Raw genomic sequence first — 130,001 nt, 5'->3', positions numbered from 1 at the left:
TGGTATATTTAATATTTATTTTTATGGTCAAATTTATTTATCTTTGAACAATCTTGACTAAACTTTACTTTTATAAATACTAGGTATTTAACCCGTGCGTTGCACGGGTTGGATTATAAGTTGTATTTGGGAAAATAAAAATTGTAATAAGTATCATCACATATACTTTATTGATTTATAATATGTCAATTTATAATAAAATAGGAGTATTCCTTAAAACATATGAGAATTTGTATTGATTTATATCGTAGATTTGTGTAAATATTTTAAGGACAATTTGTATTTATTTATATTGTAAATTTGTGTAAATATTTTAAGGACAAATAATATAGTTGTTGGTGGATCCTATAATATTTAATAAGTTGAAAGGCATATATCATAGCTTATCTTAATAATGCAATCATATAAGAAAATTCTTTTATGGTCATAATAATGCAATCAAATTAGAGTCATTCATGCTTGATGTCAATATTACTCATAAGAAATGTTGCAATAAGTTCAAGTTAGGATATGATTAATCTTTGGTGGTTTTGTCTTTTTAATCATTTGACCACGTTCTTTGAACTTTCCTATCAAACTTTCATTTCTAACATTTTATTCTGACATTTATTGGTCCAAATTATTTTAGTCAGCGGTTTGGTTTACCTTCTTGTCACTTTGCTTAATTCATATTTTTGTTTATTTATTTTTTATTTAATCATATATAGACATTATGGAATAATAAATTGTGATATTTTTCAGTAACCTACGCTTAAGAGTGGAAATTTTTTTCTAAAAGTTGCACATCATCACCACGGTTCTAGCTTAAGAAAACATCCAAGCATTCAAAATTTCAAAGACACATTCCAATATTAATATACTTTAAAGATCATAGATACATGTTTAACCTGTGACACTAACTTAAATGAATGCTTTTTAGTAACATTTTAATAAAAAATAATAGCAAAGAATCAAATTAATATATGAATGTTTTTTAGTAACATTTCAATAAAAAAATAACAGCAAAGAATCAAATTAACATATATTGTTTCATTTTATTTTTTGTTTTAATAATTCTATAAAAGCTCCTATTATACTTTGTTATGAAAAATATAATATTCCTCTCAAAAAAAGAAAAATATAATATTGTTAGATAAATACTAATGCTATAATAACTCAAGTCTATTATATTAATGTGGGGCCAATATTGTTGAATTTTAATATAGTGGACAAATTTTGTGAGTGAAAATAAAGAGAGCAAAACTATAATCAAACCTATTTTTTATAATATTTACTCCAATAATAAAAAATTATTTATCTACCATATCATGAATTTGGCTTTATTCCCAACAAATTATTGAAATATGCACAATTTTTTTCCTATCAAAAAAATATTGAATCATTAACATTATGATGAAAAATTAGGAGGAAATTGACCAATTATTTTTGAATTGAATTGACCGAGCATGACAATTTCAAAGATCGAATTGATAATTTACTCCTAACAAACAATTGCTCAAATTTCATAACCCTCGTAGTATATAGTATAAGTACAATGCAACTTTCACACATGAATAGACATAGCTTTTGAGATTCAAGAAATCTTCAATTTACCTAAGTTTGACTTAAAAAAATGGTAAGCTTTGCCAAACTAAGTTTCTCAAAACATAAATTAACATAACTTGTGATATTCCAGAAAACTTCAATTTATCTTAACTTGAGATGAAATTTCATTCAATATATATAACCTTCTCCAATATCACGTAATCAAACAAAAAAAAATTATTTATAAATTTTAATCATAATTCCCAAAAAAATTGTTATCATGAGTTAGATAACAAACAAACCTAACTAAAATACGTTCTATGAAATGTAAGATGACCAAATATCTAAATCAATGTATAAAAGTATTTCAAAAGAAACTAAATTTGAGAGAACCAAATTAGGGGGAGAAAGAGGCTGTAATTGTTATAATGTTAATTGACCTTTTGTAACGATTTAGAAAATGAATAGGACAACAATCAATTAATATTGTAACTCACCAATTCATTATTAAACAGGGAAAAAAGAAAGTTAGAAATATGATTAGAATGAAGCAAACACGGCAGGTTAAGAAGTTGTATCATCACCATCTTTAAGTCCATAGTGGAGGATAACTCCTCATAATGCATAATTTTTTTTAAAAAAATTCAATCATTAAAAGAGATGTAATAAGGGAGGATATGTCAAGTTTTAAGAGAAAGAATGGAGTTTTTTTAGAGGTGCCACGTCATCACAATGGAAGCTTAAGAATAGCTATAGATAGATGGAAAATACTCCATGAAGTAAACATCAATTTTCCACTTTCACTTGTATGAAATAAATATAAAGTTTATATTTGAATTCAATTTTGAGAGAGTTGAAAGTAATTAAAGTTGTCATTGTGAGTGTAATTCACTTGATAAAGATATTGCATTATACATACATACATATATATATATATATATATATATATATATATATATATATATATATATATGAATTTGAACCTTAAATTCTTCACTTATTCATCTTACAAATGTGGAATTATAGCTATTAGACTATTTGACAACAAAAAATAATTAATTTTTTTTGTCCATAAATTCTAATTGACTGTCAAAAATATCAAAATTGTTAAGACAAACATCATAACCATAGTTTGAACTCCGATACCTCCACTCATGCGTTAAATTTAAAAATTATTGTTTTCAGTTCAAAGCTTCAACTCTTTGCTTTCTTATAAAATGCTTGTTTGAAGTACAACTTGTAACTTCATCATCATATTTATTGTGTGTTTGGCTTTCCCGTCCGTACATCCAAACATGCTATATTTAATTTACCATTATAACCATACACAAAACATTTTATAATAAATTCACTTTGAACTTAAATTATTTTTACAAAAACTATTCAATCGAAGTTAATGTTCTATACCATATCGAATCAAACACGTGCTAAATTTATATATGTAATATTAATATAGTTTTTCTTACATGTACATCGATTATAATTGTGTAATATTAATATAGTTTTTCTTACATGTACATCGTTAACTTCTTTGATTACGAAGTAAACTATCAATCCTTCAGCCAAGTAATGATATACATTGCCTTGTTAATGGTGTAATTATGTATATCCTTGTTAAACTGATTTATGTATATCCTTTTTAAACTGATTTTTTTTGTTTATAGCGTGATCAAAGAATTCAATAAAAATTTAAAAGTATCTTATAGTAGTTGCTAAACTCTGAACATATTGGTACCAAATCTTGAGTTATTTATTTTTCATGAGGTAAAAGTTTAAAAATAAACGTGGTAATCGTGAGTTGACCCAGCATAGCATTTTTTTTTTTTTTGAAGCATAGCATATTTTCCAATCCTGTGTCAGTTTTGGCCTCTTGGGTGTCCACATGCTCACAAATTAGCAATCATTTTTCAACCTGAGTAATTCATTTAATCATCTCCATCCCCATAAAAAATTAACGGTCCAAACCATTCTAAGTATTAACGTCTATGACTGTGACAGTATGATAAGCTAGTTTGATTTGAATCTTCTACGCCAGCATAATACATTGTTTTTGTGTGTGGTGTTGGGTTGGATTTGGTTGAGTTTAATGTTTGTTATTGCGGTTGTTGCTGGAAATGAAGATGGATAGTGTGAACTAGAGAGTTGATTTTTACGTGTTAGTACTCGGTACTCTTTTTTAGATTGTGAAAGGTTGAGGTGGGTCCTATCATATGTCATAAATTAATTTTTCACTTTATATGAAACAAATATAAGAGTAGCAATATTTTTATAATTATTTTTAACAATTTTTGTGACAATATTTTTACATTTGCTTTTAGAACAAATACAATACACAGAGTGAACGAGTACAAGTATAATGAAAATATGAAAAAGATAAAGTTGTTGTAAAAGTTATTCAAAAATAATTGTATAAATATTATTTTTCTAAATATAAAGTGTATGTTTGAATTCATTTTAAGAGAGTCAAGAATAATTAAAGTTTTTACCGATAATGATTTGATCAAAGTGGTAAGGATTTATGAATTCTCTTAAAGAGATGATCATGAGTTTGATCTTTGGTTCATGCACATGAAAAAAATCGATTGAAATAGTAGAATTTACTTTCTGTGCTTTACATATTGTTATATAAGTTAGAGTTTTCACCTTTCTTTAAAAAAAAAATCCTAATTCTTCACTTTAACTTATATGGAATGGAATAAAATAAATATAAAGTGAATGTTAGAATTCACTTTTGAGAAAACTAAAAATGATTAAAGCTTTAGTACGTGTTTGTTACCACGTTGGTTTTGGCTCCCACCGTGGTTTTTTCCAACTCTACAATTTTGAGCTTCACAAATATCACGGTAGCAATGCATTGGGAAGCGAGAAAAGTGATAAAAACTTGATACCAAACATTAAGTTAGTCGATCGAAAAATTGATGAAACTGAATTTGGTGTGCTTTAAAGTTTAAGGTTCTTCTTAACCAGATAATTTTAACTTTAGAATCAACTTTAACTTGAATTTAAGATAATCTATAATTTTTGTTTTTAAACACGATTTTTATACTTGAATTTATTATTCAATTCAATTTGAATTAAAATTACTTTTACGAAACTAATTAAAACAAAATTATTTTTGATACCATATCGAACGAAACATATGCTGATTTCAAAAATTTAATTTGCATGAGTTTTTCTTTTTGAGGTGGGTTGGTGGGGTTTATTTGTATGTATTAATTGTGCATCAAGTATAGTCGTGGAAAATATTTATAAAGATAGTGTATTTTTTTTTGATTGTCAATAAAAAGATAGTGTTAACCAATTATTTAACTGAAGACATATATTAATCTCTCAAACATTTTGAGACCTAAATCTAAATGAGCCTGTGTATTTTTTTTTGTAAACCAAGTAATGATCGATATACATTGCTTTATGTCAAAAGAAAATACATTGTTTCTCCAAAAAAAAATACATTGCTTTCTGTCCAAAAGGAAATATACATTGCTTGTGTATTTTGAAATTTTGAAGTTTATGGGCTAATTATTATGCATATCCTTGTTAAACTGATTCTTTGTTATAGTGTGATCGAAGAATTCAATAAAGTTTTTAAAATTTTTTTTTTTTTGAATTACAAAATATATTATATATATAAGGGGATTAGATCCAAGTATTACACTAAAGAAAAGTATTGTCTAATAAAGTTTTTAAAAGTATTGTATAGTAATTGTTAAACCATTTTTTTGGTGATACATATAGAAACTCTAAACATATTACCGATTCTTGAATTATTTTTCTGGAGCTACCTGTAATTGGAAAAGTTAACTAAGATGATTACTTTGTATAAAAATAAACTATGATTATATTATTAAAAATCAACGTGATAATCGTGAGTTGACCCACATCAATTGATGCATATGGCATATTTTTCTATCCTGTGTCGGTTTTCGGTGTCCACATGCTCACAAATTAGCAATCATATTGACCTACCTGAGCGATTCATTAATCATTTTCATCCATAAAAGAAAATGGGTCCAACCAAGTATCAACATCTATGACCTTATCTAGAGAAACCATACACAGTGTCGCATAGTTTGTTTGTAGGTACTATATATTCTCTTAAGAAATGTCTATTAATAAAATGATTAAATTGATTTTATAAAAAAGATCAAATCAAACACTGTTTTTGTTTTGGAAAATAAATATATTTAAAAAAAATTACATATATTTTTTTTGTTGACAATATTACATTTAACAATTGTTTGACCACTTTTCTCACATTTAGTTATTAGCATGATGACAAAGCAAAGCAACATCAAGTATGACACGCATTGCATTAGTATGTCATGCATGGTATTTTTTTAAAAAATATATCATCACTAATCCACCACCATATGGAATGTACTTGGTGGAGTATTGTCATTGACTATAGACCAGGACAATGCCTTAATAAAAAATTTCGTGAGAAACAGACTCTTCGCATATTACTTTGGTGGTTTCAACTTTGAGAAATGCTTCCTTCAAAAAAAAAACTTTGAGAAATGTTAAAGGATAATCTCAAACTCCATGGAAGCACAAATCAAGCTTGCAATGTGCAAGATGAAGAAGGAAAAAAAGTGAAACTGAAAAACTGTTTGTTATTTCATTGATCATAACTGTTTTACAATGAAGTATATATAGTGAGTTCTAATACTCTAACTCAACTATGGTTACTTAACTCTTAAGTAACTAACTAAAGCCTAACTAATACAGCTGTAAAATATTAAACTACTAGTTAGTTACACAAGGAAACTTGCTGCGCAAGTTACTGCAACTATCTTATTCTTCACTGTCTTTAACAGCCCCTCTCAAGCTGGAATAGATGTCAATCATGCTAAGCTTGCTCTGAAGATTATTGAAAGGACCAGGATGAAGAGGTTTTGTCAGTATATCAGCTACTTGTTCCTTTGATGATACTGGTAGTAAGTGAATGACACCTTCTTGCACTTTGTCTCTTACCACACGACAATCCATTTCTATGTGTTTTGTTCTCTCATGAAACACAGGGTTAGCTGGTATGTGTAAGGCTGATTTGTTATCACAGTAGAGGATGATAGGTGATGGATGCAGTATGTGAAAATCCTTTAGCAAGTAGAGAAGCCATTGCCCTTCACATGTAGCTTGAGCAAGTGCTCTATATTCAGCCTCTGAAGAAGATCTTGAAACTACAGATTGCTTTTTGCTCTTCCAACTTATCAGAGATGTGCCAAGAAAGAAACAAAAACCAGTTGTAGATCTTCTAGTGTCTTGACATGCTCCCCAATCAGAATCAGAAAAGCCCTTCAGTGTCAGAGATGAAGAGGAACTGAAAAACAATCCTTGACCAGGATTATTTTTTAAGGTACTTGAGGACATGCAACCCTGCAAGCATATGTTCAGTAGTGGGAGCATCCAGAAATTGGCTCAATTTACTCACAACATAAGCTATTTCTGGTCTGGAATGTGTCAGGTATAAGAGTCTACCAATTAATCTCCTATATGTGGTTGCCTCAAATAGAGGTTCTCCAGAAGTTTTGTGTAAATGAAGTTGAGGTTGCATAGGAGTGGGACAAGGCTTTGAGCTTAAGAGACCAACATCTTGCAACAAATCTAGAGTATATTTTCTTTGACACAAAGCGATTCCAGTTTGTGATCTTGCCACTTCAAATCCTAGAAAATATTTCAGAGTGCCTAAATCTTTGATGCTGAACTTCTTGTCTAGTAAGGTCTTAATTTCTTGGATTTCTGTAGTATCAGTCCCTCCTAAGACCAAATCATCTACATACACTAGAATGACTATGAAACCATGAGGAGATTTCTTAGTGAAGAGAGAGTAATCAGCTTTGGACTGAGCATAGCCTGAAGATAGGAGAGTTTCAGTGAGTTTGGTGTTTCATTGTCTGCTTGCCTGTTTCAATCCATAAAGGGATCTCTGTAATTTGCAAACATGGTTAGGATCAGATAGAGGGAGACCAGGAGGAGGCTGCATATACACTTCTTCATTAAGATCACCATGTAGGAATGCAGTATTCACATCAAGCTGATAGAGAGGCCAATCTTGAGAAGCAACAATAGAGAGAAGAACTCTAATTGTTGTCATCTTTACTACTGGGCTGAAAGTATCCATATAGTCAAGGCCTTCTGTTTGTGTAAAACCTTTTGCAACAAGCCTGGCCTTATATCTCTCAATAGTGCCATTAGCATGCAGCTTGAGTTTGAAAATCCATTTACAACCAATGGCTTTCTTATGAGCAGGCAGTGAAGTTAATGTCCACGTATTGTTCTTATTCAATGCCTCTAACTCCACTTTGATAGCATTTTTCCAATTTTCATCACTTATGGCATCATCATAGTTTGTAGGCTCAGGGTTGGATGAAATGGATAAAGCAAAGTGTTTGTGTGCAGAAGAGAGTTGTTGATAAGACAAGTAAGAAGATAAAGGATACTTACATGATTCACCAGATGATGATAAAGCAGGAAGAGATGGAGGATGGATTGTACTGCTAAGCAGATTACAATGATATGCTTCTAGATATGCAGGTGGATTATGAGGTCTAGAAGACCTTCTAAGAATGGGAGTATCATTATGTGATGAGTCATTATGCAGAGATGTATCATCATGTGATGAGTCATTATGTGAGGAATGCATTATGGAGTCAGAAGAAGAAGGAGAAAGAGATGTGGGAGACTCAGATGAGCTCATAGGATTGATTGAAGAAGATATAGGAGAAATGGATGCAGATTGATTGGATGCATGCTGTGTGAGTGAATTATATTGATTATGAGTATGATCAGGAATGCTGTCATCAAATAAAGACTGTGCAGAAGTAGAATACGTAGGTTTAGATGCATTATCAGATGACACAGTTGATTGATAGGGAAAAATATGTTCAAAAAATATGACATCTCTAGAGATGAAGATTTCTTTATTACACAAATCAAACAAAATATGACCCTTGACACCTTGCTTGTACCCTAAGTAAATGCACTTCCTGGATTTGGAATCCAGTTTATGTCTATGATTAGCAAGAGTTGAAGCAAAGCATAAAGATCCAAATACTCTAAGAGTAGAAATGTCAGGTAAACAATTATAGACAATTTGAAAAGGACATTTTTGAGATAAAAAAGGTGTGGGCAATCTGTTAATGATATGAACAGCATGACCAATGACATGAGCCCAAAAAGTTTTTGGCATATTGGATTGAAATAACAAAGATCTAGCAACTCCAAGTATGTGTTGGTGTTTTCTTTCTACTATACCATTTTGCTGAGGTGTGTTAACACAAGAAGTTTGATGTAATATGCCTATGGCATTGTAAAATTCTTTTTAAAACAAATTCTTGACCATTGTCAGTTCTAATAGTTTTTATTTTTGAACCAAACTGAGTTTGAATGAGGTTAATAAAAGATTTGATGATAGAAGCAGTTTCAGACTTAAGTCTCATGAGATAAACCCAAGTAAATCTGCTTTTGTCATCAACAATTGTAAGAAAATATTTGAAACCAAACATAGAAGTAATGGCCAGAGGGCCCCAAATATCCATATGAACTAATTCAAAAACTTGACTAGATTGATGAGAACTCAGAGGAAAAGGAAGACGTTTCTGCTTAGCATAAAAACAAGTATCACAAGGATCAAAAGAACTATTAATGGAAACACAAGGAAATTTTTTATTTATTTCAATCAACTTGTCATGTGAGGCATGCCCAAAACGCATATGCCACAGATTACAATCTTTATTCAAAGTTCTATTGGAGATATTATTGATACAATGCAGTTGAGGAATATGCATTATACTAACTATAGGTGTCTTCAGCAAGCACAATCCTTCTTCCAACTCAGCTGCACCAATCATCTTCTGGGAATGCTTTGCCTGTATCAAACACCTTGTATCATAAAAAAAATGTGCATTGTATATTTTTGATTAGTTTAGGAATAGACATAAGATTGAAAGAGAATTGAGGGAAATATAAAACATCCGTGAGGTAAAATTCAGATGTAAAAACTATGGTGCCTATTAAAGTGGTAGAAACAATTAAACCATTAGGTAACTTGATGTTTATGGGTGCAACTCTCTTCATGCACTGAAAAATTTTTAAAGAGTGACAAACATGGTCTGTGGCTCCTGAATCAAGAATGAAAGCATCAGGTTTTGGTACATTAGGGATTGTGCAAATAATACCTGTGCGTGATGCAGGAGTAGTGGTGATATGATTTAAACTATGAGATGTCAAAGTGCCTGAATTTTGTAAAAGTGCTAGCAAAGCTTTGTGTTGCTCAGAAGTAAGAGAGAATTTCTCAGCTGTAGAATCATTCTGGTCTTCTTCAAAATTTGCAGAATGTTGCTCTTCTTCATTGCCACTAACATTGGTGCAGTTGTTGATGGTGTTTTCTTGCTGATAATGAGGAGGAAATCCATACTTATTAAAACAAGTATCCACTGTATGATTGGATTTTCCACAAAAAGAACACACTCTGAGTCCTCCTTTACTTCTTCCATAGGAAGATCTGCCTCCCCTATCACCTCTACCACGAGCAGCATTCATATTACCTCTACCATGTGAGGAATTCCCAGCAAAAGAATTATTAGAAACTGCTAACAACTTTGATTCATCTAATGGAACAACTACTTGTCTTTCTTGCTGAACAAGTAGTGAATAAACTTTGCCAATACTGGGAAGGGGATCCATCAACATAATTTGAGACCTTACAGCTGAAAATTGTGCATTCAAACCCTTAAGAAAACGTATAACCTGATCAGAATCTTTATATTAACGCATCTTTGCAATAGCTTTGCAATCAGCCACACAGTTACTTGTGGGAATGGGTCTGAAATTGTCTAGTTCTTGCCAAAGTTTCTTCATTTTAGTGTAATAAGAGGAGATAGAACTCTCACCTTGCTTCAGGGTGTAAATTTCCTCTTGAAGATCTGAAATACGAAAGATATCACCTTGATAAAACCTTTCTTTAAGTTCTGTCCAGATTTCAAATGCAGTATCCATCCACAAAATGCTCTAAGAAATTTCAGGATCAACTGAATTGCTCAGCCATGACATTATCATCGTGTTACAACGATCCCATGCTATGGAATCATGATCATCATCACTCGGTCTTGGAAGCGTTCCATTGATAAAGTGCAATTTATGCTTTGAACGTAACGCAACTTGCATGGAACGAGACCAAGAATGATAATTGGTGCCTGAAAGAAGAGGAGTAACAAGAACAGCACCAGGATTTTCATTTGGATGCATGAAATATGGACTCAACGTATCAGTTTGATAACCCTTGTTCTTGGGAGTAGTGAAACTGCCATGAGAACTACTTGAAGAACCTTCATCAGACATGATGAATTGAAAGAAAAAATAGCGAATTAATGGAGAAGAAAACTAGAAATGCAATAACTTGTTAGAATCAGAAGATGAATTCTAACGAAAGAAGCAAAGAAAGAAGAAGATCCTCAAAGAATAGGATCAAAAACCATAATTGGAGAAGAAACAGAGACGAAACGCAACGGAAGAAGAGATAAACGGAGTTGAGATTTGGTATGCGACTGATACCATGTTAAAGGATAATCTCAAACTCCATGGAAGCATAAATCAAGCTTGCAATGTGCAAGATGAAGAAGGAAAAAAAGTGAAACTGAAAAACTGTTTGTTATTTCATTGATCATAACTGTTTTACAATGAAGTATATATAGTGAGTTCTAATACTCTAACTCAGCTATGGTTACTTAACTCTTAAGTAACTAACTAAAGCCTAACTAATACAGCTGTAAAATATTAAACTACTAGTTAGTTACACAAGGAAACTTGCTGCGCAAGTTACTGCAACTATCTTATTCTTCACTGTCTTTAACAAGAAATGCTAGCATGATACCTTTAGGGCATTTTTCGTGTATTAAACATATAAATTATGTATTTCAAGGCATAATTATTATTGGTGTGTTCTTTTTTTTTTTTAATCTTATAAATGATATATCATTTCCATGTGCTTCGATCTTTCATGAAATGTTGGTGTTCGCTATAATGTGAAGAGCAAACTTGTTGCTACAATACAAAAACTACTGGAAAAATGGGATAAAAGACACCTATTCCTAACCAATTTTAGTGAAGTCAATGATTTTTTATACAAGTATTTTACGGAAGTGTAGAATACGTTGCATTCAAAGCCTCATTTAAAAAATAAATTCCGAAAACATCTCTTTAGTAGTTGCACCTTTAAAAAAAATGTATTTGTTAGTATATATTTTAAAGGAAAATGCTGAACACAGCGACAAAACAAATCGCGAGAACACCACAAAGTAAATTTAGTGCTACACATTTGAAAATCCAGCCTCAACTATACCGCACCAACCCCATATTTTCCGGCCAGTATCTTTTTTAATTGGATAGAATACAATTCGTGAAGATTTCTTTATAAAAGGCGTCGCTACAAATAACATTCCTGTATTTTAAATTGGGGTTTAAGGTATCACATTTTCTAGCCTGATAATCCTAGTGTTCATGCCATTTGGGTCAAAGACTGCATAGTCTCTTATGGATTTCTCTTTATCATTGACAATGTGAGTGATGTAAGGGTTTCGAGCCACAAATTATGGTTCTTCAAATACGTGTTCTGCTTCTTTTAATACTTCAACAATGGTAGGATCTCCAGGACTATCTAGATGCTTTATTTGACATCTTCTAAGGATTCTTATGAAGGCACGCTCTATCTCAAGATCAACTTTGAATTTAGGTGTTAGTAACCAATGCATACAAGTATTATTTCTTTCAAAAAAAAAATGCATACAAGTATTAATAGACAACTTGTAAACATATGAGAAAGTAAACTAATTAAAATGAAGATTGAACGTGCTAAAATAAAAATTACACCATTCAATCTCTAACAACGGTGACAATAACATGTTGGTTAAAATGCACTTTTGGCCCCCTAAGTTTGGCCTCGTAGCAATTTTGGCTCCCTATTAAAAACAATCACTTTCCAGCCCCCAACTTCACCCCCTTTTGCAACTCAGTGGCCCCCTTCAATTTTGACTGGGTCAATGCCCATTTGGCAACTTACTTGGCTTACGTGGCAATTAATTAATTAAAATAAAAATAAAAAAAAGCAGAAATTAAAAAATAAAGATGGCACGTGACTAAGGAGAGATAGAAATAGAAGGTGAAAAGTTAGGGTTATATATTTCCCCCCTATCTTCATCTTATATTCTAGTCTCACTCTCTCTCTCAAACGAACACGAACTCCATTTCCGGTTAGGGTTTTGCTTGGTTTGGTGAGAACAGTGAAGTGGGTCGAAGATTCACATGAAAAGGGTGGTTCAAATGACGGTACAAAGAAGAAAGCTGAAATCCAAAAGTGCAGTTTGAAGAAGAAGAAAGGTGGTTCGAAGGCTGGTTCGCAGAAAAAGGTTGGTGAAAAGGCTTCTGATCCGGAAAAGACGCTATGAATGACAAGATTCCCGACAACAATGTCTCAAAGTAAGTTTTTTTTTTGTTTATTTTTTTTGTTTGTTTATGTATTTTTGTTTGTTTGTTTATGTTTGTTAGGTTAAAGGGGTATTTTTTTTGTCTTTTATACTTTTGTTCCTATTTATGTCTCAAAAAATGGGTTGGTGTAATGTATTGAATACAACAATATTGCATGTGCCACTTTTTTAATGAAAATCGAATTTCATTTCTGCTAGGGTTGCTGAGAACCACTCATTGAAGATAAGGTTCCACCATAAAGGTTATTTTATATCTGATCCTGTTGTTGCCTATAAGAAAGGTGAGATATACGAGTTTGGGGGTGAATGGCCCATAGATTATGTCAATTTAAAGGATTTGGATAAGCTTGTTAGAGAGATAGGTGTGAAGGGTTCATATCAGTTGTGGTATGTCAGTCCTGGTGCAGATTTAAAGGATGGTCTTAGGGTACTAAAGACAGATAGTGTAACGCCCTCCTTTTTATTTAATTATTTTTATTAAGTTAGAGTTTATTTATGTGATTTATTTAAATATGTTATATGTTGGTATTTACTAGTATAATATATATGTTATTTGGTGTAGAAATATATTTGTTAAATTGGTGTAGAAATATATTTAATTTAGAAATAAAATTAGATTCGAAAATAAAATAAATATACGAGGCGTTAGTATTTTTTTATGTGGCATTATTCTATTATTTATTAGAATATGAGAATTATTAGTGTAAGTAGAATTGGAGGTTATAATAGAAAGAAGAATAAGTTATTGGGCCTAAATAGATTTAGGAAGATTGATTAGTATTATAAATAAGGAAGCTTGGGTTAGAAAGAGTTTTTACGTTAAACCGCTTTTTGGAAAAGAGGAGAAGAAGAGAGAAGAGAAGAAAGAGGAGAACTCAGAGAGAAAACCCTAGGAACGAAGAACGCTGCTTTTGATTTCAGAAAATAAATCTAAGGTAAGGGTGAGACTATCTTTCACTAATATTAGGTCTGTGAATCATTAGATTGCATCTAACATGCTTTAGGATGAATTTGTAAGGGGGAGTCTCTATTCAATATAAGGGTTGTATGAACATGTGGGTAGCGAAGGGTTTGTATTATTCTTCCTTGTTTTCATATCTTTTAATAAATTCATGTTAAATTTGTGTTCTCATATGTCGTTGTGATTATATGTTTAATTGCGTTTCTAAATTGTGAAGTTTCATATTAAATTCATGGTTAATAATGATTATTTGTGTATTTTTGGAATAGTGATCGATCATATTGTTATTTTGCGCGCGAGATATTGGTGAATTTTATTGTTCCATTGAATCAAATAAATTCGAAAATTCTCTTGCTTCGTTTTTATTTGTCTTGATTCTGTGATATAAGATGCTTCGTAGGAACCATGTGACTTCTATTATTAATGTGTTTTGTGTGAATCTTCTCATATTAATCATGGGGCTGATAGGGACGGAGGGTTTACACATGGTTAGATAATATAAAAGCTAATTTCACAACCGGGTGTGTTTGGTTATGAGAAGAAAATGGTAAGAGAGAAAAAGGTGAGAGAGATTTTGAGAAGAGAGAAGTTGATGAGAAATATACTAGTAGATTTGATATATGGTTTGATTTAAGAGAAAGAAGAGAGAAATAGGAGAGAGAGAAGTTTGTTTATTTTTTAATGGTCAAAAATACCCTTGAGTTAAAGTATTAATAAATAATTGTTTATAATATAATTTAATTAACTTAATTAACCTAAATTAATTTAATTAACTACTTAATTATTATTTTTTGTTACCCACTTAAATATAAATTAGTTTGGACGTTTTGTATTTTATGTTAAAATAAAAAAAATTCTGAAACATCTAATTAGTTTATTGAAATAAATATACTTTTTTTTACCAAATTAAATTTGTACTTGCAGAAAAGTACGGTAAGGAATACTAGGATTCTAGGGTTTGGACTGATGATTAGATGCCTTGAGAATGCTCTCAAGAGTAGTATTTATAGCCTGTCATGGGCTTGGGTTTCGGTTGCTTGGTTCCCAAGCAACAGGGGTATTTATGTATTTTAGGCGGTTTCTAGAGGTTTCTAGAAGCCTAGAAGGGCGGTGCCTCAAGGCGAGCGCGCCAGAGTCTCAGGAGCCCTTCTGGAGGGCGCCTGAGCCTTTCTGGAGGTCTTAGAGCCTTTCTGGAGGGCTTCTAAGCCTTTAGGAATATTATGACGGTTCAGAGCCCCCCAAGCACGAGTCTTGGGACAAGGCGAAGTGATGATAACATGGGACTGGACCTTCTAGAGGTCATTTAAGTCTTTAGGAAGGTTTTGGTGGTTCACAGCCCCCCAAGCACGAGTCTTGGAACAAGACGAAGTGTTTGAATTTGCTTAATGTTTTGTTTTTAGTACGTATGTGCCTATGGGCGTCGTTTGTCCGAACTTGGAGAGTCCCCCTAGGGTGATTTTACGTTTTCTTCGAAGACCCCCAGGGAGTATATATTCGAATTGTTTTATAGGTCGACCTCTCACAGCCCCCCAAGCACGAGTCTTGGGACAAGGCGAAGTGGTTTGTACGTCGTGACGAGTTGACTTCTTTATGGCGATTCCTCATTAAATTTGCATCGATTTTGTTTGCCGAATTCGTTTTGGAGATTTACATAAACAATTTTATTACTTTTGATGCTTCGGCGATTTTCAACGATTTTGAATTGTCGTGCTTATTTTTTATATGCTCCGGTGACTGTGTCACCTCAGATTCTCAACATTTGGCGTTGATGTTCCGGCGACTTTTGTCGGCTCGGTTGACCTTCATTTGTTTGGCGATTTGGAGACTTTATTTTTCCATTCTCTTGTTTTTCTAATGGAGTCGATTTGCCGATTTTCCACCCCGCCAGAGCCTTTGACGTTTAGGGCGCTTGTCGATTTGTAGATTTCGTTGACGTCGTAGTAGTAGCGCTTTTTTAATCGCACTTCCCACTCTGAGGGAAGGCGTGCTTCCCACTCTGAGGGAAGACTTTTTATTTTACACTTCCAACTCTGATGGAAGGCGCTTCCCACTCTGAGGGAAGACTTTTGCTTCCCGCTCTGGGGGAAGACTTTTCACTTCCAACTCTGATGGAAGGCGCCTCCTACTCTGAAGGAGGACTTTTGGCTTCCCGCTCTGGGGGAAGACTTTTCACTTCCAACTCTGATGGAAGGCGCCTCCTACTCTGAAGGAGGACTTTTGGCTTCCCGCTCTGGGGGAAGACTTTTCACTTCCAACTCTGATGGAAGGCGCCTCCTACTCTGAAGGAGGACTTTTGGCTTCCCGCTCTGGGGGAAGACTTTTCACTTCCAACTCTGATGGAAGGCGCCTCCTACTCTGAAGGAGGACTTTTGCTTCCCGCTCTGGGGGAAGACTTTTCTCTGAGAAGGCTTTAATCATGCTTCCCACTCTGAGGGAAGGCTTCACTCTGAGAAGGCTTTTATCCTTGTTAAAAACCTGCAAAACAAATCTCAAAGTTTGATAAAGGTTAGGATAACTTAGAGTTTCATATTCCTGTTCTTAATGGCGGGACAATTGCTTCCATATGCATTATGGCGTGTTGTTTGGCGAGTACTCTCCTTTCGTTAATCTTGCCTTTGGCGGGCTTGTTTTGCCTCCCAAGCCTTATTTATCTGAAATATAACAATTCTTCCATACTTCCAAGAAATCAATATCATAAATAAAGGAGCCTTTAATCATATGCAATCATACTTAATGAGAACTAACTAGTTAACTCGCCCATATGCAATCATACTATTCTTCTCTTATTAACTCGCCCACATTTCTTACTCCTCTTCCTATTCCTTTTCGCTTTTCTCACTCCACAACTTTCTTAATTATCTTGTGATATTTTTCTTTCTTCTTATTAGATTGGAATTAATTCTCCAATTCAACTTTTGTCGCTTCTCTTAAATCGAAACTCACTTATTCCTTTCTAAATCTAACGTAACTCGCCACTTCATCCTTCTTCTTTTATACTTCTCCTCTTAAATTGGACTTGGCTCGATTGATATCTTATCTTCTACTCTTCTTCGTGATCCTATCATATTTGAATTAACTCGGCTCATATTTTAATTTTTACACACTCTCCTTATTAAATCGAAACTAATTCTTTTATTCAACTCTATCTCCTTACTTCTTGCTCGCCCGAACTTGGTACTAATTCTTCGTTAAAGTCCTTTTATTCTTTCCCCTAACTTGCCCAATATGTATATCATACTCCCTAACTTGAAATGAATCCTCCATCTTCTACTAAATTGAAACTAACTACCCTTCTTGTTATCTTATTCTTTTGCTCCTCATACACTCACTCGCCCACCAGAATAAATATTTTTGCTAAAACAATGTGTTAGTGAAGGATAACAGCATGTCAGTTGACAACCCACATATCATGTATATGCACCAAAAAATAATTACAAAATAAACAAAAATCGATAAGAGCCTTCAAAGTTAAGGTTGTAAAATATATTTTCTCAAAATATATTGGGCAAAAAATTTTATTCGAATCAAAAAGTGTAAATATATTTTCTCCAAATATATTGAACATAAAATTTTCTTCAAATCAAAAAGTGGAAGCACTCGTCCTATTTTTTGACCTATTTTTTATTGTTGTTCTCTCTTCTCTCAAATTAAGAAATCGAAACTAATACTCTTCTACTTTTGCTGGAAATTAGTGAGAAAAAGTATTCACGCAGTCCATTATGAGCTGTCACCGATCCTAATGGTATGGCAGGGTTTTAGCACTTATATACTAGCGTTAGTTGATGATATGAATTCTATTCAGGAGGTTTTGTTACAAGTAAAGTGAAAGAAATATATACTCTGATCAATAGAGAATTTTATCAAAGCTGACCATAAATATAACATCTCAATCGTGATAATAGAAAATTTTATCAAAATTCACAACATACCTCTCTGCTTCAATTAGCAACTTTATATGGAACGAAACCACTACTTGTAGGCTTCTATCTTACGTGCCCACGCATTTTACTTCCGTAGTCAAAGAATCCGTGAAGGTTTAAAGTAGAACTAGAGTAATATCACACCATATCTATCGTGGTAATTGGTAGGTAGCTCGGAATTTTCACAACAGGGGGAAGACATTAGTATACAATAAAACTAAATCAATTGTCTCAATCATCATGATCAATAATTACGATTAAAAATTACAATATATAAGTAGCATTCTTTCGAAACATGGGGTTTTGACAATAATAACCATTCCGTAACCCAATTTTTACGGCACAATTGAGTTGGTAAAATATAATATATTTTAATGGCCGATAAATAGAAATCGATAGCACCTGAACTACTTAGGCAATTGACTGCAAGACCTTGCATCTGATTGGAGCAATTGATCGCCTTGGGTAACTAGCTGTTAGTCATCTCATTGCTTTGTGGAGAATTCGAAGTTGTTGTTGGTATTCGCCGGCCACCATTTTTTCGAAGTCGCCGGTAATGAGGAGATTATCTATAAGAAACTTTACAGGCGAATAATAGAACATCTTTAACAAGTGTTATTTCCCAAACTTTTTAATTATCAATCATCGTGTGCTACATTTAAACAAAAGTGTAATACAACAGCTTTGAGATGGTATGAGTTCATTAAATATTTTAATAAAGCCAGGGCAATATCATAAGAGAATAGATAAGCATGAATGCACTTTGAGGAAAACTTAAACGAAAGCCTTAAAGGTTTCGCCGTTTTATCATTATAAACGTGTAGGAAAGATAAAATATGCATATCATCAACTCACACAATACAAAAGAATCTCAAACTGATTTTAATAACCAAACCAAATTTGTCAATCCTTTTAAGCATTATCCAATAATTAATATAAAAGCAGCAAACATCTTTCATCGTCATAGCACATATTCAAATCAATATCCTGATAGTAGCTGACATATATCGCAACAAACATAACAAACATACGATTGAAAAGTAAATTAAAATAAAGAAATTGTTAACCGTCCTTTCCACGATAAGGGTTGTCATCTCTTGTCGGCCATCACTTTATATTGCTACACATACATGTTTGATTTTGATCTTCATCGATGCCACAACGTCACGATCAGTTTGATTCTCGCTATGTGAGATCTCCGAAAGGGTCGTAGGTTTTGGAGTACGGCCTAGGTTACTTTCGTCGCCTCCACGGCGTCTTGATCAAATGATGCAATCATCGTGGTGATGAGGTAGTGTAAAAAGGGGTTTCCAAATCGCGATGAATGATGCGATTCAGATTCTTTGTTTAGGGTTTCCAAATCACGATTTGCGATTCAGAAAACGTGGTCAAGGTTAATTTTACCTGTTTCCCACAGACGGCGCCAACTGTACTTGCAGAAAAGTACGGTAAGGAATACTAGGATTCTAGGGTTTGGACTGATGATTAGATGCCTTGAGAATGCTCTCAAGAGTAGTATTTATAGTCTGTCATGGGCTTGGGTTTCGGTTGCTTGGTTCCCAAGCAACAGGGGTATTTATGTATTTTAGGCGGTTTCTAGAGGTTTCTAGAAGCCTAGAAGGGCGGTGCCTCAAGGCGAGCGCGCCAGAGTCTCAGGAGCCCTTCTGGAGGGCGCCTGAGCCTTTCTGGAGGTCTTAGAGCCTTTCTGGAGGGCTTCTAAGCCTTTAGGAATATTATGACGGTTCAAAATTAAATACACTTAACTTACTCTTCAACCCACAAAATTCCCAACCTGTTCTTTTTCCAAACCCCCCTAACTAGCGTCATTCTTGGTTCACATAATCACATCCTCGTTTTTTAATTCAATATATGATATGATTTGAGGATGTGCTTTTTGTAATACTCATATCTAGATTCGTTTACAAATTGGTATTTTTGAACTGCTGTGGTATAATAAATGGGAACAATGTCTCTGTTCACTAGTATGATTTCATCAATATATATTATTGTCTAGCTATTGCCATGGCTGTCTTCTGCATCGGTGCTTCATTTCATTATTTCTTGTTTTTGTTGAAAGCTCTTTTCTTTGCAATAAGGGTATAATTGGTAAATAAGACTCTCTCCCCTATTTCTTCCCACCTGAGAGGAGACTAAAAAAAGTGTGGGTCCCACGGGTTTTTACTCTCTCTCCTCTGTTTCTCTTGTCTGCCAAACTAGAGAAGTGGGCAACTTCTCTTCTATCTCTCTCCCTTCAACTTCTCTCTCTCCTAATTCTCTTCAACCAAACACAGTGTAAAGGATTAAAGGAGTCTCATGTTATCTGGTATAATAGGTAGTTGGATGTTCCTTTTGTTGTTAAAAGACTCCAAGACATTATAATTAATTTTAGTCAAATGGTTTTTCCTATTTATCGCACACTTTTATTTAATTTTCTTAAAATTTAGATAAGTGATTCTTTTACTAACTAAAAGGAAAATAGAAGTGTCATATATATGATCGGTTTTTACTTCTTTTGGTTATAGGCCTAGATCTTTGTGTGTCGTAGTTACTGTGCTTGATTATGTTCTTATATATTTTTTATTTATTTTGATTTTCATGATCAATAGATACATGGATTGATAATTTGTGTCGTTTGAGGGTATAAGATCACGAGGAATTAAAGAAGATGAAATATTACATAATGAGTAGAGATTTGTTATTTAACGAAGTGTAATCGATAAATTATTTGATTAAGGATAATTTATGAATTATTTGATGATGTGTAATTGATGAGTTATTTACCAAAGTGTAATTGATGAATTATTTGACTTTGTGTGATTAAAGATGTGCTATTTGAAGATGTGTAAAAATGTCTTATATAAAGATGTGTTATTTGAAGATGTGTGATTTAAAGATGGGTTATGTAAAGATGTGATATTGTTATTTATGCACTATATGTGTTAATTATGATGTTTATGATGATGCGATGTTTAAGATGTTGTTGATTATCATTTGATGATGTTGTACTATGATGCTGATATGAGATGAATTATTTATATGCTGCATATACTGCTGAGTCTTATTTAAGATGTAAATGTCTGTCTAAGTCAAAGAGTTTGTTAAGTCGTCGAGTCGTTATGAAGTCATCAAGTTATTAAGATGTTATGTTGTCAAGGTGTTAAGATGTCATAAATGTTCATGAAGTTTCTAAGACGTAAGATGTTGAGTCCATGCATACTCATTTATAGATGAGGGCTCATGCCATGGAGCTTTTGCTCAACCACGACGATGAGAGCTTATGCTCAACCACGACGATGAGGGCTTATGCCCTAAAATGGTACCACATGCATTTGCATTTTCATGATGATCAAAGATGGTTTAAGACGTTAAGAGTTGCATAGTCGAGTCAAGATGGTTTAAGATGAAGAGTTGTATTGTCAAGTCAAGTCGTTAAGTTATGAAGTTAAAAGAAGTATTTAATGATGAATTATTATGATGATACATGACGATGTTTATGAGTATATTTATGATGAGCAATGACGATGTTATGACTAATATTTTGTAGATATGTGATGATATTTTTATGATGATATATTGCTAAGATGAAATGATGATGTCTATGTATTTGATTATAGTTGTTAAATTATAAGATGTTTATATTGTTAAATGTAATTTATGATTTATGAGCTTAATATTATTGTTTGAGAAATCTCACCCCTTCTGCTTGAAAATGTTGCTCTTCGTATGGGTAACTTGCAGGTAATCAAGATTGGGCGTGGTCGTGAGTGGACTCCTCACCGTGTGTCTTTAGGTGCTCTGATACGTAACGGGATGGGAGTTTTGACATTGTTTCTATTCCTTACGTATTGTTTTAAGAGATTTATAATGAAGTTGTTGGATTTGAACTAATTATTATGTTTTAGACTATTTATGAGACTTTTATGATGAAGCCTTCGTGCCAAAGACTATTTATGATGTTGAAATATTTCCGCTGCGAGATTTAAAAGATTATGTTCTTATATTTTTGAAGGATAAATTATTATTTATTCCATTTACGATTTTTAAGAAATGTGACATTCCGTTTTATGATGAAAAACTCTGATTTTATTTAAGAAATTTTTACGTTGGGAAAACGGGGTGTTACAGATAGAGATATTGTTAACTTCATCAATGAGTATCAAGGTGAGTCAGTAGTTGATTTCTATGTGGAAGGAGAAGCAGGTCTAGATGACAGATATAATTCTGATGTTGAAGTGGTAGAAGAAGACTATGAAGATGAAGCTAAATATGAAACAGATCCTGGAAATGTTTCATAAGGAGAAGATGGATATGCTTCATTTGCTGAAGAGGAAGAAGGACCTGAAAGTGTAGATGGATCTCTGAATGATAGTGAGTATGATGAAGGTTGGGAATGGACCAATGTCTTGCCTGAACAAACTATAAATCCAACTGCTGTTGTGCCTTCTGAGGTTTGTGCAGATAACAGATTGATTGTTGTTGAGTCATCAAGGAACCCTGCTGAAACAACTATTGATGACTTTGAAGATGAAAATGGAGATTCATCATATCTTGATAGCCTAAACTCATCTGAAAGTGAAGGTGAAAGAGGTAAGAATAAATCTAGGAAGTTTAAGTATTCTGAAGGTGGTGTTGTGAAGTACCAATTAGGTCAGACTTTTGCTAATGTTGAGTTAGTTAGGAAATCTGTTAAAGAGCATGCTCTGCAAGTTAGGAAAAACATATACCTGAAAAAAAATGAGAAGAGAAAGATTATTGTGAAGTGTACTCCTACTTGTCCATTTCATATGAGATTTAGTAGGTCAGACACAAAGTCATATTTTGTGCTTTCTAGTTTCAATTCTGCTCATAAGTGTTGTAGGAATTCTAAGATTTGGCTGTTCAAACAAAGTTATTGGCTGAGAAGTTTGTTCCAATTTTGAAACACACACCAAATTCAACCCTTAAGAGTCTTGGTACAATTTGTAAAAACCAGTGGGGGGTTATCTTGAAAAGGTTTAAGATATATAGGGCAAAGGTTAAGGCTTTAGAGATGATACAAGGTGCAATTGAAGAGCAGTATGCTCATTGAGGAGCTATGCTGAAGAGTTGCTAAGAAGTAACCCAGGTAGCACAGTCTCAATTAAGTGCAAACCTGGAGCCAAGGGTCCTGTCTTTGAAAGAATGTATGTGTGTTTCTCTGCTTGCAAGAGGGCTTTTGTGACAAGTTGTAGGCCTCTGATAGGCCTTGATGGATGTTTCCTAAAGGGAAGATATGGGGGTCAGTTGCTAACAACTGTTGGGAAGGATGGTAATAACCAGATGATGCCAATTGCCTTTGCTATTGTTGAAGCTGAAACAAAAGACTCTTGGGACCGGTTCCTTGATCTGCTACTTTCTGACTTGAATAGAATTGAGTACAAGATATGGTCTTTCATCTTTGATCAGCAAAAGGTATGTGTTTTTTGTTGCATCTCAATTATGTTTTATGCGTAAGTTATATGTTGTTTACTTTTAGTTAGAGATTGATTGTTGTTTATTAATGTTGAAGGGGTGGGTGAATACAACTGCTGGGTTTTCTGAACATGTGGAGCACATGGTTTGTGTTAAACACCTGTTTGGGAATTTTAAGAAAAGACATGCTGGTGAGCAGCTAAGGGAAGCATTATGGAAATGTGCTAGGTCAAGCATAATGAATGAGTTCAAGAGAGCTATGGAAAATTTGAAGAAGCTTAGTGAACCTGCTTGGGCAGAAATGAATCAGTATGCTCCAGGTATGTGGTCAAGGGCAGGGTATAGTGAATATAGTTGTTGTGACTTACAAGTTAACAACATGTGTGAGGCTTTTAACAGTTCAATCTTAGAGTATAGAGAGATGCCCATCATTTCTTTAGTTGAGGGTCTGAAATTCTATCTAAGTAATAAGATGTCAGACTTAGAGACTATATGCTTAGGTATCAGGGTGATATCTGTCCAATGATAGTGAAGAGACTGGATGTGTTGAAAAAAGAGGCTGATGGATGGTCCCCACAGTGGTGTGGAGATAGAGATTATTCACATTTCACTGTGACCAATGGTATTGATAGTTATGTAGTTGAGCTTAGTAAGAAGACTTGTGCTTGTAGAATATGGGAACTTACTGGGATACCATGCCCTCATGCCATTGCTTGTATGTGGTATAACAATTTAAATCATGATGACTATGTTGCACACTGGTACAAGTAAGTATAATGTTATGTTATATGTTGGAAATTTATTATTGATTATGTTATGTTATCTGATATATCTTATTGTTGGAACAGAAAATCAACTTTCTTAGATACCTATAACAATCTCATCCTTCCTTCAAATGGTCCAAAATTATGGCCAATAGTTGACAGTGAGCCTATTTTACCACCCTCTGTGAGAAGGTCTGCTGGCAGACCCAAAAAACTGAGGAGGAAGAACAATGATGAAGTGCCATCAGCTTCAGGTACTAGGTTGGCAAAGACGAACCAAGATACTGTTAGGTGTAAAAGATGTAAAGGTCTTGGGCATGATCAGAGAACTTTCAAAGGGAAAACTGCTGCTGAGAGGATGATACCACCAGGTGGAGATAAGGTAAAAAGATGGGGTTGATGTTTATGTTTGTATATTTGTTATCTGATATGGATATATATGTATAAATATATGTTTTTTTCTATGTTTATAGGACAATACCCATGTTGAGCAACCTGATGCACATGCTGCAGTTAACAATACTCAGAGGCCCAAAAAGAAGCCTGTTGCAAAGAAAAAAGCCAGGATTGCTTTAACCTCACAAGCTGCTAATGGACAGATATCTCAACCTGCATCAACAACTGCACAAACATCTCCTGCACCTGCTGTTAACACTTATGCTGCTACATTTCACATTTCTGCAAATGCTGTTCACACTTCTGCAAATGCTCACACTCATGCACCTGCTGCTACAATTCACACTTCTACAAATGCTCACATTCCTGCACCTGTTGCTACATTTCATGCTTCTTCTGCACCTGCCTTTTCTGCACCTGCACCTTCTGTACCTTCTGCAAGCATATCAGTAGAGGTTGCAAGCAACTCAGCTCAGAATGTCTCACCATTCAAAATAACAAAACACGTTGTGGGAGATGCTACACTTCTTGTGCCAAGGAAAGTTAGGACAGTCAGTGTGAAGAGGAAGCTTGATGATGTGGAGCCAATTGGGACTCAGCAGTCAGTTAACAAAGTGTGATGAGGAAGTTTGCTTATTATGGTTTTAATTTTGGAATGTAACCTTTAACAATACAATTTGGTTACTTATTTTGGTTTGGTATTAAGTTTGTATCATTAAGTACACTACTGCTACATCTTTTGTTTTGCTTTTAATCATGTATGCTTAAGTACACTATGGTTACTTCTTAACCTGTTATGGTGACTTCTTATGTTATGATTAAGCCCACTTTGGTGACTTATATTATGGTGCTATAATATTATGCTTGCTTTATATGAACTCTTTGACATTATGCTATGATATGCTTTTGGTATCGATTTACAACAGAAAAACAAATTTCAAACAACAAATATTAACCAACATTAATCCATTCATTTTCCAACACAGATGATTACATATTGTAGATCATTACACATTGAACTAAGGCTTAACTTTGTTCATAACACAATTTTTTTTGGTGTTCATCACTACATCAAACCAACTTAAACACATTACAACAAACAGAGATCAACAACATAACTCCTAAAACAACTATGGCAACCTTCACAATTGCAAGCTTTCTTTCTTTTTCCTGCAATTCATCATTCTTCTTCAACAAAGCTCGAATAATCTTCTTTTGTCTTTCAGGCACTTCAGGGTCATACCATCTGAAAAAGTTGCATTTTCTTCTTTGAAAATACCTCCCACAACCATAGAATCTCCTACCTGGGTTATCATAAGTCCAAGCAGTCACTAATGGAGGTTCAGAACCACAGTGACATACCAAACTTGTTCTGCGTTTCAATGGAGTTGTGGTACCAGACGAAGAAGAATATTCATACTCACCACCCATTTTCGTTTTTTCTGGACACAATTAAGGGCGAAGGAAAGGATGGTGAAGAAAACGAATATGATCGATGAAGGAGATGAAGGAACAAGAGTGATGGAGGAGCGGCGATTTGGAGAAGAAGGATGGATTGGAGAAGAACAATGGATTTTGGGGCTTAAAAACCCTAAAATCTTACCGTTATCCCTCTCCTCTCTCCTCACGTGCCAGCTTAATTTTTAATTCATTTATTTGTTTTTTTAATTTTTAATTTTCGAAAATCCACGTGGCCACTGACTTATCTCATCTGGACGCCACATGGGCATTGACCCGGTCAAAATTGAAGGGGGCCACTGAGTTGCAAAAGGGGGTGAAGTTAGGGGGCTGGAAAGTGATTTTTTTTAATAGGGGGCCAAAATTGTTACGGGGCCAAACTTAGGGGGCCAAAAGTGCATTTTAACCTAACATGTTTATAAAATGGCTTGCAAGTGTAGACAATCAAAATTAAGTAATATGGTGATGATTTCGTAATTTTCAAAAGAGAAATGATATTTGTACAACCTTTTTTTGACAACTTTTAGACAACTTTCTCTCTCATACTGACATTATATTCTTACTCTATCTCTTCTTTTTTCTCTCTCCATTGTTTTTGACCAATGAAAAAAAGAGAAAAAGGAGGTTGCCATCAAAGTTGATAGCAAATTGTTGTTCAAATATCATTGCTCTTTTCATAAATCTTAAAATCAATCATGTTAATTAGCGAGAAGAAAAATGTAACAAACATCATCATCATTGAACAACAAAAATTCATATTTGACAATTATATTTATTTAAAGAGTTGAGTTTTGATTTGAGAAATTGTTGGACACTATGCTTCATTTGAAAATCCTTAGTTATCAAATGATGTTTCACATCGATGTAATTAACACATAAGTGAGAAACTAACCTATTGTATCTTTCAGCAGGTGAGGTTTAGTATGGGAAAGCAAAGTTGTTTCCCAAGATGGGAAAGTTTAAGCAAGACCCTTTTGATATATTGGTTTTATATTTGGACGGCTTAGATTTCTCACCTGGCACTTGCTTTAACTTTTTGATGGCCTATGGAAAACAAAAATTGTGACCCCACCTCAGGAATAAATAATATTATCTCATTTGTTTGGAGTGTTGGGTTTTTTTGGAATAGTTTATGGGTTTTTGGCAATTAAACGTGAGCTTGTAATTTAAAATGTGAACTTTAAAATATTATTTGGACTCCATTATTATTCCTTGTAAAATTGTGTTAATAATTAGATCAAATATTAAATTAAATTAATATACGAAAATAAATGTTTACATTGAATAGTAGTTTGAAATAACATCAAATTTGAATAACACGTTGAAAAAAAAATGTTTACGTAGAATAACAAGTGTGGTTATTTTTTAGATACTTACCGATAATTAGTGTTTTATTTATGAAAGAAATAGTTTAGTCATATTTAGTGGTATTGTACTTCAAAAATAATAATAAAAGAGGTGTACGTAAATACATTTAGGAGGAATTGGGAAACTGAGTATATTTTGTTAAATAAATAATCCCTACGTGGCCAATTTATAAGAGAAAAATACACCAAATAACACTTATTAAGAAAACTAAAACATAGTAATTTGATGTATAATTTTTTGTCCTTTTTTTGGAATAAGCATCATAAAAAATGTAAAAACAATTTGTACTATTTGTTACTATGATTATGAAGAAAATAAAAAGGAGAACAAATTGAATGTAAATTGCATTTAATTTGAGTTTAGTAAAAAGATGAATATTAAAAAAAACATAATAATAGGAAAAAAGGTTTTATTTTTTCTTATATTTTAGGTTTTTGGGTTGATTTATTATTAGAAATATTTAATGTAAAGAATAATAATTGGAGTACTTTATGTTTTGAAAGGGAAATGGAAGTACTTAAATAATTGGAGTAAGCTTTCGAACACTCGTGAATGAAGATTTTGATGAAAACTAGTAAATGATGCTTTCGATTTTCACTGGACTATGAAGCTTTGGAGTTTGGATGAACATGATATTTTTTCACTTTTTTGGGTTTTGGTAAGAACAACTACAACTAAGTTAAAGACAACAACATTGTTAGAGACAGCTTTATGTTGAATTTTTTATTTCTTAAGTTTTAAGTTTTATGTCTGAAACTTGATGGGGTGTATTACAAAGATTAATTGTAAGATGTAGTAATTTGTGTTGTTATGATCAAAGCAGGGAGGTCAAGTAGCAAAAAGACAGAAAATATTAAAATATAAAACCTTAAGTTTTTTTGTTTTTTGGTTTACAGGCAATGACCGCCACCTGTCCTTAAATTGAAGCCTTTCCCATGGTGGGAAGCAACTTTGCTTTCCCAGGCTAAACCTCACCCTCCTTTGAAAAAAAATTGCGATTTTTGCGCGTTTCGGTCGAAAAATCAAAATAAATCGGAACGTTGTCGGTTTGCCACGAAACTTTCCAGACCCTCTAGATGTATTTTTAGTGAGGTGTCTGCAAAAAACCAGCAACATGAGTAAATAAAATGATACTCGAGTGAAATTCTCGTATTTTTATAAAAATTACACCATTCAATCTCCAACAACGGTGACAATAACATGTTTATAAAATGGCTTGCATGTGTAGACAATCAAAATTAACTACTCTCTCCATTTCAAAATGAATGTCGTTTTAGGTGTTTACACAGATATTAAGAAATGCAATGATTAAAAGAAAGAGAATGATTATTTTACCAAATTATTCTTATTAACTATTGGTTAGTTTTAAAAGTAATACTTTGGAAGTAGTGTGCAGAGTATTAATTGGAGGGTACAACTGAAAAGAAAATGTTATTATTGCATTTGAAACTGAAAGTGACATTCATTTTAAAACAATTTTTTTTGACTAAAACGACACTCATTTTGAAACGGAGGGAGTAATAAAATTCTCGTATTTTTAAACACCCATTTAATCAATTTCATTGATGTTAACATGAAGGTTCATCCACTTTATTATGTACTCCCTCCGGTCATATTTATAAGCAAAAATCAACTTTTTAGGTTCATAGAATAATTATTGCATCTAGTCACATTTATAGGCCATATACATTAGTCATTCAATGAACCTAAAAAGTTACTTTTTGCTTATATATGTGACCGGAGGGAGTATGGTTCTAAATTTCATGTCTAAGCATTTAAGTAGTTTCAACGTCTCTAAATCAACAAAAATCATGAGTACACTCTATTACTACTGAATTCTAAAATAACACTTGGATGACATTGCGTTGATGACATTGGTCAACACCACCAGTGATTCATCGTGACATCTTGACCATTCAATGAATATTTTGTAAAAATAGATATTCCCTCCGTCCCTATATCTAAGCATCCATTTGATTTTATTTTTGTCCCTAAATGTAAACCCCTTTTCAAATTATTAGATGCATTTATTATTTTTTTCGAAACATACCCCTAGTTAATACTATTAATTTGTCTTGAAATATGAAAAGTCAAATTTAATACACATACAAACAAATGACAATTTGATAATATTAACACATAAAATAGACACATTAATTGCACTAACAACTTTTCTTAAGCAATGTGAAAAATGCGGCTTAGATATAGGGATAGAGGGAGTAGATAGATATCCATCCAATCCAATGGTTAATAGTCAACGATCTACGATGGAGCACTAGGGTAGCGGTTCACCCTTACTCACACACCCTTGCAATTTCCCGCCATAACATAGACATTGTCCTTTTCCTTTGCTTCTCTCTCGCTTCCACTCTCATCGTCGAACAGAATATCTGTAATCATCGGCGGCGAAGAACCGGTGACGCGATCTCTCTCTTTCTCTGATGGCTCCTTCTTCTCCAAGCAACACCGCTTCGCAACTTCCTTCAACCGCTACAGAAAATGATCTTCAGGTTCTTTTCCCATTCCATTCATTTCTAGGTTTTCTTCTTAACTTCAAATTCTTGTTTTATTCCCAAACCATTTCATCACTAATTTTACTAATTTCTTCAAATGCAATCATATTATTCGAGCAAATTAGTGTTTAAAAAAATGTTCAGAGTTCAGACTCTATTGAAATGTCAAGTTGGTCCGTATAATTAACCACTTACAATTAACTAGGTCCCAATATTTTAACAATTTACTATCAGTTTGATCCTTATATTAACCACTTACTATCAATTTAGTCCCTAACATATTATCAGAAGAACTAATATGAGTAAAATTTGGCGGAGTCATAAACCTTTTTTGAAAGATCATAATTTCAAGAATCTATTTGATAGCGATTCACAAAGTTAGGGACGAGTTTGGTGGTTCACTCCTTATTGTTTGTTTGATGATGAGTCATTTTGTGTTTCATAACTAGGATCCGTTTGGATTCATTATTTTTGAGATTATGAAAAATAGCTTATGCAAATAAATAAGCTTTTATATTAATTCATAAGTTCTCAGTAACGAAAATTATATCTTCATAAGCTGTTTATGAAAAAACAGCTTGTGAATATACATAAAAGCTTATTTATTTGCATAAGCTGTTTTGCATAAGCTTAAAAATAAGCCAATCCAAAGGGGCCGCAAGTCAATATAATAATGTCAAGTTTATAGGCTTTATAATTTTTGCTGCTACTTACTCACCTTCATTCTTAGTTTCTATACTGTCTATCAGTTAATGTTATTCTTTATCAAGTCAGTGTTGGTATTGCCGGCCGTGGCTCCTCCGTGGCCATAACCAATTTCTGAAGGGATGTTCTCCATGGCAGAGGCTTTTGGCCGCATTAGTGTGTTTATCAGTGTTGTGAATTGCAAATCGCGGAAAATAGATGTTTGTTCAAATTCTGCTAGTAACAGTGCGGTAGCACCGCTGGAGTGGCTAGTTCTCTGTATCTTGTACTAAATAGCAGAACAATAGCGATTTATTCGAATTAAGATGATATAGGGGAAGACAAAATTTATCAAGTTCCATTGGGTTTAAAGCCTTTGTTTGATTTTACCTCCTTGCTACTACAAATAGAATGCTGATTCAATCCTTATTTGTTTATTTCTTTGGTTTTGACAGCCATTCTTTGTGCTACATAAAGCTTCACCTAGGAGGAAAGATAGAACATCAGCAGGACAGGGAAAATCTCGCAAAAGAAATGAGCTATCTCCTCGATTGCCACAGAGTGCAAAGAAACAGGAAGAAAGTACAGATGAAGAATGTGATCGCTATTTTTGTCAGCAACAGCAGATTGAAGCTTTTGATATTATTTGGACAAAAATTGAATCCACTATTAAGGTCATCTAAATATCTTCTCCCATGTCATGTAACTTACATTGGTTTTGGCCGTATATTAGAATTTATCGAATACCACTCTTTCTATTGTAGGACGTCTTGAGAGAGCTCAATGCTAGTGTATTCAATAATATACAAAAATGGGTTCAGGAGTGCTTCAATACTACTAGATTGGTGGGAGAACCTAGCATTGCTGTAGCAACTCGGTCTTTTCCTGTTCTAACTAATACTACTCCTGGGAAGTTGTACAGCGCATTAGTTGTTACCAGTAAGCATTTTCACATTTTTTATAAATCCTATAGTGTCCACCAATCCTACAAACACGCAGTACAATATCTTTTGGTATTGTACTCTAGTATCAGGAATGAAAAACCATTTATATCTCTATATAAAATTTTGAGATTGAACTATGATTGGCAGGAAACATAGAGTTTGTCGATGACATAATGACATTTGAAGAGCTTGGCATTTTCTTGAAATCCCATGGATGTCATGTGGCTATGCTTTCATCAATGGAGTTTTCGTTGAAAAATGGAATTGCTGGTTGCTTGAAAGCTTTATTGCGAGAGTTTCTAGGGAATTCTTTCGATGTGGGTGCTTCTATGAACTTATTATGTATAATTAAATTAAATCTATCTACTGCCACTGTCTCCTTTGCTTATTCATTTCTCTATGTCGTTGTTAATCAGCCAGCTGATATATCTGCCTTAGCATCATGGTATAGAGAACAAGAAAACTACAATAAACCACTAGTTCTGATCGTTAATGATTTGGAAAGGTGTTGTGGATCAGTCTTAACTGAGTTTATCCTGATGTTGAGGTATGTTTCAGCATCTTTTGTAAGTGTTTTTGCCTGTATATTTGTAACCTCATTTGTATCTGTGCATCTTGAATGTTTTTGGTTGTTCTAAAGCTTCCACCAACTTTGGTGGAGTTCTAATTCTATAACAAAAGTTTATTGTATATTGCTGACATTTAGAGATTGTTAATTATTTGTTTATTTATTTTATTGTATAATATAATGGTAGTGGTATTTTTCTGCAAAGGCAAAGGATAATGGCAATGATATGAATTGGTTATAATCTTCTTCCATCTTTTGTAACAGTGAATGGGTTATCAAGGTGCCAATATTCTTAATATTTGGAGTTGCAACGACAGTGGATGCCCCAAGAAACATTTTTCCATCACATGCTCTTGAGTGTTTCTGCCCTTCTATGTTTATGCTTGTAACACCAGCTGAAAGAATGGATGCAATTGTCGAGGCTATTCTTGTAAAACATTGCACCACATTTAATATTGGTCATAAAGTGGCACAGTTATTGAGAAATTACTTCATCAATCAGGATGGGACAGTAACATCTTTTATAAGAGCTTTGAAGGTTAATGATGCAATTTTTGAGTTACTGACTGTTTTCTGTATTGTCATTTTATGAATTACATAGACATTAGACAGTGACAGGATATATGACCTAGTATTTTACATGCCCGTTTTCTTATCTTTCAGGTAGCATGCTTATTACACTTCTCTATGGAACCTTTGAGTCTCATACAAGGGAGAATTCTCGTTGAAGATCAGGTCTGTCCTCTAACATTTTACTCACTTTCCTTAATTTGCTCTTCAAATATGATCTGCTTCACACATATATAGGGGTCTTGTGTTTTTAATTTGTATTTTAGAGTCATTTAGCCCAAGCCAGTCTAGTTTTCAGTTGGTTTAGTGTTTTATCTGTGCTCTTGTAACTAAAATTTAAACATTTCAACATATGGAAACATGCATTTCATCTTTTGATTAATTGTTAAGGAGAATGATACAAGTGTTAGTACTAAGAAGGGTTTGTCACTAGAGTACTCCCCAGTGCGACGCAGATAAAGTCGCATTGCGGAATCCCCAAGTCATAAGTAATAGATAAAGTTTATGCATACAAGTACAACTTTCTCCCAAAATATCATTCAAACACTATTGATTGGAATCTTTTATTTCCATGATTCATTGGGTTCAACCAATGCTATTATATGTTTCTATAATTTAGTTGATCGAAAACTTGCCCTGAACTTTTCTTGTTCAATATTTTACTAATTTCTTACCATCATTCCTTTTTTACTATTGTTTTAATGATTGGTTAAAAATGGTTTCTCAGGAGGGAAAATCTGGATTATCACCTGAGACTTTGTTGAAATACATGCATGAACTTCCATCGCATGCAAGGTATTACACTTAACAGATTTTCAGGTTCTTATTTAGATTTTCTTAATGCAGATAACATTGAGTCCACCTTTTGGTTATAATTAATCTAGGAATGAAATGGTTGACCAGATTAACGAGAGCATGGCTGAAGGTTTGTCAGAATTGGTGACAGTGCAGAAACTATGGAGCACTGTGGTTCTTGTAAGATTTGGGAATTACTTTCAAATTCTTGTGTACTCATCCTCTGTTTTCATCGGTCAAATTCCATTTCTTTTATCAATTGATGATGGTTTAAACAATCCAAATTAACTTTTAGCACATTATATAATATGGCCATTCACGTAGTCGACTCTAAAACTGAATAAAGGAATTCATGTAGTCGACTGTAATATAAACTTAGCGATTGATCGTACTCTGAGTCATTTATGACATTTAACATCTAAAATGATGCAAGTTTACTTAAAAGAGGCACATGCCACCTGATGATGTGGGTTGCATCCTTCTTACAGGCGGGATAACAGAGTGTTCCCAGGCCTCCTGGAAACTGAGTTTACCAAGATGCTAATCGAAGTGTCAAACTAATGCATTTGTATGAAGGATGGTATTGCTAGTGGATGCTTTCCATTGAACCTCTACAAATAACAGTTAGCATGACTTAGTTGAGAAATGGTACTATCTCACCTACTGTTGGGGATATTGTGGTTTTTTAGGATATGTGATCCCCAATGTTTTTGTATCCTTCATGTGGATTTAGACTAGATTTTTAAGGCTAGGTTTTCTTGATGGTTAGGACAAGGAAGAACCAGCTAGGATATAGATGGGGTGTACCTAGAGTAAAGTATCCTGGAATAAAAACAAAACCAAAATGTGGAAAAGCCTATGTTTTCTTGATAACAAAGCACCGTTGCCATGTATTAATACACGTGCCATAGTTATTCTAGTGATGTTTTGAAATAGATATCTTTTAATACTTATGTGCCGATCTTGAATACTTTTTTTGTATGGTTAAGGTTCCATGTCTACGACTCTCTGTTTGCTTTGATGATAGATTTTTGTTGTTTATTCCCGTTTTATTATCCGTGTTACTGGTCAAATTCATTTCCAAATATTTTTTTTCTTCTTTTCCGAATGAAATTGTTTGGCAATTAGTTGTTAATGTGGTTGAGTTGGAGTTCATCATACTGAATTTTCCTTTTGTCCAGTGCCTATATGAGGCTGGAAAATATAGCAGAGTGCAGCTGCTGGATTTGTTTTGTGAATCCCTCAATCATGTTTTGTACCCATCAAGAGATTCGGTTATGAGTGATGAAAAAGACCATGGGTTATCCTCAACAAACGATCCCAGTCAGCAATATTCTATCATGCAAAGTGGCGGTTTTATTTGCCAGATAGTACGCAGAGTGAGGTAACTAGGAATATGATACTTGCTTTCTTTTGTTTACCATAGGAATCTTGTTTACGCAGAAAAATATTCGCTCTTAAGAGAAAACTAGATAGGAGACCCCATATGATTCGCGGGTAAATCATGCAAAAGAGAACAAATTTTAATCTTCATATGTCAAAATATTATTATCATTAGATATAAATATTTTTACTACTGAGAAATAATACTATTTATCATCTAAGAGATTGTTCATATTTAAGAGGTGAAAAAATGGGCTTAATAGAAAGACTAACAGTTTAACATTTGCATTATAATGGAAGTATAAAATATTGTACATAGTATATTCTTTATACTTATTACTGGTAATTTTATTCGGCCCATTAGTCCATTAGTCAGACTCATTAAGTTAGAATAGCCTATACAAAGAGATTAATGCTTGCACATAATGTAGAACTTGAAATATATTATTCAGTTTTCACGTAAAATATAAAAGTTTAATATTTGCATTAAAATCGTAAACAGAAACAGGTAGGATAGATAGATAAGCCATAAATGCCATAAAATATTGTATCCAAAGAAAACAATTATGAGCTACCTCTTTATATTACTGCAAGATTATTCCTTCCAGTGCCTATATCTGATAGTTGAAAAGAAATTGAATAACTATAAAAGTCTAAAAGAAAAGGAGTAGGATTCCAAATACTGCAACAAACCAAAAATTATAATCTCTTCAGTCTTAACTAAACCCTAAATGATAATAATCAAAATCAAATTGCAACTTTCCTTCGATTTTTATTTGTCCATCTAAACCTTTCTTGGTGAACTTTAATATCAACTTTCTAAGTACGACTGTTATAGATATCTTTATACTTTGTTGATTTAGACACTTCACTCACGCCTTATTTTTGCCTAGTTCAAATATCTATAAACTTCTGATTGGAAATTATACAGGGATCTCCCTCCAGGAAAGCTAGATCAATTGATTGAGAGTTGGGATAAAATTACCGCAGATATTTCAGAGGTATTTTTCACTTGAATATTTGTTTGCTTGGAATTTTAATTTTATTTTCTTGTTGGGACTGTGATATGGTGTAATTTGGATCCCATTGTTGAATATTTGTAACTTAGATGACGAAGTCGCTTGTTCTCTTTTTAGTGCTTGCCAACAAAAGGTCAGCAAGCTTATTGTGCCCATTCCGGTTGACCTTAGTCTGCCACAAGTGCATTGCTATCTGGAAAGATTCTCTGTAACTGTGGTAAATTAGCTTATAAACAAGAAAAAGTAGATTTAGTGGCGTTGGTAGTGTCAGATAAACAATCTAAGATACATTTGGAAGAGGCTGAGGTTATCATATGACATAAAACTTATGATTTATGTATGTTCCTAGACGAAATTATTAAAATAACTTAAATGCGCACTTAAGCAGTTTTCAACTTATATTCATTAGCTCTTCTATATACCTTATTAAAAAAACAACATATAAGAGTTTATGTACAGTTTACATGCATTCCCTCGTCAATTTTATTAAGATTTTATAAACAAGTTTTTATAAAATAAGAGCGTATTGAATAAGTTTCTAATTAATCTGTTTACCCATAATGCTCCTTAATAAAACTAGTTATGCGGGACCAATCATTGCAGTAAATCTGTTAATTACATTAGAATCGAGATGAACCGTGTTTTTGTGTTTAAACTTATTTGTTTTTGCATGGAGGGATTTTTTTTTTTTTTGGTGGGGGGGGAATACAATTTATTGATTTCTGGTAAAAACGTATGATACTTTTAGTTCAGGAATGATTGTATAGAACAGTGTCAATAAAGTTACTGGTACTGCATCTAGTTACCATCTTTTTCTATTGGAAGTAAACTTTAATTAGAGGTTACTTTTTGGGTAATCTGCATATTTTGGTCTTAGGGATGGTTTGGGGAATAAAAATTATCTTCTGATTTCTTGGGAGAGTTCTACAGGCATGAAAAGAAGGAACTCGATTATTAAGTGGTAGAGTTTTCTATGAGAAGTTGGTAATATGTCATTGGCATAGGATATGCTAGAGACTTCTGTTCTAAACAGAATAGGTGATGCTAGCCCGATGAGTGTGACTACTCATTGGATGAGAGAAAGTAGAGACAGAATATTGTCACACTAAGTGTTTCAACTACACAATGGAGTCAATTTTGTGTAGGTTCAAGACAATAAATACAAAATAAATATAGGAGAATTTTTTCCTATTGAAATGATATGCCTGAACTATAACACTATACAATAAATACAAAGATCACACTTATTTTCACTATTGTGAACCTTGATTCCTGATCTGTGCTAATAATTATCGAATGACGATTTTTTGCAGATTCATGAGAAACTGAAAATCTTGCAATCTTCAGTAAGATGTCAAGATGGAAAGAGTTCACGCAGGAGTTCCAAGGACATTAACAAGTAACATTCTAATTCTCTACTTCATTGTTATTTCATGATAGATCATAGTTTAGTTGTGTATGTTAATTGGTCACGGGGTTCAGGTACTTTCTTCTTTGTTAAAGGTGACAAAAGCAAGCCATTCAAATGGAGAGATTCCTTGGCCTAGGAAATAGATTGCTCAAAAGATAAGAATAAAGTCAGAAAAGAAATAATCATCGCGTCTTTTGTTTTCAAAATGGCATAAAAAAGGGCAACCTGGTGCACTAAATCTCCCGCACACGCAGGGTCCGGGAAGGGGTCCCACCATTTGGTGTATTGTACGCAGCCTTACCCTGTTTTTTACACAAGAGGTTGTTTCCAGGACTTGAACCCGTGACCTTCCAGTCACATGACAACAACTTTACCAGTTGCGCCAAGGTTACCCCTCTTCAAAATGGCATAATTTGAAACAAATTATATTTTCTAGGTAACAATAGTAGTTGAATTATAATACAACATAATGAGAAATGGACAAATCAATCATCCTATTAGCATAGTAATATTTTTAGGGTTAAATATGTTTTTAGTCCCTATAAAATCATGACCTTTCAAGTTTAGTCCCTTGAAAATTTTATTCACTTTAGTACTTGTTTGGCGGGAGTTGTTGAGTAAGTAAATTCTGCTGGAGAGTTGGGGTGCTCTTGAATTAACCCAGAAGCATGTACAACATTTGTTCCCTCATGTTACATTGACTAGAGGCATTCAACTAAAAGTTTCCTTTCTTCTCTGGTTCTGTGCTTTTCTTTTATTTCCCCTTCTACTACCAGTAGAGTCTATTTGGTATCTTTTAAATATTTGGAGTAAAATAGAAGTTATCATTCATATTTTATTGAATAGTGTACAATATTAAGTTGAAGCTTTTCTGAGCAAGAGCTAAAAAATCATGTATTGAAAAAATTCTCCTGTTATTGACTAATTGTCATAATGTGAAGCTGTAACTGTGCCTCATTTATGACATATACTTGCATTTTTGGCTTCTTTGGGCTACGTTCATCAAGTGGCTCTTGGAAGTTACTTTTGTTATACATGAGTGAGCCCAGTGCTGTCAATAGCGCGCTATAATAGTGGTGTATCAGAGCTGTCCCTGGCTTCTACAAGCCATGCAATAGCAGAGCACTTTAGTGTTGCAGCCGTAGCAGTTACCATGGCTGCTACAAGCCATAATAGCGGCTGATATAGCGTGGCACTCCATGATGAGATCGAAATTCCAAAAACTCCTTAAAATTTAAATGGTAGAACTTTTTGATTGGCTATTTCAGGAATTTTGCAACTAAAACATCATAACAACGTTTGGGCTTCTCTCTCACTCTATCTCTGAGATAGATTTGTTCATGCTATCTTATTTCACTCTCTCACCTGTCAATCACAGCTAGTTGTTGAATGTTTATGCATGTAGTAAAATTTATATAAACTTTAAAAAAAATTCCTAGATGCTGGTGATCTCGCTATCCGCTATCTGACTGTAGTGTTTTATGGCTGGCTTCTACTCTCCGCTATTTTGGATTCATAACCAAGTTCTTATGAGACGCTGTATTGCCTTCTTTACTTTGGTTGTCACTTGTCAAGAAGGATTTCTTGTCCGATACTTACAATTCTCTTTCTTCTAATGAAGTCTTCTTTATTTTTTCCTTGAATGATTGTTTTTATCCTTTAATTAAGTCTGCTTATTTATATTTTTAGGAGATGTGACAAGGACTCAAGAATGTCAAACTTACAAGCTATCACATTTCTTGATGATTTAGTTAGGTAATGTTTAATATTGTCACCCCGTTTTATTTTCTTTACGTTATGCTCAAGAATGAACTTGCTAGCTCATACACAGTCAAAGTGACTTGTTTATTTTTGTTGACATCATTTATGTTTAAAATATGAAGATCTTGTTGGAATGTAAACTTGATTAATCATTTATGAGGGAAAGGCTCTCATTTGTAAATCAAGCCAATAAAAGCAAAGCATACCTCCAATAAGAAATAATAGCCTTCTCTCAAATAACTTCTCTTCCCTAACTCCCATAAGTTTTCTAAAACCCTTTCTCCTTTCCAACAGAGCTTGGCTTGTTGCCTAATTTTTTTGTATTGTTTTGCAATGAAGTAAAATATAAAATTACTCTTTATTGTTCATGTATTTAAGTTAATCTTCCATTTTCTCAATGCTGGTTACTAAGCACCGTTACTGATCATTCTTTTTCATGGAACAGAAATTATTTGAGGCCCATTGAAGGAATGCCTTTCAATGAAATTTTCTGCTTCAAAAATGTTGAGAAGCTTCAATCGGTAAGAGATCAAGATATGTTTTCCCCATTTTATGGACATTCCATTCACTTCACCCACTGAAGTACAGTTGGGATTTATCTTGGAACTTACTTTTAGATGACAAATCATAAATCTGACTAACTTACGAATGTCCGCAGTTCATCACACAGGATTGCAACTTAGTTACACTTGGTGGTAACCTTGATAAAATAAGAAAAATAAACCTTTCCACCTGAATGAATGTGTTTTTGCAAGATAACCTGAATTAATGTATTTGCTTCATAAAAGTTGTTGATACGACTGCTCTATTATGGGAAATTTAATGCTTTCCAAAGAATTTAATCCGCAAATTTATGTAACTATATATGATATTTTCATGAAAAAAATTAATTTTTTGGTTCATTAGCAGCCATTCCAACAGGCACCTTATAATTAAGATGTACTTTTGAAAGAGGAGGGGATAAGTGATTTGGCAGTTGGGAGTTGTATTAGTATAAAGGACTCAATAGAAGATAGTAAGTGGGGTAGCAGAGAACAGAGTGTATATAAGATGGCAAAGAAAGGATTAGATGCGCATATTGTAAGGCTGGGAAAGATTTAGGGCTCTTGATTTCGCTAAAGCTTTATTTTGTCTTCAAGCTCACATTGAGCAAGCGGTTCATTGTGTTCAATAGAAGAAGTTTCCTTGTTTATTCTTTCCTTTCACTCTTGACATCAGTTGCTCTTATTACATTCATTGTGATTCCTAAGTTTGAAAATGGACATTTTGGGTACACAAATCATTATTTATATAACCCGCAAATAATAAGATTACATTCCTTTATTTTTTTATGCATGGGATTTACAGTGCAACTGGGTTATATAAAGTTTAACACACTATATTACTTCTTGCTGATATAGGTTCTGATTGGAGATCCAAGGAGAAGGATTCAAGTTGATCTGTTGGAGTTTCATAATATATTAGGTTGCAGCTGCTGTAACAAGAGTGGCAAGGGCCTGTTGCCATCCAGGCATGATTCCTCAATTATGTAAGTATATATCTTGTATAGTGCTTGCATATAGCATATCCATTTTTTAACTTTTTGATAATGTTGTCCTCTTTGCTCAGATAGTTATTTCCATGTTTATATTAAGCCATCCTAAATTTATTAGTATAAATACATATACAAGGAGCCAAACTAAAATCAAGTTAGTGCCATAATGCCATTTATTCTTTAAATTACTCAGCTTCTCATTATCATACCATAATTGCCTCAAAATTCATGTCAATAGATATTTGTAGAGGTCAAAGGTGGGCAAGAGAGAATTCATGATAGTGATGTTTATGATAACCTTGAACCATAAATACCTGAGGTTGATTTTGTTAGATAACCTTGATACATATCATCTCGCTTTAAACTTTCTAGTATTATCTCCTCTGACATGTTAAAGCATCACACAAGATTTGAGTTGACCATTTTTTTACAGGTACTCACTAGCTCAAGAGCACGGAGATCTTATCAATCTTCATGATTGGTTCCAGTCTTTTAGAACAATTGTTCTTCAAAATACAAATAAACGGAAGCAAAAATCGAAGCAGACCCCTGTATCAAAGAAGAGAAAAGAAATGAATGGATCTGGAGACCAAAATGAAGCCTCAATTCAGTATCCTTTCTATTTTTCATTTGACAGTAACATGATAGCACTAGGCATAATGCTTCAAGTGCATTACTAGAGCTGTAGTGATTGCAATGCATTTTGTTTATATTTGTCATAATCCTTAACTTTGGTTTGTCACAGAGCACGATTTTGCAGGGGAATTACAGAGCTGCAGATCACTGGGCTAGTTAGAATGCCTAGCAAGAGACGTCCAGACTTTGTACAGAGAATAGCATTTGGAATTTGAATACATCGTAATTCACTGGTTTACTTTCCTCCTGTGTTTTAGAAATTTTCTTACTAAAATGCAATACTAATTCGTTTCGTATATTATCTAATTATTCACGGTCCAATGTGATATGATTAATTAGTTAGTAATTGATACTCCTAATCTAAAAGAAGCTCAGCCCCCTAAAAAAAGAAATGTATAACGGGAAATAGTGCTAGAAGAATTGTCTGCATAATATTGAAGATCCGTAAAGATTATCTTTTTGGAAGTGTTCTGGACATTTATTTTATATTATCTTTTTGGAAGTGTTCTGGACATTTATTTTATAAGTAAATGGAAGAGCCAAGAGTTTGGGAATTTGACATGAAAGGAGCAGTCCAAGTTAGATTATGAGCAACTTAGTTTGCTTCTATTTCTATTCTAATAATAAACCTCACACCAAGGTTTGAGTATATTTTTTTAGGTGCTAAGGAAGCCCCCAAACAAGCAACTATACATAAACTCTAAAAACCTGACGCTCAATATTGGTTCTTAACTTAGATATATATTCTCAAGGATTGTTTAGAAGATTCACAATCACCTTAAAGTCCATTGATCTAAATAGTAACATGATGCATCTCGAGTTCTGATAACCATTTTAAAATTCAGCTCTGGCTTTTATAAGTAAATAGTAACATGTGAGTCACATGGATTATGTTGTGGTTGTTGCTGGCAGTGGTGATAGACAATTGTGAACTAGAAAGTTGATTTATACTCGCTCTGTCTTGAATTATGAGCAAAAAAATATTTCATACTTATTAAAAAAACCAAAACATAATAATTTTGAGTGTTCTTTCTTTTTTTGAAAGATTTTGGAGTGTTCTTTCAAAAATAATAATAATTTGGAGAGTAGTTTTTTGTTTTTTTTCTTTGGAATAAGTTTTATGGGGAGAGTAAAAACAATTTTTATTTGTTACTATTAATTAGAGAAGACGGGAGGGAGAAAATTAAATGCATCTTGCATTTGACTTTTCATGGAAACAAGTAGTAAAAGTTATTGTTGGAATTTTTTTTTTTTGGAACAATATTATTATCCGGCAAGCATTTTTAGACGTTGCAAAATTATTCTATTAGCAATATAGTAAATATATATTATTGATAGATATTTTGCAAATATATTTATAACATTTTAAAAAGTTTATCCATAAAAATAAGCTAAAAATTTGTTTTTTGTTTCAAATTCTTGTTACTTTTTATCCTGAGCAGATATATTTAGAACTTTTTGAGCATTTTTACTTATCCCTATTATGCCGCATCCTTCAAGATACATTTTTTAAAATTGATTAACAATAAAAAATCTTACTTATCCCTATTATTAAAATCTTACTTAGGAGTATTAATATCACAAGATACGTTAAACTGTACATAATTTACAATAAAAATGAACAAAGGAAACAAATTTCAATGATTAGGAGGGATCATTATTTTAGTACAATCAATTCTCCCTTTAATTCTGTTTCTAATTACTCTACTCTATCAGTTGATGACTTGTTGATCCTGAAGGTAAGTAAATATAACCTCTGAAGGCCATAATTTTGTTTCAAGCAGTTAATCACATAACAATTTATCTATAAAATTACAACAATCCTAGGAATATTTGTGTCCATATGGCTTAGCTAAGGCAAGTAGTTCATATGAACCGAAACCGCATTAAAAGCTTGACAGATTTTAATTTCTCACCCTTTTGATCATATAAAGGAACTGCTCTGAATCCAGATTTCAGCTCAGAAACTGGCAAACATGTTTGTCCACCAAAATCATCCTTTTCATGCTTATCATATTCTCTAACTTCTATCCTAAGCAAAGCAAGCTCTGGAACACTCAAAGGAAAATCAAACTCTTCATCCCAAATTGGAAACCAATTATCTTTATTTACTTTGGTCTTCTTATTGACTTTATCAGCCGGTACTCCAACAATACAAACCTGTAATATAATATCCGCAGAGATATTACTGATAAGTTATAAAGCACTGAAGCAGACACACACAGACACTAGAGACGAAAATAACATTAACATTGGTCATAATTTAAGAAAATGAATTTAATCACATGCGTAGGTGCTACATAGCTGATTAGTACTCACCTTTGTGTAAAAGTCCGGAGGAGAGAATGTATCAAAGTGTGTTTTGCTAAAATCTGAGTTCCACCCATTTCCCATATACACTTTCACCTATAGTGGACAAGAGGGAATTTCAAAATATGTCACCAAACTAATTGATTTCCTTCCAAAACAATATCTCACCTTCAATGTCTTCTTCACTGGCAGTGTTATTTTAGGATCAAAACACTCATTGTGTGGACCTTTTTCCGTAAGAAAAACAGGCTTTTTCACATAACCACACCCTCCATTAGCTCTAAACATTCCTTGCATATACCAAAGTGATTTTCCATGCCCCTGATAAAAGAAAAACATGTTAAAATGTTAGTATCGAAAGTGCATTAAAAAAAGTTGGAAAATAGAAAATACTAAGATAAACCTTTTATTCGAAAAGAGCATTGACCTCAAGTCCCTGACCTGCATGTTAAATGCGACCATCTGAGCTCCATACATCCACCCTATATGTGGCCTGTAATTCGAAGAGGTGACACGTGTTCCCTTTGGATACACCCTAAGAATATTCTTCTGTGTAAACCTAGAAGTATAAAATGCAACCATCTTAGTTGGAGTTATATATATTTGCACAGTTATCATTAAATAAATATTAAGCAACGAAGCACCAACACAAATAGATACACCGACACTGACACGCAAACATCAATAATAATTTGAAAAAATAGAAGTGACTGAATTTAACCACGTCCATATGTGTCATGTCAATGTCAGACATACGTTCTAAAGTGTTCGTGTGCTAGGTTTGATTATTTGACAAATACCTAACAATATCAGCTCCATAAGAAGCAGAAGCCTTTTCAAGTTCTTGCTCACTCAAGCTCAAACGCTTAACATCACCAGCAACTTTTAGGTGGTCCTTTATATGACCCTTGGGTTTACCAGCATGGATTGTAATCATACGTTTGTACTGTGGTGCACTTTGCTGGTCTGGCTTTTTATCACGAGGATTCAAACCTTCCTCGTCAAGATCACTTCCACTGCACTGTCAAGTTTGGATAATAAAAACATAAACATATAGAACTTATATACGATATAAATCAAATTTGAAGAATACAAGCTATGTCTCTCCGCTTACTCTTTCATCACCTTCAACACTAAGGGCTGGTGACAATGATCCTTCTTCACCCATTTCCCTTTCACTGTCACTAGTATCCTTAAATTGTTTGGAATCAAGATATTCTTTTGGTGGTTTCGTCGATATAAGAACTCGATCTTTTAGTGATTCTGGTGTTGGGAATTCTGTCATAGTTTCTGTATGCGGAAAATAGAGCATATCTCCAAATATTTGAGTTGTCATCTACAAATAAAAAGATTAACATAACATTAATATCCAGAAAAAATCGGGACTTCGAGTAATTGTTAGACTTAGTTGATTATTGTTTGGGGAATACAAATTGATTATGATAAGTTAGCTTATGTGTGCGCGTCAGGATGTATCCTAGGTCCACCAACGACACACACCTCTAGGAGCCAGGATCGGCAAGCCAACAAAGTGCACACATAAGTTAACTAATCATAACCAAGTTGTAACTACCTTAAACAATATTCAACTAATTCTAACAGTAATAATGGAAGAATACCTCTGCAACTTTAGCTTGAAGATCTGGTGTAAGATGATCTTCTAAAGTTATAATAACTGGGTAACGAGATTTAACAAATGCATATTCTTTTATGGACTTCAAGCATTGGACAAGTGAGACAGGAGTTGTAAGTGTCCTGTGATATATCAGAAATATGTTCTAAATCAAATTAATTTCTAAAGTTGCATTATGAATATCATAAAATACCACAGTATGAAAAGACATAAAAGCAAATAGTATTGAAATCAAGATCAGCACCTTCCATGAACTACAAAGATGTCATCTTTAGCTGAATTTGGCCATAAATCGAGTTCTATAACCCGCACACCTCGTTGCAACGCTTTTATGATTGGTACATCACTGCAATCGCTGCTTAGCTGATTCCCAGTTAGGTAGGAATTGTGTCCTGTATATATGAAATAATGTGATAATGGGGCATTCATGTCATGGTGTACCTGCCATAACACATCATTGCTATTGTCAAGAAGGGACATAAATTTTTTCTAACATTCACAACATTTTGATACTGTCTTTAACAAAACCGTAAATGTCCCTTCTTTTATACACTAATTTTTCCTGTTTCACCTCTGGTACTACAAATAAATCTTTATTATAAAGCTTCAAAATATATTGTGCAGGTATATCAAAGGTGATTGAATTTATTTCTTTGACAAGAGGAAAGTGATAAGTTGAAAAGTATAATATCCAAACTTACACTCACACTCGCAATTAGCAAAATGTGCTGACCCAAAAGTATATGTATCACATCCATATTTTAGACCAAATACATGTATTTTAGACCAAATACATGTATTTTCTACAAAGAGTGTATACAAAATGAGTTGTCGGTTCCTTCCTTAAAAAAAAAAAAAAGAGCTGTTGGTCAAAATTATTTAATGATGATATGTAAACCTCTCAGTCTTCAAAGTCTCAAGCCAACACCATCGGGTCACCTAAAATAGGTTTTTTAATCATTGAAAATTTAATTTGCCAACATTCGAATTTGACCAATATCTTTATATTGTAATTAAGTTTTTGAAGTAATTAGCATTTTATTTCGCTTTTGTTTTGTTTATTGATTTATAAAAGTATAAAATCCAAAGGAATGAAAAATGCTTTTGTTTAGAGTTAATATTTAGTCTCACTAACAATAATTTAGTCCTTGTCAAAAAAATAAATAAATAATTTAGTCAAAAAAATTATAATGTTTCCTAAAATAATTGATATTTCTTTTTGTTTATATTTTAATTTTGACCGAATTCTATGGCCTATTTTATTTTGACAGAATTTATATGGCTTTTAAAAAGTTCGTACTTCGTTCCCTCAACAAAAAAGTACGTAATTAAATGAGGGTCCCCATTTGGTTGTCGTGCATAAACTTTACTATAGAGAGAAATTTGCTCCCTTAGGTTTGTGTATTAAGTATGTTTGTTCCGCCTTAATAAAATTTGATTGTTAGAAGAATGATTATGTAAAATTTCTTTTATGTAAAAGTGACATGAAAATAACTTGGTTTATGTTTGATTTAAAGGTAAGTTCAACAAAAATTTAAATCTTAAAATCAATTATTTTTATCCGGTTGAAGAAGCTAAAATGAATTATATTAACCAAAGCTTAAGGCCAAGAATTGTACATGGAGTGCCACAGAAGAAGAAGAGCTAAGATAAAAATGTACATTATGTGAAGGAAAAAAAGCGATAAAGCCATAATGTAGGCACACTTAAAATACAGAAGCTAATATAAATTAAGTGATAACTCCCAAACGGGATTAAACCACCATATGTGATAAGCAAAATTAGGATGATTAGCCGCTTAAAATCAATTTTATAATCAAAAGGTCAAAAGAACAAAATCAATTTATATATGGAACAACAAAACAAGTCTGAATCAATGTTACATCGTTAGTATCAATTGTACCCTCTCTACAATGACAAAAATCAAATGGTCAAACAAGACAAGAAAAAAACAAAATTTGCGTTCCTCTTTCCCGCATTTCCTAGAAAAAGCAAAATAACAGAGAGTGAAGAAAGGGGAAAACACACACCTGTGATTTTATGGGACCATTAAATTCATCAAAGAACGAAAAATGGAAGAACTCTACGAGGGTGAGTCCCTCTCTGGTACCGGAAATGCCATCACCAACATTATCACTTTTCCGCGATTGCATTGCATTTTGAACGATCCGGTTCAAATCATCTTCGGTGCATTTCGGTTCGCGTTGATGTTCGAGCAAAAATTGCCGTAGCTGATCAGCAGACAATGCTGATCCGCCTTTGGCGAATTCGGAGAAAGCTTCCTTAACATCAGATGGTGGTAATTGTTCTTGTTCGGAGAAAGAGAAATTTCTGTTGAAACATTTGAACATTTTTGTAACGTAGTTGAATGTGTTGAATATGATTGAAGGTGCTTTTGTAACGGTTTTTGTTCGCTACGAAAACGGTAGCATGAGAATAAGAAAGAGAAAATGAAAATGAATGGATGAAAGGAATGTTGCGGTTGAAGCGGGATGGATTGGTCGTTACTTTTTCTTTCTTTCCTAGTTGATGTTAAGGGTATGTTGAATATATTTATTGTCTTATGAATTTTGTACCAAAAAAAGAGATTGAGGTTTTCTTTTGAATTGAAAGGTTAGTTTGTAATAAAAAAAACTTTTATACAATTATGCGTGACTTTCAAACGGTCAAAAGATTTTTAATGATGTAAATAATTGTTAGCATTTTAAAAATTTTGACCGAGTAATTAAGTTTTACCAAAGGCGAAATGTTCAGGAGAACCTGAGTCAAACTTTATTTAGCTCTCGACCGAACTTCAAATTAAGGGTCTCAAACATTGTAAAAATTCTTTGGTCTAACGGGTTGTCTGAATAAAATAAAAAATAATAATACTCTCTTCATTTTAAATTATAAGTTGTGTTGATAATGTCACATAAATTATGAAATGTATTTTTTTTTTGTCAAGTTATGTAGTATCTAGAAATTCCCCTCGAATAAGTGAGGTGTCTGAGATTTAAACCCCGACTCCTGTTTATATTATCCAATGTCCCTACCAGCTGATCTAAGTTCATGAGAACAAATCAAGAAATGTATTTAATTTTGTATGAGAAAGAGAAATTATGAATGATATTACAAAATTATTCTTTATTTTTAGTATTAAAAAGATAAATTAAACTAAATGATTGGTGCAATATTCGAACTATAAAAGCTACTATTTTACTTTTTGAGTTGCTATTTGGTTTGAAGACGAACTTCCACAAAAATCTACTTGTTGGTGTTAATGTTGACTCAACTTGGTTAAATGATGTTGCCTTTATGTTGAATTGCAAAGTGAGTGTGTTATCTTTCAAATAATTGAGGCTACCAATTGGTGATAATCCTAGAAAATTATCCTCTTGGAATCTCATGGTTTATCGTATTAGAAAAGGTTGTCATCTTGGAAATGTCGAAACCTCTTAATTGATGGTCGTCTAATTCTTTTGAAAGTTGTTTTAATCTCTTTGTCGATATACTTTCTCTCCTTTTTTCAAAGCTCCTTTAGGTAGCATACTTAAAATTTAGTCATTTTTTAAATCTTTTTTTGTGGGGTGGAAGTGAAAAGGCTCGGAAAATTCATTGGGTTCAATGAGGCAAAGTGTGTTTATCTAAAGAGAAAGAATGTTTAGGGGTGAGGAATTTAAAAGTTTTTAATTTATCTCTTTTATGGAAGTGGTGTCGGAGGTTAAAGAGGGAGAATAAGTGAGGTGTATGAATAAAATATTCTTTGGTTTAACGGGTTGTATGAATAAAATAAGGGCCTCAAACATTGTAAAAATTCTTTGGTCTAACGGGTTGTATGAATAAAATAAAAAATAATAATACTCTCTTCATTTTAAATTATAAGTTGTGTTGATAATGTCACATAAATTATGAAATATATTTCTTTATGTCAAGTTATGTAGCATCTAGAAATTCCCCTCATAAGGAGAATAAGTGAGGTGTCTGAGATTCAAACCCCGATTCCTGTATATTTTATCCAATGTCCCTACCAGCTGAGCTAAGTTTATGAGAACAAATCAAGAAATGTATTTAATTTTGTATGAGAAAGAGAAATTATGAATGATATTACAAAATTATTCTTTATTTTTAGTATTGAAAAGAATTAAACTAAATGATTGGTGCAATATTCGAACCATAAAAGCTACTCCCTCCGGTCACTATTATAAGCAAATTTTGACTTTTTAGGTTCATTCAATAAATGATGTATGTGGTCTATATTGTAGACCACATACATCATGTATTAAATGAATCTAAAAAGTAGAAATTTGCTTATAATAGTGACCAGATGGAGTACTATTTTACTTTTTGAGTTGCTATTTGGTTTGAAGACGAACTTCCACAAAAATCTACCTGTTGGTGTTAATGTTGACTCAACTTGGTTAAATGATGTTGCCTTTATGTTGAATTGCAAAGTGAGTGTGTTATCTTTCAAATAATTGAGGCTACCAATTGGTGATAATCCTAGAAAATTATCCTCTTGGAATCTCATGGTTTATCGTATTAGAAAAGGTTGTCATCTTGGAAATGTCGAAACCTCTCAATTGATGGTCGTCTAATTCTTTTGAAAGTTGTTTTAATCTCTTTGTCGATATACTTTCTCTCCTTTTTTCAAAGCTCCTTTAGGTAGCATACTTACAATTTAGTCATTTTTAAAATCATTTTTTGTGGGGTGGAAGTGAAAAGGCTCGGAAAATTCATTGGGTTCAATGAGACAAAATGTGTTTATCTAAAGAGAAAGGATGTTTAAGGGTGAGGAATTTAAAAGTTTTTAATTTATCTCTTTTTTGGCTTATAAATACCTTGGGGAGGCCCAGCTCTATTGAGCTGTTTGCACCCCCAAGGGTCGGCCCTGTCTTTTATGGCTTTCATGATGGATTTTAGTGAAGTTGGGGCTCTATGTAACCCGGCCTCCCTTTTTAGATTTTTGTATCTACTGCCCATAGGTATCTTAATGATTAAATATTTGAAACTGACTAATTTCTCAAGACCAAATAACCACTCCATGCCTAACACCATATCCACTCCTCTTATTTAAAAAAGTAAGAAGGCGTCTTCAATTTCCATCCATTGAACGAGTACTTTTAATTTCAGGCTGATTCCTTCACATGAAATCTTTTTTCCATCTCCCACTTCCACATAGTATGATGAAGTTTTTTGTAGTGAATCTGGTGATACTATACATTGAAAGTTGTATAGTTTTCATCTCCACTTCAAAATCCTTTTCTTCTTGTTTGATTTCCATGGTTTCTTCATTTATATCTTCCTTTATCAATCATTGTATTAGGAATTTCCATATCAAGCATGATCACATTTGATCTTGTCATAAGTTTGAATTATATGACAGTTGTAAATATTGAAAATTTATTCTAATAAGCATAAATGTTGGTTCTTTCATAAATTAGAATTATATGACAGTTGATTGTCCTAGCATAAGTTTAACAAGTTAATTTAGGAAAGTGTTCATAGCTTTGTATTTATGTATGTGATTGAGGATCAATACCATATCTGACAATTTTCTACATATGTTTCTTTACCTTGAATTGTTTATTTGTGCATACAAGTCTAGGACTAAGTTTCTGAAACAAAGTCTTTTTCTTGATTTCTCTTGTAATTGTGTGTTTGAAAATCTTCTAAAGCCTCTTTCATTGAAATATGAATTTGGCTTTGTTTTACTAGTTCCCCCATAGAACTTGAGGTTGAAGAAAATGCATGTGAATTGCTCTTATTGCTTGGATCCCATGTTACTGTCTTAGTGTTACTGTAAGTCTTCAAAGTGGATTTTCCACTTGAATTGGTAGCAACACTCACCTTATTCAGTAAATTGTTTTTTTCATCCACTCTTTGTGCATACTCCATCAGTTCAGATAATCTCTCTATAGGATGAATTTTCAATTCATCCCTTATGACATCCTTCAATCAATGTAAGAAAATTCCTTTCGAATAAGAAGGTTTAGTGCATTTCAAAGGGACGACATATAACTAAAATTATTCTCAATATTATTCCACTATGCCACTTTATTGGAGACTTAATATTTCGAAAGGGCTTTGAATCATTGAGGTTTGGAAATCGCTTGAGTAAGACATTGTGAAATTCTTCCCAAGTAGGATTTTGTGTTGAAAATTCCCACCATTGGTACCAAGCAAATGCCTTCTCTTCCATAGCTACCATAATCGAAGTATCTAACTAATTTATAAATAAACTGTTTATATGAATAAACTGTTATGCCTTCCCAGCTTATTCTCCTTCCATAGCCTTCCATTCCCACCATAGTTATTTTATATGTAAATTAGTTAGATTAAGAGATTAAAAGAGATATGAATAAACTGTTTTCCAATATTTATGACATAAGATATGAGAATAAAATGTATTTCCTATATTTATGTTATAACAAATGGGTTTTTTATTTGCAAAATAACCATTAGGCCCATAAAATTAAGAAGATTACGAGTTTAACCGAGGTTACTTATGAAATTTTGATGGAGATTGATTTTCTTACAGTAATAATAAGGGTCATGCTAACTTGTGTCATGAGGGCACACGTTAAGGAGTTTAAAACAAAAATTAAAAATTAGTTTTATATTGAAAATATGACTTTTGAAACTTTTAACACATTGAATGCATGATTTCCAAGAACTTTTTTTTACATTTGGCTTCTTAACTTATGTCCCAATGACACAAGTTAGCATTTCCCCAATAATAATACTAGTAGATTTAAGGGATTTGAAATATTTAAAATTAAAAATGAGTGGGGAAATTTAAAAAACTCAAAAATATAAGGTAGGAAAACTAAATGTAATGGTGGGAAAAATGTGCTTTAATAAAAGAAGAAGTCATAAAACAGTGATATAAACTCTCACCGTTCACTTTCAATTTGTGATAAGTTTGAAAAATTGAAAATTTCAATAATTAATACAAGTGTAGTAAACAATGAGCCATGGAGTATAATTTTCTAAGGTAGCCAAAAACCATAAATAAGGACATTTTATTCTAAAACTTACCATGAGCCATGGAGTATAACTACTTCTTAAAATTGTGTGAGCTAAAATATCAAAAGATAAAAACGGAGAGAATACTATATTACATTACATTAGATAAGAAAAAATATTGGTATGCATTCAAAATTTATAATAGCTTTTTTTTAGGGAAGATTGATGTGGATGTAATATGTTACTGATGTGATAGAGAAACAAAATAAAATGTTGAATAAATGTATAAAATTTAAGGGTGTTTAAATATAGAAGTTGCATAGTGTGTTAGTCACGATTTTCATTAGGACAAAGTTTAGGTGTGATTTTTTAAGTGTGTTTCGTATGATTTTTCACATAAAATTTATTTTTTGCCGTTATGACAAACTTTAAAAAAATTGTGAATTTGATAAATCATTGATTGTTATGAGTATTTTATATGAAGAACCACGAAAAACATTTAAGAAAATGCTTGTAAGTTTTGTCCTTTTCTATGAAGCTTATATACTCCAAACATTGAGACGTATCCGTATCGGATACCGATACTCCCTGGATATTCGTGAATACTTTTTTTTTATCAATATATTCGTGAATACTTAAAAACAAAGTATCAGAATTAATTTTCAAAAATTTTAACAAATTTTTTATTAGATACTTATATGACACTATATAGATACATATTAGAAGATACTTCATAGATATGTATCATATAAAAGATGAAGGATAAAAAAAGTGAGACAATATTGTGAATTGATGGAGATGTATATGATTCAATTTAAAATGTGAATCAGTAGAGTTGTCTTTCGATGTAGCAAACTTAAAAGTTGTATTTTTTCCGTTAATGACCGTAACAAGAGAGAGAAGGCTTAATGGGTAACATTAGACATTTTTTTTTTGTTGATAAAAGACATTCGACAAAATTGGTTTTGAGTTATTATATTAATGATGATTTTGTTGATATCCTAACACAACAATGAAAATAAAACACGATTTAAAAGATAACGGTGCATTTTCTATTTTCATCGCAAGTATTATATATATTATGTTAGCACACTATTATATTTTGTAAATTATGATTTTGATAGTTATATATTAATGAAGAATAGTCAATGCATATTTTTTTTAAGTATTTCACATGCATATAAGTTTTAGAGTTAGATATATTTTTGGTCCCTATAAATATAATTTGCATATTTTTAAATGAAAATTTTCAAGAATGTTAGAATATTATAAATATCTCTAAAAAATAGATTTTTTAACAAAACATGAATTAAATATAATTTTTTAAGCGACAAAAACATAAATATTTCATATCTAATTCATGTTTTGCTAAATATTAGAATTGTTTTTGGGAGAAATTCTTATAATATTTTAAACATTCATGATTTTTTTTAAACTACACATGAGTTGACTTAAAAGTAAAGTTGAAAAGTGGTGATTGAAAACTCTTGAAAGACTAAAAATCAAAGAAATTTTTTAGACAAATTAAAACAAAAACTTATTTAACCCTTTTCTTACAAAATATTTGACACTTTTATATTATAAAATATTTATTAACGTACCTTAGCGTATAATATTCTAAATGTTCCTTAAAAAAAAAATTCTATATGTAAATTTTACAAATTTCGCGTATCCATTTATCAGAATTGTACCCACGTCCATACTCGAGCTTTCATAAATCCTTTTCGTAATAAGAATGTTGATGTAAAGTGCTATGCATCCTTATTTATTAATTTTATTAGGTCTGCAACAACTTAACCTAATAATTTCCCTCTAAAATGCTGCATTAGGTTAGCAGCAATTTAACCTAACAAATTCCATCTAAAATGCAGCGCACCAATTTAACCTAACAAATTCCCTCTAAAATGCAGCAATCCCTAATATTTCTCCTCACTGATGAGTTTTTCATTCCTATCCTGTTGTGTCATCGTTTGTATATATCTATTGTTTTTGTAGACTTTTTTTAATGAATATATTTTTATTCATTAAAAAACATTATTATATATGTTTATTTTATTTTTTTTATGTCACTCCATGTAGACATGGCATTTGAACCCGCCCTCGCTCAGACTCGCCACCCCCGCCCCGTATTTAACGGGGACAAGCCGATTTGAATGAGTGCGGGTGCGGGGAAAACTCGTTGCTTTAGTACGGGGGCAGGGGCGGGGTCGGGGGAAGGTTAACCCCGCCCCGCACCCACCCCCACACCCGCCCCGTTTGTTTTAAATTATTTTTTACCCTTATATTTGATAATCATATTACTTTTATACCCTTCTTTTGTTTTAATAATCTTGCAACTAAGCATGTTTTTTTTTTCACCATGACATTATGGTCTTTAAAATATGTATTGTGTTGTAATGATTTTACAAGTTTTTGTTATTAGATTTTTTTGTTGCTGTGAAAAAAGAAAAAAATGTTATTTATTTTTTACTACAATTGCGGGTGGGGGTGGGGCGCGGGGCTGGGAAACCCGTCCCCGTTGGGGGCAGGTTTGGGTTTGAATTTTTTATCCCTGGTGGGTTTGGGGGTGGTGGGGGGTGGCTGTGTACAGTGAAGCGGGGGCGGGTATGCTAAAACCCGTCCCCGCCCCGTTGCCATGTCTAACTCCATGTAAATTATTTTAAATTTTGTTTATTGATCAAAGTATTTTTTTTATTTAGCATAAATCTCACCAACATACATTTTTTGATTTTTTTTTTAAGAAAGCATAAATTTTCATTATAATTAACCATTTTTTAATTTATACTTTTATTTTAACATATATTTTTTAATTTTTTTTCATTTAATCTTAATTCAAGTTCTAAATTTTTTATCTTTTTTAGTGCATGTGGCCTTTCATATTAATTTTATTTTTTTTATGTTTACAAAATTTGATATTGTTATTATTATTATTATTATTATTATTATTATTATTATTATTATTATTATTATTATTATTATTATTATTATTATTATTATTATTATTATCAACGTTTAGACGGGCACTCCATGCCTTCCCGTCTGCTCTTCTTATTGCACTAATGCGTATAAATTACGAACAATAGTTTTTATTAAATTTTGATTTAAATTAATTTGTTTTTGATTAAAATTATAGGTATAAATAATAGATATTAATGGTTTATTTCTTTATAAACAATATAGATTGGTATTTTTTTGAGTAAGTATAGATTAGTATTATTATTATTATTACTAAAATTTAGGCTTAATTGAATCTTTAGTCCCCTAACTTATTTGTTGTTTTCATTTTGGTCCCATAACTCTAAAAATTTCCTTTTTGGTCCTTCAAATTTGTTCCGTCAGTCAGTTTGATCCACATCAGTTAACTTTAACCCCAAATGTAGTAGGTGGACCAACAATGTAGATGGTCCACCGTAGACCTTATTAATTTTTTAATTTCAGCCCTTTGATCTTTTTTTCAAAAAGGGGACGGCTAGATTATAGAGGTCTATTATATCTATCGGTGCATCACCTACAACTAATTGCTTTTGGTTTTCTTCTTCTTCTTCTTCCCACACCTTCTTCTTAATCTTCTTATTATCTTCATCTATCTTCACAAAAACAAACACAGAAAATTCCAGAATCACAAAAAACTTAATTTGTTTTGCTTCTTTCTTTTCAATCACCTTGACATTATGTTCACTCTCTAATTAAACCCATCTTCTTAATATTTGAAACTCTTAAAATCTCCCAAATTGCTGAAACATGAAACACTCAAATTGGAAAGCTTATAAGCTGCAATCCTTCTCAAGCTCTCAAATCACCCAAAGATCTCAAATAGTGAAACTTGAGTCACTCTGCTCCAGATCCGTGTTCCTTCTCTTAATTTTTATTCTGGGCGTGTGAGCTGTAATAAAGCCCCAACCCAATCTGTACCAACTATTCAACCACCAAAACCTTCACAAAACAATGGAACAAGCTTTCAAGAGGAAGAGAAAGTGAAAGAAGTGCTCACAATAAACAAATATCATCTTCCTCTTCTTCGTTGTCATTGTTTTCCCCACCACCGTTAGCTTCCGTCGTCACAGCCTACTCCGACACGGTGGGTTCAGGTTTAGAAGATCGAAGCTTTCGTTTCTTGGCCATGGCAATGATTGATTCGAAATTAAGGTTAGGGTTTGGTGAAAGAGAGAGAAAGGGGAAAATTAGTGGCTATGGTGTGAAAATTAGTGGCAGTGGTTTGAATTGGAAAATTACTGCTCTTTTGAGGTTTTTGTTTCCTGAAATTGTTCTTTGGATGAAATTATTGTTATGTTGGATCTTTGCTGTCCTGAAATTGCAGCGATGATGATTATGATTGTTTACGGATGAAAATTAATTCATTTCTAATTTTTTTAGGGATAAAAATTGATGTTATGGATGAAAATTTAAAATTTAAGTGAAGGATTCAATCAATTTTAGCATTTTATGGGTTTGTTTGTTAAAAAATTCTGGGTTTATGTGAATATAATGTTGAAGATGATGAAGATCAAGAATAAGAAGATTGAAGGAGATGAATAAAAGTAAAAAACTTAGGTGTTGATGGTTCACTATTAGAAACAATAGACATGCAATCAAGTGGTTAGAATTACATCATGAATATTAGACATTAACAGACTAACGGCGAGGACCACTATTACTAACGAAGGTGTACATGAGGGACCAAACAGGAAAATTTTAGAGTTATGGGACCAAATTGAAAACGACAAATAAGTTGAGGGACCAAAGATTCAATTAAGCCTAAAATTTATTATATATATATATATATATATATATATATATATATATAAACACAAATTTTTTGTTCTTTTTAAATATAATCCTACATTTTAATTCTAATTATTTCTTTGTTTTTTAGTTTTATCCTTCGTTAAACTTAAGTTTAAATTATATTAAACTCAACATAGATTTTATCAAATTTAATAGATAATTTCCATTAATAAAGGTTAACTCAGTTGGTAAGATGTTAAATCACACGCAAGATCACGGGTTTCATTGTTGTAATCAATGTTATGACATCTTTGGTGGATGATCTATAAGTAGTTATGCAAATGCTCTTTGAGCTTGAGGTCTGTCATGACCCTGGTGAGCATCCGGAGTTCAACTAAACTTTTTGTAACCAAATTTTTTAATAAATAATTTACTTTTTAAATCGTAAATTGATTGAGAAAATTTTAAATAATTATTTGATTATTTATTTTAATCAAATATTATATTTGGGGAAATAATTTTTTTTTCTTACATGTGCCCTCTTTATTTATTCTAAACTCATTTCTTGATTATTATTACAACTTACTCAACTAAAGTATATTAATTTTATATTTTAGATAGATGTTAATAGTTTATTTGATAAATTGTGGGTTATATTGAGTAATATAAATTTTGAATAAATATTAGAATACAACCCAAAGAGAAATATTATATATGCAACTCGGCTACGCCGGGTAAATAAGCTAGTTAATAGATATCATTCAATTCCTTCAAAAAATAGATATTTTTCAATTATAGAAATGCTTCCCAATAAGGACGGCATAGGAGGAAGAAGCACATTCGTAAGGAAATTATTGATTATACCAATTTCATGGTCCTGAGAGAATAATTACCCCACAATACCCCACAAGATGATTAACAAAACATAAAACAAGAATCTTGTCAAAAAAAAAAAAACAAGAATATCAATCTTTAAAAAAAAAAACAAGAATATCAAATATCAATATACGGTGGAGAGCATTTTTATTTCTTTTTCTTGATCAAAATTAAATTAAAATTGATTAGACAAATGATACTTATTTACTATGTTGGATAAAAGTAATCATATTTGTGTCCATTTTATATCCGTGTAGAACATATTTTTTTTAATTAATCTATGCAGATATTTTAGATGAGTATGTATTGAATTTTGATTTTGAGATATCCACGAATATTTACAGATATATATACCAATAATATGTCATGTAATTTATGTATCTTTTTTGTAATTATTTATAATTTTTTCTTTACAAAAAAGAACATTAACAACACATCAAAATATTTATACATTGTATTCTTATTTTGACAACAAAATTACTTTTCAAACAACAAACATAAATTAGGAAATTAGGTTAGAGTTTATTTAAATAGTTGAAATATTCGTTTATTTTATCGGTAGTACTCGTTAAGCTATCATCCCGTGTCAAATTTTATCCACGGATACCCTAATTTTTTTTGTCATCACTGATTAGACAAGATTGAATCTAAAGATGAAGAATATGACTAAAACTTAACCATTACACACTCAAAAAATAAAATAAAAAATTAATCATTACAAAGAAGAAGGATTTATATCCTAGATGAATTAATTACATTACATCCACTATTCATTCAAATTGAAACCTCATTAACAACTTTACAGATTTAAATTGTTCACCCTTTTCATTATATAAAGGGACTGATCTAAATCCAAGTTTTAGCTCTGCAACTGGTAAACATGTTTGTCCAGCAAAGTCATCTTTTCCTCCTTGATCTTTGTCTCTTACTTGGATCTGAAGTAAAGCAAGCTCTGGAACAGTCAAAGGGAATTCAAATTCTTCATTCCACACAGGAATCCAATTGTCCATTATTACTTTTGTTTTCTTCCTTGCAATGTCAGCAGGCATACCAACAATTCCAACCTGTCATAAAAACTAATCCAACTGTAAGATATACACATATAATATAACAATGTTTTTTTTTTTTTTTTTTTTTTTTTTTTGCGTTTGAGAAAACAAGTCTTCAAGACTCGTGTCCATGATGCGTCGATTTAGTGGTAAGAGTTTGACCTAGTAACTTTAAGGTACGAAGTTCAAATCGTACTTGAAACAGTTGTAAAATGGTCATTAGCGTCATTTTAATTAATAATTATTTCTCTCTACCTCAATTTTTTCTATTAAAAAAAAAACTTCGATACTCCTTGTTATGAGTGAAATTCGTAGTTTAATTTGCAGTTTGCAACCACAACTATGGCAGGGACATACAAGTTTTGAAGGCCTTTGCAATTGCATTGCGACTGCATTAGTCGCATTTGTCCACTATATCAATGATCACAAGATAACCGCATCATGTAAACCCTAATCTTACATTGATAATACTCCCTCCGTCCTAAATTATAAGTCGCTTTGGAGGGAGTAGAAAGGAATTGCAGCCTCTATGCAATTGGAAGCGTTAGCACAATTGGTCGAACTTTGTTACCAAATATAGTGTGTTATTTGTCTGTATTTGTTTCATCTATATTCTTTTGAGCTGGGGTTGCCTTTGTATTGTAACAAACAATATATTAAGTTGGAATTAAGAGTCTAATAATTTTATGTTTATTGCACAAGAATTATGAAAGGATAGTTGAAAATAATGAAGTGAGAAATAATCCAAAAATATTGGTTTGGACTTTGGACCAAAAGCAGCTAATATATAAGGAATTTTCAAACTGACCTTTGTGTAAAAGTCTGGTGGAGAGAACATATCAAAGTGTGTAGGACTAAAATCTAAGCTCCAACCATGTCCCATGTAAATTTTTACCTGTTATTAAACATGATAACATAACATTAAGATGTCACCAAACAAAAGAATTTATCTTATAAAATTGAGTAACGTACTATGGTATGTTTACCTTTAATGTCTTTTTGACTGGCATAATCCTTGTAGGATCAAACTCATTGTCACATTGAAGTTTCTGCATTAAAATTTCAGGCTTTTTTACATAACCACATCCTCCATTTGCTCTGAACATTCCCTGCATCAACCAGAGTGATCTGCCTAACCCCTATCGAGGAAGAAAAGTAGTAGGAAAAAAAAAGGTTAGCATTCCTTTATAAGATATGATATGGTAACTTGCAAGCGAAGTTAATCCACTTGTCTTTTGGAAGCACTGACACAGACACCGACAATAATTTAAAAAAGTAGAAGTATTGAATGTAAGTACATCATGTGTTGATGTTCGACACTGATACGCTTTCAATCTGAAGTGTCAGTGCCACATTATTCACCAATAGCTTGCTAGCAAAAATTTCAAGATTTAATTTATTGGAAATTGGCATTGTGTTATACATGAACCCTATTTATATTTTAACATGATGACATGCACACTAGGTTGCTCCACATCAGAAAACAGCTGAAAGATCTGACTCAGGTTTCAAAAAGTTCCCACTATTATTCCATTTCCATGAAAAGAAACACCATTTTCTAACAACATTTTCAATTGACATTTTGTTACAAATTTTCCTTTTTAATTGTGATAGAGAGAAAATGAAATCTAATCATAAAGAATGCATTTTCGAAAACATCGAAAGCAAGTTGGTGACAGTTCCCTAACCTGCATATTGAATGCAACCATCTGAGCTCCATACATCCAACCAAGATGTGGCTTGAAATTTGTGGATTTGACACGTGTCGCCCTAGGGTACACCCTAAGTATATTTTTTTGCGTGAACCTGGAAGAATAACAGTTTGAATCAGATAAACCATAGGACACTGTTAGGTACTAAAATTTGATCAGAGCGTGCTGTTGTATCACATTCACATACCTAATGATGTCTGTTCCATGAGATTCTGAAGCCTTTTCTAAGGTTGTTTCGCTCCAACTTAGGCGTCTAAGTTCACCATCAGTTTTCAATTTATCTTTCAAGCTACCCTTAAGCTTCTTATTTTGGATTGTTATTATGCTTTTGTAATCCGGTGAACACTCTTGAAATAATCTTCGATGACATCCATATGAACCCGCGTCTCCCTCATCGCTATCACTTCCATTCTGATAAAAAAAAAAAAAAAAATTGTAACACAAGCATGCAAATCTTATTAATAGTACTTCAAGAGTACATAAAAAAGAATGTATTGCTAGCATTTCTCACCGTACTATTAATCTCCACTTCAATTGTAGAATCTGGCGATTCCTTTCCCGATGATTCTTCTTCTGATGATTCACTAATTCCATCTAGAGCATGATAGTTGCCGTTGTCCTTGATCCGGTTGGACTTAAAACGTTCTTTCGGAGGTTTTGTTGATATAATAACTCGATTTTTCAATGATTCCGGTGAAGGAAATTCTGTTAAACTTAAACATTCTGCTGGTTGAGGATAATAAAGCATTTCTCCAAATATTTGAGTTGCCATCTGCGACAAGATAAAACGAAAAGAAAAAAAAAAAGAAATGAATATTGAGATTAGAAAAGGAGAATTAAAAACAGAATAGTCTATTGCATACTTCTGCGAATTTCGCTCGAAGTTCTTCTGTAAGATGATCTTCTATAGTTATGATCACTGGATATTGAGATGCAACAAAACCATATTTCTTGATAGACTCCAAACATTTGATAGGTGATACAGGATTTGTAAGTGTCCTGTGACAGTGACAAAAATCAAATAAGTTTTGTGTTGAGTTGATTAAGATCATATAAAAAAACTGATTTTATTGTTTATATAGTCTAAATGGTACCATCCATGATCAACTTTAATATCTTCTTTACTAGAAGTTGGCCATAAATCAAGTTCTATAACACGCACGCCTTGTTGCAGCGCCTTTATGATTGGTTCTTCACTGCAATCACTGCTTAGTTGATTTCCAGTAAGGAAGGAATTGTGTCCTGTATATATGAAATAATGTGACAATGGAGCACTCATATCATGATTTACCTGTAATGACATTTATATATGCTTTCTTGTTAGCAAAGTAAGGTCAATTATATCAAAATACACGAAAGGAGAAAAAGTAACAAAACTAGAAAACTTAAGGAAATTGAAATCATTTGACAAAGATTGGACTATTCAGATTTCAACTTTAGCAAATTTAGTTCAAAACATGAATCGTCTGATCTTCATCTGATGACTCTGATTGACTGACTAACTAACATAGTGAGTAGTGACTACGTTTTACCTCGGTTTTCAAAGGAGCATTGAAATCATCTAGGAGCAAAAACCGGAAGATATCATCAAGGGCGATATTCCTTTCTCTACTTTGATCAACATGAACATTTTCCTGATGTATCCTTCTCAGCTGCAAAATCTTATCAACAATTTTCTCTGTATCCAATAACGTGAAATTCTCCTCGCCTTGATGCTCCACAAGAAACCGATGTAATTGCTCGGTTGACATGTATGATCCTCCTCCGGCAAACTCATAAAAAATCTCCTTGAGGTCCTCAGGTGGAACCAGTTCAGTCACCTTGTACTTTTTGATAAAGAACAAGACTCTTTTGTACTTGTTGTATGTTACCATCTTATTTCCCATGTTTTTCCTCTCTGTGTTCCTCAAAAGCTTTCCACACACAAAGCTTAATCACCAAAACATGCACTTATATAATGCATGACCAACAAGTAGAAAATCAAGAAGCTTCTATGCAGATTCTCTTTCTCACTATGCTAACTACCATGCTTTTTTTGTTTCTATCTTCAAAAATAAAATATCAGTGTTCAATCATCTTTTTGTATATCAACATAACTAACAATTATATCCATTAACATAGTGAGAATAGTATCTAATGCTGTGATTAGCTTTCACATAATGTAACAATATATTATACAGAAAAGCATTGAAACATTGACTTAAAAAATAAGACAAAGACTCAAAAGTTCAAGTGCATGTATGTTTTTTGAGACTATTAGTAATATGCACATGTTTTTTTGTCAAGTTATATATATTTATTACTACACACAGTTACACATGTATCATATGATTATATTTAACTGTGAAAGTGGATTCATTTTGGTTAAAAGTTTTGATTATTTTTTTTCTCTATAATTTGTTCAGTTTGCTTTACTTTTATGATCAACTCTTTTATATTCGCACTTCTTTATAAAGTAGATTAATTCTTCTATATTGAGCATCTTCTTATATTTTGTGTGGATAGTTCTTTTGTATGGTTGTTTTGTTTCTACGTATATTAATTGCTTATGATCGAACTCCACTAACTTTATTCATATTCCACTTACTTTATAGGATTCTCCTCTTTAACTTGATGATTTTCATGGCAACTTATCTTTTTATTATTCCATATAAACGACCATTTTTTAAGTGCTCTTTATTTCCAACTATTTGGACTTGACTTCATTGTATTTTTGGAGAAATCGGATGATTGATTATTGAGCTTATAATATCATTTCTATCTTTCCTTAAAAAAAAAAAAAATCTAATGAGTGCCCTAAATGCACTCTTTAAGAACTTTAAATAGTAAATTTTTAAAAAAATAATGCATTCAATGCATCGAAAATTGAAATGTTAAACTTTTTTAAATAATAATTTCTTAATTGAGAAACCTTTAAGAGCTCCCTAAGGGCACTCGTTAGCAAGACAAAAAAAAAAAAAAACATCTCTATCTTAAAAGGTCTAGCGGCGTAGCTTGTTATTTGTTTGTCTTCTAATCAATCCTTGATATATAAATAATTTAATCTCTATCTTAAAAAAAAAAATCCACTTTATCAAAATCGGACCGACCAAGGAATCGTAAGTCTACTAGTTATTCAACAACATAATTGATTTAAACTATAGTTTGGTTATTTATTTATTAGTTATCTCAATTACAGCTAAATCAATTAAATCATAAGTAAAGGTGGGGAAAAAACCCATGCCCGCGGGTATCCATGGATAAAATCCGCCACGGGCACGAAGCGGGTTGTTAAATGGGTATCCACGACTATAATAAATGGGCGTTTGACTACCTATTATTTTATGGATATGGCACGGATTTAACGATACCAGTGTCCGCGGGTACCCGTACCCGATAATAAATTAAGTAAATGAAATGTTATAAGATTTTATTTCAATTATCATTGTTATGTTCGTTATTTGGATTTTTATTTGGGATTTATATGCTTTTATTTCAACAATTGGGAAGTCAAATGAAGTTATTGAAGTTTGGAATGCATATGAAATTTGGATGTTTTTATTCCTTTATTTTACTTCAAGAATTTGTATGGATTATGTAAGAATCATGAATTTGTATGGATTAGGTATGATTTATGAAATTTGAATGAATTATGTATGAATGTTTAAAAATTGAAGTTTTTCGGTAACTATAAAAAGTTCTTCTTTGTACCAAAATTTAAATAAATTCAAAAATCCACGAGTATCCGTGAATACATGTGGATACCTCAATACTCACGGGTTACCCGTATAGTGGGTACCCACGTAGGTACGAGGCGGGCACGAGTATCATATTTATCCAACGGGACGGAGACAAATATCATACTATCCGTACCCAATGAATATCCATAATTGACATTCCTAATCATAAGAAATCTCGCCTCTTCGATCTCCGTTCAAGTTCCGACAACATTATCTAATATATGAATCTAATGAACTAATCCAACTAATGTCTCTCCATTTTCAACCCATGACACATAACACATACTCCCTCCGTTTCAAAATACATGTCCAATTTTTGCAATGTGCACTATTCACTTGACTTACTTTGACCATACTTTTTAACTAATCTATAAATACAAATATTAGCATGTAAGATGTTGTTTGATTTGTCTCGACAAATATTTTTAAAATATTAAATTTTTATTTTTTACTTTAGATAATTAAAGATATTAATGGTCAAAATTGTGCATTGGCATATGTGAAGTGGTTGACTTGGACATATATTTTGAAACGGAGGGAGTATTTCCCTACATGGTGCATATAATAATAGATTTAATTTGTAGTGCATGTTTTTCTTTGGGCGGTTAAGTGCCCACTTTACTACACAATTAATGACGTTTTTCTTGGTGAAAAAATTATGACTTTATAATGCCACCTTTCACAACTTAAGTGGCCCGTTTCTTGCATGATATGGCCGAAGAAAGGGGCGGTAGGTTATAGATATTTTGGATAAATTTACCGTAAATTATTTATAAGAAAAGAAATATTAATTAGAAGAGAACTTAGGTCAAGTTCTTTAGACCAAACTCAGATATCCCTACATGGTTTGGGTCTCAGTTTTAACCATACTCGGTCCAACCCAACTTATGTATAACCCTAGGTAATTCTGTTTTTATTGTCTCGATATTCATGAAATAAATTAGGAGAGAACTTAGGTCAAGTTCTTTAGACACTACTTTTTATTGGTCCTCGTAAGCTTAGCTCAGTTGTTACGGACATTGCATAAAATATGCAATGTCTGAGGTTTAAACCCCGACCACCTAAAAAAAAATACACTACTTTTTATTGATATTCACTTTGAACATGAGGAGAATGTGAGCTGGAAAAGTGAGTTGTAAAGACTTTATTAAAGTAGCATATGTAAGTAAGATATGGTAGTTCATGCAAATAAAAATTGTGGATTGCTTCTTCCCTTTTGTTACAACCTATGAAGCCCCGATACGGATACGGATACGGGTACGATACGATACGGGTACGCGAATACGTCAAAAATTTGAAATTTAAGATACGATACGGCTTGGATACGTTTACAATTTTTTTTAATATATATATATATATATATATATATATATATATATATTAGACATAAACGCACAAAAAATAAATAGCGTGAAATCTTAAAACTAATTACACCAAGTCAAAATACAATGGACCATTCACCAACTAAGATAGCATCCTTTAAACCAAAACATATCATATAAACAACCTGCACCATGATGATACTAAGGTAGTATGAAGATAGTCACCCTTTTCAAGTAATGGTCAATATAATGATCCCAATTTACAAAAATTAATACTTGTGATCAAAATACAAATAAAAATTTCAAATAAAAATTAAATTAAATTAAATTAAATCATTCGTATACTTATGGGATACGTATCCGGGAGTATCCTTAACGTATCCTTAAGGTATCCAATATATTTTTAAATAAAAATTAAATTAAATCATTCGGATACTTCTGGGATACGTATCCGGGAGTATCCGCGGAGTATCGGTATCCGATACGTATCCGACACGGATACGGCACCATTTTGGAGTATCCGGGCTTCATAGGTTACAACTAGTGTGAATTGCTTAAGAGTTGCATAGTTTTTAACATTGAAGTAAAATGTACTATGAGTTGCACAAATATAACATGACATTGTGGGAACCAGTTGGTAGGAGTGCATGAAACTAAAGTAGTTTCCTTAGAAATAATCAATAGAAATGCTCTTAAAATAGATGATCACTGTCACAAATTATTTATAGAGTGTGAAAAATTGTTTCAATGATAAAAAATTTGTATTTTAATGAGAGGAACTATAAAACTGCATAAACGACATTGTATCTAAGTATCACACATTAAAATATGGTTTAGTTAATTAAATTTAATGAGTTTTAATTGTTACAATTTACCTTTAAATAAGTTTCTGTACATATTTTTGAAATATAAGAAATTGATTATGTCATGTGTGTGTGTCTAGCTAAATAGTACGATTGGGTATTTATATGAAAAGTTAGTCCGACCGGTTAAAACATTGTGTCCTACGAAATCTAGTCTCAATTGGCTATTTTCATAGGTAGTACATATTTCTTTCTGTTGACCGGCATATGTGGCTTCCCAGTTTGGCGCGTTCTCCCCTATCTCACAACTTTTTTGTTTTCCTTTTCCACGTGTGCACTACTATTGCTTTAGATCATACTTTTGTGAGGATAGTTGTTTCAATTAGTGACACTACAAACACAAACACAAGTTGAATTCTCAAATTGTCAACTCAAAAGTGTCTTTGTGAACCTTAGTGAACTTGATAAAGATTCTTCTATTTCACATTCGACTTCTTTAATTCGACTAGCCTTCATTCAACTACTATATATTCGACTAAACCACAATTCAACTGCTTGTCGTGCTCGGCTAAAACCATAATTTTTTTTATATATAAAAGAAAGAATACTAGCTGGTCTAAACAATGGGTATATTCTTTTAGTACCTACAAAGTATAAATACATAAATTTGTATCTACGCGACTAAAAAATGAGTATAAAAACTAAAACTCAATCGTTATATTTGTAGGATCAAAAATTTATTAAACCCTCCCTAAAAAAAATAATATTAAACCCATATTATAAAATGCGTAGGAGTGACTTATGTGACAACAATTGGAATTTTTTTAGGGTTAATATGTTTATTTTTTGAAGCAGAGTTAATATGTTTTTAGTCCATCTAAATATATCAACCTTCACTTTAATCCTTCTAAAAATTTCCTTGAAACTTTGATCTCTCTAAATTTTTTGTTAGCAATTCCAGTCTCTACAAAATTATCTTGTAAGTAGCTTTATTCCATGCGCATACATGCTGAAATTAAATGTGTTTAATTATCTTTTAACTATTAAATTTTTGTAGGCATATTTATAACATTATAAAAAGCCCTTCTACAAAATTTAGATTTTTTTTTTTTAACATGAGACAAATTAGATATGCATTTTTTAAACGTTAAAAGCTCAAGATAAAAATAACAAAAATCAAGAGCTAAAAAATTAAATTTAAACTTTTTTTACGAACTTTTTTATAGTGATTTAAACATGTTTGCACAAAATCATTCAAAAATATATGTTGACTTAAGGATTAAAAAAATATGATTATCATGAAGACGAAAAATGAAACTTTGCAATTTCATAGGAACGAAAACATATGAAGTTCCTTAAAAGAAACGTATGGATTGTTCTGAACATTCTTTTTTCAGATTCATTAAATAATTAACGTATCTGACTTATAGATCAAATAAATAAGTTATTCAATGAGTTTGAAAAAAAGTTTGCTTATATATGAGATAAGAGGAAATACTTTTTTATTGGGTAAAATAAATATGAATATCACATTTTAAAAATGAATCTGACATAAAACGGTATGACCCGTATAGATTTTACTTAATAAAATAGTGAATATTAAAGAGTATGTTGAAAATATACTATCCCTTTTGTGTGTGAATAGAATATATGTATAATCTAGAGACGGTAAAACCACGTAGGGTGGCAAAAGATTTAGAGAAATTCTTTTCTCATCTCCATGCTTCTCACAACCCTTGTAAATTCCGAAATTTCCGTTGAATTTTTTAATTTTATAATCTAAAATGAGATTTTCCATTTAGCCGACCCCACATAATAATGAAATAAAGCTTGATTGTTTTTTTGTAAAAATGAGGTTTTCCACTGTTCAGATTTTTTAATTTTAAAGTGCAAAAATAAAATTTTCACCACTCGGATTTTAAAATTTAAAACTTGAAGGACATTTTTGAAATTTTGAAGATGGTGAAAAAGTTGTGTAATTCTCAAAGAAAGATTTGCATTCACGGGATTCGAACCGGGGAGGATGACCGGGCCCATTAATGTGAAATAAATACGTGCGAAATTTGTATTTCTGAGTTTCATTTTTTCAGTTACGACAAGAGACAAGAGAAGAGTGTAGCGGAGCGGTAACCAACCAACCTTCGTTCTTTCATTCCTGCGATCAGGCGGCAATGACAGACGGTCATCTCTTCAACAATATCACCCTCGGCGGCCGTGGCGGCACTGTCAGCTCTCTCTCTCTCTCTCTCTCTCTACAATCTTCCATTTTCGTTTTCTCGATTTCACTTTACATGCATCACTCAAAATTTTCCTAATTAAAAAATAACCCTAATTTATTTTATTTTCGTTCTCTTTTATTCATCGTTAAACCCTAATTATCATCATTATCGTTATTAGCGTTCTAATTATCTATTTGTTTTGTAAATATTTTCAAAATTTTGATTTTTAGTCGCTACTATGGAAAATTAGGGTATGTGTTATTTGTTTCTCCTATCAAAACAATGTGTGTGCTTTGTTGAGTAGCTGAAAAAATGGCATTGTAGAAAACGGTTATTTTGATGCTTGATTGTGTCGGGTGTGTCGCTATCGAACTTGAATTTATTAAAATTATAGAAACAATGTTCCAATGTGTCTTTTTGTTGGTTAATTTGGTTCTCGCATGTGTCTTTTGTTAATTAGTTTGGTTTCCGAGTGGATTTTCTATCAGTCAGTTTGGTCCATAAAATTAATATTGCGGCATTGTCTCACACATTTTGGGACCAAAAAGATTTTTTACTCTAAAAATATTTATTTAACTATGACTGAAGATAAGGTAGATTCATTTTTGGCGGATCATGTTTTTGGTTATACCGACTAACAAAGTGATTTTTGTTCCAAATTTTCTATCTTCCAATCTTAATCCTACTCAACCAAGCATACTGAATGATTTCGTTTGGTTTTATTTTATGTATAATTCATTTAAGTATCCATAGGAAGGAGTCGAATATGCATAGCCTTTACTTAATGTTGCATTGCTTGTCCCATGTCAATGATTTATCAATTTTCACTGTTATTGTTTATAAAAGAACTATGATAATTGGGGGGGAAAATGAGTTTTTTGTTTTTAGTAAATTTGTTAATAGGTGGCTAAATAAAGTGATTGTTTTGTTGACACCTCTTCATATGATCGGGGTTGCAGAATCCGGGGCAGATAAAAATATATTCTGGTGGAATTTTATGGAAGAGACAGGGGGGTGGTAAATCAATTGAAGTTGACCAAGCTGACATAGTGAGCGTGACATGGATGAAGGTTCCAAAGACTAATCAACTTGGTGTTCAGATCAAAGAAGGGTTGTTCTACAAATTCACTGGATTTCGTGATCAGGTTACTTTCTGCCCTTCCTGAATGTCCAATTACATATATTTGATGTAGACTAAGGAATTCAAATATCTGGTTTGATTTCTTATGTTTGTTCCTTTGATTAACATTTTGACAGATATAGATATTAATGACTGGGACTTAGATTGGCATTGGCATCACATACCATTTCTTATGTTGATGTTTTCTATTTTGCAGGACGTTGTAAGTTTGACCAGTTTTTTCCAAAACACCTTTGGAATAAGTGTAAAGGAGAAGCAACTTTCTGTTAGCGGGCGCAATTGGGGAGAAGTTGATTTAAATGGTCAGTGATGTTTACATGAACTGACTATTGTGGTGAAATTGATATCTTTCCTCTTGATGCTTTGCTTCTTTATCAGACATCTCTCTTTGTCGTCATTACTTGTTATACTATGAGAAAATTTGTTTTGAGAGAAAAAAATATTTCACACTGTGTTCTGTATAACACGTAAACATCACAAGAACATGGTATGCTGATATTTTCAGCAAGGGGTAGCACTCTACTAAGATATTCAGTTTATACCATTCATCTTATACTGAAGATTGTGGTTTTTCAAACAAGGACCTTCCTCTCATTCTTGTTTGTTGCCACTTGCCAGCCACATGCTGTCTTTCTCTTCATAGCAGAGAGAGCTTGTTTGATGGAATTTTTTTACTACTTTTATAAAGTTCTAATACTGGTCGTCATTCTTATCCTTATATTTCCATTTCAGGAAATATGCTGGCTTTCATGGTTGGCTCAAAGCAAGCTTTCGAAGTGCCTTTAGCGGACGTCTCACAAACTAACCTTCAAGGGAAAAATGATGTGATCTTGGAGTTCCATGTGGATGACACAACTGGAGCCAATGAGGTATATCTATAGAATCTTCTGAGTTTTAACGAGTACAGTTTGTAACAGCTTGCAGCTGGCTAAAGAAAATCTTCCTTATCCAAATTGGACTTGAACAGTAATGTGGGCTGTGGTTAATTTGGGTGTGCATTTTTTATGGTCTAATATTATTCATATGATCTCAGAAAGATTCGTTGATGGAGATAAGTTTCCATATACCGAATTCCAACACCCAGTTTGTTGGTGATGAAAATTGCCCACCTGCTCAGGTGAGTTTGTTCACGAGGTTAATAATAAATTTCATGTTAATAAATTATATGTAAGCTAAGTTTGCATAATATTTTTCGTATCAGGTTTTCCGTAATAAAATAATGTCTGTGGCCGACGTTGGTGTTGGAGGTGAAGATGCTGTTGTTACATTTGATGGTATTGCAATCCTTACACCGAGGTAACATTTTAAATACTCGGACATGTTCATTTAACTATTTTCTGTTTCTTATCACTGCTTTACATACTTCTGATTTCATTTACAACCTTTCAAGAGAAAGATCAAATATCTAATGATAGAAATTTGTGTTACTCTGCAGGGGAAGATATAGTGTCGAGTTACACCTGTCATTCTTGCGGCTTCAAGGACAGGCTAATGATTTCAAAATCCAGTATAGCAGTGTAGTTCGACTATTTTTACTTCCTAAGGTTTATTTTATGATCTATTGCTTTCATTTCACTGATATTGGTTTTCATATTAGCTATTAATATAGTTTATCAGCCAACCTTTCTTAAGATTGATGCTCTTCTCTGGACTTTTTAAGTATACTGACAACTTCTCCTGTCAACTGGCTGTATGTATCTGTAGTCTAATCAGCCACATACCTTCGTCGTTATTAGTCTCGACCCCCCTATTCGAAAAGGACAAACTTTGTACCCTCATATTGTGATGCAGGTAATTTCTCATGGGTTTCTGGTTTACTAATTTAGGTGATACATATTTTGCGTTATTCTGAAGCTAACATTGTTTTGCTCATTTCTGTATAGTTCGAAACTGATTATGTGGTTGAAAGTGAATTGGCATTAAGTGAAGATCTGTATAACTCTAAGTACAAAGACAGATTGGAGTTGTCGTATAAGGTATTGCCTAAACTGTTGATTATTGATTTGTTGATATACAACCCTGAGGTGCTGTTCCTTGAGGGATGCTTGGGAAAATAGAAACAGCATAATTTTAGTTGATTGATTGATGTGTAAATTTGGTACTGTGGGTTGTGCATATTGCATCTGATGCAATGCAATAGTTGATATGTTTCATTTACAATTCAATAATCAGGGGCTTATCCATGAAGTGTTCACCACAGTATTACGTGGCTTGTCTGGGGCCAAAGTTACTAAGCCTGGAAAATTTAGGAGTTGTCAAGATGGTTATGCAGTGAAATCATCTCTGAAAGCTGAAGATGGAATTTTGTATCCCCTTGAGAAGAGCTTCTTCTTTCTACCTAAACCTCCCACTCTTATTACTCATGAAGAGGTGAAATTTGAGTTCTGTTTACTGACTATCATATATTAAATACTGGTTGACATGCATGATATCACCTGCTAGAGGTTTTGATTGTTTCGTTGTTTCTGACTAGATTGACTATGTGGAATTTGAGCGACATGCTGCTGGTGGGTCAAATATGCATTATTTTGACCTACTTATCAGACTAAAATCTGACCAAGAGCACCTCTTTCGTAATATTCAGAGAAACGAGTACCACAATTTGTATGGTTTTATCAGGTAAATGTTACCTCATTGCCAAATTTTACTTGGCAACTAGTTGTTTGTCATATAAACAACTCATTCCTTACCTGAACATGCAGTTCAAAGGGCTTGAAAATTATGCATTTAGGAGATGCCCAACCAACTACTGGTGTGGCTAAGGTTCTTGAGGGTGATGATGATGATGCTGTTGATCCACATCTTGAGCGCATCAGAAATGAAGCTGGTGAAGATGAAAGTGACGAGGAGGTGCCTAATCTATATTTGATATAATTTTAAATTTTTATCCTCATATTTTGTTCGTGAGTAGCATTTAGTATATTTGCGTTCTAATTTAAGTAAACAAGGATCACATTAATTTATATCCAACAACATTGGAAAATATTTGAGCATGGAAAAAACATGAAGTGATGTTTGACGTGTGCTTACATTTCTGTGTTGCATTCACAGGCTTGCATTTCTGTTTTGCAGCCAGACTATTGTTTATTATCTATCCTTTTCGCTTTCCTGTGTTTTCTGTATTGCATATTATTATAGTTGTGTGCATTTGTTCTGGACTTACATGCACACTACTATGTCTTATGGCAGGGTTCCCTGTGGAAATATTTTTCGGTAGTCTTGTTTGCTTTTGTATATATTAATCGGTGGAAAATATCTACAGGATGAAGACTTCGTTGCCGAAAAGGACGATGAAGGGTCTCCTACTGATGATTCTGGGGCAGATGATTCTGATGCTAGCCAAAGTGGTGATGAGAAAGAGGCAAGCGATATGTTTTATGTTCCTTTATTATCGTGTGATGCCTCACCTCTACTCTTTACATCTTTGGTATTCCTGACGCCTTAATGATGGCCAATTTTCAGAAACCTGCCAAAAAGGAACCAAAGAAGGATCTGTCTTCTAAGGCATCTGCTTCTACTTCTACTTCTAAGAAGAAATCAAAAGATGCAGATGAAGATGGCAAAAAGAAAAAACAGAAGAAGAAAAAGGATCCAAATGCACCCAAGAGGGGAATGTCTGGATTCATGTTCTTTTCTCAAATGGAAAGAGAGGTGCGTTTTATGTTATATATATACCAATGGTTTCGTTTTGGATTTGGGTGTGTGGAAATGATCATTTCCCTTCTGCAAGATTGTCTATAACCATTGGAGAAATTTCAAACGCTTTTTCTTTTTTTAATGACAGAATATAAAGAAAGCTAATCCTGGGATTTCATTTACGGATGTGGCAAAATTACTTGGAGAGAACTGGAAAAAAATGTCAGGTATGGCTGTTTGACAGTAGTTTCATTTTATATGCAGTTCCATTTTCGCATAATGTCATTCCCGATCACTGATAAAATCCTATCATGTGTTACTAAGTTGTCATTTCTGTGTGTTGAATGTACAGCTGAGGAGAAGGAGCCATACGAGGCAAAGGCTCGTGTTGATAAAAAACGTTACGAGGATGAGAAGATTGTCTACAATGCTCAACCACAACCGATGAATATTGATTCAGGAAATGAATCTGACAGTGCCTAAGGCTGCTTTAACATTGAGATTAATCCAGTTAGCTTCTGTTCGTGCGCCGTTTTATGGTTGCTATCATGAAAGGCAAATAACATATAGGTCATTCTGTGATATATTTCTAAATTTCTAAATGACGATGGCTTCTCTTGTGATAAATTGACGGAAATTTTTGCTCCTAGGGATGACCTAATAACTTGCTAAATTCACTGGAATGTTCTCTGGGGTTGGTTATAGAAGGATGAGGTTTATGTTAACATACTGATTACATAACTTGTTACCCACAATTTTGCACCAATTAAATATTTACTCAAGCATACATTCTGATTTCTTTTGTTCATTTCAGGTTTGCATTATCATTTTTTATTATGCACTTGTACCCGATTAAATGTGATGGTTAAAACTAAATTGTTTAATGAGTAATAGGTTATTGAAATCTTACAATTTTAGTTAGTTAAAGTCTAAAGAGTATTTTCGAAATGATATCATTAAATAGGGTGAAGTTAGTAAAAAAATTATTTATATTTTGGACTATTAAATTAAATGTTTTGTTTAGATTTATAAAATAAAAAAGCTATGGTATTTCATTCAGTTAATAGTTAAGGACTTGAGATATTTCCTTGGTTGAGTTACATTGCGATCAAAACTGAACTAGTGAGAAAACTAGTTTTTGAGCTGAGATATAACTTCATTTAACATTGGGAACAAGTGATTGGTTGAGTCATCATTGTTTGACACAGATTTGTCCTTCCTAGAAAAGACCCCTGAATTTGGTTCATATGAAGTGAAGAAGTCAAGAACTGTTATTTCAACAACCCATGGTTTTTTATTCAGTTATGATAATCGAACACAAAATATTAGACACAACACAGACACCATAGTTTGTTTACCTGCATATTTTATTTTTCCTTTTCTTTCCTATTCTCTGTTGGACACCTGAAAAAGTGTCACCATAACATTTCTCATTTGCAATATGTCGTTGGTTACGGCATAATTGATGTGGATTCAGTCTCCTACGCTGGCTTGGTTTTGCATTTGACACCCTAAGCTCCTTTATGGTATTTACCTGTCCCATAATCCAGTGCTTAACTCACGCACTAAAGCATATAAAGCTCTCGACATGCCCTTTGTTCGTGAAAAATAGGAATGAGACACCGAAGCAATTGTTTTATTTACCAAATATATAAATTTTTACTTAATAAAATGGCTTCATAATTTGTCCGAACCCCAAACACCACACTAGGCTACTTGACCAAAAAAAGGCTTCATAATCTACTATTTTAAAATTAATGATATTATATGTAAAATTATGTTGTCTCACCAAAAGATTTGTTTTTGAAGGAAAAGTAATATTGCACGAAATCGATTACACATAATAGTAAATCAAAATTTCTCCTAAAAAAATAGCAAATCAAAATTTGGTAATTTTATTAAAATACTATTCTAGTCTACATATCCCGTATTAATTATTATTAAAAAAATATATCTTGTATTAATATTTGTCTTAGACCTCTGTATGTGTTGGATCATCCAAGTAAAAAAGTTTTCACCATATATCTCAACATTTAGTTAATTTGTTCTCTCTCTTATGACCATCTTGGTGACATCTTCACGAAGCCTATTTGCACATTCAAATTAGGCACATGATTTATAACAGAAAGAAAAGGGTAAAAAAAGCTTTCAAAACATTCATAAGATAAAGTTTAAAAATAAAATAAGATGAAATCTTTTCTTATCATATCAATATCAACCTTTTATTACATTTTTATTCATACACTATGATTGCCACACAATATATATCTCATTACTCAATTTGCAATTGAGGAGGATGGAATAGAATTGTTATCATCTAAAGGAGGTTTTCCACACCGACATTGATTATTAATACATGGGCAAGTAAAAGTGCCGCTAACTTTGCATGGTTTTGGTGATACACAGGGCCAGCTCACAATTGGATGTTGTGCTTCTGATTTCATGCATAAATCTACATACATATACAACAAAAGAATATCACAATACAGAAAATAATAATAAAAAAGAATAACATTACAATTTTGCTTGTGATGAATATACATGGCATAAGTCAATAAACCATAAATTTAGTCTCTAAAATATATGAAAATCCATTAGTTAATCTTTAACATTTTGACAACAATGGTTAAATTGGTGAGTGTTCAAAATTTATTTGGTGTTTGTTGGTTTAGGGGCTAAATTGAAGATACTATGTATATATATGAAAGATTTAAAGGGTGATTTGGTAAATAGTAAATCATATAACATGATATTTCATAAAAAAAATATAAATAAAAAATCACAACTTGATATCTATGAAAAATTCACTCGTTGATTTCAAACCTGATGCAACGATGAAGAAAGCAAATAAGAATGCCAATCTAAGAGTAGTAAAGTTCCTTGTGTTCATCTTGCTCATAGATTATGAGTTCTTTGTTATTTTTTTTCTTTTCCCAATGACATTTATAAATGGAGAACCTGCCTTGACCATTGAATACTTTTTTTTTATTGATATGTTAAATATAAATTATTTCCTTTAATATGAATATAAAATAGTAAATATAATTAATCTATATTCATCTGGTCAACAATTCAAATCGGTCAAAAAAGAAAAAGAGTAAATAATATTTTCAAAACAAAAAAGGACAATAACATGAAGGTGGCATTTAGCATGGGAAAGGGAAAGAGTTTCCCACCATGGGAAAGTAAATATTGACCATTAGATAAAGTAGAGAACATGATTTTATCATAGACACTCAACACCAAATATTTTCCTCTTCTTCTTCCTCTCCTTCAAACCATTATCGGTGACAAAAAAATAGATTTTTCAAAAACCATTCTTTAAATTTTAATGGCAAAATTTCAGAATTAAAATGATGAACCTAAATCATTAAACAAAAAATTTCCATGGGCATCAGTTTCTCTCCACAGTCACAAAAAAACAAACATAAATAAAAATTAAAACATAACATCATAGAAGAAATTTCAATTAGAATTTAAGAAAAGTTACAAGCTTTGTTAACGGGGACTGTGTTGAACGCAATTCTCTTGAGATTTTGAGTCCTTATGTTAGTTTCATGATTTTTCTGGATCTGTGAATTTTTTATCAATTGAAATTTGAAAGATGTTGTTAAGCAAGCATAAGATTTGGTGGTGATTGGCGATTGTCAAGACAAGCAATCCATTCTTGGTTTGTTTTGAAGAGAAACAATTCTTGGCTTTTTGTCTTTGATAGCTTCCTAAGCTTTTGAGAAAAGATCCATATTTTTAGTTTCACGAGGAGGAGAGGAAGAAAGAGAGTTGAGACAGTTCGTGGTGATTGATGAGTGTGAAAAATGATTTGGTGTTGAGTGTCTATGATAAAACCATGTTCTCTACTTTATCTAATGGTCAATATTTACTTTCCCATGGTGGGAAACTCTAACCCTTTCCCATGCTAAATGCCACCTAACATGAAACTATTGAATCATCTTTCAAAAAAAGAAAAATGAAACTATGAAATCAATGTAACTTTGGCCATATAAACAAAGTACAACTAATCAACATTAGACAAAATTTGCGAAGAGTTTTTTTAATGATGTTTCTCTTGATATCTCAATTTAATGATGCTTCTATTGATATCTTAACATATGAATGAAAATATAATATAGTTTATAAGAAAACTTTACATTTTTTATTTTGATCGAATGTATTATTTTTATAATAGTATAATAATCAAGAGTAATCAATGTTTATTTCTTCAAGTATTTTACATGCATAGTTTTAGTATAAAAAATTTGTTAACGTATCTTAGCCGTATCATATCTAAATTTTAAAAATTGCGTGTATTCGCGTATCCGTATCGTATCGTACCCGCACCCGTATCAGTAATCGGGCTTCATAGGTAAAAACCAATCATATATTTAAGCCAATTTTTACTTTTATCGTCAATTTATTGGTCTAACTTAATCCTTTATGGGTTGCATGATGATATTTTGATTGGTTCAATAATTTATACTTTTTATTAATAATTTGTACAAATAAAATTAAAAATATTATAGATCAATATTTATTAAGCTAGCTTAAAATTAAAATATTTATTATAACTTTTTAAGAAATGCTTTTCGTAATAAAACAAATCCAACAAACTTTCTGTTTATTAAAATTGGTTTAATCCATCGTCAAGTTTTAAAATCTAATCCAAGAATTAGTGCGTATCTCAAGTCCTTATAATAGTGTACTAAGACCAAATCAAGCGAAAAATGCTCCCAACATAGCAAATTACTAGAACACAGATAATCAAAATACTAAAATAATATGTATTGTTGAAGGAATTTTTTGTTTTAGTATTGACTTCTTCTCTCATCTTATCTTATTATTAGCAACTGTTGATGTTAGAAAAACAGTCATAATTTTGGACATATAACATTTATAGAAATAAACTTGAGCACAAGTGTATATCATCGACATGCATGTCTAAACTTTAAGATACACATATTTGAGAGATGGGTGCTGGAGTAATAGTTTCTTCAACAAATGGAAGGCAATATGAGGGGAAGGTCACACCATTTGTGTTTGTCACATGTTTGGTCGCAGCCATGGGAGGTCTTCTTTTTGGTTATGATCTTGGTATTACAGGAGGAGTGACTTCCATGGAACCATTTTTGGTTAAATTCTTCCCTAGTGTTTACAAGAAAATGAAAGATGAATCTAGGCATGATAGCAATTATTGCAAATTTGACAACCAACTCCTTACTTTGTTCACATCTTCCTTGTATATTGCGGCGTTAATAGCGTCTTTCTTTGCTTCCACTACTACAAGAGTGTTTGGACGCAAGATCTCAATGTTTGCAGGTGGCTTGTTTTTCCTTGTTGGTGCGTTGCTGAATGGTTTGGCTGTCAATGTTGGAATGCTTATCGTTGGTCGCCTATTGCTTGGTTTTGGTGTAGGATATTGTAATCAGGTATAAATTGATCATTCTTGTTCTTTCATGTTTTGATGTATAAAAGGTTGAGAATATTGCGAGACCGATTGCATTTTAATTTTGTTTGTTGTTCCTAAATAGTCTGTTCCAGTGTATTTGTCTGAAATGGCTCCGACAAAGATGAGAGGTGCGCTTAACATTGGATTCTCAATGATGTGTACAATTGGAATCCTAGTTGCAAATCTTATTAACTACGGGACTTCCAATCTTGAGAATGGATGGAGAATTTCTTTGGGTCTTGGAGCCGTCCCGGCAGTCATGTTATGCATAGGATCTTTTTTCTTAGGCGACACACCAAACTCTTTGATCGAAAGAGGCCAAACAGAAGGAGCTAAGGCAATGTTGCAAAAGATTCGCGGCATTGATAATGTTGATGAGGAGTTTCAAGATCTAATTGATGCTAGCGAGGAAGCCAAAAAGGTGGAACACCCATGGAAAAATATTATACAAACAAGATACAGGCCTCAACTCACTTTTTGCTCTCTCGTTCCATTCTTCCAACAACTCACTGGCATCAATGTTATCATGTTTTATGCACCTGTCCTTTTCAAAACTCTGGGCTTTGGAAATGACGCTTCTCTCATGTCTGCAGTAATTAGCGGAGGTGTCAACGTTGTTGCTACTTTAATTTCCATCTATACCGTGGACAAGTTTGGACGAAGAACTTTGTTCCTTGAAGGTGGTATCCAAATGTTTATTTGCCAGGTGAAAACTTCAATTAGCTATAATTAAACCTTAAAAATTATTACACATATGTCGTTTCCAAGCATAGATAATATAAATTATATAATCATTGATTGTAGGTTGCCGTTGGAAGCATGATTGCTATCAAACTTGGAGTTAGCGGTGAAGGCTCGTTTACAAAAACTGAAGCTGATCTTCTCTTAGTCTTTATATGTCTATATGTTGCGGCATTTGCATGGTCTTGGGGTGCGTTGGGATGGTTAGTTCCTAGTGAAATATGCTCTCTTGAAGTCCGATCTGCAGGTCAAGCTACCAATGTTGCAGTGAACATGTTGTTCACCTTTATCATTGCTCAAGTTTTTCTTACCATGCTTTGCCACTTGAAGTTTGGACTTTTCTTCTTCTTTGCTGGCTTTGTGCTCATCATGTCAATTTTCGTTGCCTTGTTTCTTCCTGAGACAAACAACGTTCCTATTGAAGAAATGAGTAAAGTGTGGAAGTCTCATTGGTTTTGGAAAAAGTTTGTTACTAATGTTGACACTGATCATGGCCAGAAGGCTATTGCTTGATTTTATTTTTATGAAATTGCCTATGGCATAGACCAATTGATGTGTGATATAATATTTTTCATATAATCAATTTTATTTTGTTATAGTTTGTGGTTAAACATTTTTTTTATAATTGCGTTCATTTAAGATTAGTCTTCAATAAATAGATGGTTTAATAAATTGTACTCATAGTTTTAAGATAAAGTTAGTTTCCCTCAAGTTAATATACTTTTGATGGAAAACTCATTATCCAATAACTAAAAACTTCTATAAAATTAGTTGAATAATATTGATGTGATTGCAAGATTAAAATTCATTGAAATATTTGTAAATTTTAATACACAAAGTAAACAATCGTTTTTTGGTAGGTGAGATCTAAGTGATTTAGTTTATGACATACTCTATGTTGACGATGTAACTTGCTATTTTCACACTCATTTTGGAATTGCTTAGTGCACAGGATAACTACGGGTGGAGGATTTGCAATTTCCAATTTTAAATTCACACCCCACAGTCCACAATGATATTGTAACCGTAATTCCAAATATAATTAGGGTTTGTCTGATATGTGCAATATTGCACATGTTAAACCAACTAAAAATTGTAACTTTTTATTAAGGCAGAGCATCTCTTGTCACCTTTTATGTTTTTAAGTGTAGCATAAGAGTTTAACTAGTTTTTTTGTTTTGTTTAGGTTATAAGATTGGTAAAATTTTGTGGTTTTCAAGTGGAGGATGATGATGCGTTCAAAGTTACTCATCTTCAGTTTTCAGATGATACTTTATTCATTGGTAGAAAGAATTGATATTATATTCGTAAAATGAAGGCCGCTCTTTTACTTTTTGAACTCATTTCTAGGTTGAAGGTGAACTTACATAAACGTTTATTACTTGATATTAGTTTATAGCTCTTGGTTGAATGAGACTAATTTATTGTTGGGGATGCCAATTGGTGATAATTCTCGTAAATAATCGGTTTGGAATCTTGTGATTAGTCATATAAGAGACAAATTGTTTTCTTGAAAGTTTGGTAATTCATATTTAGGAGGTCGTTTTATTCTTTTGAAAGTTGTCTTAACCTCATTTATGGTCTACATATCTCCTTCCTTTAATCCTTTAGGTGCCATCTTGAAATTTGAGTCTTTATTTAAATGTTTCTCATGGGGCGGGGTGGGGATGAGTCTCATAGAAACTTTTGCAAACATAGGGGGCCAAAAGTGCTATTAAGCCTATTTTTTATTTTTTTTTAATTGATTTTTTTTTCTTCAGATTATATGATTTTCAAAATTTAATTTTCATATTGTAATTGGATTTTAAAAAAATATATATCCAGATTTTTAAAATTTTAAATATTTTCCAGTTTTTTTATTTCGCAAAAAAATCTAAACTTTTTTTATTTTGAAAATTAAATTCCAGATTTTTAAATATCTTCTAAATTTTGAAAAAAATCCGTACTTTTTTCTAATTTTTTAAATTTCGAAAAAAAACTAAATGTCTTTTCTGTTTTTTTCTTTTATTTTTCGAAAAAAATAATCTGATTTTTTGTTATTTTTAAAATTAAAAAAAATCAATCTTTTATTTTTTTTTAAAAATAATCTATTTTTTGTTATTTTTAAAAGATTTTAAGTTTTTAATGTTTTTTTATTATTAAAATATACACACATGTCATGCGAAATTTTTTTTTCCAAATTTTGTTTTCATTCTTATTAATTTTTCCAATTTTTTTCATTATTTTCAATTTTTATTAATTTTCCCTTTTTTTTTAATTTTTTCAAAACAAAAAAAATGGAAAAAAAAGAACATGAATTAAAAAAAATAAAAAATAGGCTTAATAGCACTTTTGGCCCCCTATGTTTGCAAAAATTGCGATTTTGGCCCCTCACATAAGTGATGTGGGTGCCATGTCAGCGTGGACCAGGTCAAAATTGACCGTGGGGGCCAAAAGTGCAACGAAACCGAAACATAAGGGGCGGTTTTGTAGTTTTTAAACATAGGGGGCCAAAATCGCAACTTTTTCAAACATAGAGGGTCAAAAGTGCTATTAAGCCAAAATAAAATCATTCCTGACCTTCAAAAAGATTGTGTAGGGGGCTAAGTGGGTGTATAAAGAACATGACAGTCCATTCCTTATTTTTATAAATAATCCAAAGAATGTGATAAGTAATATTATCCAAAACATTCTTTAAAAAGTACTTGAGATTAATATTCGAATTCTTATTTTACGAGAAAGTGTGCATTTGTGTAAAAAAAACCGATAAATTATTTTCAAGAATTTTTTAATCATCCATGAAACAAATGTCCATTTATACACCTGCAAGAAAGCGAAGCAACACAATTCATTTTTTTTTTTTACAAAAACAAAACGATATTCATTCATTCAAATTGATAGAGTACATCAGATACAAACATCGCTAAAAACGTAAAGGGTGAATCTGCGAACAAACTCACAGCACCCAAGTTAATAGCATAAAACGGCAAAATGCCTACAAAAAATATGATAAAACCTAAGTCACCGAAATTCACATGCTTCTGGATCTGCAACGTTGACGACCAAATCATTTGTTAAATTTGTAATTGACTGATGCCGATCTTTCAATAGGAATTAAACGAACACCGCGACAAGACGCAAAATCAAACGCCGCACAAGACGACGAACAACACAACGCCGCACTTAGACGTCGAAATCACAAAAAAAACACAAAAGAAGAAACTTGATCTACGTGAAAACCACTTATTTAGATTGAAAGAAAAAAGAAAAAAGATGTAGAGGGATGATTCTAGGTCAAAAAATGACCTAAAACCACCCCATCTCGATGAACGAAGGGGAAAAAAAGTTTAAAGAGAAGTTGGAGTTTCTCTCACTAGAAAATTAGGGCCGACTTTATATTAATTCACAATAAGCAACACAATTCATGATTTTGGATAAGTAAACACATGGATTGATCGTTGGATCAATATCAATGGTCTAAATTTAATGATATATTTTGATTTTTTAAGTTAAAAACACCATCTTTAAATTATGAATCCTCTGATTTTGATTAAACGGTAAAGATGCACATGAATGCATGCAATCACATGGCTGTGACTGCAGAATATCCCACAATTCAAATAGCAAAAAGTGCGTCAATGCATACGTGTCGCTGATTCTTGTCCGCGTGGCACTGCGTTTCTTCCTCCCACACTCTCGCTTCTTTACTTTCATTTTACCACCAACGTTTACAAAATTTCATTGCAACTGCATTTGCATTTCACTTCTATTTAGCGCAATTTCAATTTCAATCTCACTTTGTCTATTTAAGGCAAAATGAGAACACGAAAACTGTTTCATTTCATTTTTCTCTCTCTCCATAACCGTTTTTCTCTCCTCTTCTTCTTTCATCTCATCGTTTTCGCTTTTCTTCTCAAATCTTCTCCGATTCTCGCTCTCATCACTTCGCTATCGCAGGTTCGTTTTCGTTTCTTAGCTTTCGTTTTCTTGTTCCTCAAGGTTTTCCGATTAAGCTGTTGATTCTAGTTTAATTTATCGTTTAAGCAAGCCATTTTTTCGTGCTTGATTTCTTACATTGTTATGCATTTGATTCAGCAAGAAATTTTGTTGTTGATTATTGTTGAATTATTCGTTTAAGTGATTTTTTCGTGATTAATTTGTTCTAGTTTTATACATTCAATTAAGCCATGAATAATTATAGGTCTGCATTGTACTAAAGAAAAAAAAGTATAGGTCTGTATGATTTACATGATGCGGTTTTAATTACAATTAGAATCACAGTTCTTCCGTATTTCGACTCAATGTATGCAGTACAGTGGTGTGTTCTTTAACATCTCTATGTAGATTTTGGACATATATTATATTGTGCTGGAGCGCTTCCTTTTGAGGAAGCTTTTATTGAGAATTAAGGAAATTGATCAATGTTACTGTATATCATCTAAAACTTAACTTTCATTAATGACTTGTTGTATTTACCAAATTCACTTTTAATTATTTCTGGAATATAATTATTTGTCGTTTTTGTTTTGTTGATGATGAAATCTAACAGGACCTAATCAGTTGCATTCATAATTTTCAATGGACGAAATCTCAGTGGAATCTCCTGGCAGCAAAAGTGCCAAAACTAAAACTGATACAAAAAAGCAGATCTTCTGTAACCGGCCACTGAATATGAGGAACGTTAATGCTGTGGGATTTGACATGGATTATACCTTGGCGCAATACAAGCCTGAAACTTTTGAATCCCTTACTTATAAACACACAGTTCGAAAGCTGGTTCATAATATGAAATATCCTGTTGAGGTTTGTCCGGTTAATCTTGTACTAATTCTACCATATTTAATTTTGTTTTTCCTCATGCTAGTGATGATAGAAACAGTGTTGTATTTATTTTTAGGTTTTATTAGCTCACTTTGTGTTCATTAACTCTTTCTCGAGATGAATTCTATTCTATAATTATATGAAAACCAAACAATTTCCCACTAGTATTCTATAAATCAAACAACTTCGTAATATTCTGTCATGAATAATGTCTGACGACAAACCATTTAAATTTATGTTCTATAGTTTTCCTTGGTGTCCTTTTGTTTAAAACTATATCAAATATCCTCCTCCCCAACACTCATACGGGTGTGCTCCATATATGTTCAATCACCCTTAGATGAGACGACTATATTTTTTTCCAATGGATGCTACCTGAACTGTCTTCCATAACTTTCATTTTGAATCAAACCTTTGCGCAATTATCCGTCAAAATTTGTATCTCTGCGACAATGACCTTGCTTGTTTGCTATTAATTTCCTAACAGTCCCATACACTAGAAAACATCAGCCTTTTTTTCCCATCCACCCTGCTTGAATATTGTTCAATTATGAAGGATTAAATTTGTTTGGCTTTACTAATCTTAAGCTGTGTAGTCTTTTGGCTAAATGAACTTTTTTCCCTGCAGCTACTGAATTGGAGTTTTAATCCAAGCTACATGGTTAGAGGTTTGGTTCTTGACAAAAAGAGAGGCAACATCTTGAAGGTCAAGACCAAACAAATGTTTTATACCTCTCCATAATTACTATGAAAATAAGATATAAGAAATTGCATAGAATTCTCTAATATCATTTTTTGCCTTTGTACTGATTGTTTTACCGCTTCATGTATTTAGATGGATTGCCACAAGTATGTGAAAATAGCTTACCATGGTTTTGAAGAATTGTCAAAAGACCGGAAAGTTGAGGCCTACGGAAAGTTTTTAGTATCTAATTCTTTTGATGAGCCAGAATATGCTCTAATTGACACACTCTTTTCACTTGCCGAAGCCTACTTATTTGCGCAACTGGTTGATTTTAGTGACAGAAATCCTGGAAGTCTACCGTCTGATGAGTAAGTCATGTAACTGCTTGCATGATTCTTCTTTTATCAAGTTTACATGCCTGCATCTTTAAAGATCAATTGCATACTAGGACAAAGGTATTTGTTATTTTTATTGCTTGGCAATAAAACTCAATCTTGGTTGACTTCTAAAAAAAGTATTATTATCAGTTATCATGTGTAGGCATAGGTGGGCTTCTTTATTTTTGAACATTAATGGAACACTAATAGTTTATAATGAATGTTGATTTCGACATCCCTCTAAGGCATTAGAGGTTATGGTTGCGTGCTGTTAAACTTGTTTGTTTCTGCAAGAGTACGGGACACTGAATAACCAGTGAATATTAGGAAGGTTAAATAAATGTGTATTGGGCAGTGGAAAAACCATTTTTTTCTTTTCAAATGTTTCAAATCATAGATGGTGTAAAGCAGAAATGACCGAGCATTTTAAGTATTGTTTATGAGCTGTCATTCCAGTTATGCTTGTCTCTACAAAGATGTTCGAAATGCAGTAGATATGTGCCACCGAGATGGAACCTTGAAGCAAAAGCTTGCAGAAGATCCCAAGAGGTATAGATGTAAAGTCACAGCTACTTCATAATGAAAAATGGACAAACAATTAGTGTTATTTAAATATTATGGTTAGTGCATACCACTGATTTTATGTTAAATTTATGTGGTAAAGTTTCATATATCTATGGATTTGTGATGAAATTATCTGACTTGTCATATTCTTTCCAAAATTTAAAATATAATTAGGTATATCCATGAAGACGAGTCAATAGTTCCCATGCTTAAAATGCTTAAAGAATCTGGACGAGCTACATTTTTGGTGACAAACAGGTAGTGATGATTTCTCTAAAGAAGAACAGTATAAAAATAAATTACAGCATGTTCTTTACTGTCATTTCTATGTGGCAAGTCCACACTGTCATTTCTCTAAAATCATTCATGTTCTTTATTGAACAAGCTTTTGGAATAGTAGGTTCTTGACATAGTATCTAAGCCTCCATGTCTTCTAAATTAAAAGTTTAATTACAGCACAAGGTACTGCATGCTTCAACCTAAAAGTAGAGATTAATGTTACAAATCATTCACGTGCCTTCACCCAACAGTTTAAGCTTTTGCAAAAGCCAGTTCATGATAAGGAAATTTGCATTGAAAATTTTGTTTGCAGTTTATTATGCATTGATCTTATTGACCTGATCAAAGATATAATTAAAAAACAATTGTATTATGGTTTCTTTCGCTACAAACAATTATCTAAAATTTTTAAGATTCCTCTCTATTTTTTACAGTTTATGGGACTATACAAGCGTTGTCATGAATTTCATCTGTGGATCCGGTGGGGTGAATGACAGTACTAATTTTGACTGGCTTGAATACTTTGATGTTGTCATCACTGGCAGGTTATCGTTCTTATCTGAAAATCTGCAACTACAGCTGATTTTTTTTTTTTTTTGTTATCACTCTGATTAAAGTAACTTTTCATGTAGCACTATTAAAGTGTGCCCTATGTTTTCCTTGATGCTCAAGCACTATTATTACAAGCAACTAGGAGGTCTTGCAATCACTTAGTTGGGTCATTTTACTGTTCAGTAAATGGTTTCTGCAGTGTCTTTTATCCCAAACACACAACATGTTTATATTGTAATTTTCGTTGTGTCATGTACTATCAGTTTTATATTGTGTAATTCTCATGATGTCATGTAGTGCTTCAGTCAGTTTTTTTTTTTTTTAACAAGCCAAAATGAAATACACACACACACCACGGAAACGGTTCCCCCTAGCACAAGATGTGCAAGAGGAACTCAAGAGTTTTACAACAAAACACTAAGCTTCAGTCGGTTTATGCATTTATCAGAAACTACAAAACATAATTTGGTGCAATTTGACTCGGTTCTTGTGCTGGAATGTTAAATTTTTGGGTTTTATGTGGAATGAAGTCAAGTAAATTATAGATTTCCTTGCTGACCTGATCAACTTTACCAACTATCATTCATGCAGTGCAAAGCCAAATTTTTTTCAGGAGGATAATCATGCTAACCTGTTTGAGGTTGAGCCTGAGAGTGGAGTGCTCCGTAATACGAATAATGGCTCTCCTCTGCCTCAGGTCACAACAGCACATCAAATACTTGTATTAATTTCTTCAGTGATCATGCTCTGAAATTTGTCTTCTTTTGCGCGTCTTCTTAAAGGTAGGTAATTTCGCAGCAAGGATATCAACAAAAGATAAGAACAATGCTCATAAGGTTTTCCAGGTATATTAATATTTACTTGTAGGTCATTTGATTAAATTTATACCTCAATATTTTTTACTATATATAGTGATTCCATTTTAGGGAGGCAATGTCAGTCATCTGTATCCTCTACTTAAAATAGAAACGAGTTCACAGGTATTCATTTTCTTTTATGAAAATATATATTGGTTGCTTATATAAATGGCAGTAATTTTTATCGTGAATTGTGTTCCTGATTTAAAGAGCATATTACTTCTGTAGGAAACATGGTAGGTGCCATTTTATGAATTCTAAGTTGCGACATTTACAGAAGCTTTCTGTGAAACTGGTAATACTTGCAGATACTATATGTTGGGGATCATATCTATGGAGATATACTGAGCAGCAAAAAAACTCTTGGTATATTAGTCCTTAAGACTCTTCTATTATATAGATTAGATTTTTTCATCATTTGGGCATTATCTTTGGTTCCTAATAATAAGATGAAAGAGATATAGACTACTAGAAAAGTAATATAAAAGTAAGGCATTGGTCGAAGCTCAAATACTTTCTGCAGAAACCCGAACTTCCTTTATTTTAAAACCGTGTATATTTATTGTTTCTTCAAATGATTTGAACTTGATTATTGTTCAATATGTTCATGAGCAGGTTGGAGAACCATGTTGGTTATCCCAGAACTTGAGAAGGAGGTTCAACTCCTCTGGGAATTGAGGGATGATCGTAAGGTGCTTATTAGTTTTATCATTTTTATTTTTTTATTTTTTTATCAATAAAATAGTGTGGCATTTTAAAAATGTAAAATGAAACCATAGAGTATAGCCTATTAGCCTTAATTCACACACAAAAAATATCACACTGTCTTCCAACAATTTTAATTATGTTTTCTTTTGCAATTTGCCAGACTCAGTTAACTCCACCCAACAAGCTAAGTAGACATTTTGGGTGATAATAATTTTTATGTAAGTTGTCTTGTTTGCAGAAATTTAGATCCCTGAGGAACGATCGTGATGACATTGAGAAAGAAATGCATTTGAATCAGTCTCTCAAGTAAGTGTAAATCCGGATGTTGTTAGTGATGTCTTACTATCTGATTGCATTCTTAGCAGTAGTCTACAATTTTCCAGATCAGCTAGTCCGGATGATGATACCAAGCAGAAGTTCAGTTCAAAAATTCAGCAATTGGAGGTTAGGTCTTTTAGGTTCATTCTCTGTTTCTCTCATTTTATATGCATAGTGGCACTTGTTTTTAAGTAGCTAATAGTTATTTTAACAGAATGAAAGAGAGAAAGTGAGATCAGATCATCAAGAAGCCCTAAGAAAACTACACCAAGAGGTAGAAAACCTGTAACCTTTTCAATCACTAGTTCTCGTTCTACTCGACAGAGTACTCACATTATATTATTTAAAATAAACCATTGCAGTTTCACGAGACATGGGGACAACTGATGAAAACTGGTTATCAGAACTCGCGCTTTGCTCATCAGGTAATAACCAACATTCTTTGGTACTGCACACCATTATTATTGCTGTTTATTTTCAAGCTTGTATAGACATTCCATTAGGAGATTGTACTAATGTCAAATAGGATACCAACCATTGCTAAATTGTGCCTCAAAGTGTGAGTATGCTTGTATATTACATCATTTTTTTCCATTTAGAAACTTCTAAAATGAATGAATATTATTCTGTCCAGATCATAATAAGTAAATAAAATTGACATCACTGAATTGTCATTAAGTTAATGAAATTGTGTTATGCGCATGATGCAGGTTAAGAGATTTGCCTGCCTTTATACAAGCCAAGTATCTAACTTGGGCTCGTTCTCTCCGGAAAAATACTATACACCCAGTGAAGATTTAATGCAACATGAATATAGCAGTTTTGAAAGCTGAGCTCTGCAACTGTCTGTCTGGTTTTACGCCCCCTTGACTCTCCATATCTGTTGTTAGTGAAGTCAGTACATGAGAATTTGAACTCTATTATGAGGGTAAAAAGTTGATGCATATTAGATTTTAGTTTTTTGGATACTTCACTTGAATGTCAGTAATAAAAACTGCATTTACAGACTTTATTCGGTTTTGTCATCTTTGGGTACTATGTTGATACTACTTGAATGTCAATGATACTGATTGTGCTAACCGAGTTTACTTGGTTTTATCCTTTGCATTTGTTAAGGCAGTATGTTAGTAATTTTAACACATGGTGAGACATTCTGTATGACTCGTGTGATGAAGAAATAATTACTTCCTTTTATCGATCTTGAATGTCACGTAGAGGAAGTTCAATTTTAATGTCCAATGCTATTATGTAATTAATATTGTAATGTTGTTCCTCTAATTGGTTTTTCAAGTGGATTTTCGCTAATACCATTTTAATATGGTTAAATATTTACTTGATTTGACTGAATAGTGAAACTTTCAAGTAATGCAATCACCTGTTAATTGATTTTGTCATGCTTAGGTTCAGACTCTTAGTTATGTAAATGTAAATCTTTCTACACGTGAGGTTTATGGGATAGGATCATGGAAGAGACTGAACAATGAGTACACCAAATTGATTTTGTCGGTCTTAGTTTCAGTTATGTTGTGTAAATCCTATGTATGAGGATTATGGGATAGGATCGTGGAAGAGATTGGACAATGAGCACACATATTTGCGCCGACATGTTTAACGGAAACTATACTAGTATTGACTACACATAACTGAAGCCAAATCATGAGTTGGGGTCATCTTCATTTTTCAAAAGGATCGGAGATTTGGAAAAAAGAAAGACACGAATTGTAGACAAGGGGAATAGTACTATAGAAATAGTAGTTTTAGCTAGAACAATGGAAATATATTTACCAAAAGACAACGTTTACTTATGTTTATATTATGAAAAATGCTAGATAACACCAATCTCAATTTCACGAAAGCATCCCGACCTTTGTTCCACTCAAGCCACGTTTTGTTGACTACCACTTTTTTGCAAGACTTCCCGTGAATTCTTACTAGAAGCAATTTTTAATTGGTTGGTTGGTTCTTACGTCGGGATGCTTTCGCTATAATTCCCTTCGATGTGTTTAGCAATGATGTTATATTATTATATACGATCAAAATGAATTCGTTAGTTAATTATATTGAAAGATGTATTATCCAAAAAAAAAAAACAATTAAGGGGCAATGCATCATGTCGCAATAGTAAAAAAGAAATTTAGTTTTAGATATCGTATTTAAATGATTAATTGGCAATTGCTAGAATAAGAAGTCCCTTTTGTGTGGGTTGCAAGCAAGCCTTGCAGTGGCGCTTATGAGTACATGTTGTGAAGAAAAGACGAAATTATTTCTGTTTTCCACATTCGAGGTCAAAGCGTGTAAAGGCTGGATGCTTTGTTTATCCATGATAATGGATAGTGTTAAAAGTTGACTATGATTTGTTACTAGTTCTCGTGTAATGTTGCTTTGAGCCAAGTATTACAGGGGGGTTATGTTGTTTTAGAAATGTAAAGAGTGGGGAAAGTTGATGCATTTCTCACTTTTTAGTTTGTCTAGTGAAAGCACCAAATATGAATTGGTGGTTTTTCCTTTTATTTCTTCTAATAAGGATTTAGTATGATATTATATATTATATTTTCATTTCCAAGTGATTTAACAAGACATCTTATCTTATAACCATACAAGGAAAATATAACATATGAACTGCTAAACTATTAGATATAACTGTATTATTACTTTTACTGGCACTTTAATTAATTACATAATTTGGATTCCACTCTACGCTTCACTATGATAGGGAACCTCTTCTGCGTCCTAGTGGTTGGGAAAAACACCAATTTATCTTCTTCTGCTGGAGACCAACTGAGGCATACAATTGAAACAAAATGTTATACAAGAAGGGCCGCTTGTACTTCATAACAAAGATGAGAATGTGAAAAATGTTTTGGTTGTATTGTACCTGTAACGAGTTACAATGCGATGAAGAAACACTGAGAGCACAACTCTGGCTAGCTCATAACCGGGACACAGCCGCGGCCCTCCACCAAACGGTGTATATACATTTGCAGGGCTTGTTGCTTCTGATTTCCTCTGCAATTTTCATTATAAGTAAGTAATTGACACAACAATATAAGGGCGCGATCACAGTTTCTATGAAAGTATGGCATCTCTTGATATTTTTTATGTCTACGATTAGTATTGTATTGACCGCAACCTTCCATTTAGGCCAACTGTTGCCACGGCCAAGATTTAAAACCTTTGGTGTGATTAGAGGAAAGATTTGTTAGAGATTCAGCTATAAGGTATAAAGCCTCATTTTGGTTAATGAGTTATGTGAGTACAAATAGTAAAATACTTTTTCGTGGTTTTTTCTGCATAAATAGCTCTTCTTCTGTGTGCAATTGCAGAGACTAATGTCTCATCACCTATAAAGATAAAATGAGAGAGTGAGCTACCTGCCATCTCCATGGATTGAAGGTGCGCGCATCTTTGAAATGATCAGGGTTTAGATGTACTGCACGAAATGATGCAAAGACTTTCCACCCCTTTGGAATAGTGTAGCCTATATTACAAGTCAAAAATTAAAATTCAAAATATATGTTTCGATTTAAAATTATGTTTTGTCCATGATAATATATACTATACCTTTGATATTGATGTCTGTCATTGCTCTCCTAAATATCCCACTAATTATGTTTGCCATCCTTAAAGTCTCATTCACAACCTACATAGAACAAACAAGGACAAGATTATTAATATAAGAAGATAATATGTTGTGCTTTTTTTTGTATCTGAAACGGGTTTTACTTTTGATGTTTTGAATCAGCAGAATATTAATGATCTTACACATTGAGTAAATGCCATTGACTTGTAATCTGTCCACTCCAATGGTACGTCTTGGCAACTTTTCTTTGCTCTGATTTGGTCATGCTCTTCCTGCCAAAACAAAACATAAACCCAAGTCTCTTATCAAACTCCCTAGTTATAAGATCTTAGGATTATAAATATAATTGACCACACTGCAATTATCAATTCTTAATTACACCAAAATTATTTTATTGATGCTACTCCCTCCGTCCCTATATGTAACCACCCCTTCCCCCTAATAAAAGGGTGTTTACATATAGGGACGGAGGGAGTATATCACAAGGTTTTAAATAGTGTTTGTGGGGCAGCATCAAGGAATTCGCAACTTCAGCTATCACGGATGATGCATACGGATTACGGTCGTCGCAATGTGAATTGATCACGATAATAAACACTATCGTTGCCGTTTTGTCGCGGCCGTTTTCACAAACTTTTTTAAAACCTTACTACTTGTATATCATAATCTTTGATTGCAATTGCATCATTAGGTCAACGAAATGGTTCTTGAAATGAGTAAAGCACGATTTCTCATGGCACAGCAGGGAAGGGACCCTATACATAAATCTTCTGCTGCAACAAAACAAAACTAGTTCTCCAAAAGAGGGCAGGCACAAACCAAGTCTTTACAAAATAACACAGAAGTCCTTTCATCAGTTCTGGTAATTTTTCTGAGTTTTAAATTACTGACACCATAGTTACTAAGCATGCAGTTCAAGCCGGTCCACAAATATGACTTTCTAGAGCGACTCTTTATTAATGTGTAGTTCTTTTTTTTTTAATCTATTAGATTTTTTTTTCTATTTTATGTCAAAAATTTAGATGAGTTGAACTAACGCTGACATTGGAAGACTTTAAGTCAAGGAATTCACGAATTCAGCCATTCGAATAGCGCTGATATTAGAAGTTGAACTAACGCTTTTGCGAGTTATAGACCAACTCTTTCCGAAGTGAACAAACATTCTTTGACATGTCTTCAATTTTTGGGAGAAACAGTATCTTCATAATTTGAGCAGAATATAAATAAAATAAGTTTGAAAGTTATTTTAATTAAAAATATAATTTGAAAAGGTCGATAAATTTGGTCTTACCTAAAATTTATTAATTATTCAAGTTTAATCATTTAATTTCAAATACGTATATTTTATTAATATTGTAAATATTTTTAAATTTAAGGAAATGCTAACAAATATCCTGAAAACAACATTGTTTAAGCGATCAAATGAATAAATTAAAGGTCTTGTTTAAGTAATAAAAAGTTGTGTAATTACTACTTTTATTTATGTTATTTGACTTTTATTTTCATGACAAACTTTTTAGGATCTTTGCTAACTCTAACCTAAGGGTGCATGTTTAGAACCTAAAAATAATAATTTTGCCTTGAAAAAATTTATTTTAACTTTTAAAAAATTGAATATATGATGTTTAGAAAAATATTTTCTCTATTAAGGACACATTTAGCATTTGTCAATTTATTTCTATACATTTCTTAAATAATATCCTAGAATACTTGTTAGCATTACTTTTAAATTTATAATTTAATTTTTATTCAGGTAGCTTTTATTTTTCTTGAAAGGATAATAAGGTTAACTCCAGACTTAGGGGGATGTATTGGATTAGGATTCTAAGGGATTTTAAAAGACTTTTTAATTATGAAAAAGTCTTGTGGTATTCAATCAAGACTCTTTGCAATTTAAAAAAAGTCTTGTCGTATTCAATCAAGATTCTTTGTCATTTTAAAAAAGTCTTGAGGTATTCAATCAAGATTTTTCATCACTTAAAAAAAGTCTCATGGTATTCAAAATCATTCAAATTTCAAAGGATTGTTTAATAAATTAGATTTTGATGGATTTTGTGAGATTGTCTAGTGAAATTTTAACAAAAAAAGTCTTTCATGAAGACATAAGATTTCTTGGGATTGTTTTTCTTTAAAAGTTTTTACTATCTCTTTCTTTTCCCTTCTTCCTTCTCTCTTCTCCCTTCCCTCTCTCCTCTCTTTTCTCCTTCCTCTCTCTCTCCCTTCTCTCTTCATCTCTCTCTCTATCTCTCTCTCTCTCTCTCTCTCTCTCTTCTCCCTCTATCTCCTCTCTTTTCCCCCTTCTCTCCCTCCTCTCTTCCCCCTCTCTCTATCTCTCATAAAAATAAAATAAAAAATAAGAGTATCTATTCAAAATATTATGATAGAGAGTGTGTTGTAATCATTTCTTTTCAATGAGTCCTTAAAATTCATAAAATCTTTTGAAATCTTATAAATCCTTTAAAATTTTATGATGTAAATCCATTGAAATCCAAATTGAAAATTCTGATTGTCTTTTAAAATCATGAAAGTCATTAAAATCCTACAAAATCTTTTAAAATCTTTGAGACTTTTTTAAGCAAAAATTGTCCTTCAAAATCTTAATCCAATACACCCCTCTTACTTCAATATTGATGGTAAAATACTCTATTATTCTAATGGAAAATGTTAATTAGTGCCCCCGGGGCACTAGTTAAGGAATTACTATAAAAGGAAATGTTTTCTCAAAAATTGTGTATTTTACTTTTTGAAACTTGAAAAGTGTTACTTTTATTGTTGACTTTGTTTTTCCTTTCCGTTTTTAGCTGCTTAACTAGTGCCCCAGGGACGCTGGTAACAAGACCCTTATTTAATCTATCCCCAAACACCTACCCACATAATCCTCTTTGATGGTTGCTCTGTCCAAGCCAATGCATGAGTTTCAAATTTTCAACTGTATTCATTCACTGCAGTGTAAAGTTTTAGGGGACAGCCTTTAACTCCAAGTTTCAATATTACCGATTCAAAACTGTTTTAAGTATCAAACATGCACAAACCAACAAAACAAGCCATCAAATCTCTTTCCCCTTTTGTCTTTCACCTCGTCTCACTATCACAGTAAAAAATAAACATGTGTCTAATTTTATTTTATAAAAAAAAATGTAAACAAGTTCCTTTAGCATTGTTTAAACTTTAAAAAAATGAAAAGAATTAACTTTTTTATAGAAAATTATGTACTCCCTCCGTTTCTTTTTATAAGCAAATTTTACTTTTTAGATTCATTCAATTAATGATGTATGTGGTTCATAATATGGACCACATACATCATTAATTGAATGAATCTAAAAAGTAAAATTTGCTTATAAAAAGAAACGGAGGGAGTATTTATCAGTAGTTTATGAGCAAGTGGTTTATCTTATATTTCTAAGATTTTTTTTTTTTTTGGATAGTTCATCTTATTTCCTTTTGATAGAATTAAAAATTATGTGAGTTGTGCATGTTCATAGTAAGATCAAGCTTGAAAGATTAGATAGCACATAGAGAGCATGGTCCATCCTTTTAATTGAAGTTCTGCAATTGGATGGTGGGATTAGATATATCGAATTATCAATCCTTAGATTGAATACTGAGTTTAAAAAAAGAAAAAGATTAGATAGCACCGACAAAGATACTTATAGTATGTGTTTTATTTTTCTCAAGAAAATTTTAGTGGATCCATGCCTTGAGAGGTGTGAGTAAAATCTTTATCGGTTGAACTAAAATTCTAATTTTCTTTATCGGTTGAACTAAAATTCTAATTTTGTTATGATAGGCGTGAACTAAGTAATTAGTCTCAAGTGGTTAATGAACTCTTTTTTTCTGAGAATCAGATGGTTACACCAAAAGTGAACCTGAGATCGATTCTTGGATGGTTTTACTTACCTTCCAACCAAATTTTAAATTATTAAGGTCCTTTCTTCCTGAAATCGTAGGGTTAAGAAAAACTGAAATAAAAATTAGTCCAATAATATAGCTATAGGGTGGGTGAAGTGGCGAGGAACAGATAACGAAAATGAGGTTTCAAAGGAAACCACACCACATGAACGATGGGGATGGACATGGACACGGTGGTGGGGTAATTCTACAAGCATGGACCTATATCTATATATGGTCCACTACCCTAGCTAAATAATACTACTACAAAAACAAATGTGATGTATTAGTTTGAACAAAAAAATATGAACCGACAATATACCATTTTTTTTTTCTTTGCACAATTACCTAATTAGATACCGTTACATAAATATTTGTTGAGATATTTTACGAATGTTATCTTTGAATTCTTAAATTTACCTTGAGTTGTGCCAATGCTAGAGGATGTTCGGTGAGAAACTTGATCGCGAATGTCATTATGGTAGAAGTGGTTTCATAGCCGGCGACGAGCAATGCCAACATGAAATCGACTATTTGTTGGTCGGAAAAGTGGTCTCCGGAGGCCAACAATGCACCTAGCATGTCAGTTTTTGTCTCCCCCATTACACATTCTTTTCTTCTTTGCCTCACAATCAATGTTAATTCCTCTGCCACCTTCGTTCTTGCCTACATAATTGAACATATTGATATTCTACATCGATGATAAATAATGTCTCTAGTAGTTACAACCTGAGCTGCACTTACCGACTTAATAAATGTCTACCTTAAACTTTGGTAATAAGTTCCATAATAGAAATTCTACATAGATGATGGAAAAAACAAGTATGATGGAAAAAACAAGTGCACGTGTGTTACCTTGATTGCTCTGCGGTAGGTACTAGAGAGGAGTGGTAAGGGAAGGGTGAAAAATCCTTCAATCACGAGAACGTACTCTTTCCTTAGAGTCTCAGTCCATTCACCTGGATCAAAACTCATCAGCTGCTTCACTGTCAACTCAAACGTTATCTGCAAGTAACCAAACAAAAACAACAATATGGTAAAAACAAATAACTCTAATATCAACATCATCACAACCCTTGTCAATTCAAATTTGGGAACGTGAGTGGGACAAAAAAACAGTAGTATATCATGAAAGGGATTCTTTTACATTTTTAGGATGAGGGTAATAAGAATTTGTCATCGTATTAAAAAATATGTATTCACTATTGCCATAAATACAAAGTAAGAAGATATTGACTTGAGAGTCCTATGTCAACCCAAGCTTATTAGTGCATCTTGCACGGACTTGTTGGTTAATAATATTTGCCGATTCAAAAAAAAAAAAAAAAGTCTTATGTCAACTTTTTTACTTTTACAAAGAGTGGTGTATAATCTAATACACCCTCCGGTCACTAATATAAGCAAAAATCCACTTTTTAGATGCATTCAATTAATGATGTATGTAGTCTTTATTATATGTCATATACATCATTAATTGAATGTGTCTAAAAAGTAGATTTTTGCTTATATTAGTGACCGGATGGTGTATAATCTAATCAATAACATGTCGCACACAGCACAAATTCATCTTACATGTGCATGCTATATACCCTATAGTTTATACAATTTATATAGGGAATGATTATATTCTTTGTAGCCATAAACAATTCAGCTAATGTAGGACCTCGTATATGCATAGAGTTAGACACACTGTACTAAGGCATGGAATCTGAGTCACAACAATTGAACACCGGTTTCATTATACCATCACACACATAAATCTAATCACATGTTAACATAATAATTAGTTCATAAATTAATTAAAACATGATTAGTACGAATCAATCCAGAATTAGCTAAAGAGGGAACCAAGATCCTTTCCATTTCTCAAATAAATGGAGGATTCCATAGTAGTCTCAAGTTTATCTTTAAAAACTCTAATCATCAAACTTTATCTTTAATTTATGTAGGACTTAGATTTTCCAATATATTTGGTGAGACACGCAAAACTTTAATGTCTCTTTCATTTATAAAAATAAGAAGACATGAAATTTTAACTAATTGAATAGTTTATAAAAAAAAATAAAAAAATAAAAGAAACTATTGAATGAAGCAAACAAAATCCAAATAAATTTGTGAGGTGCAGAAAACCGGTCCACCACCTCACCTCTTGCGCCCCCTACCCACCAATTTTGTGCTATATATGATATTCATATGATAATGGCCAGTGAAAAAATATCTATATAGAGAAATTATGTTAGAGTTTTACTTTAAATTATAAAAAATTCTGAATTCTTCAAATTTTAATATTTTCTTTCTCATGTATTAATTAATATATAAAATAATAATTTTAAATTACAGAGTCTAACTCAAATAGTTAATAGTTGGTGTGTGGTGTGTACGACTGTTCTAAACTTTACAATATTTTGAGATCTTTTGTAAAAATAAAAAAAAACTATAAATATCTAAAAAAAAAAATTGAAAATGATTTTGCAAAACTCATTCAAAGTTGTGTATTCAATACATTAAAATATGAAAAAAGTTTTTTTTTGACCTAAATTTCTTTTTGGCTTTGTTAACACGTGCTCCATGGGCACCTGTTAGCATAAGCCTTAGAAAAAATACTCCCTCCGTTTCAAAATGAGTGTCGCTTTAGCCAAAAAAATTTGTTTCAAAATGAATGTCACTTTCAGTTTCCAATGCAATAATAACTTTTTCTTTTCAATTGTACCCTCCAATTAATACTCAGCACACTACTTCCAAAGTATTACTTTTAAAACTAACCAATAGTTAATAAGGATAATTTGGTAAAATAATCATTCTCTTTCTTTTAATCATTGCATTTCTTAATATGTGTGTAAACACCTAAAACGACACTCATTTTGAAAAGGAGGGAGTATGAAATAAAACATGAGATGTCTTTATTACCAACCATAAGGTTTTATAAGTCGCAATCGCACGTGTTGTTGAATCTTTGAGATTGCAAATAAATAATAATTGTAGCTAAACATTGTTGTTGATGTGATAGTAATTGCAATGGTAATAAAATGCCACGACTACAATTATAAAAAAGAAATTTAAAAGAATAGTGATAGCTTTCTTAAATAAATAAAAAAAATAAGAAAAGTGCCACTAAAATCTGGTGAAATTTATATCAATTTTATAACTTACATGAGTTTTGTTAACATGAGAGTGAGTTTGAGCTAAAAAAAAAATTGTTTGAAGAGTTTACATGAACAACTCTTCATAACATCTCTAAGATAGTTTATCCGCGTGAACTTAACTCAGTTGGTAAAAACAATGCATAATATATGTAAGGTTTTGGTTTCAAACCCCAGACAAAAAAAAAATCTTTAAGATAACTTATAAAAATAAGTATGTATCATTCATATAAAAATAGTTTGAATTCTTTTTTAGGGAAGTTTGAATTTATTTTGACTTTTTCTATAAAATCTTTTATATGTGCAAACACTTAGTAGAGAATAGTTTTATTTAGGGGGAAATAGTCACTTTAGTCCCTGAATGGGAAGCGATTCGTCAATTTAGTCCCTGAATGCAGAGAAACTTCAAAATAGTCCCTGAATGTAAACTCTGTTAGTCAATTTCGTCCCTGACGTTAAATAGGTCTGTTAACGATGACGTGGCGGCTGATGTGGCAATATGATAACTGCCACGTAAGATTGGGGAATTAGTCACTTTAGTCCCTGAATCGGAAGAGATTCGTCACTTTAGTCCCTGAATGCAGATAAATTGCAAAATAGTCCCTGAATGTAGACTTTGTTAGTCAATTTAATCCCTGAATGCAAACTTCGTTAGTCAATTTAGTCCCTGAATGTAGACTCCGTTAGTCACTTTAGTCCCTGAAATTGACCATGTAGGGACTGTTTTACAATTTATCTGCATTCAGGGACTAAAGTGACGACTCTCTTCCGATTCAGGGACTAAAGTGACTAATTCCCCATTTTTTAGTATTGATCCTAAGATTGATAATGTATGCAACAATACTTGTGAGGGGTTTAACTCAAGTATTTTGAAATACCGAGCGAAACCGATTGTGACTTTATTAGAGGAGATAAGGTCATACATAATGAGAACTATGAAATCAAACCGATTGAAGTTGGCCAACATAAGTGGACCTCTATGTCCAATGCAACAATCTAAGCTGAAAAAGCTGAAGATTCAAAGCAACAAATGGGGAATTAGTCACTTTAGTCCCTGAATGGGAGAGGAATCGTCACTTTAGTCCATGAATGAAGAGTAATTGCAAAACAGTCACTGCATGGTCAATTTCAGGGACTAAAGTGACTAACAGAGTCTACATTCAGGGACTAAATTGACTAATGAAGTTTGCATTCAGGGACTAAATTGACTAACAAAGTCTACATTCAGGGACTATTTTGCAATTTATCTGCATTCAGGGACTAAAGTGACGAATATCTTCCGATTCAGGGACTAAAGTGACTACGTTTTGCCACGTGTTTACGTTTTGCCAAGTCACAATCTTACGTGGCAGTTATCATATCGCCACATCAGCCGCCACGTCATCGTTAACAGACCTATTTAACGTCAGGGACGAAATTGACTAACAGAGTTTACATTCAGGGACTATTTTGAAGTTTCTCTGCATTCAGGGACTAAATTGACGAATCGCTTCCCATTCAGGGACTAAAGTGACTATTTCCCCTTTTATTTAGGGATGTCAATGGGTAGGGTACAATAGTACCCTTCCCCATACCCGCGTTTGTAAAAAATGCCCGTACCCGAGCCCGTATCCTCGTGGGTAACAACTTTAGTGCCCTTCCCCATACCTTATGGGCACCTAAGTGCCCATACCCGTACCCATTACCCGCACTTTAATTATAAAAAAACAATAAAAAAACATCACAATTGAAATAAAACTATGATCCAATATTTTTAAAACCAACTCGTAAAATAGTAGAAATCGTAGTATTTACCCAAATAAAAAAACATTCAAAATGTTCCCTCGAAAAATAAAATAAAAACATTCAAAATACATATAAAAAAGTGCATGCTAAAACAAACATCATATTGATTTAAATCATAAATTTGTAGCTCCAGAGCTTATGAAGGTAAGGATGAAACGATTACCGTATTAGTTTTTAGGTTTAAGTTTATGCTTAAATGTCTAAATAAATTAAATAATTGGACACCAAAAATAAATAAAATATTTATTATACTATATAAATATGCATATGCGGGTTGCGGGGCTGGGTAGTATAGTGCCCTTACCCGCACCCATACCCATCTAAATTTGCAGGTAAATACCCGGACCCAAGCCCATACCTATAAAAGCGGGGTTTTATCCTACCCATTGCAGGTATTTTTTGCGGGTGCCCATCGGGCCTGGGTCCAATTGTCATCCCTAGTTTTATTACCACTAGTATAAAATAAGAGAAATGATATTTTGACAACCATTTTTTGACAACTTTTGGACAACTTTCTCTCTCATACTCACATGATGTTGTTATCCTCTCTCTTCCTTTTTCTCTCTCCATTGTTTTTGACCAATAAGAAGTGAGAAAAACAAGGTTGTCAACAAAGTTGTCATCAAATGGATGTCAAAATATCATTTCTCATAGAATAAACACTTGTACAATAATCACTTAAATTCTATTGCAACAGCACCAAATTATAATATAAAAATATTTTCTAAAAATCATAGTAAAAAAAATCAAGTAGCTAACCTTCTTGGCTTCCTCCATGAGTAAAACCCGGTCGGACCAAGAATCCAAATTAAGCCGAATGAGCCGATCAATATCAAGAAGAAGATGATCCTTAATAATTGAGGAGTTAGCAAAACTCATAGTAAGTGAATGCATTCTTTTATGAAGGGAACCTTTCATAAGAAGCAAAGAGTGTTTTCCCAAAAGGTTCGATATTGAACCGGGGTAACTACATTCAAAAAGTTTCCCTTCATTCATTAAAATAAACCGGTTCGTTTCCGGGTCAGCTGAAAAAACAGTTGGTTCACCGAAAACGTGAGTAGTGAAGATTGAACCGTACCGGTTCACTCGCTGGTCTATGAATGGTTCTGGGTTGTCGGTTTTGTAGGCTGATATTAGTTGCATAGTTTCCCCTACAAAGGGTAGTCCGAGACTCCCCGGCGGGAGTTTGTATCGCCGCCGGTGAGTTCTCCGGTGAATGAGAAAAAAGATGGTGAAGATGATAACAAAAAAGAGTATAGTTGCCATGAGAAAGTTGTAGTAACTTTGTTTTGAAGAAGTTGTAGTAACTTGTGTTGTACTATATGTGAAGGTTATGTTGGTATATATAAATATGATAAAAAAAAATAATATATATATATATATATATATATATATAGAGAGAGAGAGAGAGAGGGTTTAGTAGAGAGGTGATGGTTTCGAGGAAAGGGAATTAATGGAGGGGGAGAAGTGAGGGAGCACACGGGGGGTATTGTGAGAGAATCTAAAAGGGAAGAAGGATATGTAAGAAGAAATTAATATGTTGGATATTTTGGTATATATATTCTGACACAATTCTTAGCTCTGTTTTATTTAACTTGGATTTGCACTTTGATATTTTACTATGGATGGTAAAAAAGTTAGTACACTGCTAGTGATCGATTTAATGGTGGGGAAAATATTTAAGAAGAATAACACCATCCATCACATAGTGGCGCCAAGAATTTTACAGAGTTTAAGCAAAAGGCTTAAATATGTCTTTAGTCCCTGCACTTTCATCAGATTTTAGCATTGGTCCTTGCATTTTTTTTTGTTTGGAATTGGTTCATGCACTTTGTAAAAATATTGGTATTGGTCCTTCTGTTTATTTTCTGTTAAAAAAAACACAAAACTATTGGTATTGGTCCCTGCACTTTGTAAAAATATTGGTATTGGTGCCACGTGGCGTGAAATGATTGGGTCACGTGGCACTCCGTTAGTTTTGTGTTTTTTTTTAACAGAAAGTTAACAGAGAGACCAATACCAATATTTTTACAAAGTGCAGGGACCAATGTCAAAATCTGATGAAAGTGCAGGGACCAATAACACATTTAAACCTAAGCAAAATTTTAACAGTCATAAATTTGAAATAAAGGATGTTTGTCATTTTGGCTACAAAAGTACAATTTGAAATAAGAGAGATGAAACATAATCTGTCAATAGTGTGCTAAATAAAATTAGGAGGTAAATGTCATGTCCGAGATCTCTTTGCGGTGAATGTACGAATAATATCAACATCATCGAGTGACTTGAATATCTTACGCTCGATGTAACATATCATCAAGTCATTGAACCATACATCGTTGATCTTGTTGTGCAATCTAGACTTGATAATCTTCATTGCTGAGAAAGTTCTTTCAACGGATGTTGTCGACACCGGCATAATCAAAGCCGACTCAATAAGTTTGTAGACCAACGGATGCAGCACGACTTCTCTCTATTTATTTTAAGTGGGTTAATTGGCTAAGAGAAACGGGTGGAGATTCAATAGAAATTGTGGGGAAACAAAGAATCTAAAAGGAAGAAAAGGGAGATGAATCAAAAAAGGGAAGAAAGGAAACTCGTTAGTGATGAAGAAGACAAGTAGAGGATGAAAGAGCGATGAAGGTGAATGTTGAGGATTCTTGGAGGATTGTGATTTTTTTAGAGTCAATGAATTTTGATCACTTAACAAAATTTCACCCTATTTTTTATTTTTGGTATACTAACATGTGCCATAATTATGGAACCTGTTGGCATTTTCCGATATTTTTATTGTCCAAAACCTAGCCTTCCTTGAGGGAAAATACTAAAATTATGTAAAAAAAAAGTGAGTACAAATATAATAATTGAAGGGCTGAAAGAGAGGGTAATTTATAAGCCAAAGGTCGATTTTTTTTTTATTTTGGGTAGCCGGGATTTGAACCCCAAACCTTGCATATATTATACATTGTCTATACCAATTGAGCTAAACTCACAAGGACAAGGGTCGGACTTTAGTGACAGGCAAGGCTTCATTATAGATCAATGTTTAAAACTCTTCAAATCATGCAAAACACAACCGATGTTTTTTCAAAGGTCACAAATTTTATGGTCATAAGACAACATTACCGGCATATGTAATACCCTGTAACTTTAGTGTTTCTCATCTTTCCAACTTATATATATGGCTACAAATAAGGGATTTTTTTTTTTCTTTCATTAGTCGTGATGACACTTACCTTAACTTTTCAACCATTTTTGCATTGATTGGACCTTCGATTTTCACCGGTTAATAATTTATTACCAAGACTTGATAAAATACATTATTTTCCTTCACTTTTTTCATATGATCTTGTTCTTGCCCTAAGAAAAGGAAAACAAACAAAAAAGTAATAAAATACAAATAAAAGTAATTGAAAATATTAATTTATTAAACTAAATAAGGCCATAAAAGAGATAATTTTTAGGGTGATGGTGTTTTGGCTATCATTCGTCAACCGTCATTATGATTTCTTGCTTCATTTGACTTCCAAAATCGACAAAACAAAATATTATTAACAAAAACACCACAAATTGTCTCTCATGAAGCGCTTGTTTATGGTCTTTAGCTTGATTTTTCCTTTTTTAGGACTTAGTTTGATCCATCAAGGACAAAATTTCTCCCTTTATCAAATTCATTTTCTTTCTTGGATACCAGCCCTAAAAGTCTTTCTTCAACAACACGATTATTTAAATGTACTTCAAAAAAAGGATTGTAAGAAGAAAAATCATTTAGATGATTGGCATATTGAAATTGAACGATTATCTTTCGGTGATCCAACCCAAAACTTTGGGGTACTTTAGATTTAGAGAAATGTTAAGAACACGCGTTTTAATATACACTTTTTAATTTTTATTACTCTCTTTGATCGGTTAAAATTCACATGAGATCTACCAAATTTATATGGGACGTCTCACATGATTTAGTGAGACACATGTGAATTTTAACCAATGAAAGTGAGTGTATTAAAAAGTGTGTGTTATAATATGTGTTGCTAACATTCCTCTTAAATTTAAATACTTTCCACGGATTTTGTGTTGCTAACATTAATTTTTATTATTTAATATATCGGTGCCCCAAAAACCTATTAGTGTGTATAATGCCAACTTAGTTGAGATGACTTGCACTAATGATATCTTTTGCACTTTCTTGCATAAAAGAAAAAACTAACAAGGGGCATAAACTTAGCTGAGAAGATGACTTACATTTACTAGCTATGTAGGATTCTCTGTATGCAGTTGCCGACATTTTTCTTTTCTCTCTATCAAAATTAATGAATGTGAAGAAGGTGAAAAAAAACTGTCTACAAGGACATGTACATTTCTAAAATTTATGAACTTGTTTTGCTTGTTTGGTTACTAAGAAAACAATTTATGAGGTCCCAAGTGTAAAACATTTTTTCTTTCTTTTCAAACTAATAGGACCACGTCTTCTTATCAAGTTTCCACAAATTAAAGCTGATTTTTATCACACTTGTGTCTCTAAGATGCTCTTGTCTCCACTTTAAAGAAGAAAATTAAAAGGACCACGTCTTTTCATCATGTTTCCACAAAATTATTTGCAAGTACAGAATCATCGAGGATAATATGCATTTTAATAATATGCAGCCCTCTAATTTTTTCTTTAATTTTTATAATCAAATAAAAGGAAATTCGACAAAAATTTGTACACCTTCCGCGATGAAATATAAGTTTTTTTTTTTTTTTAGCGAGTAATAAAATAAGTGAAATTTATTTAAAAAGTTAAATATATTTTTCGTCCAAAAAACTAAGCCAAATATATTGAAAGATGGATCCATAAAACTTTAAATGAGGGACCATAAATATAAGATGAAGGTTTTTTTTTTTTTTTTTAAGCAAAAAGAACAATATATTAAATATAAAAACCTACTATAAAGCACAAGAAGTGCACAATAGGTAAGGAAACAAAGTATCAATGTACAATGAATAAATCGTCCAAAATCCGACGTTATATATTAGCGTAACCAAGACAAAGTGGCGGATTGGACCGCCAAGAATGCAAATCGTAAAAATAACCTAATTTGTAAGCTTTTAACCACCACCAAGAATGGAGCTTGATGCGATCAAGAAGCTGATCCTGAGAGACTTGCTTATTGCAAAAAAAAATCTACAGTTGTGCTCTTTTCAAATGACCCAGATGCAGGTTGACCAAATCACACGAAAGTTTAACCAAATATCCTTCCTGAAGATATGTGTGCCACCAAACTAAAGAGCATGAGAACCGATATCAGGTGGATGAACAGTAGAAACCCCCAACCAACCAAGAACTAGCTACCAAGTACGACTAAAGAGTTCACAATCCATGGTGAGATGATTAATTGTTTCCTCTTTACCACAATCTCCAACACATAACAAGTCGGAAAGTGTCACTCCTCAACGAATTAAATTAACCTTTGTAGAAATCTTGTTGTTAATTAATTTCCACGTGAAGAGAGATACTTTGAGAGACTCAACTTTATTTCAAATTAAACATGAATGAATATCCATATGAATTTGATCATTAGACATGAGAACATGATAAACCCTTTTTACATAGTACCCGAAAGCATAGTCATGTTTCTAGATCCATTTGTCTATGACATTATCCTTAAAAAAAAAACATTATCAAGCAGCAACACACATTCCGCCAACAACTCATCTTCCCAAGTAAATGGTCTTCTTCTCCATCTCCAACCACTCCCTTCTAACCCACGACTTAACCAGGATGAAGTTGCGCTCTTTGTCTAAGACATTGTTGCATGGAAAATTTTAACTCCACAAATGTCCCGAAACCGTTTGTAAGACGTTGGGTTAAGGCCATTTCAATTTGTTGCTTTATTTTTAAAGCCATTAGTCAAACTTTGTTGGAACAAAATAACTTTAAACAATACTCCCTCCGGTCCTAAATATAAGCAAATTTGACTTTTTAGATTCATTCAATTAATGATGTATGTGGTCCATAATATGAACCACATACATCATTAGTTGAATGAACCTAAAAAGTTAAATTTGCTTATATTTAGGACCGGAGGGAGTACATCTTAAGTTTTGATGATAACAAGATATTAAAAGTTTAATTGGATATGCTAATATTTGTTCAAGTATACAGGACCATAGACTAAAATTTATTAAGTCTTAATCAAAGTTTGGTTTTGAAAGAAGAAATTGAAGAACAAAGTTTTTCAAGAGAAGTTAATTGCAAGTCAGAATCTGAAGAAGTTACACTCTGATGATTACCCAAACTCTGGAAGAAGTCAGACTCTGAAGGTCAACCAGAAGCTGGACCTCTGACTCTAGAAAGTTGAAGAACAAAGGAGCAAAAGCATTGAATGTCAAGCTTTGATAATTTTGAAGATCAAGCAATGATTCTGGATGCATACGAAAAAGTTTTCTTTTTTAAACTCCCCAGCATTGAAAGATGCCATCAAATTTTCATTGTCACGTTATCACTCACATTATTTTCATTTATTAATTTTTTTTTAACGCCTCAAAAAATAAATTGAAGAAATTTATTAATCTTTTTCAATCAAACAAATTGAAAAATCAATCATAGGAAATCCAAATTTTTACCCGACATACGAGTAGGAATATTATTTATGGCAATCTTATCTATTGGAATACTCTTCTATCTTAAATTATAAATCATTTTGACAATTTTACACGTATTAAGAATGTAATTGATTTTATATTTAAAAGTGATATTATCAGTTATTTTACAAAACCTTAATAATTTATCGTACAAATAGCTAGTAAATTGGATTCCTTATGAACATGATTTTATCACATTCACATATTCAACACAAAACGTTGGATTGAGACTTTGATTAAATAAATAAATAAAACTGTTTGATCATTGAGAAATGATATTTGTAGAACTACTTTGTGACAACTTTTTTACAACTTTCTCTTTCATACTCACATTATACTTTTATTTTCTCTCTTCCTTTTTCTCTCTTCATTAATTTTGACTAATGAAAAGAGAGAAAAAAAAAAGTTGTCACATAAGTTGTCTCACATGGTTGTTCAAATATCATTACTCTTGATCATTATCCCTCAGTTTCAAAATATAAGCAAAATTGACTTTTTAGGTTCATTCAATTAATGATGTATATGGTCTATAATATGGACTACATACATCATTAATTGAATAAACCTAAAAAATCAATTTTGCTTATATTTTGAAACGGATGGAGTATATTATCACAATTGTCCTGGTTGCACGAATACAACAAAATATAACTGCAAACAGTCATGGTCCAAAGTAATCCACAAGTGATTTTGAGAAACAAAAAAGTATGGGCTTCCTAATCTCAAGTGCTTTATTTTCACGATTTCATCCTCTCAGAGTACAATTAGAGAAATGAAACCCATACCAATCTCATGGGACTAAAGTGAGGCAAAGGCTACGGTAGGAGATGTCTTTAGGTCTCCTACCGTAGGAGACTTGAACTTCTTTTTTTTTTTTTTTGAAAAATGGATGTCAGTCATTAGATGTAATTGCAAATTTTTGAATGGCTGAGATTTAAAGTTATATGACCCACTAAAATTGTATTATTTAAATATCTATATTTATTTAAAAAAGGGTATTTTTGACATTGTTGGCAAAATTGGAAGCGAGCTTTGAAACTCACGTGCATTGGCATTTTTATGAGCTTCTATTTAATTTTTGGCCATATGTTCTTATTAATTAATAATAATTTTAAAAAATCTAAATTAAAAACATCATTCAATCTTCATCTCTTTCTCTCTGATGTTCATCCACTTACCCTCTTTATCTTCATCCACTCAACATCATCTTCAATCATTATTCATCACCACCAACAACAACCCATAATTTTATTTTTCCAAACCTACACACAAATCTTTTTCTTCATTACCCAAAATCAGCAACACACAAATCTTCCTTTTCCATTTAATTTATCTAGTAATTAATTCTTGCTTTTCTTTATCTCTACAGAAGGGTTTAATTCTGCTTTTGAATATGATTTCTCTGTAATCATCCATATTTAATAACCTTTGTGTGTGGTTTGATGTTGTAAGAATAATTTAGTTTTGGTAACTATCGGTTGCATTTCTGAATCTTCGTATAAACAAACAATTCAAAAATTCATTCCAAAACCCAGGTTCATCTCTCCATGGAAAAATACCCAGGTTTATTCAACAGCAACCTTCAAACTCACCACCACCGTCGCGCGAAATCCCAAATCCAAGGGAGCGAAATCGCAAAAATTTATTCAACAACGACCTTCAAACTCACCACCACCGTCGCGCCTTCCACCTCTAGCCAACAACTCAGATCTAAAAAAAAAACTAGAGAACATAGAGACAGAGAGGAGAAGGGAAGAGAAGAGGAACATAGATCAAAATGGATCTGAGGGGGTGGTGGTGTTGTGAGGCGGGCAGAAGAGAAGAATGTGTGGTGTTCTTTGATGGGAAGAGAAGAGAGGAACAAAGCTGTAATCCAGAGACAGATATTTAAGAGAAAATCCCAATATTGTCCTTCAGTTAAATTGAATAACTTAAATATAATTGACCTCCAACAACATGTTAGTTTAGTTTAAAAAAAAAAAACTATTATACACTCTCCTACCGTAGGAGACCTATCTCCCTCTCCTACGGTAGACGCCGCCCTAAAGTGATAGTAATTGTCCTTTGCAAACGTTTTTTTTTTTGTTGAGAGAATTCTTTGGAAATGTTAACGACAGTAACCAGAACACTTTAAAGATTTTAAATATAATTTTTTATTTATCGAAACCTAAGTATTCAACGCATTATAAATTGTAAGAGTTGATTTTATCTAAGGTCTCATTTAAAGCATCCACAACAGAGACACCAATTTTTTTATACTTAAATAGGTAATACGTGTACACATCACTCGTTTATAATTTTTTAATAATAGTACTTAGTAAGTACTCAGTCTCTCCAACTCAGCATCTCACAAAAATTTCTTAAATGAGACCCACTAAGTAACTATTAATAATTTTATATCATTACATTTTAATTTTTTAATTCTCCGATCCAATAGTCCCACCTAAGATTGAGTGTCTTAAGTGAGACCCCGAGTCTTATAAGACATTGAAAAAGTTTTACCCTGATGTGGGTACCTAATAGGTACCGAGTATCGAGACTTAAATGTTTAAGACCCTTCCATTAGAGAGGGTCTTGAGACCTCCAATCTTAAGTGAGATCTACACTTTTTTAATATTAAAAATTGAAATATAATGATATAAAATTATTGATAGTTGATTTATGGGTTTCATTTAAGAAATTTGTGTGAGACGCTGACTTGGAAGGATTGAGTACTTATTAAGTATTACTATTAAAAAATTATAAATTAGTGATGTGTACAAGTATGATCTATTTAAGTACCAAAAAGTAGGTGTCTTTCTTGTAGATGCTCTAAAGGAGACCTTAAATCGAATAAGACCCCAACAACTTTTCTCTCCTATAGGAGTATCTAATAAATACCAAGTCTTAAAAGTTTAAGACTCTTCCATTAAAGATGGACTAACTTCTGTCCACTATTTGTGTAAAATTAGCTTGGGTCGTAACTTTTAACAGGTGTTTTATCACGATAAACAATTTTAAAATGTTGAAAGAACAAGAGTCCAGCTAACGAGTGTTTTGAACACTTTTAAAAAAAATTAAATTTAAAAATTATTCTTTAAATAAAATCAATTGCTATAATATCTAATAGAGTCATGTTAACTTGTGCTCTTAGGGCATATGTTAAACATTAATTTAATTTCTTTAATGGTAAGAATTTATTAAAAAAATTAATATTAAACATTTTGAGCAATAAATTAACACAATTTCCAATAAATAATTACTATTAGTAGAATTCTTAACATGTGATCTAAGGGCACAAGTTAACATTTACCTATCTAATACTCCCCCCGTCTCACAATAATTGTCTCTTTACTATTTTTTCTTTTTCTTAAAATAATTGTCACCTTAGAATATCAATGCATCATTTATTATTTTTTTTCCATTATTATACCCTTATTTATTGAATTTCATCAAACTTAACTACTCAACTAATTACACTTAATAAAAATATTTTAATAAATAATACTAATTTTACGATCAAAATCAAAACAATTAATCATTTCTTAAACGACTTTAGAGACGGAGAGAGTACGTTGAATACTTAAAAATGAATGTCTGTATCGTGGATACTTTATGATCGAGAAATGATATTTTGACAACCACTTTTTGACAATTTTTGGACAACTTTCTCCTCATACTCACATGATTTTGTTATCCTCTCTCTTCCTTTTTCTCTCTCCATTGTTTTTGACCAATAAGAAGTGAGAAAAACAAGGTTGTCAACAAAGTTGTCATCAAATGAATGTCAAAATATCATTACTCTTTATGATCCGATCAGAAATTACCATTCAGTCAGGAGCAAATTTTAGGTGTCCCAAAAACCAACGATGAATTAAAGTCAGCTACGAAACACGAGGTCTGCCTTCATCTTACTACCCGTCCTCTCATCTCACACTTACCAATGTCTTTACCCACTTGCCCGCACGAATGGCTCTGTCAGTACTTGCACGTGTGCCTCTCATTCTTTTCATTTTTTAATCTTAAGCCCTATATTTTGTGGGTCCCTTTGACCACTGGCAAAATGTCATATCTCTGATGTTAGTATAAAGGATATACTTCACGTGCAATCAACTCACATATTTAGCTAGTGCCATGTTTGGATCATTACATTATATTCATTGATTCATTTTTGACGTTTTCCTTTCTTTGCCATCTTCCACGACAATTCTCATCTCATACATCGCATTCTATCTATCTTATTCGATAAGCATTTTCAAGTTGGAGTCATCCTAGTTAGCTAGTGAGTTTCATTTTCAACCTCTATTATTTTATATATATATATAGCTTATTCTTTTCATTTTAATTTCTTGTATATGCATTAATTTAATTCTCTATATATTGAATATGATAGATACTACTCATATTTCATGTTCGTGGCTCTATGGATATGTTCATGCCATGTACTGTTGACCTAGAAGAATTACAATACGATTTTTATTAATTTTTTTTTTTTATAAACAAGTTTGTTTCGTATGAAATGTATTTTCTTATATTGGATAGAATGCACAAATTAATTCATTTACATCAATCAACGAGTCTTCGAGTTTTTTTGGAAATATTTGTGTTGTAAATGTCACATATCCTATCATTTGTTAAAAAAAAGAGCTCCAACAAGCTAGTATAAGATTCAAATTTTAAATAGAAGAAAAGCGATATCATTTTTTTATACTGCTACAATGCAACTACTTTATTTCATTCCTGATAAAAGATTCAATGCATGTTGAAAAATAGTGAAAAGGTGGCTATAGTTGTAGCAAACTTGACTAAAGTGTGAGAAAATCCCATTTGCCTCCCTCCTACTTAATATAAAGATTTTTTACATTTGTTTGCCTATAATTCTTAATCGTAGTGCCAAACTCGATGATATTATCCTTGCGGGTAGTTTAAACCTTGAGCCACCAACTTGGAGCAAATTGGAAGAATAATGCATGGAGTAGTCTCGCTTTGATTTTGAACGAACTAAATGTTGAATATTTAAAAGAACCAACATACATGTCTTAACGTTTTGATTGAAAACGTAAGATTGCCCTCGTACGGTCCTTGAGCATTGACCGATTGTTGTCACCGACTCTCCCATAAGCTCCCAAACATGAGTGTATTAGAGTCCTAATTTGACTTGGTGGTACAAGAGTGAATATTGGACCCTTGTATTAAAAGTTATTTAGACATGACGTGTGTTTTGTTGGTGATAACAACGAACATAAATAGTGGGGGTAATTCATACTTGAACGATAAGTTGTTAGATATACAGGGGAGGTGACCCATAATTCTTTTCTTTTATTTTTTTTAACACACTCTTATTCAGTTAAATTGATATGAGTTGCAGACTTTATAAATGGTTTTCGCATAAAGTGATGACATTTACGTTGAATACATACAACAAAAGAGTGTGTGTTATTGAAAGTGTTAAGAAAAAGGTATCCTTGGCACGCCTGGAAAAAGTAATCATTCTTATATTTTGTTGGGCAATTTTTATGAAGTTTTAAAAAGTTAAAAAAACCAATTTCAAAATATAAAAGTAAGAACCAATTTGAAGTAAACAATAAGGAACTTATGCAATTCTTTTTTTGATCTAGTGTAAACAAGAAGCTCGTTTAGATTGACTTATTCATGAGTTTAGTTTATACAAAGAAATAAGCTTTTATGAATTATTCATAAGCTTGTCAAAATAGTTTATAAAAAACAGTAGATAAAAATAAAATTTACATTATTGAAAACTTATGAATTAAAACAAAAATTTATTTGAAAACTTATGAATTAAAACAAAAATTTATTTATGTAAATTTACATAGCATATTATTTTATAAACTCAAAAATAAATCAATCATAACTACCTTTATTGAATTAAATTCGTTTGTTATTCAAAATTGAATATTGAGATAATTGCTTCATTTTTTTTTTTTAAAAAATGATAATTGCTTGATTGTGGGCTAAGCTAGAGATGCAAATAATTAATTTGGACCCATCGCACGTGTAAACACAACGACCATACCCCGACATTGTCAAGTGCACAAAAAGACTTACACTAATGACGAAGAATGAGTAACAGTTCGAACTTGACGTTGATAATGATTATTAGGAACTATGGGATTTGCTACAGGGTTAAATCATGATTAGTATCACACTAACACAACTGGAAAATAAGGATGTGTAAGCATTGTGGGAACTGAGAAGCTTTAATTTTATTTGAGATATTCTTGCATAAACTCTTGCCTAAGAGATTATTCTTACACCCAACCAATAAAAATATGACACATGTTATTAACTTAAAAAAAATGTGATTTTAATTAAGGAAATAGAAACATAAATGGTGGTGGGTGGTTTTTGTTGGTTAAAGAAAGTGGAAAAAGGAGAGAGAAATATTAAAAATAATGAGAAAAAATTATGATATTAATTATTTTTATTATTTTAATGAGATGTTTGATTTTAATTGGTTTGGTGTAAGAATAATCTCTTAGGTAAAAGTTCATGTAAGAATTTCTCATTTTATTTTGCTATCGTCTTTTATGTTCGATCAATAAATCTTTGAAATTGCTCGTATTTTTTAAGAAATATGATCGTCAAAAGTTATGATTTGATCAAGTTTATTGATCAAAGTTACGATCAAATTGGTTAAGCAATTTGATAGGTTTATTGAACGATATGTCCCACTTGGACATGTCCTTTGCAACCTTGTGGGCCTTGAATTTTTTAGGACCATACACGACATTAACATGTGTTAGTGATTACTTATTTTCTCTTTTTCAGTTCCCACATCAAACATCTTGATGAAAAGAAATTTCTAATTGTTTTGAGCCTAACCAATCTTTGATATCCATCTTGTTATTTCCTTTACAGCTTATTAGTTGATTGTGAACTGTTGACAAAACTGTATTAAAATGGTTTGGAAAGTAGTTTGCCTTTAATAATTCAATCAAGCTCAACTTTTTATAGCATCCCATGATCCACATATGATCTATAACAAATTAAAGTACATGAAATACAATAGTTGAGGTACTAGCTTTACTACTACATGTTACAAAAGGAAGGTCTCATAGACATGCCATGATAACTACATGTTTCGGTTTATGCAAGACCATTCCTTTTGCCTTTTGGTACCATACAAAAAGTTGTCCATTTGTAAATTGAGTATCTTTTCCTCTAAGGTGATGAATATGCACTAGCATGAATTTCTCAACCTCTAGATTTCTTTGTCAATCCATATCACCAAGTGTTTATAGAATATATTAATATCGAGTCACCCGACCCATATCAATAAGAGTGTGTTTGGATGAAGGGTTTAGGAGGGGAGAGTTTACTTTTCATTTTTAAATACGGACGCTAGAAAATGTTTTTTTTAAAAAGTTAACATATTATCATGATAAATGATCATATAATACTTCAATCACACTTAATTTATTTTAGAAAAACATGTTATATAGTACATAATTTAAAAGAGAAAAACAAACCATCTACTCCCTTCCCCTCCTAAATCCTCAGTTCAAACACACCCAAAGCAACCATTTTGTTTGGCGTTTGCAACACAATTCCCGCGTCCCAATGCCACTTCAATGTGACTTTTAGGAAGCTTGAAATTCTGGCTTCAGCTTGAACGTGCGTTTGGTGGCTATCCACCGCAATTCCAAACACAACATAAGTGTTAATAATATATATAGATGAATTGCATGATTGATGTATTTTATTTTTAGGTTATTTTTAAACTAATTTGTCCATTATAATTCAAATTAAACATTATCAAATCTATCCATTTACTACTCCAAATGGGGATTTAGGGAGTAATTTGTATCAAATCGACTTTATGGCCCTATGTTCTCAATGCAAAGAGAAATGACAACTCAACATCATTTCTCTAATGCAAATAATCATAATAGACAATTTAACGTGATCACATTTGAAAGAAACACACAAAATGACTTAAAAAGAAGACAAAACCCAGCATACTCAGAAGGGAATTTTTATATAATTTTTCTAATATGCTAGAATGTTATTGTCCAGAACTAAAGTTTTGTAATTTAATGGAAATTGTCATGTGAACTCGAACTTTTGCAAAGGTATGTACATTACAAAATAAGTCAGTACATATATTACTACCTAATTGCTTTAATACCTAGCAGTGCAAAATATATATCCTTAGTAAACATCAATGGTTTATGTGAACGACAACGGTATGTATACACAAACCAATGCACACAAAACCTATCACTAGGCATATATGTAGCAAGTATACAAGAGAATCTAACCCATATGCAACACTACAAAAAAGGGGTGCATTTCAACAAACAGGGGCTGCAAATCGAAATCCAAGATAAATAATATATATGAGTTAATTAGTATTCGACTTTGGGCCATAATTAAATGAAGAAAATTGCTCTTTAGGCACTCTTTGTTCGCTCTCAGCACCCTGAATTGGCAGTTTTACCTTCAATAGCAGTTAACTACCATTCGCTGGTGAATGGTAGTTAACTGTCGTTCTCTTTTACGGCACCTAACTGCCGTTCATGGCTTGTCCAGGAAAACCAATTCACAAACTTTGTGTGTTGTGAGTGCTCTGTTTGCATTCATCATTAGAAATGTTTAGTGTGTCATCATGCATGTGATTGTTTCATGTCACTTGGAATATGGAAGGCCAATTGCCATATTCCTCTCAAATCTTGAGAATCAACATTCCAAAATATAGTTGCCCTTCTTTGTAGCCTGCTTATTAATAAAGTATTTTTTTCTTAAAAAAAAAAGTATTTTTCTTTTTTAGGCATTTCAAGAGCACAGAGAAATTAAGGAAGGGCATGTGATAAAGTCACAAGAACATCATTTGGATATGGATATATCACGTCCAAACATATGAAATCATCTCAGAATACACTTAGTCCAACTGTGACATGAACCAATCACATGCTTGATGTTTTATCTTGGTTTTCGGGTGTCAAACATTGATTACGTTTGAACCTTTTAACCGGTGATATCTTATTTTTTCTTGAGAAGGGAAAAAATAAGCAAAACCCTTGAGAATCGAGGTTCGGGAGTTGTTTTCGCTACGGGAAGGTGTTAGGCACCCATAACGACTATAGTATCCTATAGGAACCGTCTTTAATTTCTACGCGCGCGCTTCATTTTTAAATGCTATTTTGAAAGCGTTTATTTAAATCTAAGAATTTCTAAGTGAAGAATTGGAGGGAGAAGAATGTGTTTGAATTTTTATTTTATTTGAATTGAAGGAATTTTGTTTCCTTGCCTACGTACCCGTTTAAGGGATCAAATCCACCGTAGTTCTCTTCCAAAAAATGTTTTTTGTTTTTTTGTTGGTTGATTTTAAGTTTGAAAATTGGAGTTTGAAGAATAAGAGAGAGAGGCCTCAAGGGCATAAGATTTGGAAAATGTGAGGTGGAATTAGTTACTTTGCAAAAAGGTCTAAGTATGATTAAAATTCATTTAAAATTTGATTAAGAAAATGAAAAGAAAATCAATGGGATTTTGATCCCAAGGTTTATTGAGAAAATGATTTGAGTGAAGTTGTTCACATTTGTTTGGAAAAAGATTTTTTCTAAGTATAAAGCCTAAGCATTCATCTAAACATACAATCCTAAACATGCATATTCTAAGCATACATCTAAAGTGAGGTGTGTGCATGTGTCGGTGCTTGTGTCGGTGTACATTATTAGAGTCCATTGTCCTTATTACATCATTGGCCTAGATACATTCTATGGTCTTGCAAGAATTTAGACATAAAGGAAATTGCAAAATTTCTAAGTCTTAGCATAGGAATTAAAGTGCAAGAGATGGAGTTAAGGTTGAATGATGGCATATGCTTATGGAATGTATGAGACATGAAACACAACAAGATGGTTAGTAGCACATGATAATATAAAGGGAAATAAGTGTTGGAACAAAATGTGTTTAACAATGAACCTTAAAGGGTTTTGATGATAACAAGGTATTAAAAATTGTAAATTGGACTAGCTAATATTTGTTCAAGTGTACAGGACCATAATTATAAAGTTACATCATCATTGGTTCTGAATGAGCAAATAAAGAGCTATGGAAACAACAAAAATTTGAAGCTTGGACGCTCCTGAAGGCAACTTGCTACTGAAGAGAAAAAGCGCTCCTGAAGTCAAGCTGCTCCTGAAGAAATAGCGCTCCTGAAGTAAGCTGCTCCTGAAGAATAGTGCTTCTGAAGACAAGAGGTCCAGAAGCCACATCATCAGAAGCTGCGTCATCAGAAGCTGCAGAAGTCATATCATCAGAAGCTGCATCATCAGAAGCTGCCTCATCAGAAGCCATTTCACCAGAAGCTGAATATCAACTGGATTTGCAAAGAATCAAGAATTGAAGAATTATCAATGCAAAAGCTGTCTATTGGATTCGAAAACACAAACAAAGGATTAGTGGAGTTTGCAACGGTCATTTCAAAGGTGTTTGAAGGCGTGTGTTTGCAATTTGGACGAAAGCGTTGACATTGTACTTTGTACGAATTGTACAACCACGTTCTCCACTACTCTGTTTTGTGTCCGCGCTACAGGACAAGAAAACAGCTCCAGAATACGGTTTCGCCTGCATAGATGTTCCTTTGGATAAGGAATGGATTTCAAATTTGTTCTTCATAGGACAACAGCCAAATCAGGCAAAAGATTATTGGTGAAAGATCAAGCTTCAACAACGACTCTTTGGTGTGCTGGCAATTTCACAACGTCTCTCTCACACCTCTATATAAAGGAGTGAAGACCTAGAGAATTGGTAATGCAAGAACGCTGAACGAAAGACTCACAAGATTTTCACAAGTACCAAACCTCTGCTGAAATTGTTCTGCATTCACTTAGAATTTCTGTGTCTCAAAGTCATATCTTAGAAATTCTTAAGTCCATTGAGTCTGTATCTGATTTGTATTGTGAGCACCTCTGATTGTATATCAAGTGTTCAACCTTAAACAATTTTCTGTGTAATTTTGTTTAGTTAGGAAGTCTCTTGCAGTTGTGCTTGAGCAGGAAGTCTCTTGATTGTGTTCTTGAGCAAAGGAAGTCTCTTGCTTGTGTGCTTGAGCATTGGAAGTCTCTTGCTTGTGTGCTTGAGCATTTGTAATCAGATATTACTCATAGTGAAATCTCCTTGGAAGTGCAAGGGGGACTGGACTACTTCCGGATTGTGGAAGGAACCAGTATAATTGCTTTGTGTCGTTCTTCTTCTCTCTCTCTGTTTTATTCCGCTACATTTAGATTCTGATTATCACTTCAGAAGCTGTCTCGCTTAGCTTCTGATCAGTGTGTTCAGTTTTTAGGAGAAACGAAGAATTTTTCTAAAACACAATTCAACCCCCCTTCTTGTGTTTTTCTCACCTTCAATTGGTATCTAGAGCCTTGGTCTGTTGTGTAACACTTAACCGTGCAACAGTCAAAGATCGGAGAAAAACATGTCTACTCCTACTCCTACTGGTCCTGGTGATACTAGCTATAAACATATCTCACATGATTATAGTGATAGTAAGAAAACCAGTATTGGAAAAGTTCCAAAGTTCAATGGAGATGCTGAAGAGTTCTCTTGGTGGAAGACCAACTTTTACAGTTACATCATGAGCCTAGATGAAGAATTATGGGATATTCTGGAAGATGGTGTTGGTGATTTAGTCCTTGATGAAGAAGGAGCTGCTGTGGATAGAAAGAAACAAACTCCAGAAGCTCAAGGAAAGAAGATCAGAAGGGATGCTTCAACTGTAAGAAGCTAGGTCACTTCATTGCTGAATGCCCTGATCTTCAAAGAGAAAAGTCAAAGGACAAGTCAAAGAGGTCTACATTCAAACCAAGCAAATTCAAGAAGCAGATTAAGCAGAGTTTAATGGCAACCTGGGATGATTTGGGTAGTGAATCTGGATCTGATAAAGAGGAAGCTGATGAAGATGCAAAGGTAGCTGTTGGGTTGGTAGCAACAGCAACTTCAGAAGCTGGGTCAGATTCAGACTCAGAAGATGAAAACGAGGTATATTCCAAAATTCCCAGAGATGAACTTGTTGAGTCACTTAAAGAACTTCTTACACATTTTGAAGTAAGAACCAATGAGTTGAAGGATTTAAAAGAAAAATATGCTGATTTGGTACAACAGCAAAAATCAACTTTATTGGATCTGAAAGCTTCTGAACAAGGACTTAGGGGCTTTGACTTCATGTGTAAAACATATGAAGATCAGCTCAGGTTCTTATGTCAGAAGCTACAAGAAAAGTGTAATGAAAAACCTTTAAGTAACCATGAAATTGCTCTTGAAGATTTTATTATATCTGGCATTGACAGAAGCAGAGTGGCTTCTATGATTTATAGCATTTACAAGAACAATGGCAGAGGAATTGGTTTTCCAGAAGTGAAACTGGAGAAAACCAATCTAAAGTCTTGTTGTGAATGCATCAAGGAAGGTCTGAAAACATTCTTTGTACCAGAAGGGGCTGAGTTGGAAACTGTTGTTCAATCAGAACCTGAAGCTTCTAGTTCTAAGGCTAAGATTACTTCAAAGCCAAAGAACTCTAAGTCAAAGGCTATGATCAAATCTGATTCCAAAACTTCAAAGGTTAGGATCCTGAAAAGATCAGAACCTATTCCTCAGAGTCTGGTGAAACCAAAATCTGGGGTTCTGAAGTCTAAGTTTCAGAAGAAGACAGTTACTGCTTCTGAAGTACCAAAACCTAAGGTGATGGTTAATCAGAAGCAACCCAACTCACAGCACAAGGTACAAGAAGTGAAGAGTAAAGCCTTAAGTACTAACCTTCCAGGACCCATAGAACAATGGGTACCTAAATCTAAAAATGTCAATGATGCAGGTATGTCTAAGAGCAGTGCCAAAGCAAAGATCATGGTACCTAGACAGCGGTTGCTCAAGACACATGACAGGAGACAAGTCCATGTTCCTCAGCCTAACAATGAAAGAGGGAGGAAATGTGAAATTTGGGGGCAACCAGTCAGGCAAGATCATAGGTACATGAACTATTGGTAATTCCTCTACCTCAATTAATAATGTATGGTTGGTAGATGGTCTTGAACATAACCTTTTGAGCATTAGTCAATTTTGTGATAATGGTTATGATGTGCTTTTTGAAAAACCCAACTGTACAGTAATCAACAAGAAAGACAAATCCATTGTGTTCAAGGGAAAGAGAGTTGACAATGTCTATAAAATCAATTTTTCTGAACTGCCTGATCAGAAGGTGGTTTGCCTACTATCAGTGAATGATAAGAAATGGATGTGGCACAGAAGGTTGGGACATGCTAACTGGAGGTTAATCTCTAAGCTTAGTAAGTTACAACTTGTGAAAGGGCTACCAGACATTGACTATCATTCAGATGCACTCTGTGGTGCATGTCAAAGAGGGAAAATTGTGAAATCATCTTTTAAAACCAAAGACATTGTTTCAACCTCAAGACCTTTAGAATTACTCCATATTGATTTATTTGGACCAGTGAGTACTGCATCCCTATATGGAAGTAGATATGGATTAGTCATTGTTGATGATTACAGCAGATGGACTTGGGTGAAATTCATAAAGAGTAAAGATGTTGCGTGTGACGTATTCAGTAGCTTCTGCACTCAAATTCAATCTGAAAAAGAATCAAAAATTTTGAAAGTCAGAAGTGATCATGGTGGAGAATTTGAAAATGAGCCATTTGAAGCTTTTTGTGAAAAACATGGAATTTTCCATGAGTTCTCTTCTCCTAGAACACCACAACAAAATGGGGTTGTAGAGAGAAAGAATAGAACTTTACAAGAAATGGCCAGAACCATGATTCATGAAAACAATTTACCAAAACATTTTTGGGCAGAAGCAGTGAATACAGCATGCTATGTTCAAAACAGGATCTATATTAGACCTATTTTGGAGAAAACAGCATATGAACTCTTTAAAGGAAGAAAACCCAATATCTCTTACTTTCATCAATTTGGATGTACATGTTACATTCTGAACAACAAGCTCTACCTAAAGAAATTTGATGCCAAGGCCCAAAGAGGAATCTTTTTAGGTTACTCTGAAAGGTCAAAGGCATACAGAGTGTATAATACAGAAACACTCTGTGTTGAAGAATCTATGCACGTTAAATTTGATGACAAGGAGCTTGAAGATAAAACTTCAAAGCAAGGTGAAAGTTTTGCAGAGATACAGGTTCCTGAAGCTACTCCAGAACCTGATCAGATAGCTGAGTCTGAAGATAGTCCAGAAGCTGAACCCACATCAGAAGCACAAGATGAAGCTGCTTCTGATGAAGCACAAGATGGCTCACATCAAGCAGATCCTCCCAGAAACACATTCAAACACAAGTCTTCACATCCTGAGGAGCTAATCATTGGAAACAAAGATAGTCCAAGAAGAACAAGATCACATTTCAGACAAGAGGAGTCAATGATTGGACTAATCTCAATTATTGAACCTACAACAGTTGATGAAGCACTTTCAGATGATGGATGGATCCTAGCTATGCAAGAAGAGTTGAATCAATTTCAAAGAAATGATGTGTGGGATCTGGTACCCAAACCTCAGCACAAGAACATTATTGGAACAAAATGGGTATTCAGAAACAAGCTGAATGAGCAAGGTGAAGTAACAAGAAACAAATCCAGGCTTGTTGCACAAGGGTATAGTCAACAAGAAGGCATTGATTACACTGAAACGTTTGCTCCAGTTGCAAGATTGGAAGCAATCAGGTTACTTCTTTCCTATGCAGTTAATCATGGCATAATATTATATCAGATGGATGTCAAGAGTGCATTTCTCAATGGTGTCATAGAAGAAGAAGTGTATGTCAAGCAACCTCCTGGATTTGAGGATATTAAATATCCTGACCATGTTTTTAAACTGAAGAAATCACTATATGGCTTGAAACAAGCTCCCAGAGCTTGGTATGATAGACTAAGTAATTTCTTAATCAAAAATGACTTTAAAAGAGGACAGGTTGATACTACACTCTTCAGAAGGACCCTTGGGAAAGATATTCTTGTTGTGCAAATATATGTTGATGATATAATATTTGGTTCTACTAATGCATCTCTTTGCAAGGAATTTTCTGAGTTGATGCAGGATGAATTTGAAATGAGCATGATGGGAGAGCTGAAGTTCTTCCTTGGCATTCAAATCAATCAATGCAAAGATGGAGTCTATGTTCATCAATCAAAGTACACAAAGGAGCTTCTGAAGAAGTTCAAACTTGAAGATTGTAAAGTGATGAACACTCCAATGCATCCTACGTGCAACCTGAGCAAAGAAGATGAAGGAACTAAAATAGATCAGAAGCTGTATAGAGGTATGATTGGTTCTTTGTTATACCTCACTGCATCTAGGCCAGATATTTTATTCAGTGTATGCTTGTGTGCAAGATTCCAATCAGATCCTAGAGAATCTCATATGACTGCTGTCAAGAGAATCTTCAGGTATTTGAAAGGAACAACCAATCTTGGACTCCTTTATAGGAAATCCTTAGATTATAAGCTAATTGGATTCTGTGATGCTGATTATGCTGGTGATAGGATTGAAAGAAAGTCAACCAGTGGCAATTGTCAATTTCTGGGTGATAATCTTATATCCTGGGCTAGCAAAAGACAAACAACTATTGCTATGTCTACAGCAGAAGCAGAATACATTTCAGCTGCAAGTTGTTGTACACAACTACTTTGGATGAAACATCAGTTGGAAGATTATCAGATAACTGCTAACAGTATTCCCATTTATTGTGATAATACTGCTGCTATTTGTTTGTCTAAAAATCCAATTTTGCATTCAAGAGCTAAGCACATTGAAATCAAACACCATTTTATCAGAGATTATGTTCAAAAAGGAATTTTAGATATACAATTCATTGATACTGAAAATCAATGGGCTGATATATTTACTAAGCCTTTAACTGTTGAAAGATTTGATTTTATAAAGAAAAATTTGAACATGCACTTTGTATCTGATTAAATGCTTGCTTGCTCCTGAATAAGATTTTAGGTTCTGAAGTTAGTTCAGAAGCAGTAGTCCATCAGAAGCTCTTTATTGAGGTTCTGAGGAAAACTCGCTTCTGATGATGACGTCAGCATCTGAAGTCCAGAAGCTGGATTTATTGCTTCTGAATAGTTGAATTAGTGGAAACGTTGGAAGTTACCTTTTAAAAAGTAACTTTTGGCCCACTAACTTGGTAGTTACTCTGTGAACTTCTTACGTGGCCTGTATGTGTTGGTGTATAACTAAAAGGGCAATGATGATTTAAAAGCTTTGAAAGTACTTTTCACGCGCCCCCAATTTTGTCATTAATGTTATGTTTGTTTGTCTCTTTTGAATTGCAATCGTTTTACTTTTAACACTTTGACAATTCACACACTACTCACTCACAACAAACACATTTGCTCTCAAACCTCTTGCGAAGTAAGCGCATTCTCTCAAAACTTAGAACCCTAAAATCTTCATCTTCTTCAAATCTTCGTAAATCATCAAATGGCATCATCAAGCTCAAAAGTTTCAGAATCTACATCAAACAAGCAAAGCGTATCAGAATCTGGGTCCATCTACAAAAAGAAGACTATGGATATTCCATGGGAATCCTTAATAGTTCAAGTAGAGTCACCGGTGGATTTTGCTTCACTCAAGAAGTATGAAGTAAACATGGAAGGTTTGATAGAAACTCAGATGATGTCTGAGTATTTCAAGATGCTAAATGGGCCAACATATGTGAACTTGGTCAAGGACTTTTGGTTAAAAGCTGAAGTGTACAATGAAAAGCCTGCAAAAGTCGTAAGCAAACAAGCGGGGTCAAAGAAAGGGAAAATGGTCATGGATATGAATCCTACATCATTTGATAGCTTAGAAATAAGGTCTGAAGTGATGGGCATTCCTATAACCATCACTGAGGACGTTATAGCTAAAGCTTGTAGGATGCATGCAGAGGGAAGATTCCAAGAAATAGTCAGGAAGGAAGATGTCCTGCTAAAAGGTTACTACAACTCTCTTCTGGGTGGGAAGAAAGATGCCAAGCCTTCAGAGATGGAGATTCACAACAGAATGTTGGTGAAATTCAGTAATGATTGCTTCTTTCAAAGAGCAGGAGGGTCTGACCAACCCAACAACCAACAGAAGCTAGCAATTTATTTCATGACCAATCTTGAAAAGATAAACTTCCCCAGATATGTAATGGATCATCTCTGCTGGGCCATAAACGAAAGCACTACAAGAGGAAGAAAACAAGTACCCTATGGAAGATTGCTTTCTGAAATCTTTCATCAAGGAAGGGTGCTGGAGTTCTTAAAAAGGACAAGGAGTGCTTCTGATAAATGTTTCGAAGTTTCTACTGCTGAAAGGACTATCAGTAGCAAGAGCTTATGCTCTATGAAGTTCATCAAAGAAGCCCCTAAAGATGAAAAGTGGTTAGAGATGACAACTGCTGAAACTGAGATAATCAGGGACTTTCCTCCCATCTTTAAGGAAAGTGACTCTGATTTCCTAGTTCAATCAGTAGCTGAGTACGTCTTGGAGGAAGATGCAAGGTCTCAGGAGGAAGCTGCTCTTGCTAAAGGGAAAGGCAAGAAGGCCAAGGCAGTTGCTGTGTCAGAAGCTGCTGTTTCTGAGGCACCTGAAGGGAAAAGGGCCAGAACTAGTTCTGAATCAGAAGCTGCTCCTACTAAAGGAAAGAAGGCCAGAACTAGTACTGAGTCAGAAGCTGCTAAACCTGTTTTTATCAAGGAAAAAGGAAAGATGCAGAAGGTTGGTGCTGCTTCTATTCCACAGAAGAGGAGAAAAGGTAAGGCAGACTTGGTAATCACTCAAGAGCAGCTGGATGAAGCTCTTGAAGAAATAGAGAAAGAGGAGGCTGATCCCAAGCTGAAGAAGAAGAAGGCTCCCCTTCAACTTGTGAGTCCTATGGTTGAGATGACTCGAATAAGGAAAAGGATGGCAGATGAAAAGCTCAAGGCTTTGGGATTGGAGGACTGTGATAGGTTCTACAAAGATAAACTGGCTGAAGTAAGAGCCATTGCTGGTAAACCTACTGAAGACAATGAGGAAGACGATATGATGCTCGTCTTTGAAAATGCTCCAGAAGAGGGAACTTCAGAAGCAGTTTCTCAATCTGCTGATCCACAGAAGATCACTTCTGAAGCTGACCCTGCAGATCAGGTAATCCAGATTCCAGTCACCTCTATCCCCACTTCACCCTCTTCACCATCAGCACCTGAACAAATAGAAGACACTTCTGTCTTAGACAATCTTGCTCTCCACTACTCAGGTGAATTACCCATAGACAAAACCTCAGAAAAGGCCTCTGAAGCAACTCCAGAAGCAGCTGCTTCTGAAAATGTTGTTTCAGAAAACCCCCATCAACAAACACCTGAACCACATAAACCCACAACACCCCCACAATCACCAACAGCTACCATTGACCCCCAACTCAACAATCATACATCAACTTCACCACAACAACCACCAACTGAAACTGAATTTCAACCTTTACCTGAACACTCCCCAGAACCAACTCCCATGGATGTTGACATCTCTCTAGTCAATGTTCAAGCCTCAACCACTACCACTCACATTGCCTCTGACCAGCCTTCATCTTCAAACACTCAAACACACTTTACCATTCCAATTCCTAACCCTTTTCAAGATTTGGAAATCAGTGATTCTGATCTTGAAATCCTTGAACAACCACCCACAAACATCCTGGAATCTGGATATATTACTTCTGAGCTTCTGACAATCCTTAGTCAATTGCATAATCTTGTGGATCAACGAAGGACAATTGATCTCACAAGTGCATATGAAGACTCCTGGGCATCACTTCAGAACCGGGCAACTGAGCTAATTGAAAGCGTAAGGGCTAAGTGCATCAGAAGCAAGGAAGCTTCTGTCAGGAAGTTAATGGAGCATCTGAATCAGAGTCTCAGAGTAAGAAGTTCTACACTGCTCCTGGCAAACCAGCCTTTCTTCTCAGAAACGGACTACTTGACCAGAGAAGCCAGGTTGTGTAAGCTTCTGAAGAAACAGATGGCACAGCAGCAGCAAGAAGCTAGAGAAAGGGAACAAGCTCTTCTTCAGAGGCAACAACAACTTGAAGAACTGTTGAAGAAGAAGATTGAAGAAATGGAAGAGATGAAGAAACAACAACAAACCAACCCTTAGTTGCACACCCTTGTGTTTTTCTTTGTTTGTTGCCTGTTTTAAAATTTCTTAGTCCTTGCTTCTGAAACCATCTTGTCTTATTTCTCTTGCTTCTGAATGCTTACTGATTCTGACTGTTTAGCTGCTTCTGACAACTGATATACATGTTCATATATTTTGCTCTGACTTATTTAGTTCACTTTCTTTTATACTCTCTCCTGTTTGAGTTTTTCTCATATCTTTTTGTCTTTTATGCTTAAATTTATTTTAATTTTTTTTGATAATGACAAAAGGGGGAGTATATGTGACAAGTATTTAAAGGCTCTGAGCCCCATTAATGGCATTTGAAATTTTTGAAAACCTTCTATCATTTTTTTTACCTTATTGGTATAAGCTATGAACGAACGAAGGAGTATCAAAATTCAAGTAAAATTAATTGAACCATTCTTCTTATCTATAAGTTAATTCTTTCAATGATTCAATTTTGTTTTTAAGCTCTGATAATATTATTGCGCGAAAAATGAATTTAATTAACCTGGATAGAACTTAGGGGGAGCTTACAAACCTCACCTTAAAGACTATCAGACTCAGGGGGAGTTTGAGCTTACAAACCTCAGATTCTGAGCTTACAAACCTCAGAACCCCAAAGTCAACTTGTTAATTAGATTAACAACAATTGATCAATTTTAAATACTTTTGTTTGTCATCATCAAAAAGGGGGAGATTGTTGGAACAAAATGTGTTTAACAATGAACCTTAAAGGGTTTTGATGATAACAAGGTATTAAAAATTGTAAATTGGACTAGCTAATATTTGTTCAAGTGTACAGGACCATAATTATAAAGTTACATCATCATTGGTTCTGAATGAGCAAATAAAGAGCTATGGAAACAACAAAAATTTGAAGCTTGGACGCTCCTGAAGGCAACTTGCTACTGAAGAGAAAAAGCGCTCCTGAAGTCAAGCTGCTCCTGAAGAAATAGCGCTCCTGAAGTAAGCTGCTCCTGAAGAATAGTGCTTCTGAAGACAAGAGGTCCAGAAGCCACATCATCAGAAGCTGCGTCATCAGAAGCTGCAGAAGTCATATCATCAGAAGCTGTATCATCAGAAGCTGCCTCATCAGAAGCCATTTCACCAGAAGCTGAATATCAACTGGATTTGCAAAGAATCAAGAATTGAAGAATTATCAATGCAAAAGCTGTCTATTGGATTCGAAAACACAAACAAAGGATTAGTGGAGTTTGCAACGGTCATTTCAAAGGTGTTTGAAGGCGTGTGTTTGCAATTTGGACGAAAGCGTTGACATTGTACTTTGTACGAATTGTACAACCACGTTCTCCACTACTCTGTTTTGTGTTCGCGCTACAGGACAAGAAAACAGCTCCAGAATACGGTTTCGCCTGCATAGATGTTCCTTTGGATAAGGAATGGATTTCAAATTTGTTCTTCATAGGACAACAGCCAAATCAGGCAAAAGATTATTGGTGAAAGATCAAGCTTCAACAACGACTCTTTGGTGTGCTGGCAATTTCACAACGTCTCTCTCACACCTCTATATAAAGGAGTGAAGACCTAGAGAATTGGTAATGCAAGAACGCTGAACGAAAGACTCACAAGATTTTCACAAGTACCAAACCTCTGCTGAAATTGTTCTGCATTCACTTAGAATTTCTGTGTCTCAAAGTCATATCTTAGAAATTCTTAAGTCCATTGAGTCTGTATCTGATTTGTATTGTGAGCACCTCTGATTGTATATCAAGTGTTCAACCTTAAACAATTTTCTGTGTAATTTTGTTTAGTTAGGAAGTCTCTTGCAGTTGTGCTTGAGCAGGAAGTCTCTTGATTGTGTTCTTGAGCAAAGGAAGTCTCTTGCTTGTGTGCTTGAGCATTGGAAGTCTCTTGCTTGTGTGCTTGAGCATTTGTAATCAGATATTACTCATAGTGAAATCTCCTTGGAAGTGCAAGGGGGACTGGACTACTTCCGGATTGTGGAAGGAACCAGTATAATTGCTTTGTGTCGTTCTTCTTCTCTCTCTCTGTTTTATTCCGCTGCATTTAGATTCTGATTATCACTTCAGAAGCTGTCTCGCTTAGCTTCTGATCAGTGTGTTCAGTTTTTAGGAGAAACGAAGAATTTTTCTAAAACACAATTCAACCCCCCTTCTTGTGTTTTTCTCACCTTCAATAAGGCAAGGAATACTATAGCAAAAGTGTGGAAAATAAAGTCAAAACAAGTGCAAGATATGACTAAAATTCACCCACACAATGTAAGAATCCTATTGCCTAAAACCCTCACATTCTCATACATTTTTCAAAGGCTTAGGATCAAGTCCTAGAGTGAGGATTAGGGCAATATGATGTACTTGACATTTTTAAGGTGAATTTAGACATATATGCATTATTTATGCCCAAATGTAACTTGTAAAACAAGAAACTAACCAAGATTCACACACAAGCCCCACAATTATGTACAAACAGTAACTAAGCATTCATGGAATCATATAACATGTACACCAAATAGTCATCAAGAGCATAGAATGGAATTTGAGCAATTTTTGAGGATTTTTCATATAAAACCAAGAAATAATGCAAGAAAATGTATTAATATTTTTTTTGACAAAATTTTAGTGAACAAAATGCATAGAAATATCACAAAAATAACAGGAAACATACATGAATTTCTCTAGAATTTTAAAAAGGTTTTTTATAGCTCAAGAACATGTAAAACTTCACAAATTCCCACTAAAATAGTAACAATTAATAAGAAAATACCACACATATTTTTTTTATCAAGATTTAACACATTACAACATCACAAGGTATCAAGAAAAAGATCAAAAACACATAGGAATTTTTTTAGGAATTTTTATGAAGAGTTTTGGACAGGTAAGGGTGCAAATAGCAAAAAACAGCATACAAAATAGCAACAAATCAAAGAAAACGAAAATAAAGACCCAGGCCCAAAGAGAAAACGGATCCTGGACTATCCAAACGTATCAGGGACGTTGGATTAATCCAGGATCCTAAACCCTAGATCAAACGGTGGCTAGCTAGTGGTCCAGGAGTGAACCAGACTGGTTCAGGTGAACCGGTCTGGTTCACATCCCTTTAAAAACACAAGGGACCGGTCCAAGGCCATTTCCCACTTCTCTTTCTCTCTCTTCTCTCAAACCTAGTGAGAGAAGCTCTCACTTCTCTCTAAGATTCCGTCGTCTTCTCCGACGAACACTACGGCGGAGGTGCGGTGGCTTGCCGGTGGCGCCACCGCACCTGAATATCTTTCTGGTAAATTTTTACACAGTCGTGTTCGTCTGAGACTCCTCTCTATGATTCTGGCACTAGT

General features: G+C 33.1%; 8 protein-coding genes, 1 long non-coding RNA gene and 1 pseudogene across 10 annotated transcripts; 4 read left to right on the top strand and 6 right to left on the bottom strand.

Annotated features, from left to right (window-relative positions):
• Positions 1 to 6,318: 6,318 nt before the first annotated feature.
• LOC146924148 (uncharacterized) lies at positions 6,319 to 10,863 on the bottom strand (annotated as a pseudogene).
• Positions 10,864 to 25,546: 14,683 nt separating this feature from the next.
• LOC146924147 (uncharacterized) lies at positions 25,547 to 25,906 on the bottom strand. Its single transcript, XM_085711830.1, has one exon. The coding sequence runs from the start codon at positions 25,904 to 25,906 to the stop codon at positions 25,547 to 25,549; it is 360 nt and encodes a 119-aa protein (XP_085567956.1).
• Positions 25,907 to 29,534: 3,628 nt separating this feature from the next.
• ORC3 (origin recognition complex subunit 3) lies at positions 29,535 to 41,584 on the top strand. Its single transcript, XM_085709173.1, has 17 exons — positions 29,535 to 29,811; positions 30,954 to 31,172; positions 31,263 to 31,437; positions 31,590 to 31,759; positions 31,859 to 31,989; positions 32,275 to 32,548; positions 32,674 to 32,745; positions 33,308 to 33,375; positions 33,465 to 33,555; positions 34,557 to 34,759; positions 35,690 to 35,759; positions 37,091 to 37,176; positions 38,878 to 38,943; positions 39,395 to 39,470; positions 40,350 to 40,477; positions 40,917 to 41,093; positions 41,229 to 41,584. The coding sequence occupies exons 1-17, from the start codon at positions 29,743 to 29,745 to the stop codon at positions 41,332 to 41,334; spliced, it is 2,181 nt and encodes a 726-aa protein (XP_085565299.1). The 5' UTR covers positions 29,535 to 29,742; the 3' UTR covers positions 41,335 to 41,584.
• Positions 41,585 to 42,737: 1,153 nt separating this feature from the next.
• On the bottom strand, positions 42,738 to 47,450 carry LOC146924145 (phosphoinositide phospholipase C 6-like). The gene is made up of 9 exons (XM_085709171.1): positions 47,093 to 47,450; positions 45,307 to 45,503; positions 45,049 to 45,184; positions 44,544 to 44,765; positions 44,230 to 44,450; positions 43,871 to 43,988; positions 43,598 to 43,750; positions 43,439 to 43,525; positions 42,738 to 43,279 (listed from the first exon to the last, which is right to left on the bottom strand). Exons 1-9 carry the CDS (start codon positions 47,411 to 47,413, stop codon positions 42,986 to 42,988), a joined length of 1,749 nt encoding a protein of 582 aa, XP_085565297.1. The 5' UTR covers positions 47,414 to 47,450; the 3' UTR covers positions 42,738 to 42,985.
• Positions 47,451 to 58,305: 10,855 nt separating this feature from the next.
• LOC146924144 (phosphoinositide phospholipase C 6-like) lies at positions 58,306 to 62,294 on the bottom strand. Of its 2 annotated transcripts, none has more exons than XM_085709170.1 (9): positions 61,902 to 62,294; positions 61,464 to 61,660; positions 61,233 to 61,368; positions 60,881 to 61,141; positions 60,557 to 60,780; positions 60,346 to 60,463; positions 59,644 to 59,796; positions 59,466 to 59,552; positions 58,306 to 58,684 (listed from the first exon to the last, which is right to left on the bottom strand). In XM_085709170.1, the coding sequence occupies exons 1-9, from the start codon at positions 62,253 to 62,255 to the stop codon at positions 58,676 to 58,678; spliced, it is 1,539 nt and encodes a 512-aa protein (XP_085565296.1). In that variant the 5' UTR covers positions 62,256 to 62,294; the 3' UTR covers positions 58,306 to 58,675. The 2 variants fall into 2 exon arrangements, with proteins under 2 accessions (XP_085565296.1, XP_085565295.1); XM_085709169.1 differs by having other exon boundaries at positions 58,306 to 58,672.
• Positions 62,295 to 68,281: 5,987 nt separating this feature from the next.
• Positions 68,282 to 74,004, top strand: LOC146924143 (FACT complex subunit SSRP1-like). Its single transcript, XM_085709168.1, has 16 exons — positions 68,282 to 68,438; positions 69,392 to 69,577; positions 69,770 to 69,875; positions 70,306 to 70,442; positions 70,607 to 70,690; positions 70,775 to 70,869; positions 71,009 to 71,117; positions 71,278 to 71,364; positions 71,457 to 71,549; positions 71,746 to 71,943; positions 72,047 to 72,192; positions 72,276 to 72,423; positions 72,836 to 72,934; positions 73,036 to 73,224; positions 73,358 to 73,436; positions 73,562 to 74,004. The coding sequence occupies exons 1-16, from the start codon at positions 68,385 to 68,387 to the stop codon at positions 73,690 to 73,692; spliced, it is 1,941 nt and encodes a 646-aa protein (XP_085565294.1). The 5' UTR covers positions 68,282 to 68,384; the 3' UTR covers positions 73,693 to 74,004.
• A 1,388-nt stretch (positions 74,005 to 75,392) lies between these two features.
• LOC146924142 (uncharacterized) lies at positions 75,393 to 76,145 on the bottom strand. Its single transcript, XR_015010958.1, has 2 exons — positions 76,033 to 76,145; positions 75,393 to 75,661 (listed from the first exon to the last, which is right to left on the bottom strand). It is a non-coding gene; the product is annotated as an uncharacterized LOC146924142 (long non-coding RNA).
• Positions 76,146 to 78,026: 1,881 nt separating this feature from the next.
• On the top strand, positions 78,027 to 80,004 carry LOC146924141 (sugar transport protein 10-like). The gene is made up of 3 exons (XM_085709167.1): positions 78,027 to 78,632; positions 78,735 to 79,358; positions 79,457 to 80,004. Exons 1-3 carry the CDS (start codon positions 78,174 to 78,176, stop codon positions 79,904 to 79,906), a joined length of 1,533 nt encoding a protein of 510 aa, XP_085565293.1. The 5' UTR covers positions 78,027 to 78,173; the 3' UTR covers positions 79,907 to 80,004.
• Positions 80,005 to 83,010: 3,006 nt separating this feature from the next.
• LOC146924140 (uncharacterized) lies at positions 83,011 to 89,631 on the top strand. The gene is made up of 17 exons (XM_085709166.1): positions 83,011 to 83,329; positions 83,922 to 84,175; positions 84,822 to 84,899; positions 85,029 to 85,246; positions 85,712 to 85,804; positions 85,994 to 86,077; positions 86,533 to 86,643; positions 87,242 to 87,347; positions 87,433 to 87,495; positions 87,577 to 87,630; positions 87,816 to 87,873; positions 88,123 to 88,199; positions 88,454 to 88,521; positions 88,599 to 88,659; positions 88,748 to 88,807; positions 88,896 to 88,958; positions 89,244 to 89,631. Exons 2-17 carry the CDS (start codon positions 83,951 to 83,953, stop codon positions 89,364 to 89,366), a joined length of 1,542 nt encoding a protein of 513 aa, XP_085565292.1. The 5' UTR covers positions 83,011 to 83,329; positions 83,922 to 83,950; the 3' UTR covers positions 89,367 to 89,631.
• Positions 89,632 to 91,066: 1,435 nt separating this feature from the next.
• On the bottom strand, positions 91,067 to 102,460 carry LOC146924139 (3beta,22alpha-dihydroxysteroid 3-dehydrogenase-like). The gene is made up of 8 exons (XM_085709165.1): positions 101,686 to 102,460; positions 96,857 to 97,006; positions 96,422 to 96,667; positions 92,296 to 92,385; positions 92,095 to 92,173; positions 91,905 to 92,011; positions 91,409 to 91,539; positions 91,067 to 91,311 (listed from the first exon to the last, which is right to left on the bottom strand). Exons 1-8 carry the CDS (start codon positions 102,190 to 102,192, stop codon positions 91,203 to 91,205), a joined length of 1,419 nt encoding a protein of 472 aa, XP_085565291.1. The 5' UTR covers positions 102,193 to 102,460; the 3' UTR covers positions 91,067 to 91,202.
• Positions 102,461 to 130,001: the final 27,541 nt, after the last annotated feature.

Source organism: Medicago sativa, chromosome 5 (assembly GCF_051527215.1).
Source record: "Medicago sativa cultivar Bolivia chromosome 5, Bolivia_mono, whole genome shotgun sequence".
NCBI classification, from domain to species: domain Eukaryota; kingdom Viridiplantae; phylum Streptophyta; class Magnoliopsida; order Fabales; family Fabaceae; genus Medicago; species Medicago sativa.
Note: the sequence above shows the minus strand (reverse complement) of the source record. Positions and strands in the feature narration are given on the sequence as shown.

Coding starts and splice junctions, on each gene's coding strand:
- LOC146924147 (XM_085711830.1), bottom strand. CDS start 25,906: ATGGGTGGTGAGTATGAATATTCTTCTTCGTCTGGTACCACAACTCCA.
- LOC146924141 (XM_085709167.1), top strand. CDS start 78,174: ATGGGTGCTGGAGTAATAGTTTCTTCAACAAATGGAAGGCAATATGAG. Junction 78,633..78,734: donor GTGTAGGATATTGTAATCAG/GTATAAATTGAT, acceptor GTTCCTAAATAG/TCTGTTCCAGTGTATTTGTC. Junction 79,359..79,456: donor TCCAAATGTTTATTTGCCAG/GTGAAAACTTCA, acceptor CATTGATTGTAG/GTTGCCGTTGGAAGCATGAT.
- LOC146924145 (XM_085709171.1), bottom strand. CDS start 47,413: ATGTTCAAATGTTTCAACAGAAATTTCTCTTTCTCCGAACAAGAACAA. Junction 43,526..43,597: donor CAGTGAAGAAGACATTGAAG/GTGAGATATTGT, acceptor TGTCCACTATAG/GTGAAAGTGTATATGGGAAA. Junction 43,280..43,438: donor CTCCGGACTTTTACACAAAG/GTGAGTACTAAT, acceptor ATTATATTACAG/GTTTGTATTGTTGGAGTACC.
- LOC146924140 (XM_085709166.1), top strand. CDS start 83,951: ATGGACGAAATCTCAGTGGAATCTCCTGGCAGCAAAAGTGCCAAAACT. Junction 87,874..88,122: donor GAGCAGCAAAAAAACTCTTG/GTATATTAGTCC, acceptor GTTCATGAGCAG/GTTGGAGAACCATGTTGGTT. Junction 88,808..88,895: donor TAAGAAAACTACACCAAGAG/GTAGAAAACCTG, acceptor AAACCATTGCAG/TTTCACGAGACATGGGGACA.
- LOC146924143 (XM_085709168.1), top strand. CDS start 68,385: ATGACAGACGGTCATCTCTTCAACAATATCACCCTCGGCGGCCGTGGC. Junction 68,439..69,391: donor TCGGCGGCCGTGGCGGCACT/GTCAGCTCTCTC, acceptor TCGGGGTTGCAG/AATCCGGGGCAGATAAAAAT. Junction 73,437..73,561: donor GAACTGGAAAAAAATGTCAG/GTATGGCTGTTT, acceptor TTGAATGTACAG/CTGAGGAGAAGGAGCCATAC.
- LOC146924139 (XM_085709165.1), bottom strand. CDS start 102,192: ATGGCAACTATACTCTTTTTTGTTATCATCTTCACCATCTTTTTTCTC. Junction 91,540..91,904: donor TCAATCCATGGAGATGGCAG/GTAGCTCACTCT, acceptor TGAAAATTGCAG/AGGAAATCAGAAGCAACAAG. Junction 91,312..91,408: donor CGCATTGTAACTCGTTACAG/GTACAATACAAC, acceptor TGTATGCCTCAG/TTGGTCTCCAGCAGAAGAAG.
- ORC3 (XM_085709173.1), top strand. CDS start 29,743: ATGGCTCCTTCTTCTCCAAGCAACACCGCTTCGCAACTTCCTTCAACC. Junction 31,760..31,858: donor TTCTAGGGAATTCTTTCGAT/GTGGGTGCTTCT, acceptor GTTGTTAATCAG/CCAGCTGATATATCTGCCTT. Junction 38,944..39,394: donor TTTCTTGATGATTTAGTTAG/GTAATGTTTAAT, acceptor TTCATGGAACAG/AAATTATTTGAGGCCCATTG.
- LOC146924144 (XM_085709169.1), bottom strand. CDS start 62,255: ATGGGAAATAAGATGGTAACATACAACAAGTACAAAAGAGTCTTGTTC. Junction 61,369..61,463: donor ATTAAAGTTGATCATGGATG/GTACCATTTAGA, acceptor TCACTGTCACAG/GACACTTACAAATCCTGTAT. Junction 58,673..59,465: donor CACCAGACTTTTACACAAAG/GTCAGTTTGAAA, acceptor TTTTTATGACAG/GTTGGAATTGTTGGTATGCC.